Source organism: Condylostylus longicornis, unplaced genomic scaffold (assembly GCF_029603195.1).
Source record: "Condylostylus longicornis isolate FDR11 unplaced genomic scaffold, ASM2960319v2 ptg000145l, whole genome shotgun sequence".
In the NCBI taxonomy this organism is placed as follows: domain Eukaryota; kingdom Metazoa; phylum Arthropoda; class Insecta; order Diptera; family Dolichopodidae; genus Condylostylus; species Condylostylus longicornis.
Window position 1 is genome coordinate 1885638 of NW_026578113.1, and position 144179 is coordinate 2029816.

The following is a 144179-nucleotide window of genomic DNA, read 5'->3' on the forward strand; positions in this document are numbered from 1 at the left end:
GAAAATAATTTGTGCATGAAGATGGAATATTAAATTGCAAATTTAAAAATACTGAACAAAATACACAATTTTTATTTGAATAATGTGCTGTTCGGAATAAATTCAATTATTTATAATATGAATATATGAAGAAATATAATATATATATTAAAATAACAGTAGTGTAGAAGTAATAAAATATTAGAGAAAATAACATAGTTAATATAAATTTCTATATATGTATATATGCATTTCTTATGCATGTGGGTATATTATTTACCGCCGACTACAAAATATAGTAATATGTTTTTTTTGTTTATGATAATGATGATGATGACGAGGTTTCTTGTTACTTTTAATGCAGTAATTACTTATTTGTTTATATTTTATACACAATTCACATAATAAATGAAAAACAAAAATAAAAATAAAATTATTATATCTATATTTTGAGTATATTACAGTAATACTATAATGTAATAATATCTCATGTAAAATAGATACTTGCATATTATAGTAGAATATGGTTTAAGAGGATTGCGCATATGAACAGTTTATAATTTAATTTATGCCTTCAAGCCTCTAATATACAAATATACTATATACATGTACTAATATAATAACGTTTGAAACTAAAGTGAATTTTAACTATTATAAAAAAAATTTCATTTTATTTTTGGTTTTTACAATATCTACAATTTGAAAAAGAAAAGAAATTATAAGGAAAACAACAACCACAGCTTGAATTTTTCATAAATACAATTTTAAAACTTTATTTATTTTGTTCAAGATATTGTAATAGTTATACGAGAATTGAAGTAGAGAATTAGTGTTGAATACAAAGTTTCGTGATTTTTATAGAGGTAAACACAAAAAAAAAAAAAAAAATTAAAAATGAAATTGAAAAAATTCGTGAGTTAAGTATTTGCGTATAGTAAGTGATTTCTTTTTTGTTTTTGTTTATATTATGCCTATATAGCATATATTTCACATGTTATTATTATGTACATATATATTTTATGTATATGTATGTTGACATGTTCATTAGAAAATCCCATTGCATATTTGAAGTGAAATTATAAGATTTTTTTATTTTATATTTTAAAGGAGTGCAATTGAAAAATAATTATTGTATTTTGTTACATGAATGCTTAATTTTTTTTTAGTTTTATAATTTAATTCAAAATCTAGCAATTTATAGTTTCAATTTAAAGTGAAATAATATATGAATATATGTATGTAATTTGTACATAAATAAAGAAAAAAGGTTAAAAATATTAAAATTAATACAAGCATAATAAGATTTTGTAAACATTTAACTTCATATGTAAATAAATTAAAACCCAACACAAGAAAAAAAAAAAGAAAAGGGAAAATTTTTTTCAAAAATAGAAATTAATCATGAACAATGTCAACGGATTTAACATTGGAAAATGATTTACAATTTCATATACAACAAAATCAACTTAAAATAGCGGCAACAAAACGAAATTCAACATTAACACGTCGCGCCAATTTATTATCATGTAAACAATGGTGGAAAGTTTGTTTTATTTATGATGATCAAAAGGATTATTATCGTAAAAAATATGGTAAAAAATTGATTACGTCAAGAAATTTAATAAAAAAACAAAATTCTATTAAAAATATGAAATCGAAATTAAATACTGTAATGTCTTCAAAAACTACTCCGACAACAACAACAACAGCTACTACAAATAATAATAGTACTACTAATACTAGTAATAATAATAATAATGAAAATCGTTACTCAATATCATCATCTTTAAAAAATCTATCACCACAAAAACTAATCAATTCAACCAAAAACTCTTTACGACTTCGCTCAAGGAAGCTTTTATTCTTAAGTAGGCACAATAATAATAATAATAGTAGTAATAGTAATAATAATAATGAACAAAATGATGAAATTTCTTTACAACCAAATAATTTACAACGGCAAAATCAACAACAACAACTAGTTAAACAACAACAAAATGAACAACAAAATTATCAATATCATCATCAAATATTAAATGACCAAAGTATTTTATTTTCAACTTACTATAGTAATAATAGTAATAATAATAGTTTATATACGTCTACAACAATAGCAACATCTACAACGATACCAACAACGATTACAACAGAAAATTTACAATATAAATATAAAAATTCTGATGTAAATGCAAATGATCATCTTATGAATATTTGTAATATTTTAGATGAACCAACAAGACAGAATGCAAAAGTAGCTGTACTTGATGATCATTTCTTATCAACATGTAATAATAACATTAATGATTCTTTAATAAATAAAAATAATGAACAGTTACCATCAAAAACAATAAAAAGACTTTCAGAGAAAAATTTACAACATCAGAATCAACATTTTCCAGAACAAGAACAACAACAACAACAACAACTACACTATCAAGATCATCAAAATGGAAAATTATTTCAAAAACATAAAATATTTCCAACCCAATTCAATAATGTTGCATCTAATAATTTAAATAATAGAGAAAACTTGTTTTTAAACGTTCAACAAACATCATTTTCAAATGGAATATCAACATCAGTATCACCATCATTGTCACTATCACCATCAATATCTCTATCACCAGCATTATCATCACCATCATCATCACCGTCCGGTTTAAAAATTTTTTCAAAAATTGATAGATTTTCACTTAAAAATCAACAAAATTTAATTAAACATACTTTTGATGTTGAAGATTTTAACGACACTAGTACTAATTTAATTTCAAAACTAAATAATAATAATAATGATGTTGATGATCAGCAACATCAGGTTAAAATTAATGAAGAAAATATTAATGAACTTAAATTTATTGAATGTGGTAGTGAACAATATTTGCCTAGAAGAAAATCATTATTAATATCAGATACAACTTTAATTAATAATTATACAAATAATATAAATGAGGATAATAAAAAAAATTGTAATAATAATAATTATAATAGAAAAATTAATATTGATGATAATTTTATTGATGTTGATAAATTGAATAACAGTAAATCATCTTCTTGTCCAGCTACATTTTCATATTTATCGAAAAATTTTTCAACTCCAATACAATTAAAATCACCATTATCATCATCATCATCAACACCAGAAATTTTAATAAAATCACCATCATTATCACCATCAATATCAATAGAAATTGCTACAAGTTGTAATAATACAAATTCAAATAGTATTAATACATCAAGAAGTTGTAGTAGTCAAAGTACAATAAGTGGTTGTAGTAATAAAATTAATCAGTATAAAGAAAATGAAATAAATAATAATAATAATAATAATTTAAAAATACATAATGGGAACACAAGAACAACAGCAACAGTAATACCAAAAATAGCAGAAACAGCAATAACATCAACTTCAACATCAGCTGTTAAAAAGAGATTATATTTTAATGAACATGACCTAAGGCATCTATATATATGTAGAAATCGTACAGGAGTATGGTATCATGATGATGAAATTAATTTTAGTTTGAGTGATGTGACATCTGTTGGTAGAAATAATGATAAAAATCAAAGAATTATTAAAAATTATAATAATGAATTATCATTGGAAATTAATAAGGGAATTCTAGCTATGGATCTTGATTTGAATTTAATGTAAGTTGAATTTAATATCAATTAGAATTTTATTGTTATTTCGAGACTTATATAAAGACCTTATAAATTTACTAGTTAACCGAGAGCAAATCAAAAGAAAGCCTCAGACAATTTTCTTTTACATACTTTTGCTATAAGTCAAAATGCAACAAGTTAAGAAAAAATCAATTCTACTTTTCTCATTTACAAAATTAGGTTATTTTATTAAACAAATCCAACTCTTCTTCTGCCTTTTGTATAAGATCCGTTCTACGTGTTGAAAAATTTATGTGAACCGTTTAAAATAATTTATAAGAAAATGTAGAAACTAATTTGATTCTGGTTAACTAATTAAGTAAAATATTTTATAGGAAATTTAGATTTGTTTTTCTTCTTTTAAATTTAATATTATTAAATATTCATAGATTTCTCTAATATTCGTATTATGTAAATTTTTAAATATTTCCTTATGTTTTCTATTTATATGCATAATATGGTCGAAATATATATATAGCCATAAAAAATGCATTCATGACTATGTGTATTGTAAAAGTTGAAGTGAAAATTGTGTTATCTTAATGAACAAGAATTTCAAATTTTATAAAATGTTCAGAAAAATTAACAAGAAATTAATTTAGAAGCATGCAAGCAAGAAGAGATAAAGAGAATTTTTAAATTACTTTGGACATAATATATATATATACTCGTAAAAGAAGTTTAAGTGAAAATTATACTCAAGTTGAAAATTAGTTGGTCAAGACTTGAAATATTGCGTTTGCTTGAATATAAACAAAAATATGTATGTATTTCAATAATATACGCATATTGTATCGGTTTGTGTCTATGACAGTTAGTCTAAAATAGTTATAAAAACAAGTTATACTCGTATATTAAATTCAGTATGTATAATGAATGTTTTTCGAAGTACTTCGAATACTACTTTACTGAAATAATATAGAACATGCGTAAATTCTAGAGTAAATACATATTTTTGACAAGAACCATTAAGAAACTTTATCGTTTTACATGGTTCCGAAGGTTTAAAGTTTACAAAAAATTTTACAATAAAAATATTATTGTATTGTGTTACAAAATTGGATGAATAAATATAAATACCTTAGGATTCAAACATTTTTTTTGACTTGACACGTTCCTTTGATTACGCCAACCATCTGTTTTGCTGTTGTATAAAAGAATTCCCATAATTTATTCTTATAACATGGTTCTTGTCTTTGAAAAATATTAAATTTTTAATTCATCTAAAAAATCATCTTCAATTCCAATTTTAAAATTTTCCCTGTAAACAGGAATAGTTTCCTTTGTAATTCAATAAATTTTTGAATAAATTCTAAATATATAGTTCTTCTTCGTGTACACTTAATTGCAGTGTTGTCGTCGCTTACAATGAAAATATATAGCACGGTAATACTTGTAACACGATAAGGCTTTTTAACCATGTTGCAATATATAACCTCAATACATCGATCAGTTTGCAAGCAGCAAATTTTTGGAAAATGAGTCGTCTTTAAAAATCTTTGAATGCTGATTTATTGAAAATTTAAATTTTAAAAATTTAATTTATTTTGTGTCTTTTTACCAATGCGGTTCAATATAAAATTCAATGTTGCCATCCAATTAGAAAATATAAACTAGCTTGATTTCATGGTTAGTTTTGAATTTTTTTGTAATATTGAAAAAAAAAAATCACTGATCTTAAATTATTGTTCTCGAAATTGTAAATGGTTGAATTAAAAAATTAAATTTAAATTGTAATTCAAATGACACATTTTTTCTACAAAATTTAAAATGCCAATCAATCAAAATTTTGAAACAAACACATAGCCATCTATACTAAAGAAATCTTTAAAATTGAAAGTTTATAATACAAAAACAAAAATTATATTGAAGAATCTCAATAAATTTTGAATTTTTTTAAACCAACTTTGATTGTTTTTTTTTTTTTTTGTATTTTATCCAAATTTATTGAAGATGAGGTCTAGCTTTAATAAAAGAAAACTTTTATTTTTATTCGCTATACAACTGTATTATTAAAAAATAAAATTGAAATCTTTCGAGTATAACAAAAATTTATAAAAAGCAAAAGGTTAATAAAAAAAAAAATCAAATCGACTTAAATTCGATTAAGATTGAATTAAAATCGTTTTGTTGATCGATTAAAAGAGAAATGGAAATTAATTATAAAAGTAACGTTTAATCAAAATCTAGTTAAATGGAATTTTTTTTTTTCAATGGTCTAGCCTAGGCAATCGAAAGTTAAATTCAAAGTTATTTTTAGTGATCTTTGTAATAGAGTCAAACATTTTTGTTTTTAAATTAAGATTTTAAATTATCGATAAATGAATAGCTATCGATAATCTATATACATACACATTTTATAATCTAGACAAATTGATTAAAATCTGAGTTGAAAAAAAAAAATTGTAATCATAAAAAAAAAATTGGGTTTTCTTATTCCATTCCAAGGTGATTAGAGGTATAAGCATTTTTATTAAAGTTTTTGGCGGTCATCATCGTATTCATTTTTCATTTTATAACAGTCAAGTTTTTTTTTGTTTTGTATATTATTTATAGCTGTTTACAAGAATAATGTTATTTTTTAACTAAAGTAGTTAATGTTTACTTGCAATAGTTTTTTATTTCACTCCAAAACACTGTAAAAATTATTTTACTGCCAAAAGATTTTGATCAGCCTGTCATGGTAGGGTTGTTTGTCTTATCAATATTTTTTTTAAACTTTTATTGTTCGAATTTTCAATGCGAAATTAGTATCTTTTTTCTTGAACGCTCAATGCCAATTTAATGAAACTGATACTAAGCAATTCTTTTACTGTGCACAAGAAAAATTCTGCGTAAGTTAAGCAGCAATTAAGGATGTGGATGAGAATGAATGAGATGTGGTTTGCTTGATCGAAAACTATATTGATTTTTGTAGCAGGTGTCCTTTGACTAAAGAGCAATATTAAATCAGTTTAGTAAGTTGATTTTACTCAATAAATTGTAAATATTGTAAATTTCTTCTTCTCTGCAATTGTTAACATAAATTTCCATTATTTCGACTAACACCAACCTAATCAAAAGATTTGTTGAAAGGAGTAACTGAATATAAGTATTTGGGCTGATGCTATTTATATGCATATTGTCTAAGAAATAAAATGTTAAAAATGTGATATTTAAATTTATATATGTTAGGTTTTACTGTTGTATATGATAGAGTTTTAATGCAGAAAAGCATTCCATTCGAACAATACTATTTGTTCAATACAATTGCATACTCCTCCCAACTAGTTCGAACAATTCTTTTCGCAAATTAATGTACAATGCATTAGTATTTTTGCACAGAACGCCACATACGAAAATGTGAAGTTTAGTCTATTCATTAGTGATTCACGTATTATAAGATCGTTGAAGTTCAATTCGATATTAGATTTCAATCGTGTTTTACAGTTAATGTTGAAATATTTCAAGATGACAAAGTATTTGTATTCATTGATGAAGAGAAGTAAAAAGAGGAGTTGTGGGCAAGAACTGTCACGTGCATGGTAGCCAGAGCGATATGGCCCTGTAGGGATGAGAAGAGGACGAAGGCGTAGCTGAAACATGGTAGAGCTGATCTCAGCGTACTAGTGGGGGTGCTAACGGAACATTACATCTTGGAGAAAAGGGCCATAAGGCTTGGAGTCGGGGATGTCAGGATGTTCTGGAGATGGTTTATATGAAACATGTGCTTTGTGCCTGTTCGTTTTTGATTTGAAAGAGGAGCGGCGTCCTGGGAGCTTTCATTTATTATGGCTTGGAGTACCTGCCGGGAGAGTCTTTGAGGTTCATGGCTTTTGAAGTTCGCAATGGAGGTAAACTGCCGTTGGGTCTTCTTTTTGGTCTAGTGCTTCGCGTGGGTACCCAGATTGGGCCGCCCCTTCTTGCTACTACTAATACTACTACTACTACTACTATTCATTGATGAACTGATTCTTGAAACATTTTTCGTATCCCCAATTAGCATTTCTTTTGAAAATCTGTATTGGAGTCCTAATAAAGTGATACTCCGCCTTATTGTATCAAAGTGGTACTTTTGATTTTAACAAAAATTTTCTGGTTCTTAATAAACTGATCTTATCACTATAAATATCACATTGATCGGTGGTTGGTTGCTTTAAATTAAAGAACAATAACTCCGTACTATATTTTTAATTTCTTATACTATATTATATTTTATTTTAAATCTCTTTTGTTCCGTAATATGTGTTGAGCTTTTTCTTTTTTTTTTAGTTTACTACTAAGTAATAAAATTAAAAATTTCAAATTAACATTTTTGATTGATTTGAAATGATTGTGTTGTAAAAATGTCTAAAAGCTGGTACATGCTGATAATTTGATTTTTTTATTTAAAATTAATGAAATATTTCGGTGTCATGATTTTGTTAGCGCGATATTAAAATTTATTTTTGATATCTTTCAACCGTGTATTGGAAAAAAATTTACTTAGGATTTTATATATGTATATACACATAATATATTTAGTCGGAAGTGCTACTGATGTTTTTTTATTCTTTTGATCTTTTCTCTAAATAATTTTTGATTACAATCACCTTTTAATCATTGTTATTGTGCTTTATATAAAACAACTTCCCTATGTTTGCCTATATTTTGTATTACAATTTTTATTCATACTATTATTATTTTATTGAAGGGAGATTATGTTATATAGGTAGATTTAGAGAATAGGTACTTTTAATTTAACTGCAATTTTTCATTGTTGACAATATTTATTATATTTTGCAATGGTAACCCTTTTTATGACAAAGTAGAGAAAAAAATTAAGTAGAGGAAATGGTGTATATTGTAATAATATAAGTGGTAGAAAATAATTTTAAAATTTAGTTAACCGCAAGAAAATTTGTGTGTATACTACTTGAAAAAATTACATCGAATTCAATAAAACAAGTGTTGCATTTTTCTACATGTCAACCATATGGATTCACATGAATGCTTTAAAATATATATGTAAATAATTTTAAGTTCGAAATAAAATTAGGGTTAAGCAATATTATGTAAATTATATGAGCTAATGGTTAAGAGAATATTTTACTTCAAGAATTTCATTGTTCAATTTGTAAGAGATTTTAATAATATCTTGCATCATTTTTTAAATTAATAATATTATAAGTTCCGGGAAATTAATTAAAATTAAACGAAAACGGTGGAAAACAAATGATTATTTTGTGAATAAGAATATTTAAGGAAGGGTCTATTAAGGGAATCAAGAAAAAATTCAATAATATAGTAAACATATTTTTTGCAACAAGTTGTTTAGAATTAAAAATGAATTTCATAGCGAAAAACTGGCTGAACCGTTGGCATTGTCAATAATATGCGCCTTCTTATGCTCTTATTGAAAGTCTCCATACTTATAATATTAAATTTTAATTAACGATAAAGTATATTTTAATCTTTAATATTGTTATGCTAACACATAAAGCACATAAATCATAATAATCATGTGTTTTTCTAAATAATTACAAAATTCAATTGTATAATTAATAATTAATCGATTCCATTAGTTATTCAGAGGATATCGATATTTATTACCTTTTAAATTTTTTGTTTTTAAAAAAAATTTATTATTTTATATGTGATATAAATTATATTTTATTACCTTTGACTTAACCTTTTTATAGTATACTCTTATAACACTTTCCGCAGCTAGCGATATAACAAAAAATACACTAAAGAGATACCTAATTACGAGGAAAAAAAATTTATAAAGTTGAAATAAATCTAAAAAATTTAAATTAAGAAAAAAGAAAAAAAAATATACAAAAATCTATTCTAATTAATTACAAATCATTATTTTTTCTCATTTTTTCAATGATTATTAATTCTGATAATTTCCTTTTTTTTCTCTTATACAACAATATTTTCATTATTATTCTTTTCTATTTCCTTCAAATTTATACCATTGAAAATTTCCAACAGAGTTCATTAAATTATTTATAAGAGAATGAACACAAAAAAAATAATTTTTTTTTTCTTTTCTAAAAAGATTAATTTTTTTAATATTTTTGTAATAAATTTTATTATCAAGTCCTTCGATTTATTTGGTTACATAAAATGTTTTTTTTTAAATTAAGTACTATTCTATAATATAATTTGTTATACAGTCGAGCAGATTTATTTGTGACACATACATAATTTACCCACTTCCCACTTCGTCATGAATTCCGGCGAAATACAAGATGTCAGTCAATTCAATTATCTCGGCAGCATAATATCGACAACTGAGGGGGTCAATGAAGACATAGAAAATAGTTTGAATCTGGTTAAAGCGGCATTTGGCAGATTACTGGCCATCTGGAAATTTTCGCACTTATACAGAAATACAAAATTAAGAATATTCAACACATGTGTTCATTGTGTCCTGCTGTATGGTTAGCAAAAATGGCTAACAAAAAATGAATGCACAAACAAAATACAGATATTCATAAATAGAAGCTTAAGAATAATCTGCTGAGAATTCTGGCCAATAACTAACAGAGACCTCTGGGCTGTAACACACCTATATCGCAAGAGTAATAAGAAGGAAAAAATTGAGATGGATGGGCCACTCTTTCCGACGGCCATTTGAAACAATTGCAAGATACTGAAGTGAAACCCGCGTTCGACCACCCAAGAATACATGGCTAAAAGCAATAAAGAAATAAATCCCCACTGCCAACATGATATGGGCAGAAGTAAAACGAATAGGCCCTATAAGAGTTCGTTAGAGAAGCTTTGTGGAAACCCTGTGTTCCAGCAACAAAACAAATAAATAAATTTATAATATATTCTAAAAATATAACCTATACAAGGCTTATTAAAATTAGAAAATTTTGATGCATTTCATGTCTAGATTTAATTGACTACAAAAATCTTGAAATTGATTCATTTTCCTCATTTTATAAGATATAATTAGGTATGATCAATTAATTTTCATTATATTTGGATTTGACTGCATCTATATATATGAATCTATTGTGTAAACGTGTCCATTTAATGTATAAATAGTATGATATCGAAAACTATATTAATGAGAAATGATAACGATTCATTATTTATACATAATATGAGAAAAATGTTAAATAATATTAAAAATTCGATATGAAAAACAAATCTTTTTAAGATAAATTTATATTAATACACTTAATTTTTAAATTTAACTCTTTAATAAAATATAAAATTCACATATTCACATACATTTACTTGTATCGTATATAAATTAAGAATAATAAAGAAAACAAAGTATAAATGATAGTAATAAAATAACTATTTAGATACAAAACAAGTTATAATCATTTACTAGTTCAGTGCTAATAAACATTTATTAAAGATAGATGAGGAAAAAAGCAACGATAAATATAAAATCGATTTTTGTTTTTTACATTTTTCTGTTTTTCTTACTTTTAAAATGATTGATTTTTCTTTTTTTCTCATATACTAATACGAAATGAGGTATGTGTAACCGTTATTCTTAAGGTTTTATGCGAATAAGGTATAAGTTTCATCTGTTTTGAAAGGTGTCTCATTTCCTTTTTCAATGTTCTGATGCATATGTTATGAGCAGTCAATGAGCAGTTGGCTTCTCAAACCAATAGTCCTCATTTTATTAGGATATAGTAGCTTTTGTTATAACGAAACTATTGTTAGAAGCTTTTGTTCAATGGCGATCCTAATGGTGCATTAAATTTGCCAAAATGTAAACACTAGTAAAGAAACATTTCCGATACTTAAAGAATATACGTCCGACCGTGCAATTGCTGTTGAAGTGCCCTTCTGATAACGTAAAGAACTGATAGCTATTTGATAATTTGTCACATATATATATTTTTATTCTACGGAGATCGATATTGAAAATGAGCAAAATTGGCTCACTGAAACTAATACTAACCGTATGTGGTTGAATGTCGTGACTTGTCGTTGGTAGGCCTTAAAAAAAATACCCTAAATATAGTCATATGGCGTGTTATTAAAAAGATCATTGAAAACTCTACAACTTTTTTTCGACAGCTTGTGTAAACATTCGTTTTCCAAGGTCGCAGGTCCACAAAAAAGACTTAAAGTTTTCAGTTAAAATAGAGTTTATATAAAATAAACGGGTATTAAAATTTGGTAAAGAGCAACATTAATTTCTTTTCTATTGTTTAAAATAAATGGAATATTAGAAGAGATTAAGTAACTTAGCAATAGTATATCTGACTAAAAAGTAAAACAAATGCCTTACTAAAGCGAGAGCACTAGTAGTTATGATTAACTTGATATCAGACCATACCGATCTCAGCTTTTTTTATGAAGTAAATATTTTCTTTTCCAAGAAAAAAATTTCAAATTTCTTGCATGAAGCTTCTCCCTAATGCAGTGAATTTGCATTAAATTTCTCAATATTTAAATGAAAATACCAAAAAGTAAAATTTTTATTACACAAAATAATGTGAGAGAATTCCGGTACACATAAACCAAATGAGAAAAAAAAATTTTTTTCTCTTCATTTTTCATCTTCATTTTATAAATTAATTTCATTAATGCAAGGCCAAATCATAATCATATTTCAAAAAAAACAAGCGTAAAAAAAAAATAAAAGAAAAACAAAATTTTATTATAAATAAAAACTCAATTTATAAAAATAAAAAAATTAAAAAACTGAAATGAAAAATATTAATATTTTTTAAGATAAAAATCATTACAACTTCCCATTTATAAACACAATAATCTACGATGCCCAGTTAAGAGAAACAAGACACTAACAAGTCAGTGAATAAGTGATTTGATTGAAACGATATGCATTTTTGTACATAAAAGTGTTGCCATCTATGAGCAAAACATCAAAAATTTTTTTCTTATTTGTTTTGTTTTGAACATTCCAAATTTGATATGTGGTTTGTGACAAAACAAATGTTCACACTCTTTACAAAAAAAAAAAATAAAAATCATCAAAAAAGAAAAATTATAATTATTGTAAGAATAAAACCAACAAAAAAAACACAATTTTTTCCTGTAAAACATTGGAGCTGCAGCGGCGGATTTAATGTGATGTGGTGTTGGATATTAAAGCGGTAACAGCGCACTCTGATCTTAAACTTTTGTTTTTGTTTTTTACTTTTTTTTTGGTTTCATGTTTATAATAATCATTAATAATGATTAGAAGAAAAGAAGATGAAGAATTTTTTCTGATTATTTTAAGAAAAAATTTGAAAAAAATTCAAATTTTTCGGGATTTTATTTAATTTTTTCTCTTAAATGGTTCTCTAATTCTTGTTTTCTTCTTAACTATCTGAAATTTATTTAAAAAAGAAAAAAAAAAGTCCGATAATATTTGTTAGATATAATCTTCTTGTTACATTTTGAATAGTATGCGGTGTTTAAAATGACAAACAAAAAAAAAAATCAAAAATTATAGTCACGTATTAAGAAAATGGTATAGAAAGAGCTGTCTCTATGACATTCATATTTATTTGATCCATAGAATCGAAAAAATCCCGACAAGTTATTTTCTACAACCATTCGGAATTAGTGAAAGAGATGAAAAAGCAACGGTTCTGAAACAAAAAAATGAAATTATTTTTATTATTTTCTTTATTCTGCAAATTCTGTGTCTGCAAACTAAACTACAAAATAAAACAGACTACTTTTTGCAGTAAGGCAACAAAAATGGGTTGCGAATGCAGTACTAAGTTTTAACTGCAAACATGAACTCAATCCTATTTAATGTTTCTTTTGATATTTGTCATCCCAAAAGTAGGCAATAATTATTGAATAATTGAATTATTGTTATAGTAATGTAAATAATATTTAATCGCTTCTCAGCCTTATTAAAATACCAAGATATAAATTAATAAGAAATCAAGATATATACTATTTCCACTAATTTAAGGAGGTGCGGAAAAATTTTCAATGTTTCACTATGGAATGAATTTTTAATTTAAAAGACACAGTTGTAAAGTTGAAGAATTTTAGTAATTATTTGTGTCTTCATACAAAGTGTGGAAGATATTTAAAGAAAAATAAATATTAAAATTTTAATAACATAAAGTATATACATACAGGAACTGTTTACAACTATAGGCTTATTAATTTTTAAAACATTAACAACTTTAAATACATTATTTATATGAATGTTATCTTGTCGTATTAGAAAACAAAAGAGAGAAAGAGAGAAAACATTCGATAATACTTAGTAATCATCATAAAAATTTAATTTTTCTTAATATTTTCTTCTCTTTTTACGATCAAATGTATTTAAATATGAAAAAAAAAAAATTTAAATACAAAAAAAAAAAATAAATTTTTTTTTAGAAAATTAATTTTAAAGTTTTTCGGTATATTTCTTTTTTTTCTTTTCTATCTTTTTTTCTCGATGCGAAGATTTATGTGAAAGTTTTTAGATTAGGAAATAAATTGGACACAAAAAACAAAATATTATTAATAAAAAATTTAATATGTTGATTGAAAATTAACTAAGATTATCGTATTATTAAATTGTCTAAATAATATTATATTAAAATATAAAATTGAGGTTAAAAGTGTTATATGAAATTAATTCGCGCAAAACATTTAATTAATTTTTTATATTTTCAATATCAGAATGAAAAAGATCAAATTACATTTTATAATAAATACGATAAAATTAAAGTTTTTAAAACGATATTAAATTACTAATTTCTTAAATAATTAATTTAAAAATATTAAATCAGATTTAGTAATTATAAAAATTAGAATTAAAATTAATTAAATAAATTTAAATTCTAATATTTTTTGAAAGAATAGCTCAAAATTTACCTCAAAAATCAAAATCATTTGCAATAATAATTAAAAATCTTATTTTTAAGTTAAGAGGAATTGTTAGAGTTAAAGACTAAAACTAAGACTATGTGATTTTAAAATAATTTTGAAATAAAATTTCAATTGGAAGCCTGTGTCTTGCTATTTTAATAATTTCAAATTTTTTTGAATTGTTTTGAAATTCATTTCATTCGAGAATAATACCGTTTTTCTATACTTGATTTAAAAATATTTGTCTTTTTTCAGCAGATTTTAATTTTTGTTTCTCTCTGTGTAAGAATAAATATATTGAAATTGTAATAATTATTTTTTGAGTATTCTATTACAAATGAAATTATTTTGAAATATTTTTGTATATTATTCATATCAATTCTTATAAGTCTAAAAAATATTATAAAAAACTTGAGAACTCCTTGAACTGGAATGTTATTTAAAAATTTCCTATTTGACATTCCATTTGATATATAAGAGGAAATTTATCATAATACATTCAACAGAACTCTGTTTTTTACGATATGGAAGTATTGGCAATTTCTATTACGATAAAAAATTTGAAAGATAACTGAAGATGATAGCACATTATGGCTGATTCCGTTCTCATTTTCATGTTGTATGTTAAATATAGGAAGCTCGATTCACATTGATCTGTCATATTTTAATATTATATTATGTATAATATAATATACATATTTATATATGTATTGTTATATTATAATAAGTACATATGTTTATATCAAATATTGTGTTTTATGATGACATTAACAACTAATTTACAATGCATATTATATGTATAATACTATTATTATTTTGAGGAAAAAAAAACTATAAAATAAAATTAAATGAGATTTTGAGGGTAATATGAAGGTTCGATAAAAAAAACAAAATATTTTATCATATACTGAATATCTTGTATATTAATTAATAGATTTTGTTATTTTGTGAATTATAAGGATTATCTAAAGATAATCACGTCTAACTTTTAAATTTATTTTATTATAAAATTTTCTATAAAGATTAAGAAACAAGAAGCATAAATGCCGAAATTACATAATGTTATATACAAATTAATTTATGCTTTTACATTGATATACTTGATCTGTATACATATGTACATATATACATATATACATTTATGTCATAAATATTTATAAACCTATATGTATGTAGAATGTGTGCATATTTTAGATTATTGATAATAATTTGTTTAATTATTATCGTAATATTTGCATTTTATTCATGAATAATTAAAATATGGAAAATTTTTTTTTTTAATAAATATTTTATTAAATTGAATTAACTTAATTAATTAATAACTTTTGTTTGATTTCTTTTTTCATTTTATATTTTTGATTGTCAAAACCTCCAGCTGTCTTTAATTCAAAATATTTTGATTTATTTTCATTATAATTTTTTTTTTTTATTATTAAATTGTATTTAGTTTTTATGTGATTTTGCAATAGGATTGAATGAGCACCATACAAGACATAGCTACTATATGTTTATTAATATGATTTTCTACTTAATAAAAGTAATTTATTTATTTGCATAATGTAGGTTAGAAAGTTAAAAATTATTGTTGGGTACAGATGTGATTCAAGATAATGAATTTGAGTTTTGAAAATTTGTAGCATCTTACCATTGAAAAAAAAAATTGAAACAAACATGTGAAAAAATTTTAAATTTAATTTTGAACAAAAAAATATGTGAGTTTTAATAAAACGAACTCCTAAATTTTGTTGTCATGCAATTGGATATTGTCATAAGAGGAGAAATTTCTCTCATGACAATATCGAAATGGAAATATTTTTAGGGTTCCCTAGATCTTCTATAATAATTGTAATGCCTGTTAATGGAATATTACTCTTATATTTAGCAATTTTAACCCATATAACCACAACATTTACTCATATTATAAGCAATCCCTCCAAAACATTTTCTCTTCATTAGAGTATACTACCTATATAAGCAAGAGTTTCGTGTTGATTAGTGCATATATGAGATATTTATGGTCGCCCTACACTGAAATTGCATAATTGAAAATAATTTGAACAAAAACCTCGATTCTTTCGAATTTCTCTAATTTAAGATCAATGATATACATATGATGTATAACGCAGACATAATTTTAAAATTATAAAACCAAATAACCCAAATACATAAACAACATGTTTTCGTTAAAAATCAGCTAAGTACTGCTAGTAATTACTTGAATCATAAAAATATGCAAGAAAAATTAACTTTTAATTTTCATATATTTTTAAAAATTTTAAAATTAAACTTTTAATTTCAATGACTTTTAATTCTTATTTGAAACGAACCTCAATAAAATAAGAAAAAAACTTTTAAAATTTTCTTACAATTCAAAATACTTGTTTAGAATTAAATGAAATAAGAATAAAATCATAGCTATTTCTTTCAATTCAATTAGCATGAGAGTTAAATTTTATGAAAGGCATCATTACAATTAAAATATACATGATATATAACATTTATATTCAAATCTTAAAAGGTTTAATTTGAGGCTTTTTATTAAAAAAATGAATATTTTTTTTGTCGCCCGCTTTACGCCTCCTCCTTACGCCTCCTCCTTATTTAGGTAAATTGAACATTTTTAAAAAACAGTTTGTTAAAATTTTTTTTCGAAATTCTTTTAGTCTTTTTTTTGTTTTCATTAAAATTTTGTTAATTTTAAGAATGATTCTTGTTATTTAAATTATTCTACAATATAACAGAATTTAAAAAAATGCTGCTTCATATTATAACATTAATAAATTAAATTTCATGACTCATCCATTAATTTTAAATTTAAGTATTAAATTTTATCCACCTTTTTCTTGTCAGATTATTTTATATTTTATAATTAATTCAAAAAATTCATTCTTTATATTATGCTTTGTGTTATACACTTTGTTATTTTTAATATATTACTAAAATTATTAATTATTATTCATATAATTATTCTTTTTATTTAATACCATTCATAAATTAATAGATTTTAATAAGAATGATTAAATTATTAAAGAATATTAAATATTAAAATATTTTTTTTTTGAATTCATTGGAATTTTCATATCTTAATCTGTTCGAATATTATTTTGTAACATTCTTTTAAATAAGGTGCTAGGTTTTTTTTTCTGGCCGTCTCTTAATACTATAAATTTCTACATTACAAAAATTGATTGTAAAATCATTCATCTTTCGCTTATTATGCTATATTTATATTTCTAACAAATAAAAAACGTTTCTTACCTTGCACCTCGGCAACGAATTATAGCCTGCACCTTGACAACCTGAGTATACAAATATTTGTTTTTGAAATATTTAGAATTAGCTTTCATTGTTGTATGGCAATAAGTTGAATATAATTGGGCATACTCCTAAAAAATTTGATATTAATCTTTGTATGGCAGTTACACAAAACTCGTAGTCCGAATTTGTCCAATTGCAATAGCAGCCGCATTATTCGTTTTTCAGTTTGTACGATTGGAAAGATTGACGGACGGGCAGACGAACGAACAAATATGTCTAAATCAACGGAAAATTTTACGCCGAGCAAGAATATATATACAGGTTCACACCGCAGATGTCTGTTTCAAGTGGTTACAAACTTCATACCAAAGTTGATAAAGTCTTCATGAAGGCGCCGGGAGTAAAGGTATGGTAATCACATAAAATAGCACTTTATTACCAATCCAGAACTTATATCAAACGAGATGCAGTTCTCTCGCTATTCTTTTGCCATTTTATATAAATATCATATTTTCTTAACGTTTCTCATACTAGAGGGAATGTTAATTGCAAAATTAAATTAATTCTTAAATGGGTATTATATGTTTGTTAACTCCTAAAAATATGCAATTTAATATGCACTCAAATATAATTTTTAATATTTTACCTAAATGATTTTATACAAACCATTTTGAATAACAGCTACTAAATAACAAATGCTTAAATAAGTACAAGACAGAATTTCATAAATGAATTTTTTTATAATGACCATTTTTTTATACATATATCTGTATATATGTATGTATATGTACATATATTTCTATAATTCGAAATGATTTAATAAATTTTTTTATTATAATTCTTTAAATTTTCTTATGGTGATGAATCAATAAATAAAATTTATATGATCCGATTCAGAACATCCTTCTTAAATATCCTTCTTAAAAATTAAATATCATTTATGTAGACATATCGTTTGTATTATGTTATTTGGGAAATTAAGAGATTTAGGGGTGGATTTCGGGTATGTTCATTTAATTATAAGTTTACAAAACATATTGTTTGTATTATTTGTATATAGAAATATAAAACAAAATAATTATTTAAAAAATCAAGAATGATTATTAAAATAAATTACATTTCCTGTATCAAAAACTAAAAAAAAAAAAACAAAATGGAAAACATAGAAAATTCGATTGTGTTCAAAATTTATTTCAAGGATGTTACAAAAATATGCTACATTCACATAGTAAATATTTTTAAAGGGTGACCATATAAGTTTCATGAACACAGCGATCATTTTAATATTATTTATTGGGGGCATATAAAATTTACAGGAAATAAAAAATTGCTTACAATCCATTCCTCATTTATTTAATTCTATTATTATTAATTAATATTAAGCTCAGGAGTTAGTCTTGGAGACTAAATGGAAGATATTGATTCAGAATGTCTTAACATACTAAGAGTGTCAAATGTGCCAATAGTTTTTAATTGTGAATTTGTTGCTCACAGCGGACGAACCGAATAATTTATAACTTATACGAACTGAACTGTTTGCAACTTGTACATACGCAACACTTTATTATTTAGGCATAAATCGCCCTTCAAATTTTACCAAATTACCAAGTTTTGCTAAATACTATTGGTTCACCTTATATTTTGTAAATTTCACATTAGTTTCATTTCATCCAAATCCTAAATGGAATTTGGATACATATAATATTTTTATACCTCAATTATTATTCTTTATATCATTTTATTACATTTAACAAATCGGAAACTAAATTTTAAAATAAAGCCGGAAATAAAATTGAGTTTTTTAAAATATTTTGTTTACAGCTTTTTTTTGTAACATGATAAACATTTGCGTACACTCTTGTGTTGTCTTTTCCTATTACATGTTACATGTAGAGAATCATTCTACTAAATCACACATTCAATATATAGGCACACACACATGCATGTTATGCATGTAAGAATATGCGTCTATTTTTTTAACATTGCATTTTAAATTAGCTACCGTTAAAAATTCTAATTGCTATCAAATTATAACATTTTATGAAATTTTATTTTGCTGATATGTATTATGTGCATATAGATATATCAAGTCTGAAATCTTCTCTACCTGTTACTTTTATTATATAAAAAGGTAAATTTTTAGACCTGAACACCACAAAAAAACAAACACATAATAAAAAGAAATTAAGTTAAAAGAAAAAATCATAATCAAACCTGGAAAAAGGAAAAAAAATGAAATTTATTGTCTGTTCACAGTTTATGGACAAAAACAGAAGAAAACAACAAATTTATAAAAACCAAAAAAAACAGACTTCCATAATATCATGTTAACTTTAGCGTTAATAAAAATACAACGTCTATACGATGGACGATGACGACGACAACAACACTGTGCATGCAAGTGTATATGTTCAACTTCACGCTGCTTGGGCACAATTGTTGTGTTACGGTCACCATTGTGATACAAATAACAAATCAAAAATAAAAAAAAAAAAAATTAAATTGTTAGTTACTTTTTTTGGTAGGTAAGCATCAGGGGTCGTCTTCTTTCAATTGAAACGAAAATATGAGACAAAAAAAGGAAGGTAGTACTTTTGTCGTTCTTTTTATTCAATTTTTATTTTAAAGAATTTGTCTAAAATTTCAGTTTTACTATAAAATTTATACTCGTATTTCAATTCAAATGCGGAAATGTCCATTATTGTTGTTAAGATAATTATTATAATATACTTTTTCTTATTTTAAAAAATTTCTATAGTCTATCATGATTAGTAAAGTTACAAAGGTTATATTATAACAAGTACGAATTAAAAATTATTTATGTATTTTCGGTATTAAAAATTTTTAAGACTAACCTTTGTTGTTGTGTTTGCTACTTGTTACAGCCGTGGGAATTTTTATTAAATATTTCTATTAAATTTTTTTTTAGTCCTTTATCCCTTTTCATTGATAAATTAATTATATTTTCAAATTAAGTCAAATATTTTTTTACTATAATATAAAGTTACCCTATTGATTTGCTGTATAGGGTTAATTTTTTGATTATAATAATATTGTGTGGGAAAAATTTTTTGATAATTGAAATGTTTTGCATAAAATTTTACCATCATTTGAATTGTTTTACCCAGTTTGATTGTTAAATTTGGCTAAGGTAAAATTGTGTCAGAAAACTACCTTTATTTATTTTTATTTTTTAGAAATATACATACAACTGATTTACATAATAAAAACTGCCCCATAGCACAATTGCAACTTGTAAACTAAATTATGTATGTAAATGTTCTATATTCCAAAAAATTTAGATCTAGAGAGAGGGTATTTAAATGTTTTAGAAGAGAAAAATATTATAATACTAAAGTTATAGGAAAATGTAAATTGGAAATATTCAGAATACCCAAAAGCACATAAATATCTTCGCTTTAACACCCTTTTCGGACAAGACGTATTAAAAGTAACATTTGTCCGGGAAGAACCAAACCAAATCAACGATTTTTAATTTTACTTTTTTTAAACAAAATTCGAGAGTAATTTAATAAAACTTATTCTATAATGCTTAAGCCTATTTCTAATGTCAAAAAGTATAACATTCAAACGTAGATTTCCATTACGACATTTTAATTGAACTCGAGAACATAAACTGATTTCAATTATTTAATATAAAAAACTATAATATTTCTTTGTGCTTAAAAATTCTAACTATTCTAAACTATACTTATAACTAAATCATATACTATAATTAAAAAAATTGGAAACCAATTCAAACCCTCCTCCCCGTATTAGAATTACAGTCAAAAAAAAAAATTCATTTTATTACTAACAAGCATTTTTTGCTATGGCTTATGTTGCTTATTAAAGCATAGTATCTATAAATATATAAATATATGCTTATATGTAGGTATGCATAAAGATCCTTTGATGTTTTTCATGTATATATGATACTTTGTTTACACTTGAGACATTTAAACAAGATAAATTAATGCTTGCTTCAAATATTTCAAATATAAAATAAATAAATAAAAAAAAAAAAGAGAATTTCAAAGCGAAGTGAGACGGATCGTTGACTGTAATAAAATTACGAAAAGCAAAAAAAGTATATCGTAAAAAAACAAAAAAAATATTATCTTTGATTCTATATACGTAAAATGTTAAAATTTAATTGTACACTATTAGTGTTGCCTTGTATTCCGAATTTTTGTGGAGGGTAAACTGACAATTTTCAATTTTTTTTTTTTATGTTTGTGCTTTACTCCCCTTGGGAGCATAGGGCTTCCACAAAGCTTCTCCAACGAACTCTGTTATAGGCCATTCTTTTTACTTCTGTCCATGTCATGTTAGCCGTGGCGATTACTTTCTTTATTGCCCTTTGCCACATATTCTTTGGCCATCCAACATTTCTTCTGCCCTGCGGATTTCACTCCAATACCTGTCTTGCGATGGTTTCAAGCGGGCGTCGCAATGTATGGCCTATCCATCCACTTTTTTCTTCTTTATATCTCTTGCGATTGGTTCTTGGTGGATGAAAGCCCAGAGGTCTGTGTTGCTGATTTGTCTGATCCCTAGGCTCCTATTGATGAATACTTGCATTTTATTTGTGTGTTCATTTTTCACTAGCCATGTTTCGGAGCCATACAACAAGACCGGCTTCACACATGTATTGAATATTCTCAGTTTTGTATTCCTGGATAAGTGTGAGGATTTCCAAATGGTCCATAATCTACCGAATGCCGCCTTAGCAAGCTTTAGTCTATTTTCAACGTCTTCTTTGACCCCTTCAGTTGTCGATATTATACTGCCGAGGTAGTTGAATTGTTCAACATTTTGTATAGCGGCAGTATTTATGACGAAGGGGATAGTGTTTGCTGCATTGATTCGGAGTGATTTGGTTTTTCTTGTATTTATTTTCAGACCGACCGCTATTGCTTTTATATGCAGCTCATTCAATTTTGCTTGCATATCTGAATGTGAAATCTTATTAATTTGGAATAATTTTAAATTAAGGTATGTCAAAAGGACACTCTATATATAGAATTTTTCTTCACAACTTATACACAATATGTTTGAAAAGTAGACAGACTCTGTAAGATAACATATAACTTCAAAAATTTTAGTAATATTCTATTGCTAAACAAAATTCAGCAAATATAACTCGTAACGTCAATAATGTATAAAATAATTATAACGTACTGAATTTGTCTTTGTTTCATATTTAATCAATAGAATATTCTACTTAACATAAATTTTTTGGGCGAGACTTTTTCATTGCCTCAGAGTTTGCATCCAACTCCCTTAAGGTATTTTCTAATATCTAATATCTCTGGCTATTTTCTTGGGATTAAGGTAGTGTAAGTGAGATATGGGAGGTGGTTGGAGGAAAAATACTACTTTGCCCATATCTCTCTTCAATAATCTACAATTTGCAATTTAACGTACATGTATGTACCATATTTCCCATTAAAAATTGTATGTAGCTGTTAAAATATTCTCGTACCGTCATTTATAATTTTGAATAGCGTAATATAAATTATTTTCGATTCAAATTTTTCACTCAATTACATTTTTTAATCAATTTTAATGTAAAAATTGTTTATCATGTGACGAAAATAATTAAATGAAAAATAATTATTTTTTCCTATTAAATTGTAGTAAATTTACTGTAATTATAATAAATTAAATAACATAATGGTAACTCTTAGTAATTGGTGTTTGCAAATTCAATTTTGTTATTTTACTCTTTTAGATGTTAACCAAGATGAGGTAATTGTGTAAAATCTAAAAAAAAAAAAAGTGAATATAAAAGTAGGTGGTAAATAGCAATAAAATGATATACACAAAATCATCAGAATTAAAAAATAAAAAAAAATCAAAGAAAAAAAAACGGAAAGTAAAGCAAATTAGGAATCAGTCTAAAAGTTGATGGAATAAGAAGGCAAAGAATAATATCCAAAATTGTCTTGTCGTTTAAATTTTCTGATGAATTCTCACGTTTTTATTTTTTTTTTCTCATTTTTATTACAAAAATTTTTCATGAACATTATCATCAGACCAACACACTACTAAAATACTTGTACGCAAATGATCCGATCCCAAAATGATAATAATTTTGTAGTCAAGGTTAAGGGAAAATTATAATTTTCTCGAAGGAAAAAATAAAAACAAAATTATTAACCATTATTATTATTTAAAGTAACAGCAACAACAACAACAATTTTTAATATTTACTTTAATGTGGTGTGTTTCTTTTTAATGTTACCATATACAAAAATTACATTTGTTTTGGTTTATTAAATAAAGAGAACAAAAAAAAAATTTTGTTGAAGAAAAAAATTTAAATTAAATTTTTAAGGAAATTAAACATTTTCAGACCATTAAAATATTTTTTTCTAAAATTTTAAAAATTTTTCTCAGGAAAAATAAATTAAATAACTACGAACCAACCAACCACAATATTATATACATAAATCTATTGTGCGTGAGGAAGTTAACGAGTTATTGACAGCTCAGTTATAGTCTTATCAGCTTTGTGCTGGTATATATACATACATACATATATACTCTAATATTAATGAAGATCTGATGTAATGGTGTAATTATTCTTATATTTAAATTATTTTCTTTTATAAGAATTTTTTATGTATTTGAATACACTATCTGATATCAAAGGGGTTTCTAAATTTTATAATTATTGTCAATTTTTTCATTACTTACATATTTATTTATTTTTCTTTTAAATTGCTTATATATTTATTCGTTTAATTTTATCTATGTAATATAAATAGAAAGTTTATGAATATATAGAATAATTAGATTTATATATGGTTGTATGTGCTGTGTTAAAATTAAGATAGAAATTGACAGGAAATTATTTTGAATTTTGAACAGAATGAGTTTTTTTTTTGTTCTTTGGAGAGGAAGTTTATGATAATTTTCGAAATGAAACTTGAATATTATTAACATGTGAAATGTATGTAGCCCAATATCATAATGGTAATTTTTATTTCTGTAAAATATTTGGTAAGAAAAAGTATATTATAACGATTTGAAAAGAAATGAAATTATTGAAGAAGTTTTGTGATTTCCTGAAATTTTTATGGGAAATTTATGTTTTGAAAAGCAATCATCGGGTTATATTGAGTGCTTAAATAAATACATAGTGCCTTAAATTTTAAGAATTTAATTAAAACATCAATTATAGTATTGTAAATATATTACTGGATCTACTATACCGGAATAATTAAGGAAAAATTATTAAAAGGAATTAATAAACCAATTACTGTCATTCTTATTAAAATTTTGAAATTAGAATCATTGTAATCATTTAGCAGTGTGTATTTTTAATTTAATATTATTCATTATTGTCTGTAATAAACGACGGTAGGCTCTTCACTTACCTGGTGAAACTCAATAACGCAAGAAACTGGTTCACTGGTTGTTTATACGATATATGGTTGCTTTTCACAAGAGCGAAGTAGGATAAACCAAAATTGTCTGTGGTGAAATTTAGCAAACTTAAAAAGGAGTCGTAAAGAAAAAGATTTCCGTAGAATATTGGTTTGTGTATCCCTAATTTCGGGTACTTTATGAAAATTTTTTCATAATTGCACTTAAGACTTGTCTTATTCATGCCTGCTACATTTAAAAGTTGGAAGCAAATAATATTACAATAAAATGGTAGTAAGTTCATCGTACTCTTAAATTGCTTAAAATTTATTTGTTGTTAAATAAAAAAATCAAATTTGAAATTCTAAAACAGAGTAAACTAAAAGAAATTGCAAAATATTGTTGCATTTGTTTTCCTATTCAGAAATAATTTCAATTTTAAATTAACTGATGAACAAAATTTGGTAATAAAGGAACGATCAAGAAATCTATAGCAAATGTTAATTAAATTTACTTTTGTAATTTATTTTATTTTTAACTAAAATTTTCGAAATAACTTATGGAATTTCTTATATTAAACCTTTATACCTATGCATATAACCTTACACTTGTATAATTAATGTAAAATTAATTATTCTTTTTTTTTTTTTTAAATATTTTAACTTGAATTTCTTATATTTTCAATTTATTATCATTTACCCAGATTTAGTAAGGTATGAACTACTTGTATACAAGTTTGTGCATTTTAAAGTTATTTTTAAAATATAAAAACATATATAAAGTTTTCAAAACAATTGACATTGACAAGGTTAAATATTTAATTACTTAAAATATGAACATACTAATTAAAGTATATATATTATATATATTATGTAAGTATGTGTATAAGAAATCAGTAAGGTGTATAATTACATATGATGCTGTAATTTTATACTCTGTACGCAATTATATTCCGTGTATTGAAGGTTAAATTTTAAAATGATTTTAAAACATTTATTTTTATTAAGTGTTATACAATCACACATGTACACACAAAATTTATTTTAATATATTAGCAATTTAAAAATTTAACCTTAATTATATATTTATATATGTTATTGATATCGATATCGGTACTTAAAATTTATTGTAGTTATTAAGGGATTTATTTGCTTTTTCGCTAAGTAATTTTTTCATATAAACAATTCTGTTATACAATTTATATTATTAAAATTTATTATAAAAAACTAAAAATATTAAAATATTAATTTTGTATAATAATTTTTTTTTTTTTTTGTCAAATAAATTAAATATGACACAAATTTAAAATTATGCTCGTTATATAAGAGGTGAGCTTACAAAAAAAAAAAATTATTTTCACATAATTGGCATTTCCTTTAAAAAATTATGTCACTATGACATTTAATAACATTATAAATGGAATGCTTGTGTATATATATACAATATATGTGTACAATATAAATTTTTTTTTGCATTACTTTTAATGTAATTTAATCGCTTCATTACTTTACTACATAATATACTTGTATACATTGATTAAATATCAGTTAAAATGTTTATAATAAAGTAATAAAATATAATATCCTTGGTTAACTTCACTTAAATATTTATATATGTATATATTATAATGTACATACATTCACATACATGTGAGTTTATTACATTCACATACATGTGCTCAAATGCTAAGAGCAAGAAATAATATAAACTAAGTGTGACATAACTATACACTGTTAAATTTTATAAAAGAAGCAAAAAAAAAAAAACAAATTGGTAAAAAAAAAAATTACAAAATAATTTTCTCGATTGGTAACACTTGTGACTAATAAATTTTGTGTGTATGTATTTTAATGAAAATGACTTGCTTATCTTCGACGATCAATTTTATATAGGAAATTTGCCGATTAAATTGATCGCGATCTCTGGTTTTTTTATGAAATTTTAACAATAATTAACAATAACAAGCTCGAATGAGGAGCAGAAAAGGAAAGATTCTACGTTATTACAACGTGTCTAAGTGGACTTATGTGTACTCTTCGAAAGGCTGCGACAATGCAGCCTAACCTAACTTAACAATTATAACTTTTTTCTTAGAATCTTAGTTGTATAGAATTAAATGAAGTTGTGTCTAGGGATTTACAAAGAGGTTTCATTTGAGACAAATTTTGTTTTGTCTTTGTTTCTGCTCGAACGTTATTCCTTCTTAGATTTAACAAAATTTTAGTTTTTCGACAACTGTTTTTTTGTTGAAACTAATTCGGTAAATGCGTTTCTATTTTTTTCTTCCGTAACTGAAGGAGCCTTCGAAATCGAATGGCTTCCAAGATCCAAATTGTCACAATATTTGAGAATAATATTTTAATAACGATAGTTTCTATTTTCAAGAAACAATTTGTAAGAAATTTTTTTTAATTTACTAAATAAGATTTAAATCAATTTCCTTAACTTCAGTCTTTCTGTTTCGATAATTGTGTACAAATATCGAGAAACAATATTGCGTATATAAAACTATTAAGAGAATTTTTTTTTTGAATACATAGTTTACCCGATGATAATCTTTTTCAAGACAAAAAACAAGCAACTAACAACATAATATTTCACATATAGTACTTTTATATATATACATGGTATAAGTACATAATAAAATGTATAAAATAAATATCCTATATTAAATTTATAATGTAGATTTAATTTCAAATTTCCGCTTGTCTCAAGAAATCAACCAAAAATTAAAATAAAATTTATTGAATAGTGAACATTAAAAAATCGGAAAAAAAACCTAACTAACTATACACTTACTTTACATATACAAATATATTGCATACTTATTACCTAATATTAAAAGTTTAAAACTGTTATAGTTATTTACGCTTTGCTACTTTTAAAATAAGCATAGTGCGCATGTGTGAATATGTTTTATATATGTACGTGTTTGAATTAATATTATAATTAATTAAAGTGCAAATTTCTGCACATATTAAATTCAAAATAATAAAATAACAAAAATTATAATGAAAAACAAGAAACCAAAACAAAAAGACACGGGGCGAGAAATAAAAAAAAACGCAACGCATAGAGTGTTTTTAATGTGCGGCACAAAACAAATTAACTTCAAATTTTAATTTATGAATTGTTAGACAAAAAATAAAATAGATATTTTTATATGTTTGCGTGTATGTGTGAATAAGTTTTTCAAAAGTTTAAATGAAAATATTCAGTTTGTGATTTCAATTTTTTAATATTTTATATTTTTAATTATTCATTCATAATGTTATTGCTTTTTAACTGGAGCTTCTAATATAATAGATGAAGAGTGCCAGCAGTCAAGTGAGCTAGAAGTTTTCTAAGATCTTACAGCTCTATGCAGGGTACTTAATATTAGGTGGCAAATATAATTTCAGAGATGACTCTAGAATCAATTTCCAACAAAAATTTGTATGGATGAGTTGACCCGTTTTTGAACTACAGCTTGTTGAAAAAAAAAGATAGCAGACTTTCGTTTCACATAAATAAATGTTTAAAACTTCGGAATCAAACGGCATATATTAACTCTTGAGGGCTTGTTTTGCATGTGATTGATTGCCCTTTATTTTCAGTCACACAATTAATTTGATTTAAGTCACAGCTCTCGAAATAAAACTCGTCAAATTCAGAATTTTTTTTTTTTTTTTTTTTTATATTGTTTTTATATTACAAACACCAAAATTTCTTGAAAATTTCTATAATAATTTTTTTTTCTTGTATTTTTCGATGCGCTACGATGAGAGCTAAGAGTTAGCCCGTATAACATTTTCCCCTATCCTTCATAGTATTGCAACTAAAATGTATGTAATAATACTAAAATAAGACATTGTATACCACAAATATTCTTGTTAGATCTAACAGAATCTGATCTGATAAAATTTCGAATATTATTGTGCTGTTTTCAATAGCCAGCAAATTACTTATTTAAATTCTAAATTTTTGTTCTGCACATTAAGTAAATAAAAATTTTTTGATCTAAAAATTGCTACCTTAGAGTTGCTTTATTTATAAAAAATATTATTTAAAGATAGGGAAATCTCAATTCTATATAATTGATTTATGAGATGAAAAAAAGATTTTTTTTTTTTGTACCGATTTGTGAATTTGTTTGAATCTGTATTAAAATTCGATTGCGTAATTATTTTATTTATTATAGTGCAAAATTATTATTTTTTTTTTCTTTTAACTAAGTATTTACTATAAAATTTATGGAGTTTTATTTAGGTGTTCCCTCTATTTTTGTAACAACACTTTATTTGTAAACAACATTTTTAATTGATGTTAAAGAATTGAAAATTTTTAATAGATAAGAGAAAACAAAAATGGTTAAATAAATATTCAGTGTACAAGTAGAATATTGGGAGGAAATGCAAGAAAAAAATTTCAATTTTTTTTAATTTTTCAATTTTTCTTTTTTTTTTTTGCCTTCATCTTATCTCAAATAGATCAGAAATGGCGTCACTTCCAGTTCAATGATTATTTGAGTTAAAAATAATGTCAGACCACATCAATGCTATAAAATATAATTTAAAATTTATCATTTAGCTGTATACTTTATTAAATAAGCAATTGGCATAATTACAACGTTTTTGGAAAACGTTTCAATGTGTTTTGAATTAATGTAATCTCGGATAGATAAAAAAATAGATAATTGTAACCTACAATAATAGTTACGATGCTGTTAGATTTGTAATTTCACTTTCACATTTTGAATCACACATGTATGTTATAACAAGTAATATGGTTCTTCTAATGCTCTATAAATTGAAATATTTTTGTGTTGCACGAAAGATGCTTGTTACGAGTATAAGAAACAAACTAAACAGCATAATTTTGTTAAATTAATTTGTAGGTTAACTATTACGATTTAAGAAAAAATAAAGCAAAAAAAAAATTTTAATAAAATTTCTTTGTATATATAGTTAAATATACTATTACATGTGACCTAGTTTAACCTTGAGCTACTATAATGTTAAATTTTGTTGAATTTTATATGCTTACTAACAGGCTGGCTGTAAAATAATTTCTATTATGTGGTAGAATAGCTTCATTAAATTATATAAAGAGATTGTTAATCATATTTAATCTTAGTACCTACTATGGAATAAAAAAATTTCTTTGCAAAAATTTCTTTTCTTTAGTAATCTTTTATAAACTTTCTATATAAATGAAATTTTAGTAATAAGAAATGAAATGAAAAATTGCTTTCATTAATTTATTTTATAAGTTAAATTAGTGGTCAGATATAATTAAGATTTCTTTTTATTAGATATTAAATTTCTAACTCAATTTCAAAATTTTCTATAATTGAAATAAATCCTATGATTGGGCCAAATAAGAAGTTTAGGTCAAAAAATGATCTGAATTCTCTTTGAAACTTCAATTAGAGTAATGAAAATAATTATAAATACGTAAAGGGTATATTTGCTACCTGAAAAAGAGGACTTTGAGATGTCTCTGAGCACATGCAAGCTATTGCTATGCAATGCGGTAATCAGGTAATCCAACAGCAGGTGGAAAAAGGAAACCACATGACGGGAGACCAAATAACTTTGGCTTCTAAAAAATTTTCTAAACTAGATCAGCGTTGCACGGCAGATCATATGTCTCACTCGGTGTAACATCGGAGCTGTCTTAAGAGTTATAACTGTGCACCATCTCTGTAGGAATGTTATGCTCTACGGTAGGAGGAGGAAACTGGGGTTGATTTTACGAGTTATCGACCCGGTGAATGTCAATTCCATCTAAACCGATTTATAAAGAACTCGGGCTGGTTCATATGAGATTGGGGATATGGAGATCCAGCAGTATTACAACGGGCCTATTTGGCCTGATTGTCCACGGTTAGTCGTGTCAATCTAAACCTGAACCTAAAGGGTATGTTGCTCATATTTTGTATATGTTATTATAATGTAAAATTGTTAAGGATTCTTTGACAACGAGTAATATTTAATGTGCCCTTAAAATGTAGTGATTCGATTATTTGAAAATAATTACATTGCTTGCCTTCAAATATGATGAACACGTAATATGAGAAGTTTTAAAGCGAAAAGGCCTATATTAAATACCAAAATAATACAGTATATAAGCCACCAATGAATAATTTTTTACTGCTCTTTCTTTACACATTCATACATATTTGTATATTCAATCTGATGAAAATCAATACGTATATAAAAAATTCTACATAACAAAATAATTAATTTTAATTAACATTTTTCTTATATACATAGGTATGCGTAATAAAATATATCATGATAGTTTATGTCATGACATATAAATATCATAGTTTTATATCAAGACATTTATCATGTTATGATAAAAATCATGAAATCAGTTGGTTGCAATTTCATTAACCATAAATCAAGTTTACAATTTCTGATAAAATTTTGCATTTCATTGCAATTTGGTTTAAAAATCTTATTAAATACGCGTTTCTTAATTTGTAAAATTAAAATAAAAGGTATAATTAAATTAAAAAATACAAGTAACATATATTTTCCATTAAATAAGATTTAAATTGTGATATTACAGCGGTGATACTAAATGGATAAGATTTTTTTGGGCAATAATTTAAAATTAATTTATACGAAATCTTTTAAAAGTTATAATGAATTATTTTTGACTTAAATTTGGTGTGTCTCTGGTTGGTTATTTTAATCCGTATGCGTCTTTCATTTAAATAATGATGAAAATTTCCAATATTTTTTCAGTATTTTATATTAAAGTTGGTTAAACCAAGCAATAGCTTGAATGCGGATTTGTATAATTATATTTTATGTTTAAAGATGTTAGTTAAACTATAAATGAGCTGAATTGAATGCATTCTAATGAAGGGGTTGAAAAGAATTTTAATAAACGTATAACTGGTCAGGGAGAGCTCAAAATTAAATGCATTATTTTAAAAATTTCTGTCCATTTTTTAAAATTTTGTAAGATTTTGTTTTGATGTAAATTTGCATACTATCTTAAAGTATTGGACTGCGATTGCAAAATCACTTGCTAAAATTATTGAGCAATAATCAAGTAAAATATAGTAGAGAATCTGTTTGAGAAAGACAAGCTACCTATTAAATAATTTCTTTCAAGGTTGAATTAATCAATAATATATTGACCATTAACATACATTTACTTGTAATTCAAACAGTTCATTTATACTACATGTTCACAAATCAAACTAAAATTTAATCACGTTAATGTACAAGGCTTAAACTTATACACTTATTTCAATTTCCATTAAATTGTTTACTATTGAATTTTATTCGCACGTATTGCTAGAAAAAAATTATCTTAAAAAGTATTTTACCTCATATACTTGTGCAGTAATTCATGTACATACAACCATATATATATATTTAATTAAGGTTAATATAAAAAATAGTTTTAAAGAAAGTATAGAGTTTTATATAATATACGTTATTTGCACATTTAAAAATAAAAATGATCACTTGAAGCAATTATTTTAATTAAAAATAAAAATTTAAAATTTCATTCTTTTTAAAAATTAATTAAAAATTTATATTGGACACTGTGGTATTGGATTCAATACAGTTTAAAATTTAAAAGGAGAAATCAAAGAAATTGTGCTTTGAAAATTAATTATAAAAATTTTCATGTGCGGTCAGTCACCACAACATATTATGCCACTTTAATTAACTGAAATCATTGAAATTACAGAGTTTTAAACCAAGTTTTGCTAAATTGATGTACTAAATGGCCTTGTCTTCAAAAAATGTGAAAATTAACATTTCAAAATAGTTCAAAGCCTTTCAATAAACGATAAAATTTAACACTTCAATTCATAAAAATTACTTTGTAACTGGTGCTGCTAAATTTTATTTTATAAACCTTAAGCTGTTAATAAATTAGAATTCTAATTGGAATACCTAATATTTTATTAAAAATAAGGCTTTAGAGTAAAATTTATTTATACAAAATATTTTAACTTTTAGGTGTATTTTGCCAAGAAAACACAATTAAATTTATTCAAAAATCTACTGATTATTCACGTACGTTAAAGAGGGCAACTAAATTAAAGTTGATTATATTTGTATCTAAAATTTAACATCTTACATGACTAAAGATTCGTGTAAATAATTTAAAATGCCTAAAGTTATCAGCCGGCAAAATATGCTATAAGAATTATAAATAAGTACAAGTGTTTATCAAAAATTCATTATAAAAAATATTAAAAATTTATAACTTGTACTAAATAAAAAATAAATTGTTCCTTTTCCATTATGCATATACATATATATACATATATCTTAAATGGTACAGAAGAGACATAATTTTTTATAAATTATCTTGAATATTTGTACTTTTTGAAAAACCAGAAATTGGAACTCTCTTCTTCATTTTCTTCTTTTGAGACACAAAATGACCGACTAAGGCGACTACCGCTTTAAAATTTTTATATATGATATAAATAAAGGCTAAATGCACTATATTGTTTATTATAAATTCATAATATGTTTACATAGTACGTTCAATAGGTTCTCAGTCTGAGGCATTTTAAAATATAATTTATTCTTAATTTAACTTTAAAATCCTGAATGGTTACTGTTGTGGTTCTAATATTTCCATTTTTCATAATTAATTGGATTTTCAAATTTTTCAGATAGATTCCAGAATTTGAATTTTTTTATATGTGTAGACGGGAGAAGAAAAAAAATTGTTGAATGTTTGAATAACAGATGATGACAAATTATTGAGCTCGTATCGAATTGGAATAGTTTACTAGTGTTATTTGCGTGGTTTGTTCGAGTACTACCATATTTAGCTATAGAATTAAGCTAAAATTCTTCATTAATTTTTATTGCATTCATAGCTTGCAAATAATAAAAATATTTTGAAAATTTATTTAACACACTTAGTCCTTAAATTTTCGTGATATTTTAACAAATTTTCTCTTATAATAAGGAACAAGTTTATATTTTTTTTTCTGCCTTTAATTTATATGCAAATTTTTATTATATAGAAATTATTTCTTAAACAAAAAACAAAGAATGGTTAAAATGAAAACCAGTGAACATTATTGCTTCTTTTCATGTTCTTTTTTGTTTTTATTAATTACCCCTGAGGCTTCCTTATCAAACGTTTTGATACTTTAGGGTTTAAAATAAAAATCAAAACGACAATGACAAAAAAATTCCATAACAAACGACAAATAGTTTCTTAAGAAGAAACCTTTTTATTACAATTATAAGTACTTTTATTGGCAGACCAATTCTTAAGGTTTTTTATGGGTGAATTTTATCGATTTTAATTTTAATATCATTTTAATAATAAATTTTAGCATCGAAGGAGCTCTTTTATTCTTGTCTTCCACTATATACAGGGCGATTCAGAAAGGTATACAACAAGATATACCATTGGTTAGAGAGTTAACAGTTGATAAAACTTTTGTTCCGGACTAGGTGCCAAATCTTAGGGGTCTGCAAATTACAGGCATTTTATCGAATTTTCATGAAATTTCTACTTATTTAAGTTTTTTTGCTTATAACTTGTGTTCCGAAAAGGATAAGAGATTTAAGTGAACAATTTTTGAAAAGCCTAGTATAGGTCTTCCAAAATCAACATATTATTTAATTTTGTATTTTATGTACTTTCAGAATATCAAGCATTCCGAACTTAATGAAAAAACAAATTTTTCCCTTTTTTTTTATTTTTTTAGTTTTCTCTAACGCGATAATTTCGTACGAAATTTTTTGAAACTTTTCCATTTTTGAACCTCTAATCAGTGGTACATGTTATTCTTTACTTGTTATGAATAACCCTGTATATTTTAAAATTAAAATTTTAATAAATATAATCGAAGTTTTTTAAAAATAATAAATTTGATCGTAATGATATGAATTTTAAGTACTAGTTTGAATTATTTAAATTTTTATTGAAAGTGAGTTTCTCTATAAAATAATATTGAAAGCTGTTTTATATAAATTTTTATTACATATGTATATGAAAAATGCTTAATTTCATCTATTTTCGATAAATTTATAGTGAAGTAAATCATTAAGGTATTGTAATTGAGTAATTCAAATTTTTAATAAGTTTTAATAAAAAAACAATTTTAATTATCTGTGCATGAATTTTGGAATTTTTGCCTTATACTATATACTCCTCAATTACTTACACATTATAATGTCCTGTACGCACAGTTATTAATTGTGAGTGCTCGCGTTATGTATATTTACGGGCTGAGATGTATGAGAAAAATTATATTAAAACACTCATTTCAAATTAAACTATAAATAAAAAAGTTTTATCGTATTTTTATCCTATACAGAATCTCACTCAAATTTTGCATTAACGTTAAAAATTGGAAAACTTGTTGGTTTGGGAAATTGGGACGTGTTAAATTGTTATTATATTTCCGATATTATGGAAAAAAATTTGACAATTTAAGAATATATAGAAAAATTGGCAAAAAATTGAACATAATCGGCTTAGCCGAGTTTATAACAAAATTTGAATTCCTTATAGCTTTTTATACCAGAATTCGGAAATAATTTGATTAATAATGGCAAGAAAGTACGAGTATACGAAAATGTACATTTTTTTTCTTGTTTTCAAAAATTGAATCTAAATTTTGATTTTAATTTACTTAAAGTCTAGTAGGAACTATATTTCGTCTAATGAGAAATAAATTCTTACAATGAACTTATGTATTCTAATTTATAATAATATTCTTAATTTATAATTCATCAGCAATATTAAAATTTACACTTTTTATTCCCTAAACAATTTTAATTGAATAAACGAATTGATTGTCGACAACCTCACCGCAGCATTAATTTAATAGACACTCGCTCAAATTACGATATATTAGTAATATTGTAATCTTTAATGTTGAAACCAGAAATTTAATAACAAGAAAAAAATATAAATATTGAACCTGCTTTAGTTGGAGGATTAATTTATTAAATGGTTTCCAAATAGATTTAATTTAATAAAGTTAAAGATATAATTAAATATAAATTCGCAAATATTTTAATAACTAGAAAATTTTCATATCATATTCCAAAAATACCTGTGCAATTTATAAAATTACATGTATTAAATTAATAAAAATTTAAAAAATATTAAAATTTTAATGTTTTTTTAATTAAGTTGTTTTGAAAAACTATTTTTCAAATTAATTGACAAGTAGAGTCTTGTACACAGATTCACATAGCCATTAAAAAATTACTCCTTTTTTTTTTTTTTAAATTAGGTAATACTCGCAATGGTAATAACAAAATCATGTACCAACATACATACATGAATTTAATATTGAATTTGAAATTAAAAGGAAGTGAAAGTTTCTTATGTTTTTTACAGGTTCAAAATGATTTTATTAATTTATTTTTACATGTTTTTGGAATAAGGAACTAATAAACTTTCATATGTTTTAAAAAAAAAAAATTATGTTTAATTTTCATTCAATTATTTTGAAAAATTGACAATTTGAATATTTTGTTTTACTTGATTTATTAAACAATTTAACTCTCGTTTTATTATAAATAAGGTGTTTATTGAAGTTATTAAATAAAGTATTGAATTAATTGTACAGGATTTGTCTACATTTTAATTTGAAATTGCATAATTACGAGTATTTAAGATTATAATATGGTATGTTGTTGTTCATATGTTCGTAAATCAATGGGTACTAATAGGTACCGCCCAAAATTTTGTATATTAATTCGAATAACAATTAATATTATTAAATAATGATAACCATCTGGATGCATTACGTTTTTCATACATATGAAATTTAATAATTTATTTTATTCATTGTGCTTTTTAAACAAAAATTATTTTTAGAAAATATTGGGTTTTCTGAACAATATTACTGTTATATCAAACCCAATAAGTCATATATCTTTAAAATTGAATAGAATTTGTAAAATTGTTCGGCATTTGTGTTTAATCTTAATTACAATAGCTATACATGAAACAATCATTCTATTGTTATAATTTTTTCAATTAAAAACTACAAATCACCTATACTATGAGGGTGGTGCTTTAACATTTAATTCAAAATCTTTTGTAACATAATATGTTTTTGTCAATTTTAAAAATTAATGCACAAATTTTTAAATAAGACCAAAAATATGATTAATAACTTTTAAGATGACATAAAAATTATATTATCATTATTGTAAATTAATAAAATATAGTAAACAATTAAAGAAAAATTAACAAAATTTCATATTTCTAGTAATTAATTTTACTGTCATTTTGTAGGTGGTGTTATTTTTAAATTTGTTTCTTAGTAATTGTAAAACATTTTATAATTTAGCTGGTACAAATAATTTTTTTGTAGCCTAAAGTTAATATTTGTAACATATTAAAGGTGCAAGAAGAAAAAAAACTATTTTCTACATTTTTTTTTCTTCTGTTTTTTCACACATTCATGTAAAATTATAGAAACCTTTAAAATAACAATCAATTAAATGTTTAAATGTCAAGAAAAAAAATAAGGTGTTATACAAAACGACCGTCTATATACAAACGCAAAAACTGTGTCATTAAATTGAAATTTTTCTTTTATCTATGAAATTTCAATTAAGGTGTTAGGAGGGGAAAGACGCTATATAATGGAAAGACAAACAAAACTGTTTAAAAAGTGATTTTAAATTTAGTTTTTTACAATAATAATGTTGTGTTTTGATTCGTTAATATAAATGTTCGAAATAAATAACTTACGAGTATTTGCTTCTAAATAGTTCATATGCCGTGACTTTTAGAATTCAACGCATAGTACATGTAGCTGTAGCTAGATTGATTAATTAGTGATAAGAAAATGTAGCTTGAATGACAATGATTTGATTTAATTGTATGGAACGCATTTTCTAATATTCAAATTAAATTAAAAAATAAAACTATATTTTCAATTATTTTTTAACAGGGTGTCAGACAATCCTCTATTCCAAGAGCATAGGATTCCATTTATTCTAAAATGAAGGCGTATTCATATTTGTGAATTTGTTTTACAATCTCTAACTCTGAAATAGTGCTATAAAATATTCAGAAGTTGTAGAATTTTCTAATTTAATATAACTGTAGTACTGTAAACAAGGTTTTGTTATTAAAAAAAATATTCGAATTTATATAAAATATTAATTATCTCAGACGAAGGTAATTTTAATTTGATTTTAATTTCAAGAAGAGATTTATTACGAGGGTTTTACAATGCTATTTGTATATATACTAAGAAGTAATCAGAAAATTATAATACTAAATAGATCAAACAATTATAAGATTTTACCTAAATCTTCACCTTAATATTATCGGTTTTTATATGCGCCTATTTTCAATATAATATCAATCATCATTGATATTTTCTCTGGCTACTTGTGTACATTACGTCGAAGTATTCCGGGAAAAATTCCTATATACAATTCAACTTACATATAAAATAACATATTAAGTATATAAATTATTTTTACACTTTGTATAACATGGTTTTCAAATTTTTGTTATACTTGTATTAAATATTAAAATCCTTATAAAGTCATCATTAAAATTTTACATTTAGTTTAAATTTTCGTATTTTTATACTAACATATGTCAACACATATGTATACATACATATAAACATAATATATATAAATGCTTTATGTGTAAAAAATAATGTGATTTTATTATTCTGAAATTTTTGTATATAACAGTCAAAAGTTTTCGGGCAATTTTGAAGTTAATTAGGAATACATATTAAACTTCACCATAGCAAAAAAATTTTTTTTTTTTTAATATGAATGCAACATTTAATTTTTTTCGTTTCAACTATATTTCATTTCACTATATACCTGGCCTTTATAATATGAAAATAATAACCAAAAAAAAATATAGTTGGGTCAAACTAATGGTTTGTAAAGAAGAACTTTTCCCTTCAACAAGTGAAAATCAAGTTTTTAAAAACAATTTATTACATTATTTAAATTACTTTCATTCGTGTACTAAAATATTTAAAAAATTGCATACATTTAGGATGAATTTAAAAGAAAATTGAAAGGGTCGTTAATATAATTCGAGCATTATATTCAAGGGTTAATTACATAAGTTAAGATAAATAATTATATTTTTTGATGGTATAGTGTTTATAGAAATTGCGGAAATAAAAGGTGCTAAAAATTCAATTTTTACAATAATTGTCATACAAAGCGAATATTTTTTATCGAAAAAGTAGATATGAATCAAAATCGTACTGGGCCTTCTTTAATTAATTTGCTATAACTCTCGATTCCTGTGTCGAAATTGCACAAAACTTTATAGTTAAACTCTTAAAACTATAATTAAACTAGTAACAAAAATTTAAGGAATCCCATCGTTTAGTTTTGAAATAAAGTGTTGTTAAACTTCAAACGCGATTTTCTCGATTCAAAAGCCATGGCGTATCGATCAAAATAGCACTCAGCCGACGAATGGCCGGGGTGCGATAACTTGAGCGGTGGTGGAGGTGACAAAAAAATGTTCTTTTAACGAAATGAGTTACTTATTAGTGTCTAAAGGCTGCGAAAATTTCAGACTTCCAAAACTAATTGTCAGGAAGAAAAACGATATCAAAATTTGAAATAGACTGGTTTTAGATAACGGTTAATTTTAACAGCTATTTTCTCGTTTTAATATTTAACTATGATGTACCGGGGTAGAAGAAACCAACCTTTGTTTTTCTGTTTGTACAATTTTGAAAAATATTTATATTCTTGTAAAGACCTATATTATTTTCATATGAAATGTCAGCTTTCTATCTTCAAGGGCGTTGGTTTCTATCTTGTGTGACATACAAACGGAAATTAATTAGCACTTTTTCACAAAATTTCTTTGGGAAAGTACTTAAAACGAAAAAATTAAAAAATACAAATGGCGTGTCGATGGATTATTTTTCTGTGAAATCGTTATTTTCCGCATGTGATTAACACTTTTTCCGATGTTTAGTTTTTGGTATTATCGGTATTTATTTTATTTTTTGTTTTATTTTATTCTTTTCTTATTTTATTTTTTTTGTGTTTCAACTCATACCTGTCAATTTGACTGTTTGTTTGTGAATCGAATTTATGTTGTGTTGTAATAGTAACTAAAGTTGTTTTGTGTTTTGTGGTCACGAAAGGAATTAAATTCAAAAAAAAAAAAAAAAAAACAAAATTTAGAAAAAAAATTAAAAAAAAACAAAAAAATATTAAAAAAAATATGAAATCATAGCAATTTACCAGTATTTTGTAATTGAAAAATATTTTTTTTTTTTTATTTTTTTAATATTTTTTATTTAGCTGAAGAACACCGATTTTAAATTTACAATGTAACCATTCAGAAGAGATGGTAATATGGTGAAATAAGGTGTATTGCATGAATGTACTATTGAATACTTTGATAGTACAAAACTCTGTGATAGCAGTAACAAACAATAAAAACAAGAAGAAAAGAAAGAACAGAAACAAAGCGATAATAATAATCGATGTTATGAAAGTAGTAATGAAAATATTTTTTTTTCGATATTTCGATTTTCCGATTTTTTGCGTTTTTTCTTCTTTTTTCGATTTTTTGTGTTTTATTATTTTGTTAAATTCTTGTGTTGTAACTTCCGATATTTTTGATTTTAACAATTTTTTTTTTTGTTTTTGATTCCGTGTACATTTTTAATAATAAAAAATATTGAAAATATTTCATGTTAATAATATTATGATGATAAATGAGAGGATTATCAGAGAAGAACAAAAAACAAAACGATAAGTAGTGTTTTTTCTCTTTGATTTTTTTTTTTCGCCTTAATATTAACGATTATCGATATTTCACGTTGAATTAAATAGAGGCGTTATTTTCGAAATTATTTTTTAAATTTTTTGTAATACGAAATTGTTTTTTTTTTTCCTCCTTTCTCTGTTTTTTTTTTTTTTTTTTGATTTTATTTTACATTGTATTTTACTCTTTAAAAGTTCGAGTTATATACGCTTAGTTAATCGAAGAGTGTACAATAATATCGAATTATTTGAGAATAAAAATAATTGGGCAAATTTATGTTGATTGAATTGATTAGATTTGTTACCTACTTGCTGACTGATTGTAAAATTACTGGAAAAAAATAATTTTTATTTTAATTTGAAGGTGTTGTAAAAAATATTGAAAAAATTTTATTAATGTCATTCTAAAGTGCAAAACTATGAGGGCAAAGCGTTATTGTATTTATTTTGACAGATCGTATTTTACTTGTCATCACAGCTTTGGACAGATTTTTATAAATTTAAATTAAACATATTTTTGGTTTGGTAATAAAAATTTTTTGTTTTCTTTTTTTTTTGACAAATTGAATTTTATTTCAGTTTTTAAAAGAAAAATTCCAAAATTTTTGATTAATTGTTTAATTTAGAAAATTTTTAAAGGAAAACTTTCCGTTTATTTGTTCGCAGTAACGCGATGTAGAGACGATCACATATTCGGATTTATGAATTTAAAATAATTTTTTTTAATATTTTTTCAATACTTAGTTTACGATAAAGATATTTATAGATTAACTTACATTGTATATGTTATCCGATATTTAAAATAGCATTGACGAACACTCTTAATAAATTATAAAAATTTAAGGACAATTTTTTTTACTTATTTTTAAGAATTCAGTCGTATAAGAAAAGGTTATATTAGACTTCTAAAACTTATAGCTTTTCGCCATGGAAAACTCATATCAGTTATACAGAAGCTCAAAAACTGTAATACATATCCATATATGTAACACAAAATTATATATTTAAACATCAATTATAATGACTTCAAACTAAACAATTTCAATATAGAAAGTATAATTGTAAATAAAAGGTAAATAGCCTCAATATTACGATTTCATATTATATGACGTGTTTAACGATTTTAATACAATATACGATATTATGGTAAAAGTGTTCAAAGAGGATAATTATTATTAGTAAATTTTTCAAATGTGACTATTAGAAAAATTATTGTCACGCAATATAACATTTCAAAGTTGGTAATTTTCATTAAATAATTGAAATGGAGAAAACAAAAATCCAATTTGGAATAAAAATACAATTTTTCCTTAATTTGGTGAAAACTATACACATATTGTACAGGTATGTGATATTACTAAACGTTTCAATATAATAATCACTTAAGTAATCTTCACCGCATATTCAGAGTTTTTCATAATCATGCGATTTAATTAAAGATTTTTCACTAAAAATTTTTTTTTATAAATTTTCTCTAGAAATAATATTAAAACAAAAAAAAAATATTTAATTTTCTTTAAACAAAAAAAAAAGAAATATTCTCCTGCCCACTGATGACATCTTTTATACAAATCAACAATTATATCGCAAAATTTCTTAAAAACTTTAAATTCACATTCACCTTTATACAATATATAAGTATATTGAAATGTTATATTTGAGATGAGGATTTTTTGTAAAAATTAAAACCTGATGGAAAAACTACTTTATAAAACAGGTTAATATCAATATGCAACAGTAACTCGTTTCTAACATCTGATGAAAAAAAAAAGAAGAAAAATACCGTATAACCGTTTAAGATTGAAAAAAAATATCTTCGTGTTAATTTTAAAAGAAAAAAAAAAGAAACTGAAGAATTTTATATCGTAATTTTCCCGATTTATTAATAATGCAATTATTTTCTTTCAATTATAAAGTATATTAAGAATTTGAAGCTGTTATACTCTTAAAAATTTAAAAAAAATATATAAATTGTTAAATTACTCTCTTTATCTGTCATATTACTGTCTTTATATATTATGTCAAATTACTCTCTTTATCTGTCAAATAACTGTCATAATTTTTAATGCTTTTCAATTTAATATTATCTTTTGATTAAATAGCTTTTGTTCTAATAATTTTTTAGAATAAATGCCTCTTGCATTTTGCAAGAAATGTCAACTTGTGTTAAAGCATTGTGCATCATAAACTTCAACTATAGTTGAGGGTTTAATTATATATAAATACTAAAATATAGTACTATTCTCAGTATAGAGTAGAATAATTTGACATTTTATTATTTTATGCCTTGTCTGTTTCTGTTAACTATATTTATTGCGGAATTATTCTATGTTTATAATCGGGAAAATATGACTTTGATATAAAAACAATAATAAAAATAGGGAATTAAATTTTTTTTTTGTATTACGAGTATCGTTTTTTACCGACCGTGTTGTGTAAACAATAGGTAGGTTATGTGATGGCAACAAATTTTGCATATCGAGTTTTCGGTGGGAATGCACTTCTCCATAGTAGGGAAGTGTAAGTAAACTATTTTTAGTAACCTGTCGGTCCGTCGGTCTGTCGGTCTATCGGTCTGTCGGTCTGTTGGTCTGTCGGTCTGTCGGTCTGGTTAACTGGCGACCATTTCTGGGAATTCGGGTAGCACAAAGCGAAACTCTACTAAGAGCCAAATTTACATTTTCCTGGGTATGTTAACTATAAGCTTACTAATGTCCTAAAAATTGGAAAGAAGTATTTAAAAGACATTTTTATAATATTCTGTAACAATTTCACTTAACTAGACAATATACAATGCGGTCGGTTATGTGCTGACCACATCAGATTTTTTTTTTATTATATTTGAAAAGAAAACTGTGTATTAAAGGTAAAGGTAAAAATTTTTTAATTCATTTTATCATTAAAGTTCATGAGTGATGGTATTTTTATTGACTTGATTATACCATATATAAATATGCATATATATACTCCATATATGTGTATATACTAATTTACTATTCATTGTATATTTTATTTCTATTTAGAATAGACTACTGTTGATGATAAATACTACTGATGCCATTATAAATTCCTTTCCTTTATACTATTTATGATAATCATCATGATAATTTTTTTTCTTTTTCCTACATTTATAATTTATTTATATATATATTTAGTATATTAAGATGAATATCTTTAATTCACCTCTATGTCTCTATATTATTATCTATATCCATCTTACTTACTTATTTAATTTAACTATTGCAACTTTATCAACTCATAATTCGCTAAAAAAATAAAAAAAAACATTTTGTAAAGATTCCAACATCTTAATTAGTTTTTTTTAACTATTATCATCATTTTTAAGATTTATATGAGTAGCACAGCATCACATAGTGTGTTGTTGTGGTGTTGTACAAATGATTGTACTTTATGAATGAATATTTTTTGTGAAAAATAACCATAATCAACTATTCAAGATGAAAAACAAAAAAACGTTTATAAAAGAAAAATGTAGAAATAACGTTTAAACTTGTAATAAATTTATTATACAACAGTCGATTATTGATGAATTATTTTTTTGCTATTTTTTAATTCAAATAATATAACAGCACTTTAGGTATTTATTTTTATACATCTAAATCCCATATATGCCATACACATGCAGTACGTAATAATGTAACAACATTTAACACAAAAATAAAATACAAGAAAAAAGTAAAACTGTAAATATACCAATGTATGTTTAAGATAACAAAAAAAACAAGTTAAAAATGAAAAATTATTATGACCAATGAATATTAAACTTGTAAATTATGCGAATATGTGATGAGTTTAAGTACAAAGAAAATAATTTAATTATACACGCAACCACACAGTCAGCGCCTTGACTCTAACACATTGTATATTTATACCTTCATATATAACTAATATTATTTACAATGTACATACCATATATTAATAATAACAACACGTTCAAAGTAAAAAACAAAAAAAAAAACACATGAACTGTTAGATCATTATAATTTCACGGTAAATGTTGATTGCTTTCGTTGTCATAATTAATGATGCTTAAATGCAATCTCAACCGCAAAAAAAAAAAAAAAAACCAAAAACAATAATACATATTGTAATACAGCAGTTATATACGACCGCAGATATAACAGAATATCTTGATAAAAATGTACGCAAATAACACACAAACTGAAAAGAGAATGTTCAGAAGAAAACAGGCAGAAAGAGAAAATTCAATTTTTAAGAATAAAAGAAATTTCATTATGCAAGTTTCATAAAGGTGAGCAGTATAGTGTATTTCATTGTAAAGGTGATAAAATGTTATATAACATTAACGTATGTAGTTCAGATTATATTTACATTTGTATAAGATTATTCAAGGCAAGAGTATAAGGTAAACGAAATTATACTTTGTTCATTTTGAAATTATTTCATTGAATTTAAATTTTTAAAAGAAATTCAAAATTGTTTAAACTTGCTTTAAGTACATTTGTATGCCACAATTTATTGTCTCTATTAAAGACATGTTATCCGAATATATAGCAATCAGAGAATTAAACTTTACTAAAATTACTACAATCAGAAATTATTTTTAAGCCAACTTTGCAATCAATCGTTGAATAATTAACATAAATTTTCGAAATTGATTTTAAAACTGTTATATACATTTAATAGAAATGCGAACAATAAAAAATGCTGAGAAAGTAAGATTCTCAGTAGCCTTTTATACGAGTAAACTGTCATCCAATATAGAATTCCAAAATTATTACCGACTTTATTGCAAAGAAATTGTTATACATGTGTAAAGCTCATGTTAACTCATGCAACTTTCTTCAACATTTTACATGGACTACATACGTATATATTGCTCTCAAATATAATTACGTTAAATTTTTGTTTTACTTTGTTATACATAAAATAATTTGTCTTCTTATAAATTATGCATACACATTTTCTTTTGTAGCCATTTTTAAAATATTCTTAAGATAATATTTTAGTTTTCTGCTTTAACAATATTAGCAATTCATGGAGACATAAAGAAAGAATCCATTTGAATTGCATATATTTATACATATACTTATATACGCATGTATGTTGTTTAAACCGGTCATCTAAATTTATTTTTAAATTTCTATAATTTCATTTATTATCGAGACTTTTATGTAAATTTATAACACTATGTAATCTTATGTCATAATCTAATTGTTTATTCATTATATTTTATTAAAGATTAAAAGATTGTCTAATTAAATATTATATTATATATTTTGAAAAAAGGATCCGTGTAACTTTTTTTAATGATGACAATTTTTCAAAAAAATTTTTTTGTTTTTTTTTTTTTTCTTAATTATAGCCACCTTGTATAATTTCGTTTAGAGTGATTAATTTTAATTTATTAACCATTTTTATTTAATGATTGCATATTTTATAAACTATTTTATTTTCTTACAAATTACGATATAAGAATATGCCATTTTTTAATGAATTTTTTCTGTTATACACTTTTTGTATAACAGTTACGTGACAGTTACGGTGCAAATTCCTAAATTTTATTCAAATATTTTTTTGAAAGCAAATATTTGCTAACATTTTAATTTTATTTTTTTATTAATTTTAAAAACCAATTAATAAGAGTTACCGTCTTAAATAATTTTTAAGGTTTTAAGATTTAGGGTCAAATAAGTAATATTTTTAAAAAACATTTTATGATAGTTGGGAACTTGAATAGCTCACTTTAACCTCCCAAAGAGAATTCTTTATTTTGAAAATTTTAATTTTTCTTCAAGACCATAACTATTATATATACTAGAGTTTTATAACACCGATTAAAACATTAAAACCACCAGTCTATATAATATGCTATTAATACTGCTGTAATGTAATAATACAAAGGTTAAAATCTATTGACGTAAACTTATATTAAATTTGACATGTTAAGGAAATGTTATTCAATAATATGTGAAAACTATTTAATGTATAACAGTATGTATATAATATGATTTGACATGTACAATGAATATTAAAATATTCTCAAAGGATTTGTAATATTTATGTAAAAGAATTTATTGACATCTATCATACAACTTTTAATTAATGTTTTTTGTCTAGAATGTTAAAAACACAAAAAAAAAAGTTTTTCTCATTCTGAATACTACTTTTTTTTTTGAATACTCAAATTTGATAAAGTCAACATAAAACAAAATAAAAATAATAAAAACAAGAAATTAAAAGACAATATACGATTTATTCGATATAATAAGAAAAGGATTATATTGCTCTGTACACATATAGAAAATATCCTTGTTCCTATATTGTAATATATGTGCATAATTTCGTAAAATATTATAATAATATAGTCAACTATACCCAAAACAGTTGTAATAAATTACCAGCAATTTAAGAATACAAATCACTTTCTAGAATTTCCATATATAACAGTTTATATATAAGTGTAAAAAAAACAAAAGCAGACAGAATTATACAATAAAAATAAAAAGGATAAATACGAGTATATCCTGTAAAATACTATCATAATTCTAACATTACATAAATATAAATTTGTACACGTACGATACAATCAAAAATGGTAAAATGTCTGTTGTTGTCTCCTGAGTAATTTAACTGTATACATCACTTTACATAAACTATAATACTCGTAGTTATACAAAACTATATATGAGTACAGTAAATTATTGTCAGTTCTAATGTTTGTCATATTGTATATTATGTATAATAAATAATAAGAAAAGAAATAAATGTGTAAACATAAAACATTTTTAGTCGTATATATAATAAATTTATCTTTTGGATATCAAATGAAAAATTTGACAAAAAGAAAAATTACAAAATATTTTCCAAATACATATGTATACATGTAGTATATAACTATAATGAAATGAAAAGAGAAATTTATTAAAAATTCTGATTTTAGAACTGGCAAATTGGCATCATCATCAACTATGTATATACAATGACAATGCATTAAATACAAAATTGAGTATAACACATACAATTTGTATATAAAACAAGAGCGGAGTAAAAAAAATTTGTTCAGTGTAGGTGCAAGTATTAAAATCGTCCGTACGATCATTTATAATTAATGTTCTATATATAGAACAATTAATGTAGCTCAAAATTAGTTATAAATTTAAGAAAAAGTGACTTTAATTCAAAAATTCAGGAAGAGATTGTAGCCCATTTAATACAGTTTTGGTAACAATTCAAAAAAGTTTATAATTTAGTAGTGGACGCGACCATGAAATTATCTTAAAGAGATGAATAACAAAAAAATGGAGCTGACGAGGTCTCTAAAAGGCTGACGAGGAGTGTACGCATACGTGTGCTCATTCGCAAAACAGAATATTGTTAAAAAATTTTGATTTGTCATATAATTTTTACCTTCCCAACTGCGTGTCTAAAAATGGCAGAATAGACTTGGTTTTTTAAATTAATAAATTTTATTACAGAAAATAGAGGTCTGATACAATATCGCAGTTTGCTATTGAATATTCGGATACCAAAAAATATGTTTGACAATCAGTATGCATAACTTAGTAAAAATCAGTTGAAAGCTTGTCTTGGAAAGTGCAATTTAAGTCTTTATTATAAGAATACAATAAACTAGTTTTAGATCATTGTCTATAAGAACTTAACTACATTACGTAGTTGTAATCGAAACTATGAACCGTAAAATTGCTCCTAATTTTTGTAAACTGCAAATGTTTATAACTATATTAAGTCTAGATAACTTCCGGATTCAAAATATTTACAATACTTCTCTCTCAATGTACAAAACACTTACAACATTTTGAAGGAATTTACATGTCATATTTAAATCGGAAAATGGAAACATTTTTCAACATAAATATTTTATTTTTTTCAACTTTCATTAATGTTTCAGAAGCAAGTCATTATTATTAAATATTTTCCTTATCTCATTCCATATATTACTTCAGAAAATCAAATCTGCGGTTTCTTTTTTGGGAATGGGATGACATAGCTGAAAAATTTTTCCTTCTTTTACAAAATCTAATTTAATAATTTTCTTCCTTTATTATCACTATTTTATTTATTATTGTTTTTGTTTATCATCATTCGTTTCCATCCTTGTGGTAAATACGATGTGGTTGTACATAAGTTTAGTAAAGTTTCTTTTGAGGGATGATGGTATCTTCAAGTAGCATAAATAGTGAATATCGGTTTTGGGGTATAAATGAAAATTTTTTTTTTTGGAAAATGATGTTTAGATGAATGACTGAATTCAAGAGAATAAAAAAATGAAAATAAATAAATTTTTTTTGTAAAGAATTTAATAGAGAAAAATCAAATTTAAATAAGGAAAAAAGGATAATATGAAAATATTTTCATGACAATGCACGGAACTATATGGAGAAAAATCAAAATATAAATTTTGTTTTCTTGACAAATACAATTTCCAAGTATAGAAAATGTCATAGTGGTTCCATTCAATTTGTTATTGTTTTTGTCTAGATCCTTTATCTGTTGATGTAAACAAAAGGGACTAATTTAATGCCTTTCATCACTATTTGCCTTCATTGTTTCAATGATTTTTTGATTTAAGGAGTAAATTATTTCATTTTTCTTTTTTTGTTTTTTTTACAAATTAGTCCTTTTTTAAAAATAATTAATATAGTTGTATAGTTGAAAATGAAAATATAAAAAAATACTTAAAAAATTCTTCTCACAAAATTTAAAATTTATCAATTTTACATCAGCAGAAGTTAGAAATTTTCGTCACTAATTCACTGACAAAGGACAAAAATTAACTGCTCCGTAACTTTAAAAGCGAATTTTACGACGAAGAAACTTAATAGAAAATCTATAAAATCTTGCAAATTTGAATGATTTATGCAAAATGGAAAATTTTAAATTTGTATAATAGGTTACTTTTCAAGATATCTTCAATATTATAGAAAATACGAGAATACCATAGAAAAATAATTTCTTCTTTAACATCATAGACACAATGATGACAGATGGTGTAGAATGTCAAAATATATGAATCGTTTGGTGGGTACAATTAAGTTTTTTCAAGGAGCACTCCTGCTAGCAACGACTGTGACAATTAGGCGGCATTACAGACAAAATTTGAAATATTAATATTTCATAGCGTTACCCTACCTATAGCACTCAGAATCTAATTAAATACTGTTAATATTTCAATATAAATTTTTGTTCAATATTATTTTGCATATTTTCTATATTTAAAATTCAAATATTTCCACTCTAACTGTATATGAGGAAAAAAATTTTTCATATTTTCCGGGTAAGTTGAAAAACTACTACACTATTTGAAATATTTTGAACTTTTTCAATGTGGTTTTTATGGTTGAAAACTCATAATAACGGAAAAAGCAATTATGAAAAGTTTTTAATATACATGGTTAACTACTATTGTATAGATATTTGTTATATAAGTTAATAATGAATTGGAAAATACAATAAAATTTTGAAATCTTTTATAACATTATTTTGATAGAAGAATTTTAGCTAAAACATAATATTTTTTTGCGGTTTCATTCTCTGTATACTCGTATATACAAACTTCATATTTTATAAAACAGACACAGAAATTTTTACATAATAATTTTTGTACTTGAATATTTCAATACATATTTTTCTTATCATGAAGTTAAAATTTTTAAAATAGCTTAAAGAGAAAATTTTTGAGGCGAAAATAAATTAGGGAGTTAATTTTACGGTTATAATTTCTTTACTATATCGAAAAATAACTTACAAGTTTGAAGTACAGCCAAAATGAAAATTGTGAAGCTTTTCACAATTTACTGTGTTGAAAATACTTATGCATATACATATGTGATTATTAATAATTTTAAAATTTTACGGTTAATATTTTTAATAATTATTATAATTAATTTAATTATTAACTATAAGTATATAATTATTCAATTTCTTACACCAAGTAAACCGATGAGTAATCATTATTCATAATAATTGTTGAGTGCAACTCTATTAAATTTTTTGTAATAAGAAAATTGAAAAATTAAAAATTTCAGAGGCAAAAAAAAAAAATGTTAATTAAAATGTTATAGAGGAATTAAAATATTTTTTTTTTTTTTTTGTAATTTTTATAATTTTGTATAATTTTCAAAGAATTTTAATCACGATTTGAATAATTAGTTTAAAAAATTCAAATTCTTGTGAAAGTTGTAGTTAATTATAAGTTATTTTTGTTAACCAGGTCAAATATGTTAAACATGAAAGAATTTTATTTCTTTTATAAAACAGTAGATTTACAGTCTTTACATATCGTATAGGAAGTTATAATTATACCGTATTTATTTACAAAATTACTTTAGAAAGTGTTAATGATATTATAGTAACTTTATTTTTTTTTGCTATACCACCTTAAATATGTTTTGCCAATATCTTAATAATAATATTTATACCAGTACAAACGTAAATTCGAAGGCAGTTATTTGGCATTTTCTCAGAAATTATGGGAACTATAATATAGAAAATTTGATATTTGATAAAACTATAGATGAATACAACTCTTATATTTGATAAAACTATAGATGAATACAACTCTTCATTCGTAACACACGTATATCACAAAGTTGACACGGTCAACTCTACTTACTCTCGTTTTAATATACAAATAAAAAATTATTAGAATTTGGAACTTGTGAATTTGAAATTTCAAACTAACAACTAAAATCATAATTATGTTAGAGACAATTAGAAGATTTATTGAGAGAACTTTTCAAGAATAATTACTTCGAAATTTCTCAAAAAAAAATATTTAAATTGTATTTGATTCTTAATTTACTTCCCTATTAAAACAGTTGAATATCTACAATAACAAAATTCATTTGAAAATTCTAATTCTGAATTTAGGGAATTATTTTAATTTTGCGAATCTTCTTCCCTTATTATTGTGCGAGAATTGAAATGCAGAAATATCCAATTTTATACTTAATGTAATATTCATCTGACACAAAAAATGGAAAGAACGAGCTACAATATTGAAAAGAGCATAATTTCTTTTACTGAAATTTAAAGAACCTTCCGGTTTTACAAATAAATAAACTAAGTTTGATGAATTCTTGCTTAGGATTTAAAAAAAAATTTATAATATTTAATTTTTTTTATTGGTATTTGTAAAAAAAAACGTGTGTCATTTATGAACTACTGAATAAATAATTCTATTTTAAGCGCTATTTTAGTTATTCTCCAATAAAGATTTAAAACCACACCGAAAATAATATAAAAATTCTTATTATAAATTTAAATTGAGTTGAATTTTAAAATAAACATTAAAAAATCAAAATTATAATAAAAATATCATAAATGAATAAAAATAAATCATAAGAAAATTATTGAATTCGAATTGTAATGCGCTCTTTCAAAAAATTTTATTCCAATGTTGTTTTAGAATTCAAACATAATCCATTAGATTGTAAGGGAATTGTAAGGTGAATTGCTTCAAACCGTTATGAACCATTAAAGAAAATAAATTTTTCAAATTGGTTATGCATTCCCTATACAAAAATCTTTTTAAATATAAAAAAAAAATTATTTTAATTTCTTTTTTTTTTAATATTCTTTTGAATAAACTTGTAAATTGGATCGCATTATAACAAAAATTTACCGAAGACCAGTAACTCCTATAAATTTTTATTGCATTTTATTTTTTGTTTTTTTTTTTTTAATAAAATTTTCACCTATTTTACTTTACTATTTATATTGTATTTACACCTTTGTATAAACTTTTCTATTAAAAATTTATTTTTAAATTGTTATTTTGAACCTTTTTTTTTTTTAAATATTAGCAGCGATTATACACCCGTGACCCTAAATTCACGTAATAAAAATTCCAATGTTTTACATGTATAAAATTCATATTGTCTTAATCTGTTCTACAAAAGTGATTAAATTAATCGGAAATTTAGAAAAGGTGGCACAGGTAGCGTTGTAGTGTAAACTTCCACAGCAATAACTTTTGGACTGATGTAACAATTCTTTTACTGAAATCAATGGTTCTCTATCAATTTCGTATCAACATATACTGCAATATGGTGTATTTAACCCATTTGTCCCCAAGTGTATTAATATTTGTGCATTTTACTTTTCGGAGCAACTAAAATTGTATGAAATTTAATTACCTCAAAAAGTAATGCTCAAAATAATTTTCAATAGTTTTAGTATTTAAATTTTTTTATAGAAAATTTTTTAGTATTTTTAGTATAACTGTAAATGTCTTTCAGCAAAAGGGGTTAAATATGTGCCCGTCCATTATTGACAATTAAAATTTACTTATGTTGTGATTTGAAATTTGAGAATTTCAGGAGAAGTACTCCAATTGTAAAAAACCTAGAAGAGAAAATTTGGAAAAATATTTTATTACTACTCGGATATACAATGATTCTTTACTGAAAACTGTTATACTAGTTTAAATTATATTTCGAGCTAAATATATATACCAATTGCAAATGGAACTTATGCCTTTAGAATTTTTCTCATGCCATCAAATATATTGCATTTTCTATCACAATTTTATTTCATTAGTGTCATTAAAATTAAATGCTTGAAACTTTTTGTATAACACAACTTTAAAGCTATAAAAGTAAACCAATTTTATTTTTTTATTTTAAATAGTATTCAGCATATTAGCTTCAAATTTTTTTTTTATAAGATTTTTTGAACCTAATTTATATGGCACATATTCCACTACAATATAGCATCCTACATTTTCTTATTTTTATTATATTGGATACGTGTTGTATTATTATAATAATAACTCCAGGGATCATACTATACTACTATTATTATTAATATTTTAAAGAATTCCGTCACATTTATTTTATTTTTTTGTTTTCTGTAAAGCAAAGCTATTATTAGAATGACAAAAATATTGTAAAACGATTCATCTTCATGTCAATAAATGTATAACATTAAGAATCTACATATATGTAGTAGTATGAAATTCAAAAAATTTTCTTAAGATTACCATTTTAAGTAAGGCGGTATTCTACTTTAATTTTTTTTTCTAATAAGCTTATAAGAAGAGATTTGGATAACCAGATGAACTTTTGTATTTGAGGTATAATAGAATACATACCAATTGAAGCACATTACTCACTGATGATCTTGTATGATGAGCCATTAATGGCATTATGCCAACCGTGAATATTTTTTCTAAACATCCGAAAACTTTTATCTTATAAACGAACGGCTTTTCTTTGGAGAAAGTCATATAGATACTGAAAAAATTTCCAACTTCAATCAATTTGTTTAGAAAATCAGTCCAGCTCATGTTTAGACCTTTCTCTTTAATTAATAAATTTTTAATTAAAAAATATTTATATATTAAAATATTTCTAAAAAATTAAAAGTGAAAATTAATTTATAGTTTTTGTTTTTCTTCCATATTTTAGATATTGATCTGGTTACCCTAATTAAAAAATATATAAAGAAAATAAAGTTGGGTCAAACCAATGGTTTGTATTGTAGCACTTTTCCCTTCAACAAGTAAAAATACTGCTTTTAAAAACAGTCTATGTACATCCACCACACTATTAAAATTATTTTCATTTATAAACGAAACTATTTCTAGGATTGCATATATTTAGGATGAACCATTTATACAGTCTTTGAAATAAAGCAAAAATTAATATAAACAGGCGTTAACATAACGCTCGATTTTAAAGGTTAATTGTGTGAGTTAAGAAAAATAATTATATTTTTTAATGTCATGGAATTTACCGTTAACTTTTTGCGTTTATAGAAATTTGAAAAAGCTTGCGGTTTCAGAAATATAAGGTGTCAAAAATGCAAATTTTACAAATTTCAAGAGGCCATAACTTGAGAGGGGGTGGAGATGGAAAAAAATTTTTTTCAAACTAACTGAACTACTTGTTAATGTCTAAAAGTCTCTAAAATTTCAAGCTTGTACAGGCTGGGGTCTAGAAGAAAAACGACATCAAAAATTTGGAAAAAAAGGACTTTAGATAACGGTAAATTTGAACGGCCATTTTGTTTTTCTAAAGTTTAACTATAGTATACCGCGGTAGGGGAAGCAAGCCACTGCCTTTCTGCGTTTGCAAAATTTCAAAAATGCTAATGGTTTCATTGCAACAAATAGTTAAAATAGGCCATTTTTAGTGCTTTGGGGTGGTATAACTTCTAGAGGGGGGGAGATAGGTAAAAATTTTGTTCTACGAAAATAAGTTTCTAGTAAAGATCTATGTACGTATTAAATTTCAGCTTTCTATCTTTAAGAATGTAGAAGTTTTGTAAACAGACACACGGACAGACGGACGGACGGACGGACGGACGGACAGAGTGAAACTAATAAGCACTTTTTTTCAAAAATTTTTTGGAAAAGTGCTAAAAATTACAATTTATTATGCTGAGTCTTATTATTTAATATGTATATAATAATGATGTAGTACACATACGTACTAACATACATACATAAATATGCTTAAATATAAAACAAAATGAATTAAGTAACAAAAAATCTGACATAATTTAGTATCTTCCGAGGCAAGAAATGAAATCTTGATGTGCTCAAAAAAAAAAAAATTTTATTATATTTTTTTTTTTATAGAAATTGAAAGAATACCATCAGCCTATTGTATCCGTTCGGACAATAATGATGACGACGATTTAAAATGTCTTTATAGCGTTATTACAAGTATAAAAGTAAAATAATAGGAAAATATCGTTTTTCCAATACCCAGGAAGGTGCATTTCCATTAAAAATTAATAAACCAATATTCTCTATAAAAAAATTATTGTATCCAAATTGGTTTTGCAAAGTATTTAGAATTATTTTGAAAGATTTTGGACGCCTTTTATTAGGGCTCAAGGGCGTAAGGTCCCCTGCGAGAAAAAAATAATTATGTGCTAGTTTTTTATTAAAATAGAAATCGGGTAGGAATCGATGCTCTAAATTGTGTACAACACTAACTGTATAACGGGAACATAGTCCGAATAAATTTGATTCATCGGTCAATTTTAAACAAATATTGTTTCTGATTTCAAAACTAATGAAAAAATTCCACTAAAATCCGAGCTGTAGAAGTTTCGCCAAACTTAAAATATGGTTAGCAGTTGGCCGTCAAATGTTATCTATCACATATTTTTATTTCGCAAATTGTTAATACCATTATAAACTGAATTGGATTTTCCTTAAACTGTACTTTGAGAAGCGGAGAAAGAAAATCTTAAACATTATTGACATAAAAATAAATTTGAATTGCAAATTAGATCTTAAATTTTTTAAAATCCGTTTATTAAGACTTACTTTAAATTTTAGTTTGAGTTTTTTCTGTTTTTTTGTTTTGTTTTAATGTGATTTGTTTGAAGACAAAAAGTCAGGTTATATACGATTATATGCGGTCACAATAGTCCAGTGAAGGTTAGTATTAGGCTAATTATACTAGAATGGCTTAATTTCTTGTAAATTCTTTTTTGTAAAGATGAAGAATTCTTTTATTTTTTTTTTTTGTAAGATTTTATATATAGGCATATTGGAACCAGTGAACGTTTGTTTCTTTTGGTTTGATTTTGGCCTTTTTTTTTATTGCTTGTGTTCAGGGGAGAATAATATAAGTAAATATGTAAATGCATATAATTAAATTTAAATGGGTATAGATATAAGTTTAGAAGGTATATATAGAGAAAATTGGTTGGGTATGTTATACTATACAATGTAGAAAGGTAATTTTAAATGTTAAATTTTGTCGGTTTTGTTATTTTTTATTCTCTACATTTAATTGACCATTTTGGAGGAGTTGTGTTTACATTGGTTAATTAGTTTAGACAAATATTTAAGTTTATTTGTTTTTCATTGTTTTTTTTGTGTATATTGTAAACATAAATATAATTATGCAAATATTTTTGAAAATTATCTCAAAGGAAAGATATGTCCATATGTACGTATACATAAATATGTGAGTATGTAAATTGCAACCCTAAGAGAATATTTTTATATTTCAAGATTTTAAGATTTCAACTTCACACAAACTACTCGCAAATAATTTCTAATTAAGACTATAGTTAAAAATGAACTTGATTCAAATATTATTAATTTGAATTTTCTTGAAAAGGTCTACCCAGACAGTACCCATACATAGGCTATCGACGCTACATAGCCTATGAAACGAAGGCTTAGGGTTACGTTCGTCTCCTTACAAAAACAGCTAGTTCCCAAAATTCTATTTTCTTATAGATTCTCTTAAGTTTAAAATTTCTTTTCAGAATACTTGTAAGTATATTTACATGCTTTCTTTAGATTTTGGTAATTGCTTACAAATTTTTACGAGTTTCGATACTTTTACGAACACGTTTTCGATATTTCCATCCTTTTCATCTTCATTTTGTTTGTGAAATCTGCATTCAGACCGTATTTAGTTCAAATCCGCAAAACAGGCTTTTACAATGTCATTGATTGACGAATTATAGTCACCTATTTCTTACCATACAAGCGTCATTATTTCCCCGAACATCAATAGGTATCCCGGTATACATTATTTCCCTTAACATCCATATGTATCCCGGAGTCCATTACAAACCGACTCGATTGTCTTTACCTATTAGGCTAAGTTTATTTAAATAGTTCAACAACATTAGAAAATGTTATAATTATGTGGAAAGGATCAAAAGTCTTTTCATTCGGGTGCGATTTCAATTTGTGTCACCACATGTACCCTATTGCGTGAATGGTGCTTATCTACGATGTACATTGATGTTTTTTTTATTTTTTGCTTTTTTTTTGAAAGAAAGGCAAGCATTGAATGACTTTTTTTTACTTTTTACCAATTGTTTGATTCGATTAAGATTTTTTAATAGTTTGAACAAAGTTTATATTTCCGGTTGATTGTTTTTTTGCAAAAAAAAAAGCAAAATTAAAACTAAATAATTAAAATTTTTAGAAGAGAAAATGCAATAATAACGTAAGCGTAATATTTAATGGTTTTATTTAAAAATTTCCCTTTAAAATTGAAAAAAGTGAAAAATTTTTAAATTTGAGTCAATCTGATTTTGATTTTCTAAGGAAAAAAACCATAATTGCTTTTGAAATTTCTAAGAAGAATAAAAAACTGAGAAAACCAAATTTTCATGTTTCATTTCTCAAGCAAAATTCTAAGAAAATACAATTTTTGAATGTAATTATTGTGCTAAGATTTAAGAGATTTATGTTTTATATTACCACTACCTTGAGAACGATGGCAAGTGTTGGAATGACAATAATTGAAGATGAATTTTATTTAAAACTTCTGAGCTATCAATTCTCAGATATCGCTTAAAAACTTAATTTTTATATTGAATGGTATGGTTATTTTTATTTTGAACTTCCAATATAAACGTCTAGATTTCAAGTATTTATTTGAAAAGTGAAATCGAGATACACAAACCTTTATTTTGTATTTTATTTTTAATTAACAATTATTATTCCCGAATCTCTCCGAATGTACAGTATAAATAAATACAGTATCTTTTGCGTTCTTATGCTAATTAACAAGACACTTAATTTTTCAAAATTTCATAAGAAAATTTATAGGTAAACGTAAAGAAAATTATACATAAATACGGGCCTGAAAAAATTTATGATAATTACAATATGCGCTTGAATTTCACTAAAATTAGACTACATTTGAGGTAAATTTTAATTATGTAAATGATTTAAAAACAAATTGAATTTAATATTCAAGTTTCCAAAAGTGAAACCTTTAAATTAATCATATCAAACCATAAACCACACTTATCCGTATTTAAGTGCATAATTTTTATAATATTCTTAATTTTTATACCCTGCACCTTCGTGCATCATACATATATTAACTTTGGTATAGAGTTCGTAACCACTTTACGTGCTCTGCGTAAAGTTCTGTGTTAATTTAGACAGGTTTGTTCGTTCATCTGTCCATCCATCCATCCGTCCGTCCGTCCGTCCTATCGCACGATAAATCAAGGCTCAACAAATAAGGCAAATAACACGAAACTTACACAAGTTGTTTTTTTTCTACCAAGGACGGCTGCTATTGTAATCGAACTATTTCTGACAACGGGCTCTGGTAGCTGCCATGTAAGTCAAAGAATGGAATACTCAATGTGAGTCCAATTACATTTTTCACATGATCTGAAAATTTTAATGGAATGGCTGCATTAGTTCGGGTAGCTGCCATATAATTCCACAAGCTAATTTTGAATATTTAGAAAAATAATAAAGTCAGACTGATGAAACTTGGCAGTTGTGTATCCAATTATAGGTTAGATGTATCCATGAAGTTTTTATAGATTGCTTGTTCGAGTAATTGCCATACAACAATGAAAGCTAATTCTAAATATTTCAAAAAAAATTTTTTTTTAAAACTTAGATTGTCAAGGTGCAGGGTATAATTGGGTCGGTTTATATCGACTGAGACGTTTTTAATTATTTATATTTCAAAAATCTTAACATAAGTAAGTAATCTGAATACATCAAATATTTTTAAAAAATATTTTTGGAAATAAGAAAACAAGTGAGTTATTCATTCACAAAACCATCAGTTTTCATGTCGTTAAACTAAATATTTTATATTGTTAAAATGGCAACATGCTGTTTAAATACTAAAATTTTGTATTTGGAAATTTTCTTAATAAAATTTGTTTTTAGAAAAATTTTAATTTTTTTAATTTAAAGTTTAACTTTTTATTGATAACTTTATAATTTAAATTTTTGTGTGTATAATTTTCTTTGATTTAATTTGGGTGTTATATATGGTTACAGCTATAATAATGTTGATATTTTAAACTTGATTTTTTTTATCATGTCTGCACGTCTCTGGGTGCTACGTTTTCACATTAGCAATATGGGCTTTCATGCGGTGTTGATTTCTAATCTTTTATTTAAATTTTTTTATATTTAGGTTAAATTTTTAGAGTTCATATGTATGTGATATTGTAAATTTATTTGTTTTGATTAATTAGAATGAAATTTTAATATATGTAAGTGAATTGTGAATGAAATTTTACTTATCTTGATAAAACTATTGCATTTTTAAAATTACAGGCTAATTAATAATCAGATCGAACGGAAATTTCCTATAAATTTGCAGTATTAATTGAAAAATCATAAGAATATTTAGAATGTTTGCGGCTTTTTGCTCTTAAAAGCTATTGATCATTATTATTTTCTTATTTCTAAATAAATTCTCTCACTGGTTCCATGAATACTACATAAGTTTTCAATTACTTAGTCTAATATTTGATTTTAGTATTTCAGTCATTAAAAACTGCTTTTATAGAATTTGTTGAAAGTAATTTGGAATTACTTGCTTTTATAATATTTCATAAAAAGCGAAAATATTTTATTTTCTTCATTTAATTTTCACTTTCAATTAAAATTTAATCAACAAATTATAAACTTAAATCGTTAACTTTAATTAAAGTCACATATTTTTTTTTTTTATTATAAACTATTTGTCTTGTTTTATAAATACCTTCATTTATGGAGCGATTTAATTGTCGGCATTAAAGAGTTTTCGTTTTAAATTCAATTAAAAAAATAATCTTTCATGTAGATTTGCCTCTTTTTTCTAAAAAAAAAAAACTAAAGAACAAAATTCTTCATTTACTTATTGCTATTTCAAAAAAATATGTTAAAAACCATTTTTAATTTATCATATATAAAAAAAAAAATTATTTCAAAAATCGATTAATAAAAATACTTAAACCATGTTAATTTTCTACTTTTTAATTAAAAATATAAGAAAAATGAAAAGGAACAACAAAAACTAACAAGAAGAAAGAAGACTACATATAAACATTTTTTTTTAGTTTACAAAAAAACAAAAAATTAATGAAATTAAAAATTAAATTTTTTTTTTCATAAAAACGAAAATAATATTCACATATCCTTATTCTTATGTTTTTGTTGCTATTCAATTAAAAACGAACTAGAGTCCGAACAAGAGTCAAAAGAATGATTGGTGCGAATAGCACATTTCGCTTAAAATCCCCATTCTAAAATTTATTGCCTCCCAAAATCCTAAAAATGGCATTTATTAATTCATTGTAGCGAATAACCATAAACATTTTTCAAATTTTGCAAGAATTGTAGAAAAGCAGTGCCTGGCTTCTTCTACCGCGGCATACCATAATATAATATGAGCTTTGAAAAAACAAAATGGCCGTAAATTTCCAATTTTTTGATATCTGTTTTCTTAAAAAAACCGGACTCCATACCGCAGGTTGTAGGAGTTTAAAATTTTGCCAACTCTTGGAAAATAAATTCATTATTAATTTCGTTTGAAGAAAATTTTTTTCCACCTCAACACCCTCTTTAGTTATCACCTCTCGTAATTTGTAAAATTTGAATTTTTGGCACCTTATATTTCCGAAACTGTAAGCTTTTCCACAATTCTATAAATGCAGAAAGCTAACGGTAAATTTCATGGCATTAAAAATTATATAATTACTTTTGTTACCTTACTCAATTAACCCTTACATTCGAGCATTAATTATATTAACGACTCGTTCAATTTTTTCTTTGCTTTATCCTAAATGTATGCAATCTTTGAAATATTTTCGAGTATGAATAAAAATTAATCTTAATAATGTAGCACATAGCTGAATTGTTTTTAAAAGCAGTATTTCCACTTGTTGAAACGAAAAGTACTACATTATAAACCATTTGTTTGACACAACTTTATATGAAATAATAATAGTTATTTCACTAGATAAGTCAGAAATCTATAGTTGAGCGAAATAATAGTTTCTTCTTCTAAGATTTCAAAACAAATCGGGCAATGGCCGGGCCCGCCCGATTTGTTTCCATTCGCAATGGAAACAAATCGGGCGGGATGGACAAATTATTATGGCATAGTTAATAAGATTTTTCTTGCAATGGAAACAAATCGGGCGTGATGGACAAATTATTATGGCATAGTTAATAAGATTTTTTTTGGTAATAAAAATTTTTTTTTGCTAAATGTGCTAAAAACCGTCTTTTTTTTTAACTTCTCAATGGTTGCAATACAATTTCATTTATAAAAATATACTATTGCGGCTAGATATACAAAAAAGTATTCTCTTTTTTTTATTATACTGTATAAACAATTCCAAACTTGCATTATTAAAAATTTTCAAGGTTGGAAAAGTAAATCTCAGTACACATTTTATATTACAAACATTGTCTTTAGTTTTCTCCTATACGAGTAACCATCTTATCATATTGTACGAATAAAAAAAAATAGTTAATTTTAAACTGATTATATGTGTGTCCGAGTGTTTAACATTCCTGCTTCAAGTTTAAATATATTAAAGATTTTTTTTTCATTTTTTAAAGATGAAATTTTCCATTATAGATTACATACTTATATTGTGTATATAACTGTGTATGTACTTAAATAATTTTTCAAAAATCCCATCATCATTTTTTCAAAGTTCGTGGAAACGTGAATGCGTGCATACACACCCATATATCTAAAATCGTAAAGGGATAAAAATAAAATTCATTAAAAATTTATAAATGCATGTATGTATTTATAAAAGGGAAAACTTATGATAAAAATTAACGAAACATGTTATTACATACAATTATACTCATATGAAACTAAAAGTATATGCAAGTTAGTGATGCAATAAGTTGATTATATAATCATCTTAATTGTGTTTACCATGTGGTTTACAGGTGCATTAAAATTTTATACGTTTCTTTACTATAGTAATAATTACGATTAATTTTTGATATCAGAAACGTTATTGTAAATTTTAATATTCGAAATTGGTCAAATATTATGGTATACAATTGAATAGGAGTTCATTTTAATTGTTGCCCATATTGTTTTGGGTTTGTTGTCAAAATATGAGTATTGGAATTTTGTAACTATTGTATTCCTCTATAAGAGAATATATAATATTATTAAATTGCATATAAACTGCATTTTGTGAATTGCAAATTGTACTGAAAAAAAAATTTTGAATTTTCAAAGTACTATATTAATTATTTAGCAAAAGCAGTATTCTATAATGTAATTCTAATTATTTGTGTTTGCTGTAGAAGAATGTCTACAATTTTTTGATTCGCAGATATTCTATAAAATATAAACAACACATTAGACTAATCTGACTAATAATATGACTGATTTCGGAGGAATTTTCTGATTCCGAAATTTTTCCGAATTCTTCATAATAACTAAGAAAAATTCTTCCGTGAATTTTTCTGCCCCAATAATCAAACAGCAGTAATTAATGGAAATTTCGGAAACTACAGCAGTAACTAATTCAACTGCAGAACAGATGGATGACGTGATCAAAAGAACAAGTTAAGGCAGAAAACAGCCGTGTTCTTCATAAAATAATTTTGATATATTTTTCCCGAATAATAAACTGAACTCTTAATTCACTGTCAAGGTTTCTTAAACCATAACGGCCGGCGTACACCATATAAATTACCATAGTTTACCAACTTTATTTTCATATAAAAACTTTGTAGATTTTGTTTTTCTAAATTTTAGAATATTAAACAAAAAGTTAAAGAATTTATTTAATTTTTTATAATGTGTACACATACACCTATACGTACACAATAAGTAAAATCATTTTTGTTTTTTCTTTGTTTTTGCATTTTTTAATGCATCTTAATTGCATCTAGGAATAAAGCATGTAATTTTTATGATAACAACTTTTATGTGGGCAATCATCTTTAGAAACCTGACGGTTTGTAAAAAAAAAAAAATATCTCTAATTTTCATTTTTTTTTCTTTTTTTATATTTTTATGAGTGTATATTGAAGGTAAAACTGAAAATATTGAAAGAATCGTGTACGTGTACATAAATTACAATCTACATAGAAAGAAAGAGAGAGAGAGAGAGAAATACTCGCGTATACACGTAATAGCGTTCATGTACTGATATAAAAATCTTCATTTATCTATACTAAGTAGTAGAAGAGTTTTTAGAGAACTGGTGTTATTGATGGTAATATATGTGTGTGTGTAGTTCAAAATAATTGCAGTAAAGTGTAAATTTTTCTTGTTTTTTTTTTTTTTTTTTAATTTGGCGGAAAAATTCTTAACATTTTAAAATGAACAGAACCATGAAGTGATGATGATTTTAATGGAAGATGGCGATGACTTCTGATTTATTTTTTTTTTTTTTTTTGTTATTTTCTTTAACAATGTTAAATATTTTCTTGGTTTTCGTTTTCTGTTTTTTTTTATCTTTTTAATACTATTAAAGTAATTGAGAATACGAATTATTATATAGAAGATTTAAGGAAAGGATTTAAAGCCTAAAATTAAATTAATCTAGAAAAGTAGTAAATTGTATTAAAAACAGAAATATTCATAAAAATAATGTAGATCTATTGCGTATCTTTCCCGCTTTGCTTTAGATTTTCTAAAAGTTAGATTTCTTGATGAAACTTGATATGAGGAAATTTATTAAAACTTGGGCATTTCCCGTAAATATCTGACTTCTTATTTTACATATTTTGATATGAACTTTATTTTAAAATATTTGGAAATATTTCGACATTTTATTCAATTGACAATAATAAATTTTCCGAACGTCGGACAAATCGGGAATATGAGAAAGAAATTAAGACATTTCTTTTCTCTTCTTTGAAATATTCTCAGTAGAAAATTCAAACCTATATAAATCCAAGGAGACCGAACGTATCTAATATGTATATTGTAAATTTATTTGAATATTATAAAAAAAAATTAAATTGATTTTATTTAGGATTTAATTTTTTTACAATATTGTAAATGCAAAAATCATGTACGTGCATTTTAAATTTTTTAAAAATTTGATTTCGTAATCAATTCCAGCATTTTTCCTATATACTCGCCATACACATTTATATATAACAAATTATATGTTGGATATTTATAAGACATATGAGAAATTTATTAAATGTAATAAAATTAAGGAAATGTTATAAAAATTTTAAGATTTATAAAAGATTTTTATTGAATATTCAAAAGAAACTTTTTAAAGAAAAAAAATATAACAAAAAAATAATTAATACTTTAATTTCTTATTTTATGTCTCAATATTTTTATGGACCCATAGTATGTATGTAATAGTATTTATGTATGCAAATCCTAGTCAAAGAATTAATTAAGAAATTTTTTCATTATAAAAATCATAATATATGAAGATTTATGAAGAGAAAATAATATAGGCGATTTTATCAAACATTGTTGCAAGAATAATAATTTAAATTTATAACTTAACAATAAAATATGTGAGATATAATTTGTATATGTGTAGATATAAAAATATAAAAGACTATACAGGTTTAAAGTCATAAAATTAAAAAATTTTTAATATTAAACTGAAATTTCTTTCGTATAATATTTTAAGGCTGGTCCTTAATTAGCTATGTTAAAAATATAAAGCTTATGTTTAACTTATGTAAATAGTTTAAGAGTTTCTCTCAGTTTCTATCACCATATATTTTACATACATACACATGAATTCAATTCGTCAACCATTTCATATTGAAAATCAAGACATTTCGTCAAATTGTAAATGAAAATGAATTCCAAATATATTCAGTCTTATCATGAATTTCACATGCATAATCCTATGAATTACGAACTTAGCTACGACATAGACTTTTAAATTATCACAAATCCCTTTCGTATAGAGATTATTTATCAGCAATAGCAGCACCATTTTTCGGAGCTTCAGAATATAAATTGAATGTCCCTTCACGGCATGTGTGGGGGGGACTCCAAAGTCCAAACAAAAAAATTCAACAATTAAAAATTTAAAACGATCATTCTCTTTAAATTGCTTTTTACGTCTGATTATTTCTTTCGTAAACATTCGAGAACTATTTTTAATAGAAACGTAATTCAAGATTACTCTATTACAAATAATCGGAGCAGAATTGTAGTAGATAATTCGAAATTGACAATATGAAATTCGTAATTTTCCGAATTTCAGAAGTACGAATGTAATTTATGATCGGGCTAATTATATTTGAAAGAAAATGAAAAAATTTCGGTAACAGCTTGGTACTCCTTAAAAAATATTTATTAAAATTTTAATTATTATTCGTTTTAATTATTTTGTATGCTCTTATAGAAATTTAAATATTGTTTTAATATTAAAAAACAAACCACACAAAAAATTCTTTTGTACAAAAATTTACGATATTTAAATGTTCATTACACCTGTAATAATAACAAGGTTTTATACATTAACCTGATTTATCTAGTTTCTAACAAGAATATTTAAAATTATTTTAAATGTTTAACTACGCTTGTCTCTTGTAAATGTCACTAACATGCCATTTTAGCGTGACTCAAATGTCATTTTAATGAATAAGAAAATTAGAACTAAATCGTTCAACATTTTTAAGACAAGGAACATTTTTTTAATATAAATCGTTAATAAATTTTAAGTTACTATGTGCTTCAATCATTGAAAACTATAAAAATTGTTAATGTTATAAATTAACGAGTTTAAAAAAATCATTATTGATTTTAAAATAAAATTCAGGTTAACCACTTCAATCTTTATCTATAATCTAAAATCTTTTTAAACGACTATAAAAATTAACTAATTTAGATTTCTAAAAATTTATGACTTAAATTTAAATTTGTGTATAACTATAATAATTATTCTTAGAAAATTATTTTATTCTTTAATTAATAAAACGAAATTTTATTTTGTTTTCCAGGAAAAAACAAAAACTATTAGAAACACAAAATAATTATTCGATAACATCAACAACTGATCAACATTTACAAAATAATAAACAATTAACATTACAAATGTCTTATATAAATACAAAAGTAGAATCATTAGATAATAATTCAGAATTAAGAATATCACGTAATACAAATACAGCTACAACAGATAGTAGAGAAGGTAGTGCAACCCCAACAAATAGTTATCAAAGTCAACCGCCATCAATATCATCAACACAATCATCACCACATCCATCATGTGGTAGTTTACAATATCGTAGACAATGTCCACCGCCTCCAAATTTATCATTAACAAATTCAAATGCATCATCATTATCACCGGTTGGTGGTGGTTGTGGTGGTGGACGTAATAAAAGTAATTATAAAACATATCATCCAAATAATCAAATTGATTTCCAAAGAAGTTCACAATCTGATGATGATAGTGGTTGTGCTTTAGAAGAATATACATGGGTACCTCCTGGATTAAGGCCAGATCAAGTAAGTTATTATATAATTTAAATAGTAGTAATATTTTTGAATAGATAATTAGGATATAATTCAGTGGCCTCAAACACAAACCGCCTAACTCGAGTTAAGACAAAATTGAGATATGTTTACCAGCGAATTCTCCGTTTTGAGTTTCATATGCTCACAAATTTTGGTGGTTCTACGACTATTGCAGACGGAGTTATTGTCGGATTCACACATGACCTAACTCGAAATGGCAACCATATGCACTTGCACTAATGGCCTAAATCGAGTTAAGAGCAGAAAACATCTTTTTTATGTTTTGGACAAACCACTTATTTCGAGATAGGCTATTGTTGCAAATCGAAATTAGTGACATTTTTTTTTATTTGTATGAATTTTTACAACCGCTTATCTCGAGTTAGGCTTTTGTTGCAAAATTAATTTTGAGTTTTTTTAAATACTAACTCGACATAAGCGATTTGTGTAAAATAAAAATTGGTAGTTTTTTAAACTCATCTCGAGTTAGGCGATTATTACAAATACAATTATATTCCAAAAGGCTTCTTATGTCGAGTTAGGTTTTTATAACGCGTGCAAGTAAGAACAAAACATCAAAATTAAGCGTTTAGTGTTCGAAATAATACATAATCAGTATAGAATATTTTTTAGTTTTTTATAATAAAAAATATTTTATAACGCTTAACATATTATTTTATGTGATATATAGTGTAGGTATTTTATGTCCGTGATTTAAAACTTGTTCACTATAGTTAAAATTAAATCTTACATTCAGCGACAAGTAAGATAGTTGTATTTTTTAACCCAAAATATAAAACATCTGCACAAGTTACCTGCATTTTTAATGCTCTAATTACCCAAATATCCCATGTTTAAGATTTGAATTTTTTTATTTAACAAATAATATTGTAGGTCATTTCGTGATTTACCTGCGACAAATGTTTTTTTCAATTGACGGAGTTCCCATGTTAAAATGACACGTGGCTAGCTACCTGATGGTAGATTGTTTTGCCTTTGTGGTCTAATTGTATTATTAAACAAAGTGTTGTTTTATTATGCCCTTGTAAAACAAATGTTGTTAGGAAGAACAAATTTTTGTGTTTAACAAGAGTTTTCATTCTAATTATTGTACTACAAAGCAATATTTTTATTATACACTAGTAAAACACATTTTGTTAGGAAATTCAAATTATTATAATTTGCAAGGGTTTTCAATAAATAAAATTGGTACGTCTGGGAATAACAATATTTTGTTATACTTTTTATTACTTATTTCCGTAAGATTAAATTTCTTCGATTTTCAAATATTTATTATATTTTTGTTATTTCGAAGGAAGTATTTTTTACAAAGACAGTTATTTATTGTTGTTTTTAAATGTGCTGATGTTGGAAATTGTTAAATAATGCAAAAATTATCCAATATAAACTTTATTCACGCTTAATAAATGTACGTTAAAAATTTTGGAACTTGCTAGGAGAGCTGAGATGATTGTGGAGGATGTTAGAGGTATTGCAATATATTTGAAACTAACGTAACGGATTCAGTGTGTTTTAAAGCATAGAAATTAGCGAAACTGGTCCTATAGTTAATAAACAAGTATTTACACTACAGATCTTACTTTGAAAACCGAAGTTAATACAGTTTTGAAAACCGCAATTGACTTTGGTCGTGGTGACTGTATTAATGATCCTGATTTTAAAATTGACAACCTTCAAAAGCAAGTTTTTGAGTCCTATAGGGCATGTGAACATATCTGTAGAGATAAAAAAATATGAAAGGCTTTCTACTTTTATTCTTTTAAGAAAAATCCTTTTACAATTTGCCGAACGGTTAGAAAATTCGCTTAATCTTTCGCGACTGGGCTTGCTGAATGCACTCAAGTACATGAACGCTCGAAACTGACTCGTGGTTAATTTGTATGGAGTCTTAATTGAAAAGTAAATGCTGACAGCTAAAATAAAAATGTCGAGCAAACTTACAATATTCTTTGTTTATTTGATAATCAAATACTTATCAGAACCAATTTACTTTACCACAACTTTTTAAGGAGATCTATATACTTTTTACGGCAGAACTTAAAGAAAAACTGACGAGCAAACCATTTTCTATATGTAATTAATAATACGTCTCCAAGATTTAATTTTGACAAGTATCGAATCATTATTTTCTATACGAGTTCGAGTTCACTATCAAATTTGACTTTTCATTACAGTAGTTGTAATGACTCACACTCGATTTCATTTTGTTTTTGATTTAAAAATTTTAATTAATTCGCATTTAGTATCATTATAAACAAGTAAGAAAGTCATATGGACTATACGAGTAGTACATAAATAAAATAACAAACACCAAACTCATAAACTCATTTTAGAAATTACTTTATGTACTAATTTTTACAATAATGTAACAACTTTGTCAGATCCGTTGCACAATGAAGCCTTTTTGTAATTGAATTACTTTTTGAAATTCTCTTAAGTGGAAAGAGTCGCACCACAGATTTCAAAAAATTCACTTCCAAAAATATTTTACAAGAACAGTTTATACAAAGATTTTTTATATTTTAAGACGAGGTGTTAACTAGTTAGATTTTCAACACATGCTCCAAATTGAAGAAGAAGAGAAAATTAGTACCAAAAAAGAAAAACTTAGAGTACTTGATGCAATTTTTTTATCTGTTGGTTTACAAATTTTACAAAACGATAAAGACTGGAGATTTAGCAGATACTCATCCATATTTAGTTGGAGAATCCGAGAGAGAATAAAAGATACTGTCACCTTTCTTAAATTTAATGAAAAAATTATTTTTAAACTTTTAGAAATAATTTTTACTTGAAGTTTATTCATTTTTTACCTCAATTTATGTTTTTAATGACAATGATTTGAAAAAAGAGTGAAAAATCAAATAACGTAAAAATAATACATATATTTCTTCCCTTTTCAATATAACTTAAGTCACCTAAAACTATATTTTCAGTTTTGCAACAACAGCTTAAGTCGACTTAAGTTTGACGAAAATGCAAAAGTAATTTTTCACAAATCGCCTAAGTCGAGTTATGCTTTGCAAAGTGCTTTTTATAAATTTTGTATAACCGCCTATCTCACTTTTTTCATAATTATGAGAATACTATTAGTTGTTTTACTTCAGATTATGAGTTAATCGCTTCCTTTTTTAATTATCTTTCGATCAAAAAAAAAATTGGCTCAAAAAACTTCATAACTTTTTTCAAAATTAAATTTAAAGTTTAAAATGCATTTATCTCGAAATCACTAAAACAGACTTAAGTCGTTTGTGCTTGAAGCCACTGAATTGTTTCATTTGGAAATTAACAAAATCTTTTAATCTGTTTAATTGTATAAGTTTAATCGTGCACTCATTCTCTATTCTGCTGCATGCTCAATTACGTTACTTCACAAAGAGCAAATTCTTATAACAACAAAAATAGTACAAAATAGGTTTAGTATTGCTCTAGAGCTGTTTAAAATTTGGAGCTGCTTTGGTTTCTATACGTATACAATCATTATATGTTCGCTGTAAATAATATAACAAATCATGGATCCTCGATACTGGATAAAGATTTCATATGTCAAATTGGTAGTTCTAATACAAGATTTTGTTACAAGTTTCTCAATATTTTCAACACTAATTATACAAGTACAATATAAATAAGGTATTCTTAAATCATATCTTGTTATATGAACAAATACAATTCTGTTATACAATATTAATTGAATTTTAATTAAAATAATTATAATAGTTAAGTATAATATTATAAAAACAAACAAATTATGAACAATATAAACTTAGGATAATAATTACAATATTTTTAATATTATTTTCATTAACAATAAAATAATAATAAAATAATGTTCTTATACAGCAACTCTCTCTTGAATTTAGATGTATAACAGTTATATTATCTCATAAATATTTTAATGGTCAAATATTAAAACTGAGAGTAATATAAAAATTAATATGATAATATTATTTTGCATTCAAAATAAATGAAAATTAGTTGATCTATTAAAATAATTTTTCTCCCGTCATTTCTCACGTAAAGAATTCCTCATTTCTCTATCTAAATATAAGTGGTTTAAAAGAGTATATCCAAGTGAAATTATTAATTTTTTTTTTTCATTTTAATTAATTAATTAATTAATAAATTCATTAATTTCAAAACTGGTATATTATGATACACAATATAATAATATTGTAAATTTATTAAAATCAAGTCTACCTTGTTGTAATACACTGTAAATACCATTTAATGTAATGGCATACATTAATTCACAATAATTTATATCAAGAAATTTAATTAATTCTTAATGATGTTGTTTGTTCCATAAATTTCATAATAATTTTTTCTTAATTGTTTTTATAATGAACTACTGGTTTTCTTTTTCCTCTTATCATTGCAAAATTAATAATTACGTAATTCAAAAAAAAAAGAAAGGAAACAATGAAGGTGAATTCCATAAAACTCAGTTTAATAAACTAAAAGAATTTATATTGTTGTTATAATTACTGGCGTGGGTTCCTCGATATTTGAATACTGGATTAAAAATTAATTTTAAGAATGTTAAAATTGTAATATGAAAAAGAGCGGAACCTGTACGATACAATTTAATTGGTTAAAATATAAGAGTTTTTATTTATATCATATGGTATAAGGCTAAGCTGTAGACTATTAAAAGCAGAGAATCATATAAATGTTGCACATAAATTGATTATTGCTGAAAATTAAAATTCATTAATATTTTATGGATATATATATATATATACATATATGTGTTGAATGGTGAATCATAAGAATAATTCAAATAATTTCAAATTTATTCAATTACAAATTTAAATTTGAATTTCATGCGGTTCATTCATTAATTGATTTAAATAAATACAAAATTTAAATAAATTCATTCAATCAAAAAATCAAAATTTAAATAAATTCATTGAGTTCGGGCGACGAATCTTGCAATTATATTGTAAATTCTATAAACAACTATCAACAAGCATCATATATAACATTCAATATTCAACATATATAACATATTTATAATTCTATAAACAACTATCAATAACTAATATTACAGTCTGTTTCTCATTGTACATGTTACTCAATGTAATATCAATATTAAACCCATTAGTGTTTAATATTTCCAAACAGAAATCGATCAAAAATCATAAAACATGAATTCAATTTTATGCTCACTGGTACTCGCTCAATGTACTCACATATAAACATATGAGATTTGAAATCAAGTTTCTATTTAAGGAATTTAATGATTTATCCATTAGATAATTTGATTCAAAAATATATATATATATATATGATAATCAATAAAAGCAATAAAAGTAAAGATTGCACTTTCCCTCTTTACGCATATATTCCAATCTGTCTTTGATAAATTGCTAGTTCGATTCAATTTAAATGCATCCTTTTTGAAATTTTTTAAATGCTTTTTGCTTTACTTCTATTTTTTTTTTGTTTTTTTTTTTGGAGGCTATTTTGTTGATTACAAGTATTTTCTTTTATATTTTAATATAAATTTTATATTTCATTGAGTTTCAATTATGCAAGGCAAATGCCACTATTAAAATAGTGTTTATCTGCAATAGTTAATATAGATGTCACTAAAATCTGCTTCAAAAATATATAATGCAATGAAATATAGCCTTCGTCTATTCAAATTCAATATTATTAGCTGTGTCAATATGTTTTTTTTCTTAAATAATTAATTATATTATTATGTAGTACAATTAAATTTAAAATTACTGACTTTTCTTCAAGCTACTTAATACAACCAATTTTAAAATATAAAACTTAGTGTAGCCTTGAGTAACAAAATTTTAATAAACACAGTTTTTAATTGTAAACTGTAAAATTATTATTTAAATTTATTAAGTTGCTTTCATAAAATTTTAAAAAGCTAAAACGAACACTCACCGAGAAAATATTAATTTTGCCAAAGAAATTTATTTTGAGAGAAGTCTAAAATTCAAGAGAAAAATATAGTTGAGGTGTTACCATATGCCACTTGGTTTCTCTAAACACTCATAAGAAATTTTAGTTTACTAATTTTAGTTTACGGTAAAACTAATGCAGTATTCAATGCAAATTGTGCTTTAAGGCAAATATATGAGAAATACTAGTATGGAAATGCAAAATAAATTTGCATTGCTGCAAAACATATACAAAATATGAATAAATTAAAAAATGTGCCCCAAATAGGTGAAAGAAATAATTGAATTTTAAAATATTTCCATTAATTAAAATGCCATAAAATATCACCAAAACATTGGGGTATAAGTCATATTGGCGCTGTTATGAATAACTTCAGAATCTTAAAGCCTTGTTATAACAATACGTGATACACATATATTAATTATAATATGTGCTCAACATGATTTTAATCTAGTATTCAATTTTTAAACAACCAGACAAGATTTAATCAGATATTGTATGAAAAGCGTTGGACAAGAGATAAAATGAAAGTTAAAATTAATTTTTTTTTTAATCATTAACAAAGTTATCACTTTGTTATAAAGCAATTTTCTTACATGTATACGCATATATGCCAGTATTTACAAGTGATTTAATAAAGAAATAAAACACCAAAATCATTATACTAACCAATTATCATACAACTATATTAACTTATGGTAAGTTATAGACTGGCTGGCTGATTAACGAGTTTCATAAATCTAGTATTGTATAAATATAGATTATTGTACGTGATAAAATTTTTGAAGTTAATAACTTTTTAACTTTTTTAAAGATTTCATCTTACATTTATTCGCTTTTTGAGGGAATAATGAAATTAAAGTAAAAAAAAAAAATGAAAGTGAAACTTTTTTGAAATATTATTAAACTTTGTAGTTTATTTATTTTTTTGGAAAATGTTCAATTTACCGTATGTATATACCGTATGTATTTGGCAATTTATCACGCATGAATATTGATGGAAAAATTATTAATAATGTGTGTTTTTTTTTTCTCTTTTACCAATAATTATTGAATTGAAATTAATATGCCATTTAATATTGAATTGAACATTAATTTTTTGTTTTGTAATAAAAGGTTTTATATTAAATATTGATAAATATTAAATTATTTACTCAAATTGGTATAAATTTAAAATATTGATATATTAATTTTGCTATTTTTTTATAGCCAAAACGGTATGGCCAGCATATAATCGACTGCAATGTATATTGCCTAGTTTAGGGAAAGTGTTACAGAAGATTATGAAAATGTTTTTTAAACACTCTTTTCGAATTTTAAATATAATATTAAACCTTTAGTTAACATATTTGGAAAAATGTAAATTTGGTTCTTAGTATATAGTTTTACTTTATGCCATACAATTTCTCTGAAAAGTTGGACTTCCGGTAGCAAATTAAACTCAAATATTAAATTTCAAGAAATTCCATCAATCCGTTATGTACATACAGTCAAAAATGTAAAATCGGCCCCCAGTTCTTTTTTGAGCCCTGATCGTTCCAATACATTTATAAGTTAATTATTTAATCACTCAGAATTTAAGTATTAAATTTCAAGGAAATTAGTTGATTATTTTCTCTTAACATTCGCAAAAATGTAAAAGCGGCCCTCGAAAAGATCTAGTTAAAGAAAGAGCCTAATATATTCCAAAATCTGATCAGTCCATGTCATTGCCAAAATAAACTCATATATAAAATATCATTAGAATCAGTTCAGCCGGCCAACAGACAGACCGACAGACAAACCGACATCTCTCTAAAAATAGTTTATTTACGCTTCTTTCTTTATCATGGAGAACATCCAAAATTTGGTCCCATCACGATATAACATCTCCCTTATTGTATGCAATGCGGTCGGTAATTATTGAAAGACATATTTACCGACCGCATTGCATATAATAAGGAGGTTATATGCAATGTATAAACGCATATCGAGTTTTCGGTGGAAACACACTTTTCCATAACAGTAAAGCATAAATAAACTATTTTTATAGAGATATCATTCTGTCTGTCTGTCGATTATGTGCAGATCACATTAGATTTTTTATGTTATAATAGGTATGTTATAATATGTTACATAATATGTGTTTGAACTTCGAAAATAACTGCAACATTTCGGTAAAATATGTAAGTATTTTTGAAATTTTAACAAAAGTTTTATTACATTTAAGTATTGCAGTACATTTGCATGGAATATATTTCTGTTTGAATAGTTAAATTTGAACGTATAAAGTTGAAGGAAATTCCTGTTCGTCAATTCAGATTGTATCACTGGTTAAGAATAATATAAAATCGATGAATAAATATATATTTAAGAACTGCATATATTTACAAAACTAAATCGTTTTTTACTATAGAGATAGTATTTGATTTAACTACATTAATCAAAATATTTTCAAAATAAAATCATACGTGTTATACATATTTGAGAACAACAAAAATCATGATTTTCGTAAAATATATTTGAAAACTTACAATAATTTAATTCAGATTCACAATTTTCGAGTTAAGTCCAGCAACACTTGTATTCATCTCAAGAAATAGTTTAAAAACAAAATTTCGAATCCTGACACTACCATAACTACCATAATTTCAATATATTTTCAACAATATTGTGGATCTCTTAAGAATTGCGTCCGATTATAACAATTATTCTGTACAAGTTTCTGATTTAAATCACTTATATTGTATTCTCTATACTATTTCTTATATAATAACTTTATAAAATTTAAAATTCTTTTATTACCTTGCCATTATTTTTATATGCTGACATTTTTTCGCGTTTTTTTATATACCATTTTTTTTTTTTACAAAGTTGCATCGCATTTATTTTTCTTACATTAAATATACCGTAATATTTATTTTACCATTAAAAATTTCAGTATTAAAAGAAAATTTTAAAAAATTTTAAATTGAAAATTATTGATTTTTTTTTTAATAGTGAAGAAAAAAAATGATCACGCAAATAAATCGTATGTGCCTACCAATACGTTTTCAATTATTATTAAACAAAAAAAAATGTTGAAGAAGAAGAAACGACATGCAAAGGCAATGAGAGGAATAAAAAAAAAAAATCGGAAAAATCTAAAACACTTGGTATGAAAATCGTTGATGACATAAAACGTTCATGTCATGCACTTTAATATTTCGCGAAAAGTATTTTCGCGTATTACAATTTTTAAGTTTAATTTCTTAATACCCTAAGGCTATTCTTAAAATACATTAAAATTTTTATCTTTAAGTTTTATTGGTTATATTTATTTATTATTTTATTTTCTTTTATTTTAGAATTTTTTTTTTAAGAAGAATTTAATTGTAAATAAAATTCTTTCAAACAAATTGTTACCAACAACAAAAACATAAGCGCGTCTTACTTAACACATTACTCTTACTTAGTGCTGCCAAATAGATCAGTCCAAATATCTCCAGTTTTTAAACATAAAATCTTTATTTTATAGATTTAATAGAAAAAAATCTTCACGAATTCTACGAGATCTTCAATTGAAGCTCAATTGAAAAATTTAGTTAATTCGCTAAGTCGATTATTGCAAAATTGATGGCAGCGGAGAATATCAAAATAGACCTGTCATATAAGTAGCGTTACCACGCCTTTCTTATTAAATTGACCAAAATGTTGGTCAAAATGTTTTTTTGCGAACTTTGTCAAATATTATAAATATTCCAATACTGAAAAACTTCAGGATAACATTAAAAAACCTTCATTTTGAAGATAAATCTTCATTTTTGGTAGCGTTACTCTTGCTTCTCACTCTTTCTCTATATTTTCAATGATGTATTGGCCATCATTTTGTCGAGATAGATTACATTTTGAAATTTACATAACTGAAAATATTTAAGTTTAATGTAACGGATGCGAACATAAGTATATTATGTATTTAACCATTAATTTATTTATTAAATAAAAAATAAAAATTTTTAAAATAATAAAAAATAAAAGAGAATCAAGTACAAGTTCATTGAAAACAACAATCTTTCAAAATATAGTTTTGAAAAATTCTTCAGCGTGCACCTTTTAACGCCATTTAAATTCTATATATACAATTTTAAAAGATTTTCTAAATGTAATTGTACAGCTAGTATATACAGTATAGAGAAAGAGAATACTTATCGCGGTAAATTATAGAAACAAAATAAATAATTACGGAAGACATTGTACAATAATCAATTTTCATTCTTAAAGACTTTTTAGCTTTTTCCCTTTTATTCTTAAATTTACAATGCATTTCGTATAGAGCAGATAGAATAAAATATGAATATGGCCATGTACATATGTACATAATGTGTGTATATTCACCCTACCAATTAAAAAGAATCATTAGTTTAATATTTAAGTGAATTGCCGCGCGCCGCCCAAGTGATTTCCTTTTGTATTGTAACACTACAAAATGTAATTAAATTTGAATAAGAAAAAATGTAGATATTTTTCGTTTTATGTTCGTGTATGTTGAAAAATCTTTGGATATAGGTGTTAATGTAAGAAGGACGATGAAATTATGTGAACTTCCATGAACGATATTTGCAAGTACCATAAATTGTATAAGCCCGAATTTCCGAATTTTCCACGGCAATATGGCAAAACTGCTTTATTTAGAATTATTACTTATAAGCAAAGCCGATTTTTGGAAATAAATTTAATGTTCTCATTCAACAATATCATTTTATTTTTCAGATTTGGCCAAATTTTCGAAATTATAAATATGATTTTGCAAAATTTGAAAAAAAATTTGGAAAATAATTACGGTTTTTCTCTCAGTAATTTATTCACTTTAATATAGGCCGAATTGAACCATATACTTTGAGTTCATAGATTTGAACGTAAATTATCGAAATATTTACCAATTGTTACCGGTTTTAAAATAAAATTCATTATAAGCTTATTCTTCTGACGACTTATCGAATATACCACGTATTTGACATTGCATTACAATTTTAGATTTCCAATGCAATTGCTTTTTAATAAATTTGTAACCTATAATTTTTTTAATAATCAATAAATAAAATTTTTTAAAAGTGAAAATATCTTACCTAATTGACTTCTTAATTTCATTCCAACTGAATAAGTGACATTTACTTGCAACAAGATACAAATATACTCACCACATGGTAAAATATTTTTACATCACATTTACTTCTATTATCACTCATAATCATGAAATCAATTCTTCTCTTTATAAAAGTAGAGTTCAAAGGAATCCATTTATTTTTAAAATAACTTAAACTAGTCCTCTGTTTCATAAAATTTCAGGTTCTGTTTTCGATAACAAGAATAATTTGTAAAAAAAAATCCAGAATTCTGGTATATTAATTTTAAAACGAGAAAAAAAATAGAGTTGACCTTGTCAACTCTGTGATACCCGTACGAATTTGTTATCCTATGTGCGAATAACTAATGTGCCATAACTAACTATGAGGCAGACTATAACTTTAAGTTGCCGTATTACCATATTAATTTATGCAAAATTTCAGTACTATGTGTTATTCAAAATACTGGTTGTGCCAAACTACTATTGATGTTGTATGGCAGCTACCAGAAAGAGCCAAGAATTTTTAGCGAATTTTATCAAGCACATCGGCCCTACTAATATACTCACTTGTGTGAAATCTCAATATCACAGCTTTTATAGTTTCTGAGATATGGTCAAATAACTTTTGAAGTTGTATAGCAGGTACCACAAGGAGCCAAGTAATTTCAACGACTTTTATGAGACACATTGGCCCTACTAATATATTCGTTTGTGTGAAATTTCAATACCATAGCTTTAATAGTTTCTGAAATATAGTCAAATAACTTTTAAAGTTGTATGGCAGGTACCAGAAGGAGCCAAGTAATTTCAACGTCTTTTACCAGACACATTGGCCCTACTAATATATTTACTTGTGTGAAATCTCAATATCACAGCTTTTATAGTTTCTGAGAAATAGCTAAATAACTTTTAAGGTTGTATGGCAGGTACCAGAAGGAGCCAAGTAATTTCAACGACTTTTATGGGGCATATTGGCCCTACTAATATATTCGTTTGTGTGAAATTTCAATACCATAAATTTTATAGTTTCTGAGATATAGCCAAATAAATTTTGAAGTTGTATGGCAGCTACCCGAACCGGTACCCCGATCATGTCCAATTTAAATAGGGTTCTGGCACTTACTACAGTAAATCATTTGTGAAAATTTGGTGAACTTAGCTCAATTAGTTTTTGAGTTATCGTTCGGACGGACGGACGGACGGACGGACGGACGGACGGACGGACAGACATAGCTAAATCAACTCAGAATTTGACGCTGATCAAAAACATACACTTGAGTCTATATCTAACACCGTTATTTCTTAGCGTTACAAACGGTAAGGCAAATTTAGTATACCCTTCGAACATACGTTCGTACGGGTATAATTAGCGTGTCTTAAATAGAAATTGAAAAATTCATTAAAAGTTTAATACCGATGCTTAATTTATAGTTTGAAAACCAAAAAAATAGGAATGAGAGAGAAATAGAAAACTGAGTTTAACAAAAACATCTATTAAAAGAATAAAATAAAAATTTATAAGGAAATCTTGTTCTTTTTTAATTAAATTATAAAAAATTTTAAGTTGACCGTAAAATGAAGGCGTAATATTGAAATTATTCTATTATTGAAGGCGTAATTTCGAAATTAATTTTGATATTATTTCCCAAACAGCAAAGGTTATAAAAATAATTGAATGCATTATCAAAAATATTTTATTAATTTAAAGGACTATAATTGTGCTCTAATGTTACTTAAACACAAGAGCTACAAGATTAAAATAAAAAATTTGTAATATACCTAGATTCATTACGGCAGTTTAATTCATCCAAATCAAATGCAATTATTGTATGAATTCGGTTAACTCGCATCCATTTTTGTATACACATTAAAAGGATTCATTCAGCTCATATCCATTGTTATTTACATGCTGAAGGGATCCACCTAGCTCAAATGATCAAACATATATAGAAGAAAATAATTTTTTTAAGAAATGTTTGAAGTAAAATTAATTTGTAATATCGAAACAAGAAGAATTATTTTAGGCAAAAATATCGTTACAGCTCTCAGAGCGCTCAAAAAAAAATTCTCACTGGTGCTACGATTACTGTGCTTATTTGGCTTCACTTACATGTCTAAAAGAAAATGCTTTCAAAGCAACTCAAACGAGATTATTTTTAAATCAGTACCTTTTCGGCAGTAGTTAACCAAACAATTGTGAAAAATTCGAAATTTCGGAAAATTTCCTAAAAATTCTTGCATTTTGGAAACTATTCAGCTTTAATGCCCACTTCTAAATAAAAGTTCCGAATTTTCAAATGCCTTAAATTAATTTTGTTTGCAATAAACGTTCATAAATTACATAAATTTTTGATTTTGCGTAAAGGAAATCATTTTTAAATTCAGATTTACAATTCACAATTACAATTCACAATTTTATTACTGAAATTTTTGTATAAAAATTAAAGCATTTAAAAAAAAAATTTAAAAGTTTTAAAATTTTATAGGCATAATAAATTCGTAAATTTTTTATTTTGAAAATAAAATTAAAATTGTTGTGATTCTTAAACTTCTTTCTATTTTTCCCGGCATTTTTTTAATTCAACGATATATAAACATAAACTAATTATTTGGAGGAACATTATAAAAAAAAAATTAAACAAGAAACATTGAATTAAAAGGAGACAAAAATTGTTCCATCAACTCATACTTAAATTACAAGGACCAAAGTTTTATTTCCTCTTTCCTCTTTTAATTTTTTTATCTTAAATTTTTCTTTTTTTTTTTCATGGAAGTAAACAAATCATATCCTTATGAATTTTATCGCGATAATTTTACAATCGTTTTATGCTATTAAAGAAAGAGGACACTCTACTTTATACTGGTAAATTTGTTAAAACAACATCCTGCCAGCATTATTTTTTTTTTGTATATTTTTGTTTTTATTTTGTTTACAGTTTATAAAATATATAAGGTAAACCTGTTGTCCTGAAACAATTTGCCAATGCCTTTTTATTTTTCATTAATTTCTTGTTTTTAAGGGCAGGAAAGTAAAAAATTTGTTAAGGTTTCATGTGCATGTATGGATGTATACATCAGTCTTTAAGGTTTTAAATTCGTGTGTATGTAAATATGTACTATGTATACAGTTCTATGCTCGATAAAAGTATAATTTTTATGACTTTTGCACTTACTTTTTACCGCTCTTTAAAGAACGGCCTATATTATAAAATGTCGCAGTATAGAAGAATACATGAATATTATGGTGGGCTTCTGTCTACATAGATATATTTTGTATATATAGGCTCTTTTATTGTTGCAAGGGAAAAAAAATACATTTAATTTGTATTTAATAACCCAAAAAGAAAGTAAATCACATTTTTGTCCTTTTTATTTTACTTTTTTTTTGAACAATAAAATTTGTAAAAAGTAAAACGATTTGATAATTTTAAATATTAAAAAATAAAGGAGAAAATTATAGCGTTTACACAATTACCTAAAAAAACTTTCATTTAACGGGAGATCAAAAAGCCAATGATTAAGAAAATGAGCATAACAGATATATTAACAACCGCTTACGCAATGACGAGGACTGTATTAAGTTGGGAATTCCGAAATATAGATAAAAAGTGCTGTGATTAGTTATAAAAATATCGGATAAGTTGGAGTTACAATAGAATCAACTCTCCTTTCACTATGTTGCTTATTTCAATTTATTTATTACTTAAATTTTTTTGTCTTTATTAAATATTTAAGAACTCTGGTCAACTTCAAATAGCGTCAAAGTTGAAGTTTTCTCAGAATTCTAAGTAAGATATTCGAGTCTAACGATGTTCGAGATTTAAATAGATAATCTTGCATTCTTAAGGTCTCGATACATAGCCTAATTTTTAGAATGTTTAGACAATCTTACAAAGCCTTGTAAAACCATAAATTTTCACAATTCTAACCTTATGTGTATGTACTTTAATTAGATATAAATGGATTTTATACGTACATGAACATCAACACACATATCTATATAAGTACTTACACATAATGATAAGTTGATTTTTTATAACGTTTATGAAAAAATTTTATGATTTTATATTATCCTTATTTTTTTATTATATTATTTTATTCTTTCTCAAATTGGTTCATAAATTTATTCAATCAGGATTTATTTTTAATAATAATTTGCTACAATTGGATATATAAAATTCCAACGTACATAAATACTTCGCAAAACAAGAACCTCGCAAAGTGTAATTAAACATTTTAAGAGCACCATAAAATCTTGTGTGTTCATATGTTTATATGATTTTAAATAAAATTACGTTCATATAATGGGTAGATTTATATTATAACTCTCAATATATTACACAATGTACACAATGGGAAAATAATATTTTTCTACTCAATATATTTCAACCTAAATACCGCAAAATGTTTTGCCGAAAAATAGTCTCTCCCCGTTTTTTTCCACAATTATTTCATTTCTTAAATTTTCGTCATTATCTTGCTTTCCATCAAATTTTCGACACTGCTTGGGCCATATTTTGCCATGCATTATTAAACTGAATGGAGAATGAATCCATTACCATTTGTGCCAATACATAGTTGGTCTAATTTTGACTTATCAAATGCGATTATTGTAACAGAAACTTTGAAAATTTTCAGTTTTATTTGGAAGAGGCTACATTTATAAGGTTGCATACAAAAAATATAAACATGTAAAACCTTAAAGTTAACAATTTTGACCTTATATTTTGATTGATTCAAAGCTACTCGTATTACTGCTTTGCGAACCTTTCAATGTTACACCATTGCGTATGAATGCGAAAATATTTTATTATACAATTGTGCTATTTGCGAAATTTTCAAAAGCATGCCGCAAAAATTGAAAAATAAAAATCTGATCACTAAAAGAAAATTATTAAGAAGCACTGCTAACCGAATTACACGCTACATACTATTATATATTGAGCCGCCTGGGTGTGGAAACATTAAATTCTCTGTTAAAATTTATTCTTAATAAAAATCGATTTCATTAATACCAAAAATCGATTTTATTCTACTTAATTAGTAATCATTAAAATTTTTTGTTATGTTTTTCGTTCTTCTTTGTTAAAGGATAATCAAATGTTTTTATTTTTTCCATACACACAATATCGTAAATCCGCAATTTTTACTGCCCCACATAATAAAAGTTATGTAGGAAAAGAGGAAAAAGTTTTTAATAAATTTTTACTGTGCCTTTTTTGGTTATTTTTGTTAAATTTTATAATTCGTTTATTATGGTCTTTAAGAATTAAATGCTATAAAAATAAGCAAAAACCTGTGCTTTATTAATCTTTACCTGTTTATATACATATATATACATAATACTGTTATAATATGCATACACTCGTTGTTTACCGTATCCAAATATTTTATGTGATTTTTTCTCATATTAATTACAGGTGCGATTATATTTCTCACAGCTTCCGGATGATAAAGTTCCTTATGTAAATAGCGCTGGTGAAAGATATCGAGTTAAACAATTATTACATCAACTACCGCCACAAGATAATGAGGTAAGAGCTACAATAAACTTATTAGTTAAATAAAATTTGAGATTGAATGCTACACTGTTATAGAATTCGGGGTTGAAACTGGATAAGTACGAATCCTCGATTCTGTAAAACTAAATTTGCCTCAATTCAGTTATTTTTTATTCGTCTTAGAAACATATTTTAAGTAAAACCACCTCAGAACTTATACAAGTCTATTACTTAGAGTAATACTTCATGCTATCAATTTGTCGGCAATTTTTTTCATACCTCTGTTGTTCAGTTGGTAGAGGGTCTGCCTAGAAAGCAGTAGGTCATTGGTTCGAGTCCGGTACGCGGGCAAACATTTTTTATTTATCCCGACTTTAACTCGTTACTTTGATCACGTCATGCATATTATACTTCAGTTGTATGGAGAAATTTTCAGTAGTTATTCTGAATTGTTTTTCAAAAATATTAATATTTTCACAATTTCATTATAATTTTATTTTTATTTTGTAGGTTCGCTATTGTCATTCATTAACAGATGAAGAACGTAAAGAATTGAGATTATTTTCTGCACAACGAAAACGTGAAGCACTTGGACGTGGTGTAGTACGTTTTTTATCTGATGAAAGAAATTGTAAAGTGGTAAGTTTTAAGAGTCTATGTATAATTATTAACAAAATTTTAGCCGAATGCTATTAGACTCCATTCCATTTGTATAATAAATGCATTCCATTTTATTGTCTGAGATCATTGTGTTGATTTCATGAGTTTTATTACGACAGTGTAGTCATAACCAGAATTAAGATTATTTTTCCCCAATCAATAATATTTTTTTATAATCAACAACTTTTGTATTATTTTTCTTATATTTTCTTAAGTTTACTTGTATATGTACTTAATATTTAATATAGATTAAAGATATTTAAGTGGTTCTTGAATTTAATTTTCCAGATTATGGTTCATGAACTAATTTTAATTAAAGTAATAAATCCACAAGAAAAATGGAAAATATTTTTTAAAGAATTGTTAGAAATTTTTTGTTAAAAACAAAAAATATTTTTGAAGTCTTTAAAATTTAAATTTTAAGGATTGTATTAAATATTATATTTTACGTTTTTAAGAGTTAAATGCACCATTGTGGAGATGCAGGTATATTAACTCTGGGTTGAAGTTTGTAACCACTTGAAGGAGTCGTGTGCGGTATGTAGACGATCTGCCACATATCAAAATATATATTCTTGCTCAGAGTAAAATTCTGCTTTGATTTAGACATGTCTGTCTGTCCGTACAGTCGCACGATAACTTAAAAACAAATAAAGTAAACACTAATAAACTTTCACCCACTATTTGTTTTCTGCCAAGGGCGGAACCTATTTTAGTTGCAAATGGTCAAGGCGCGGGGTATAATTTTGAAACGCTTTTACTTATTTAATGATATTTACTCTACTAGTATCGTTAAAGGTATTAAAGTTTTCTATAAAAGGGGTGTTGAAAAAATTTTACTCAACATTTTTCAAAACCTCTCATACATATGTATATGAAAATATGAATAGCCATTTGGGCTCCACATTATTTTTAAATTTCTTTAGATTGTAGATTATTGAAGAGAGATGTGGGCAAAGGAATTCTTCCACTCCGACCACCGCAGCCAACCATATTTTACGAGTATTTTAGCCCTTCCCATATCTTATACTTAAACTATCCCGGTTTCAAATACCCGGAGATATCCCTCAGGGAGTTGGAAGGCTCCGCTCAAACCATCTGCTCATCTTAACAGGCAGAGTTGAAAACTACTGTAAAATGATGAATAAATAATATTTATTTTACTGCACATTTCTCTTAAATAATTTTAAAATTTTTCATTCCCAGATTTATTTTTTTTAAATATTCGGATGCCTTAAAGTTGATAAGGTTAACCAGATTTTTCCTTATCTACTTCAATATTTATTCTTATTTTTCTTTTCTCATTTTCTTTTTTTATTTTCATATATAATGGAAAATCAATAAATTTCCATTTTTCTTTTTCCATTTCCTTTCTTTTTAACAGCTTCTTTCACCTATTCAACGATAGTTAACTCAAAAGAAAAGTAGAAAAAAAAACAAAAAATGCAAAAAACTCTTTTGAAAGTGTTGATGATTGGAATTTGTTTTGAGGTTACTGAGGTTAATTTAAAAAAGAGGAAAATTTATGTTACCTTTATAATATTCTTTATATAGAATTTAATTTTATAATCTAGATTCAGATTATTTCATGGTCATTTAATTGAAAAATATAAAAAGTTTTACAGAGAAATGAAATATAAAATGTGAAAAATTTATTTTGTGGGAAAAATTTATGTGAAATTATTATTTTTTTTTTTAAATGAATCTTGATAATTAAGTAATTATCATTAACGAGAGTGAATAAAAAGTTTGTTTATGGGAATCGAGAATTAAATTTGAAATTTTTTCAATTGCATATTTTGCATTGATTTTCCGCGAAATTAGTGATTAAAGGCTGAAGAATTTTCATATTATAAAAATTAGAAGTACAACAAGATTACAAAATGTAGGAGTTTTGTAATACTGCTTTCAATAATTTATTGTTTAGAATTTATTTTTATGAAAATTTATTATTTTATGTAATTATTTTAAATTAATAAATTGATGAGTTTGGGACTGGGGATTAATATTCAGAAGAAAATCTTAACAAAATATTCTTTTACTCTTCTTATAACCCATAAAATGATGAGTGATGCTATTCGGAATTAGTGATGATTGCGAGTTTTTAATTAGAAATTTTATTAAATTATTTCAATTATTCAATGAGAGTTACAAAATGAAGGATATTTTTTCATAAATAATTTATTTTCTTCAATTTTGAATTCACAAATTTGTAGTTGCTCCATCTGCATTGATTGATGAATTTTTGATTTAAAAATTTTTCATTTCGAATTTTCATTTTCTTCCAAAGCAATACCACAAAAATTTTGACTCAATAGTCCTTGAAAATTAGAGAAATGTTCCGGAATTATTTTGTTGCTAAGAAGGAAAATTGTGTTTTTTCTTCTCTGTATAGAAATTCGTAGTATAATTTCAAAATTTCCAAAATTAGGCTAAATATTATAAAAATATATTATAAAAATTTCATTGCTCACAAACAATACGTTCGCTATAAAATTAATTTAATGACCATATAAAACAAAAAAAAATCTAAAAATATTTTAGAGATTTATTAACTTTTAATTATATTTGTGTTAATAAACACCTGCAAAACCTATTAATTCAATTCTAATTTTATGCTTTTATATTTATTATAATAAAGAAAGTCATAAAAAAAATATTCTTTAATAAATTATTGGAATATTTTAAAATATTGTAAAGAAAATAATATTGTATTTCCATTAAATAATGGTATTTAAATAAAAATAAATTTAATTCTAAAAAAAAAAAATATTTAATAGCTTCATAAAATTGAGAAATTTTTATTAATATACAGGGGGTTTCGCATAATACAAATTTTCGGGAAATTTCGAGTTAAATACAAATTTCGAGCATAATACAAATTTTCGGGAAATTTCCATTTCTTCTTTCAAAAAAAAAATTTCAAAAAAAAAAATCAAAAATTCTGATTTTGGCAAGCTTTATTTCGAAAACTATTGATCAAATCTAATAAATTTTAGGACTAAAAATAAAGAGCAATCAATTAAGTGTAAAATAAGTGCCTAATAGTTGCTCTATGTCGTACGGTAACGAATTTATAAGCATTTATTTATATATTCAGAAAAAGAAAAGTTTGGCACCATTTTTTTCAACAGGTTGTAGCTCGAAAATGAGTATATATAGGCCTCTCCCCCCTTCAATCCATACAATTTTTTTTGCTGGAAATCGATCAAGGAATCATCCCTGAAATTATTTGCCACCTTATTCAAAACACCCTGTATATATAAATACATTTATATTGGTCTGTATATAGAAATGCGAATAAATTTTAAAACAAAAATTTAACATTCTGTTATATTACTTAATTCGATTTTAATGATTGAATCCGATATTTCGAATAATAAATTTGTTAATATAATTGTTATTAGTATAATAAATTTTATTTATATTGAAAATTTATAATTTAATTTTATTATTATAATTTTATCAGTTTTTATTATACAAAACAACAGAATTAATTTAAGAATTATTTTTAAAAAAATTTGAAATTCATATATTATTAATGATTAATTCAACCAATTTTATTGTCCCTGTTTACACCCGTACGAACGTATGTTCGAAGGGTATACTAAATTTGCCTTACCGTTTGTAACGCTAAGAAATAACTGTGTTAGATATAGACTCAAGTGTATGTTTTTGATCAGCGTCAAATTCTGAGTTGATTTAGCTTTGTCTGTCCGTCCGTCCGTCCGAACGATAACTCAAAAACTAATTGAGTTAAGTTCACCAAATTTTCACAAATGATTTATTGTAGTAAGTGCCAGAACCCTATTTAAATTGGACGTGATCGGGGTACCGGTTCGGGTAGCTGCCATACAACTTCCAAATTTATTTGGCTTTATCTCAGAAACTATAAAAGCTGTGATATTGAGATTTCACACAAGTGAATATATTAGTAGGGCCGATGTGCTTGATGAAATTAGGTAAAATTTCTTGGCTCTTTCTGGTAGCTGCCATACAACTTCAATAGTAGTTTGGCACAACCAGTATTTTGAAAAACACATAGTACTGAAATTTTGCATAAATTAATATGGTAATACGGCAACTTAAAGTCATAGTCTGCCCCATAGTTAGTTATGGCACATTAGTTATTCGCACATAGGATAACAAATTCGTACGGGTATCACAGAGTTGACAAGGTCAACTCTACTTTTTTTCTCGTTTTATCTATTCTTTATTGTTTTATTGAGTGCTTTCTCTGAATTAAAGCTTTTATAATAAACCATTTTGAATTGTTTAAAGTAAAAATTGTGATGTAGCCGACAACACTCTGCGAGCATTTCATGAATATTCTTACATTACAAGTAGTTCTCATCGTTTATTAACTGTAAACTCTACTGTGTCAACAGTAAATTGAGTTTCATTAATTCAAGGTGGAACAAATTATGAAATTATTTAAAATATTTGATCGAAGCAATAATTCTCAATTATTTATAAGTTCTCAATTAACAAAATATATTCAGACAAAAATCATTTTATTGCTAAGGTGTCTCAATTTCATTATACTTGAAAACATTCCCAGATCACAATTTTAATTCTCCTTTTATCATTTCAAAATGAATATAATTTCTCTATTAGTTTGAATACTAAAAAAATTTTCGTTTTTAATAAATTATAGACATTTTCGGGAGAGCAAAAAAGAAAGTCTATTAAATTTTTATCTTAGATAAAAAAAAATGGGATTTTTTTTGGTTTTACCTTAAGAAATGAAAAAAACATATTAAACGCTAACTTAATTCTCAAAAGAATTCAGATGAAAAAAAATAATAAAATTGAAAAATACATCTTTATCTAAAAATGTTCGATTAGGGATTACGGTAACATTAATTTATAGGGTACAGAGTGTCTTACAAGGCTGGAGCCCTTCTGCGGAATCGGATCACATACTGTTCTTTGGGAACTAAGAAAAGGATCAGAGAGGAGGCGGTCCGAACGCTGGATATACCTTCCGGGACTGCGGCAGGCCAAGGTTCTTTTAGGAGACTATGAGCAGAGGCGATTTAAGAAGAGGATAGGGACGGGCAAGAATCAAGTTAGAATTCTCACCGGAATCTTGTCGGATCACTGCAGATTTAGGGGACATCTCAGTAAGTCGCGGGTAGTTAGTGAAGACAGGTGGGCAAGATTGGAAGACCTCAGTACACCTCCTCCGAGAGTGTGCTGCTCTCTCCCGCAAGAGAAGGGAAATACTGGGGCAGAAGTTATTCGAGTAAAGCAGTATCACGAGCGGGTTCTGTAGGGTCATGCTCCGCACTCAGGCGAGGCGGATGGAGTGGAGGCATAATAGACCTTTATGGAAATTTCATATAAAGGTTCTAGTTATGCACCAATAACAATGTTTGAATACGAATAATTTTATATCTTTTTTTACATAATTTTTTCTTAAGCACCTTGTACTAACGTTACAAATTAAATTGTACTTACAATTTTTTTTTTTTTATCTAAAGACATTTTCAATTCTTTTGGTTTTGATTTTGAATCTATTCCAATTTTATTGATCCTTTTCACTATGCTTTCAAATTTATTTTTTGTTTTTTGTTTCCTTAAAATTTAGAAAACATTTTATCACCTCTTTTTCTTGTTATTAGAACATTTTAAGACCCTTTTTCTTCCTTATTTTTTTTTATTTTTTTTTTTTTCCAAATTCTAATATATCTTAAATAGATTGCCATGTTTTAACTTAAGTCTGTTATTAAAAAAAAAAAGTCTTAAATCTTTCTAATTTTTTCTCGTTATCATTGGCACCCGATGACGATAATAATGATGGCAGCGACACAAAATGACGATTACACTTCAATACACATGAATGCACGTTTTTTCTCTTAACAAAGAAAGTGAAAAGGAAAGTAGAAAATTGTTACCTTCTCTAACAAGTCAAAAAAGAAAATGTAATATTCGGGGTATGAATATTTGTACATATATTTTTGTGTTTCCTAGCACATGGAAGATGTGTATAGAACCCTAATACCATCTAATGATGTATTATTTTGACTTATGTTTGTGGAAGAAGAATTGTATATAAGAAAAAGAATATCAGCTTTTCATTTCATATCTCAAAATAAATTTTTCCCAATTTTCTTTTAATGACAGAACATTTAAGATAAAGAAACGTAATCATCTAGGGTAACAAAAGAATAAAGGAGAAAAAAGAAAAGACGATTTTTTTATTATACAAGGTTCAAAAGATTTCCTCATGCTTCAATAGCTTTATGATAGGACATTCCAATTTTGATTTCCTTTCTCCTCGCTCTCAATTCTTATTACTAAATACAATTTTAAGAGACGTTGTTTTCTTCTTTATTTGTTGCAAAACTTTAAATCATTCAATGAAATACAAAGAATACGAAGAAAATACAAAGCCAAAAATGTGACACAAAATTGAAACTATTCTGCCGTTTCTAAAAGAGCAGTCAACTTGTTCAATTTTCAATAGTTTTTTATAAAGTTTAATTATGTCTGGAAACAATCATCACAGTAAATATTAGCTTTTGGAAAATTTTGTAAAAATTCAGTAAACATATACAACGCAAACTGTAGAGCAAAACTTCAAATATAAAGCAGAGAAAATGATAACATGACATTCTGTGTTATTGAGAAATTCACTATATAGCTACGTAAACGAAATGTAAATGTAATTCAATATGACACTCTGCTTTTATTTTTGTCATTGGAATGAAAACAACTATATTGAGAGTAGATTCGAATTCGGGATTTGAATTGAATATTAAATATTATTGAGAAGAGAGTTTTTAATTTTTTATTAACAGAATTACTGAATGTAACTGAGAAAACTTTCGCAGAGCGAAAGGTAAATAAAAAATTTCCTTTCAGAGAGAAAGGAAGTAGTAAAAATTATTTTCAGTATAAAAGAAATTTGGTACTTAAGATTCAAAGTAAATTGCAATGGACCAATTTCATTAATTTTTATTTATAATTTATGAAATAATTTTGAAGATGCTTTTTAATATTCCGAAAGTAAAAATTATTAAATTTCCATTTTATAGCTTCAAAAATTACTCGATCTGTGTTCCTGTGAGTTTAAGACTTGTTTATATTTCATTTAAAAATAAAAATACTCGTATTTTAAAATTTTGTTATGAAAGAAATTTTGCCATAGTTTTCAATAAATAATTCAAATTTTGCATTAAAACGAGTTCTTAAAATGTAAATTTCCAATAGAGTTTTGAATGTTCACTAATATAATGTTACGTGCTAAAACAGCAGTCTATAAATTCAACTAAACAAAAAAAACCAAATTAAACAAAAATAATTAAATTGAAACAATTGCAACACAGCAGGATACAACAGGACTTTATAAATTGCTTACAATTTTTTTCTTAAATTTTTTCATTTTTCCATTTCAATTGCATTACACAGAAGTTTCTTTATGATTTATCAATGTTATTAAATCTAACAAATAAAATTAAATCATGAAAAATAAGGAAATCTAAAAAGTTGAATAAAGATAAAAAAAAAAAAATTATTTCTTTCCGACATCTATACAGTCATAATTAATTTTTATTTAATTCGCACAATATTTTATAGAGCAACTTTATATCGATTAGATTTTACTGACTGGAATTTCAGCTCTCAAATGAGGAAACTATAATAAAATAAAAGGATAATAAAATTAATATGATATTTTAATTTTTGCTAACAAAAATTGTTTCTTTCGCTCATTGAGCATTGTGTAGGAATAATTTCAAATGTAATATGATAATGCGATTTTATGGTTATATGGAGGGTCTGCTTCTGTAACACATTTTTGATAAAATTTATTGAAAATTCAAAAATTACTTAATACTAAATACTTTTTACTTAAATTTGTTTTTCAATATATTTTAAAATTTCCTGTGCTTTTATATTGTTAATATCATTGGGTGTGATTGTATTCATTGAATTCGGTAGTTACTGTTCAGTACAGTCAATCCCAATTCTACGTGATCACTATATATTTTGAAAAATATGTACCCAGGAATGCATATGTGCGTGTATTATGTGAGCGATCAGTAAATTATAGATTTTTTCCACTTAAAATATTAATAAAACACGGCACATAATCCAAAAAATGTCGTCGTAAATGTCGTAAATGGTTTTTTATTCACATTTCTTAATGAATTGTTGATACCAAGGGGTTAAATAAAATTTACTATGTTAAATTTTCTGAGATAAATACTGCAAATTATATAATTAATGTTCTCAATTATTTATCATTAATTCTCTCTTCTTGATTTTAATTACTACCATAGAATTTATGCCCTTTTAGTAATCAAATTTTATATTTTCATCACCGCATCACCGCATTATTTCAGTTCTTACTACTCTTTGATATTAAAATAAGATCACAACCCATACTATTCTTGTGGTCAAAAAATTTTTACCTTAGAATCTTGCATTTAAAATTAAAAATTTGATATTAATTTTAAAATATTTTCAAATCCTACATGAAATACCTGTATGTGTTGAGCCGTTAAAGTAGTGTGCGTTTGAACCATTTCATTTCGGTAGATTGAGGTTTCATGGTGATTGTAGATTGAGAAATGTTGGTAGGGTAGTAGTGGTAGCGACAAGGACAATTAATCGCGTACACCAAACAAATAAAGGAAACACACAAAAATTAATAACATAAAATAAATTCTTAAAACTAAGAGAAGAAAATCAGTTAAAAGTACCGTTTATATTTTTAATTTCCTTTTTTAATTTAGTTTTGTTCCTTTTTGGTTTTTTTTTTTTTTGGGGGGCTTTCAAAATAATTTACATTATAACAAATTTAGAAAAAAAATAAAGAGAAATTATGCCATTTAAGTATAAAAAGTAAAGTAGAAATTCTAAAAAGAAAAAATGCCACAGTCCATTGCTCCTCGTATACATATATAGGAAAACAAAAGAGAAATAATAAAGGAAAACAAAAATCGAAAAAATGAAAAAGATTAAAAGGACTAAAAGTTTAATAGCCTGGAAATTTTTGTTCCTAAATGAAGTCATTTTTAACTATAATAAGACATTAATGGAATGAAGTGGTTTTTGTTTTTCTTTTCTGGTACAATGAGACTCAATTAACTTCATTGTTTTTAATTATATATACGTAGAGCTTTATGAGCTATATATAACTACACATAATATTCTTTGAACAAAAATTGCTTCCTTAAATTTTTTAAGATCTTTTACACAGAAAAAAAATTTTCACAAAAACCAAAAAGATTTCAAAAAATTTTGTGTCAATTATTGAAGACATTTTTTTTTTCTAAATTTGTTTACCTTTTCGCCAGTATTCCAAATTTTTTGAACAGATCTAGGGTTAATTCGAAAAATATAATTTCAAAAATCAAATACAAATTTTCATATTGAGATTTTTCTATCAGTAATTGTAAACCAGTCATATGTTTTGAAATATTTATAGTTTTGGCTTCATAATTTTGAAAAAAAATTTAAAAATTTTTCAAGAAACCCCTCTTGTATATTATAATTTTGCTCCTCGATTTTTCGGAAATGATTCGTAATCCGAGGCAGGAAATGCTCTTAATATGTGAGTCTGTTTTCCGAATCTGATTTCGGATCAAAATAAAACAAAAAATTCTGAATCATTTGGCAGGAAACTTTATAAATTAGATTAAAAAAAAAATTAAGTTTTTCCATGCAATCGCCCTGTGCTTTGTATAATATTCTTTGCCGCATTGGAGCCAGCTTTTAAAGATTCTGAAATTTTTGAAAATTTTTTTCAATTCGTTCATTGTGAATAGTAAGATTATTTAACATTATTGAGGACATCTCTTCAAAATAATTTTAAAATGAAGCACAAATATCATTTCTTTTGATCCTTGTAGTGCTTTTATGTCTACAATATTTTTGTACATTTCCGAAAGGCAAACTTATATTTATTTGTATCATTTTTTTTTTGTTCATTTCAAATGAATAAAAAAGGAAAAAAAATTCAGCGAAATTTTCTTATTTTACTCCTTTTATATGTTGTCCTTTAAATTTGGATCCCAGTACATTATTATTTCAATGCATATTAAATTTCGTTAATAAATCCTTGAGGCAAATTAAATGAATTTTTCTGCTTCAGAAAATTTTCATAGTATTATTATTATTATTGTCATCATTGTTAAACGTTTAAAACCGCTCAAACCACTAAAACCACTTAAAACAATTGGAGGAAAACAAAAGTTCATTTTCTTCTTTGTCGCTTTTATAGTGGTAGAAATTTTTTAAATTTCTTTTTCGATCTCTTCTTTTTTGGTGACCGGACATCATTGTTCATATAATTATAAAATTTTTGGTTTTGTTTTTTTTTATACTTTTTCAAAGTTTACCCCCATTTGGGTGCTTTTAATATGAAATTACTCCCTAGGGGCAAATAGATATCTGATCTTAACAAAAAATACTTTTATATTACAAAAAATTAAAAATAGGTAGGTTAAAATTAAAATAAAAAAATGACAAAGAATGTTTATTGGACATGACTGAGAGAGAATAGGGATGACATTTTTTCGTTTAAAAATTTCAAAAATTTTGAATTTGGTCTTGCATAAAATGAAAAAGGATCAAATCTTAATATTGTAGAATTTTTGAAATTATTCATTTCATTATTTATATTAGAAATAGGAAAAAGCTGGTTTTCAATAAACCGGTTTGGAGGAACAAACTGATTTACCAATCTTGCAAACAACAAGATTAAAGTGATGCGAATAAAAATAGGTAATGAATTCTATTGGACGTTTTATGACGTATACTTTCAGATTTCTCATAAATTAGTTTAAATAAAATTGTCATCTTGGAAATTGTTGAAGTAAGTAGAATTTTTACTATTAGAAAACAGCTCAGTATATGCTTCAATAGGAAACCTTATATGAGAGCTTTCAATGAATTTAAGAGGCGCGACATGACAGTAAATTTTAAAATCTAAATGCGGTGAAAATCGTTATAACTGTGAAAATCGCTATTCACTTTTCCGAAAATTATTAAAATATTCTTAAAAGCAAGGCAAATATCTCATAATTTCTACAAATAGTTTTCATGTTTATACCAAAATCTAGGTTCCCATTATCGAAGTTAATCCACAGCTTTCTATTAACCTTATTCAGTTGTCATTTTCTTTAAATGGAATACAAGTCTCCACTCTTAAATGTGAATAGAAAAATTCGTTCATTATCCTTGGTTCTATTTTTTTACTGTATCTATTGAATTTCATTTGTTCTCATATAAAATTTGGTTTCCATGTTATTATCGTTTATAAAGAATTTAAAATTTTAATTTAATAATCATATAAGCAATTTAGATCATATTATGCTGACATTGTAAAGAATTTAAAACGATAATATCCTTATTATATGATGATATCCTTTTTATTATATTAACAAAAAAAAAAAAAAAGACATTCCATTTCGTTTATCTTAACTATTTAATCTTAATATTTCTCATTATTTTCTCTTCTTTTTTTTTTGTCTACTTACATATTTATAGTGTGAACACCGTTTATCCCCTGGAGATATTGCGGTTTTTGCATCAAGATTAGGACCAAATTTATGTTGGCATCCTGGTTGCTTTGTTTGCATAATATGCAAAGAATTGCTTGTTGATTTAATTTATTTTCATAAGGATGGAAAATTATATTGTGGTAGACATCATGCTGAAGCACAAAAACCTAGATGTTCTGCATGTGATGAGGTGAGTGTGTTTGAAAAAGAAGAATCAAAAATTTTTTTATTTTTTTTTTGTTCTTTTTAACAAAATTTTATTAAAATGTCTAATAAATTTCTATTTTTTGTATAGATAATTTTCTCAGATGAATGCACTGAAGCGGAAGGACGAACATGGCATATGAAACATTTTGCATGCATTGGATGTGATAAACAATTGGGTGGTCAACGGTATATTATGAGAGAAGGCAAACCATATTGTCTTGTATGTTTTGATGCAATGTTTGCTGAATATTGTGATTGTTGTGGTGAAGTAATTGGTGTTGATCAAGGACAAATGAGTCATGATGGTCAACATTGGCATGCAACTGATCAATGTTTTTCATGTTGTACCTGTAGATGTTCTCTATTAGGAAGACCATTTTTACCAAGACGTGGTACAATTTATTGTTCGATAGCATGTAGTAAAGGTGAACCACCAACACCATCTGATAGTTCAGCACCATCAGGACCACGACCTCAAAGAATCAATAATACATCGCAAACATCAAAAAATCACCAAATTAAAAATCATTCAGTCAATAAATTACCAAATCAATCACAAAATAAAACAAAAAATAATAAAGATTATTTAGATAATATAGAAACAAATAAGAATAACCAACAAATTGGAGATGATAATACCGATGACAGAGAAAGTAATTCATCAACAATTAAAGATCATCGTAGAGAACCAATTGATTTAACTGATTTAGGTGTTAGTTTAGATCAATTGAAAACAAGTACAAAATCATCAATTAATTCACTTGATGAAGTTAATAATTTAACATCATCACTACCAGAATTATTAATTTCCTCACATTCTAAAGCCGAAGATTCACATAGTTATCAGAGTATAGATAAAGTTGAAATTGGTGTACAAATAAATACACCATCAACACCAGAATTAATACCTGAAATTAAAATAAGACAAAGTCCATATCAATTACAACAGATAACACATCAAAAAATACCACAACCAAATCCTAGAACAACACAAATTAAATGTACACATATAATACCACCAGAAGCAATGGCTAGATCAAAAAGTTATACAGATAATTCATCAGCTAGAAGAAGACGTCAACGTAGACGAAGTCAAAGTAAAAATCGTTCAAGTTCAGAAAATCAATTGAATAATAATGAAACAAATAATAATCATAATAATAATAATAATAATGGTAATAGTCGAATACATCAAAAGCAATCTAGAGATAATCAAAGATTATCAAATGACAATAATCTTGATACAATAAGTATATGTTCAACATGTTCCTCAAGTTCATCAAGTCAAGATGAATATGCATATAGAATACCAGTACGTAAACATTACGGTGGTGTTCGTTTATCATATGTTCCAAATGATGCTATCGCTTATGAAAAGAAACGTAAACAAGATACAAATCGTTTAAGCAATACTGATATAACAGAAAATAAAAATTGTGTTATATCATGACAGGCTTTAATATCACAAACTGTTAAAATATCATTAATTGAAAAGAAAACAAATAAAAAATATTGTTGTAATACTTGTAATCGTAATTGTATACAAATAATTGGAAAATATTTGGGAATAATTAAAAAATCACCTGTAGCAAATGTATAAATTAATTATTAAAAATTATTATTAAACTTAATCTTACAGTAGCTCCGAAACTTTCAAGTCTATTAATCAAATTTTTTTTTTTCTACTCCATATTTAATTCCGAAACTGTTTCAGGAAAATTTAGGCTCAATAATATTTTTAATAGACTTGTTTACACAAAATCGAAGGAACATGAAAATTATTCTTAAGCGACCAGTTTAAGTTCAATTGTGAATTTCTTTTATCGGATACATAATAAAATTCTACGTCGCCAGCTAGCAGGCGATTAAATTACTATATTTTGTATTAATATATTAAAAGTCAAATAGAGATTTCGTACACAAACACAATTTGAATAAATCCGAAAATATTTTGTTATAGTTTTCTTAATATCTTGTAAATTTAAGCAAATCTTCGCATGAAACTTACCTTTCTTTCAATTGTTATTCACAAAATTATTATTAAAAAGAGTTCGCCTAAATATATGCAATATTTTTTTTCTTCTTTTGAAAATTAATTTCGACGATGTTTGTATTTTATTCCCCAAGAAAATAGCTATTGTAGCTAAAACATCTTTTTTCGAAAACGAATATTTAAAATATTATTTTTTTTTCATAATTTTTAATAATTATGAATATTAAAATAAAAACTTTTAAAATATTTAATTTTAAAAGTTTTAAAATAAGCAGTCGCATACCTATGAGACAAAATTGTTTTATGAAATTTCAAAAATTTTATACTCTTGGCTTATACAAATTAATTTTATAATTTAGAGAAGAATTATTTTTAAAATTAAAAAAAAGTTTTGTAATTTTATAGAAACTATCAGATATTCTAAAAAATTTTTTTGGATTTAGCAATAATATTTCGTAAATAGCAGTTTAATTAAAAAAAAAATTCCCAATTCAAAAAGTTTCCCATTTAAAGCCATCCAAACTTATGATTGTTATAAATTCTTTTCGATTTGTATACTTTTCAACATACTAATTTGCATATCGTACATTGGGAAGAATAATAACATACTAACTCAAAAATATTATTTCAACTTTCGGAATTCAAAGTATTTAATGTCGAATGTAAATTGCTATTGAAGACTAAAAATCATTCGTATAGTAGAATAGTTGTAACTATTCTACCAAGTATATGAACAAATTTTCTGTATTATTTTATTATAGAAAATCTTTATATAATTAAAGAATAATAATAATTAATTTAATTGTTCTTGCAAATGTGCGATATGTAGATGCCAGAGTATATTTTATAATAATATGTATATTATACAAAATTACATGTAATATTAAAATTTAAAATATAATAATATCATTAATGGAAATAAAACATAATCAAAATGAAAAATTATATAGTTACTTGCATATTAAATAATTATTATAGAATTAAAAATTAAAAAAAAAATTATTAAAAACATAACTATTGTAATTACAATAATAGTAGTCAAAATATTATTATACAAAATGATGCGTCATTTCTTTTCATATTATAATTTTAAATAGTAAAAATATAAAATGTATAATGAAACAAAAAAAATAATAAGTAAAACAGGCTTCCAAATGTTCCAATTTTAATGAATTTTTTGTTTTTGGTTTTCTTAAGATTATTATTATAAATTAATAATTTCAAATATTATTATACAATATAACAATTATATAGTGTTCAAATTTTGTATAATATTAATTATATATTATAACAATATATTTAAGAATTACCGAACTACATATCCTTTTATTAAATTTACCTTTTCCTCCATTTTATATTTTCATTTTATTAAATATTTTTTTAATTAATAATTAATAAAAGAAAAATTAAAGAATAAATGTGACATAAATGCAATAGTGTTATTATTTAAGAGAGAATTAAAAAGAGAATTATTTTACATAAATATACATTAATATTGTAAAGAGAATTTAATTTTTTCATTAAAATGAGAAAAAAAAAAAATGAGAAAAAATTAATTTGTATTTAATATTAGAAATTTATTTATAAAAGCGTTTTTATTTAAAATGTTTTTTTTTTTTTTGTTTTACTTTTAATGAATTGTAATTACAACTATACATACATATACATATAAAGAGGAAAGAAAAAATAAAATAATTTTTATTAAGAATAATGTAAAACTTGTGTGTGTGTGTGTGTTTTTATATTTTAATTTTTAAGGTCTGATTGTCTGTAATCGCTATTTTACTATCGCCATATTTGAGAAGAAAGTGAGTAACTACGAGTATTCTATTGTGTATAATGTAATTTTCGTGTGGGAAGAATAATTATTCTGTACTCACATTGTTTTGGAAGGTGAGACGTTCAGTCGATATTTTGAGAAAAAATGGAAAAATTCAATTGAAAAAATTAGTAATTTTATTGGAAATATGAAAATATGAATTAGAAAAACGAAGAGAGCTCTGATTTGAAAGTTAATAAAAATTGAGATGAAAAAGTGAGATACACGATTAGGCTGTATTATTATTGACGGTACGTAAGTATAAAAATATAATTATGTATAACAAAATATTTTGAAATTTTTGTACGTTGAAGTACGAACGTATGTTCGTTATATAACCACGTGTATTCCTCTGTTCGTTTGTCCGGTCCACCGGTAATCTAAAAATTAATTGAGCTAAATTCACTAAATTTTTATAAATGATTTATAATAGTTAATACCAGAACCGTATTTATAAATTGGATGTGATCGTGGCAGTGGTTTGGTATAGCTGCCTTACAACTTTCAATATTATTTGATCATATCTAAGGTAGTTAAGGTATAGTACTAAAATTTTTGTATAAAAAAATGAGGTAAAATGGCTACTATTTTCAGTAATAGCTATTGGGCTGTCGTGAGCATTAACGTTATCTCAGAACTCGTGTATACCGCAACACCTATCATACACATCTATATTGTGACATTGTCTGATATATTATTGAAGTTAGAATATGGATAATTCGCGCAAGCAATTATTTTATTAGTGCTGTTATTTGTGATAAAAATCCTACCATATGAAATTTGATTCCTTATGGTAGCTGCCATACAACTCTAATAGTTGTTTGGTTATATCTAAGAAATTATTGAAATTACAGTAGTGAAATTTTGCATAAATTAATAAGGTTATATGTGGTTTCAGAAAAAATCTTTGAGATGGCATAAATTTATGTTATAACTGCCAAATATATATAAAGCAGCCCTATATGCTTTTGAAAAGCAAGGTCATGTGGAACAGTGTGGCAATTACAGTATAACTCTCGATGCGATTCGTAAAATGATTCGTACGGGTTGACAAGGTATCTATTCTCGTTCATATTATAAGAATTCTTAAAATGGAAGTATAAAATATTTTTCATTTAATTAAAATCGTATTATTTTTTACTTTGTAAGCTTCTATAACTGTATATGAGGTTCATTAGTGTTATACAATATAAATCAATAAAATAAATATTTATTATCCATTTTATTTGAAAGAATTTTTTGTATAAAATGGAATATCCTATAAAAGTTCATGACCTTCCCTCTTTCATATAAAAATATCACATTTCCTAAAATCATTTTTATTTTCCATAGATAAGCCTTTAAAGACTCATGTACATATATTATCATCTTATATTTACAGAATTTATATATAGTATAACGAAAGGATCTAGTGGATTTAATGGCTTTTGATTATATAATGATAATTTTTTTTAAAGGTTTGCAAATACACACATATATGCACACAATTTATACACGTATATACGTGTATAATATTAAAGATTATGTAGGAAAATCTTTTTAGCCCATAAACTTACTATTCTCAAATATTTTATATTAAATGTTCCTTTCATAAAATAAAGACTATTATCCTAGTATAGTTATTATATCCTTTATATAGTTCACAAATAAACTATATACATTAATATAAAAGAGATTTTATTGTCTTATTATTTTTGTTCTTGTTCTCTTGCTTTTCTCTATTTTACTCCTTTGTTATGTAGTTCACTATGCTTACATATATAAGATTTACTTTTAGCTTTTTTATATTTACTTTAGTTTTTATTACAAACCAGGAATGTCCGAAGAATAAAATTCTTTATTCAATATTTTAAAAAATTTTTTTTTATTAACTATAAAGAAATGCTATCATTGATTCATTATAGTTATTTTTATGACCGTCAACAAAACTAAGATATTTCGTAAGGCTACTTAAAAAAATTTTACTAAAATGTGATTAACAGTAAGCTCCAGAAGCCTATAGTTTAACATCATGTCGTTCATAACTGAATTACTAATACAATGTGTAATTAAGTCATTCATCTGTTCTGTTACTGTATGACAAAATTTCCATTTAGTTAATATCATATTGTTCATTCTCAGATTGAAAATATCTCGCTCTTTACTTACTTTAAGATTATATCTGAATATCGGAATTGTAAAATAATTCTGGGCTTTTATTTAGACTTTAATATTTCAATAGCATAATTTGCTTAAAAGTTAGTGATACTGAGGGTGATGCCAAAGAACCAAGAATTAGTTGCTATGATAGCCATACAGGTCATAATGGAGTCAAACAATAGCTTAGCAGTAAACTAGTAAAGGTACTAAATGAAGTTGATACGTAAGGTCTGGTATTTATATCAGTCGTACGTTTTCGATTTACAATTTTTGAAAAACAATAAAAAACATTTAAATTAAGTTGAAGCATGTAGTTATGCAGTCAGGAAAGTAGTTCAAAATTGAATCCTTCGAATCAAGGACTAAAAAAATAGTGTTAACTTTTAAATATGATTGTATACATATATGAAAACCAATCGATTAGATTAATCGCAATAAAATTGCAATTTTTTCTTTTAATTTTTCGATATGAGTATAAAAACCGAGCGCATAAACAATAACGTAGGCAACACTTGTAAAATCTTATTTCTCTTAACAGTTTAAGCACTTTATATACAAAGTAATAATCAAGGTCCTTATGTCGTATCATTATTTTCTGTTACAAAATATCAAAAATTTACTGTTTACATTTTTGAATTACAAAATTTTTGTATATACTCGTACAAGTAGAATGAAAGGAGTAAAAGAAAATTGTATAGGTCTTCCAAATAAATATTTTAGCACATTTACTTTGAGTAGATGAATTGTGAAGTCGTGAAAAAGTACTCCCCCATTATACAAATATTTTATTTATTTTTTGATATATTCTATATGTACATAAATACAGATCCGGTTCTTCTCGCCCCACTTGCTCGTCGCCCGCGGTTTCCAAAACGATCCAAAACGATTCAAAATAATCAGAAATATGGAATAAATTGCGCATTGGGCATAATAAATCACTTTCTTGTTACTTTACCATGTTGAATTCATAGAATTATTGCCTAGACTTAAAGTTTCAGCTCTTTGTTATACAATGTTTGTATATAGGTAAAAATTATCATGTTAATTTCGCTGTAAATAGAAAAATTGGAAAAAGCAATTAATTTTTTTAAATTTACTTCGTTTTTAAAAATGTTCAATTGCGCCCCTGTTTTGCGGCGCCCATTGAAAATGCTTACTTTGCCTATATAATTGATCCGACACTGCATATATATTTATTCTGGGTATATATAAAATGTATACAGATTGTGTTAAAGCACAAAAACATGCTTCTCTTTTCTCTATACATTGTAAATATTCTTTTTCTTTCCCTTAAATTTTCTTCTTCTTTTTTTTCACATTATTTCGGAATATACTGTAATTTTTCATTTAAGACCCAAGAGATTGGCCAGCTTTAATAGGTAAAAATAGCAACATTGAATGAAATTGATTTTACGTGATTTCTAGATTGAGAGCAGAACAACAACAATAAAAAATCACAAAAAAAAAAAAAAGAGAAAACTTTACTGTTAATTTACTCAGGTTCTTCCTTTTGATTGAAATGTTTTACTTTTAAGTGCTTTAAATAATTATGATAGAAAAATAAAAAGGAAAATTTTTTTATTTATTAAAAACGAAGAACTTTATTAATATAACAGTGGGGGGACGTCAAATATAATTCTTTAAAGAGTATAATTTTGTTATGATAAAAATAAGAAAGAGAGACAAAAAATAGTGAAGTAAATTGAAAATGGCATACTAGGACTATTAAAAAATAAAAAATGAGAAGAAAAGAAAGTAATGAAGAGAAAATCCTTAATTTAATTAACTTTTCATTTTAACTGTGCTACATTGTTATATACTGTGTACATTTTATAAATAAAATTTATTTATATACCCATCTATGTTTAATACATTGTTATATAATAATATTTCACTTATTATTATTTTTTTCAAGTAAAAAGTAAATAAAACTGTTTTGGATGTTGATTTCTTCCTTTAAAACTAAAACAAAATTCTTGAATAACTCTGGTGGTGTGTAGAAGAAATATTTATATTTTAAAATGTAATAATTTAATTTTGCATATAATTAGGCGAAAATTATTATTAACTTTATGAAATTTAAAGTAAATAGCTATGCAATTTTGTTTTTATATTGATTCAAGCGAGATTTAAAACTTTAATATCATAAAATACCTAGATCGTAATACAATTTTCATGGACGGAGCAACAAAACTTAACATTTCTAGTTGAATAATCAAGAGATTTAAAGTTAGGTCAAAAGAGCTACTAGAATACCCTTTTCTTTTAATACTCGTGAATTAATTAGATTCGAAGCTTGTCTTTCAGGATCTTGCTTTTTTTCGGTTGTGCTAGCATTGACCTGAAAGATGTTGTGTTTCATCTAAATTTCATTATAATTTTTATGTGATTGATTCCGTATGAAAATAATGGTAACCAGCTAACTAAAGCTAAAATTTTTCAAGATAAAAAAAAATTCTTCAGGATTCTACAATCCAAATATCCTAAAATTTAATATTAACCAAAAAAAAAAAGGAATTTTAAATTTTAAAATGATTTTCGGCAAAAAAGGGCAAGCCGAAAAAGTTTTCCTACCAATTTATATTTTAAATTTTATAAAGATTTTTTTTTGTCAATAATGAAATTTTCATAATTTTCTTTTTTCCTTCAGTTCCGAAATTAATTTTGAGAAAAAGAAAAAAATTCCAAATATTTTTTTTTCCAATTCTACACGTAAAGGTTTACCAAAAAAAAAAAAATCAATTTAGAAATTTCCATGTTTATTTCCGTTTCCAATTCTATTCCTATTTTTTTTTTCTTTTTAGATTTTTAAGCTTTCCATGGTTTTTTTATTCTTTGAGTCCTGACTTATTGTAATGATTTATTGTGGAAAATTATTGTGAATAAAAGAGCATAGAAATTTTATTTTATTTTTTCTATTTTGGGCGTGGTATTTTCTTCTTTTTAATATTCAGGATACGACTTTTCGATTACTTCTGTTATTGATATTGTTGTCCTTGTTGTCCTTGTTTTCTTCTCTTGTGTTTTGCTTATTTTTCTTGTTTGTTACTTCGGCTGTTATTTCTATTTTTTGTATTATTATAGTAATAATGTAGGTGGTTTAAGGTTTCTTATATATATATAATATTGTGTTTGTATAAATAAGATGATCTGACATAAATGAATGGTGATGGCATGGTATGTATATTAATTCATTTGATATTCTACAATCATAATGTCTCAACTCATACTTACAATTTAGAGGTTTCTTAAAATGGAATTCAAAATAAAACCAATTTTATATATTGCCAATGAAACAATTTTTATGGTTATAAAATGAGAATTACTTTAAAAATGCCTGAAAAATGAAAGGAAGATGAAGTTTGGAATTATAAGTTCAGGCAAAATATAAGATCATATTTCGAGAATTATGAAGCAAATGTCGTTGAATGCTTTTTAGCAGTTTCTGTTACTATTTATTCCGGAATAATTGTGAATTTCTTTACTTTATGGCGTAATAATTTGGAGTCGGATCTAATTATTTTCAGTTACATTAGTAACTGAAGTTGCATTAGATTTGATGCAAACTACATTGTTATGTGATATGTTGAGTTCTAAATTTTAAGAGACAACAAGCATAAATAATTTGATCATACACCAAATTTGTATTATTTTAGCACTTTGTATTCCAAAACTCAAATAAACAAGGTTTCTCTTCTCGAATTAGTATTCTACAGGTATAATGTAAGAGCTGCTGTATCATTTTTACATGTTGTTGATATTAACAAGTTGTGCTATATTTCCCGCCCATTCATCGTTCAACCTTTCGAAATATCAAACTGGTATTTTAATGCGTTGAAAACAATACCAAAAACTATGGATTGCTAATCGGGAAATTCTTATATTTTATTTTGTTTTTTTCGCAGCCATAGTAGAAATTTTTTCCATTTTCATTTTGTACCGACTCCTGCCGAAGGGTTTCAATTTAGAAATACAACAACAAAACATATTTTTCTTTTGAATATCATCACTTGAATATTAAAAATTTTGAGGAAATTTCAAAATAAATGAAAATTTTCTTAAAAAAATTCTTAAAGTTTAAGAATTTTTAAAGAAAAAAAAATTTTCATTTCAAGTGTATAGGTACTTTAAGGAAGAAAAAATTCATGTAACTCCGAAAGTGGGAGAATATTGTTTTCTGCCATAGAAAACTCGTCAAAAATGGCTTTTAAGTTCTTTAAAATAAAGTTGGGATTTTTCTTAAAATTTTTTGTTTTTTTTTTTTTGTTTTTTATATATTTTTGCATTTTGAAATAATTATTTTTTGAAAAGTTTTTCATACCTTTTAACAGTTTTATTTTTTAACATTAATCATTCGTGTCATTTCAACTGAACCGTCGTTGGCGAGATAAACAGTAAAGTCTGCAAGAACAAAGTGAAAAGAAAAAAAAAACAAAAAATTGTATGAAATTCAGACTACAGTTAATAAGCATACCTGCATTTGTCTTTGTTTTCGTTAGAATTGTCATTTTCTTTGACATTAATTAATTATTATTTATGTGCAAAAAAGAGAGAAGAAGGAGGAAAAATAAGAAAAGGTGATTGAAGAAATGGTGTTTGTTGCTGTGTTATAAGATCATTTGAATTAACTCTTTATTAACTCTTTATTATATTCGCTGTAATTTTAAATTTGTATGTCTTGTTTTCAGCAATATTAGGTAGAATAAAGTGGCATTGATTTTTCGAGTGTGACATTTTCTCTATAGTGCTATCTTTTTAATCAATTTATGCCTTTCGAAACTTTTAATTGTTTCCGCGTTCCTCTTTTCAACATTATGCTCTTCAACTATTCTTTATATTGTGGCAACTTCATGGAATCTCCAACTTTCCATTCTTTCGTTTTATTTCTGATGATTATTTACATGTACAAGTTCCCTTGTTCAAGATCAAATTCCGCTATTGACTTCTTCATCTAATTCTTCTTGGTTTCCCAGTATTTCTTTCGCATTGACGATTGCTTTTCAGAGCTTGGACCCGTTAATTTTTTTATTGTCCTATTAGCTTCAAAATTTCAACCATTTTTGCATATATCATAATCGTATTCAAAGTTTTATAACCGATTTTAGTTTTGATCACTTGCTTATATTCTAGTTGCTTAGTTAATTCGTTATATTACATTATGCGCGTAGTTAATTATTACACTTTTTAAAAATGCTCTGTAATGAAAGTGATGAAATGACTATCAAATTACTTCCCAGGCCGCCTTCATTAAAAAATTTCTCATTTTCATTGAAATTATACTGTTTAACCCTTTGTAAAATTTTATTCTATTCTTTTCTGAATAAATTAAATATGAAAATTTTTAAAATAATTCTTTATTTTTTTTTTCAAGAACATTCATATCCTATGGTTAATACCTTTATGTTTTCATATATACATATTTATATACCTTACAAATAAAATCATTTAAAATGGCATCATACAGAGCAAGCTTACATTTCAATGCTGTTATATGTAGTAGCTCAAGTATATTATAACAGTTATTGTAAAATGTGGAATATAATTGGAAACTCGTTAATTTTTTTTTTTGTTTTGTTATACGATTATAATATGTTAACAGCATGACATAATCTAAAATGTAAGATATACCATCGATATATAAAACTCTAGTAACATTTTTAATCCCTTAATATTTTTAGTAAAAATTTTAAAATATTATGTACGAAAAAATTAAATTGCTACTAGCTACTTGTAAATCACAATAAAAATCTAAATGTACTTTAAAGGTGTATAAGAGTTTTACCTAAATATATATATATAAATATATATATATTTTGTAAAACTGTAAGTCTAGACCATAATATATATATTTATATATTTTTGTATGTACATTGATTTTAAAGTGATATTATTGTAATAATGATATGAACATGACATCTCAGTTAAGATTTCAATAATAGATATGAACAAAAAACAAGAAAACAATAAAAAACAAAAATTTATAAGGAGAAAATTGTTATACGGCAGCGATTCGCTATTACAATATTGACGTTAGCACATACAATTTCATACTTTACCAATAATACTTTAATAACACATGTACACATTGGCAATTAACATACATACATACATATATACGTGTATAGTAATGAAAATAATTATTATTGTCAGATTATTGTGGTCGCTTTCGTTCAATAGAAACTCAATGATTTGGAAATCTTTTGACATGATATTTGTAAATTTTTGCTTTTGTTATTATTCTACTTGTATGCCATTTCAAATGTCGTAATAATTCGTTCCTGTTAATCTTTCTTCTTTCTTTCTTCTGGCGCTACATCTCGTGGTGAGATTTGGCCTTCCTTACAATTTGCCTCCATTCTGCTCTATTTTCTGCCTCTCGCTTCCAGTCGCGAACCCCTAGTGTTCGCAAATCACTTTCTATGCCGTCTATCCACCTAGCTCGTGGCCTGCACCTTCCTCTACTTAACAGTGGCTTATATTCGAAGGTTCGTTTTTGTTTGCGGTCTTCAGGCATCCGTGCTAAGTGGCCAGCCCATCTTAATCTTTGGGACTTGATGTGTTTTACAATATTTTCGCCATGTATTGATTGATTCAACTCTTCGTTCGTACGCAGAAGGTATGTTCCATCTTCAAGTCGTTTGGGACCAAAAATCTTTCTTAATATTTTTCGTTCGAAGATTTTTAAGTTATTTTCATCACCCTGAGTCAGAGACCATGCCTCGCACCCATAAGTCACTATAGGTCTGATGGTCGTTTTGTATAAAATGGTTTTTAAGTTTCTTGATAATAGTCGAGACTGAAATAGTTTCTTATTTGCGTAATAACTTCTATTGCCATTTTGAATATTTTCATTTATGCAGGCGTGCATACTATTATCATTAAATATCGTTGCACCCAAATACCTAAAATGCGTAACTCCTTCGAAGTTATATTCTCCTATGGTAATGTTTTGTGGTGCTCTTCTTCTTTCATCTCGACTCATTCTCAAATACTTTGTTTTTTCTTCGTTAACCAAAAGACCTACCTCGAGTGCCATCTCAGCCAAAACGACGAACGTTTCAGCCATCGTTCGATAACTCTTTGAGACAATGCATACGTCATCTGCGTATGCCATTATTTGGTACGGCCTCGTGAATATGTGGCCCCCATTTTCTAGCGTTCCAATAGCGTGTTGCAAAACCATATTAAATATTAAGGTTGATAAAGCATCACCCTGCCTAACTCCAGCTTTGACTGCAAATTCTTTAGACGTCTGGCCTTGTATCAATACAGAAGTTTTGGAGTCCTGCATTGTCAGTAACGTCATTTGTATTAGTTTGTGGGGTATACCGCGTCCAATTAATGCCTCACGTATCTTGCTTCGCTTTACTGAATCAAAAGCCCGTTGAAAATCTATGCATAGGATATGTAGATCCATGTTATATTCGTAACATTTCTCCATTGTTTGCTTCAAAAGGAATATTTGATCTACAGTAGAGCGGTTTTTCCTAAATCCACATTGGTATTCACCAATGATTACCTCACTGAATGGCTTTAATCTATTGTATATGATGTTAGACAATATCTTGTATAAAGAATCCAGCAACATGACACCCCTGTAATTGCTACACAAGGTTCTATCCCCCTTTTTATGTATGGGAACAAGATGCCCCAGTGTCCAGTCGTCAGGCATCCTTTCATTGCACCATATATTGCAGATCAGAGTGTGTATATTATTTAACAATATCTCCCCACCACCTCTGACCAGCTCAATCGTTATGCCGCTCTTTCCCGGAGCCTTATTATTTTTCAGCTTATCTACAGCTTCCCTTAACTCGTCAATCGTTGGCATGTCTATAACTGGGTCCAGAGGTACATTATCGTATACGTTTTCTTCATCTGCACTGTACCCTTCATTAAGTGTTTTCTGGAAATACTCGACCCATCTATCCATAACTTTGCTTTCTTCAACTATAAGATTACCTTCTGAATCTTTGCAGACATTAAGTTTCGCTTGGTAACCTTTAGTCTGGTACTTGGTTCTTCTATAAACTTCCCTAGTGTTGCCTTCTAAGTGTGCTTCTTGAATTTTTTCTACTTGTCTTTTCATCATTAATTTCTTTTTCTTTCGACATAGTTTAGTAGCATATTTCCTCTTTTGATTATAGTTTTCGTGGTTTGATCTTGAGTTTCTATTTAACATTTTTTGTCTCGCATCATTTTTAATTTTAATGGCTAACTTGCATTCGTTATCAAACCAATCTATGTTTCGTTCGATCGGCTTCCTTCCTACTACTTCGTTAGCAACTGTGTTAAGGGTATTTTCAATTCGTTTCCACTCTTCATTTACCGATTCATTTTCTTGAGCGTTGTTATTGGCATTAAGTATCTCGTTCACCCGGGGGCTCTTAATTTTTCGGTGTCCCATTTGATTCTCTTAATGCCCCTTTCTTTGGCAACATTAGCAATTCTTTGTCTAAGAACCAGTTTCACAAGAAAGTGATCGCTGTCACAGTTTCCTCCTCTACATGATCTAACGTTCAATATGGAGGAAGCTCTTCTCGAGGAGATCAATACGTGATCAATTTGATTAACTACCTGTGAACCCGGAACCCTCCATGTTCCCTTATATATATCCTTTCTCTCGAAACAAGTACTTTTGACTTTTAATGCAGCTTCACTGGCTAATTGACACAGGCGCAAACCATTCGCGCTCGTGTTGTCATGTAAAGAATGTTTCCCAGCAACTTCCAGCACAAATTCTTCCTTTCCAACTTTCGCATTAAAATCGCCCAAGAGTATGAGAGTGTCATACGATCCTGCCTTTTCACACAATGTACTTAGGTTATCATAAAAAATATCTTTTTCTTGTTCTTCGGAATCTTCTGTTGGTGCATACGCACATATAACTGTAATATTGCAGAATTTCCCTTTAAGTCTCAACGTGCACAGCCTGCTATCAACGGGTGTAAATCCTAATATGTTATTTCTTAATTTTTTGTTTATGATAAACCCTGTACCGTACATTCCTCTTCTATTCTCGTCACCACTATAGTATACTATATATTCCTGTTTATTAATTTTTCCATATCCTTTCCATCTGGTTTCTTGTATAGCTAATATATCTATTTTATATCGCAACATTTCGTTCCTGTTAATATGATATGATAATCTTTTCATGTATTCAATCCATTTTCGAATTAAATATTGTACATAGAAATAAAAAGTAAATTTTTTGATGTTCAAACTTATTTTATATATGATTGAAAATGAGAGTATATACGTGTGGGGCACTTAAACTATTGTGAATTTTTATTTAACAATAAATTGCAGTTAAGATGACATCATTAATTTTAAATATTACAATTAGATTAAGAATTTTGTAAAGGATTGCATTAAAAAACCGTAGCAAAAAACGCGTTCTCCTTGTATCTTACGAGTTTTTGGGAAAAACATCTAAAACGGGTCTACAAGTTAACGATACATTAAAAAACGCGTTTTTGATAAAGAGATAGCGCACGGTTAAAAACGCGATTTTTGGCAAGGTAGGAATACGGTCAAATCCGCGTTTTGAACAAGGTATCGATGCGGTCAAAAACGTGTACGACAAAGGATGCGCTTTTTTAAAGGGAGAGGATGCACAGTCAAAGACGCGTTTCTTAAAAAGGTGAAAAACGTATTTTTTGACAAGATAGAATGTCAAGTCAACAATACGGTTTTTTGATAAGATAGCGGTAGAGAAAAATGGCTAATATGAAACTAATTACCAATAAAAATCAGTAACCTTCCATATATAATATAAAGAAAAAACGACGGCAGACTACTTACTTAGTTAGCTAGGCAGAGGAGACAGCGATCTCAGTGGTGCCCCCCAGCACTATAACAATAGAAGACCAATCGGTATCCCTTCACCACACATATTTCTTTGCTTTCAATTCAATCAAACCAATAGACAAAGTTCAGTAGATCGTTTCCGACAGCTCCTCCAATCTATCAAACAGATATCCTTCCATAAAAGCGTTTCTCCTCCGCTTCCAAATGGGGTACTCTCAAAGTACGTATTTTCCATCACCCCAATATCTCGGCCCCCCAGCAAACACCTATACTCTCTTTGTCATTTTTCGCAATAGGCAAACGCGTTTTGGATACGGTCAAAGCCCCCTTTTTTATAAGGTAGGGATAAGGTCGTTAAATTGTCAAAAATGCGTTTTTGAGAATGTAGGGTTTTTTGACAAGGAATACGGTTTTTAAAAAATAAATTTAATATCGTATTTAAAAAAAACGATCAAAAATATAAATTTCCAATTTTCATTTATGAAATAATAATATTCATATATGGATCAAGCACAACTCTAAATTCCATTCAGACATTTATAACATTAAAGAGAAATTTTGAGAAAATTCATGAAAAAAAAAATATCATGAAACCTTAAGGATTCTGGCAATGAAATATCGCTTAATTTAAAATACCAAACAAGAGGAGAATACTTTTACTCCATTTTCTTTTTCCAATTCTATTTATTTTTCCATTTTTAAAAAGTTATTAATTAGATTATTATTCTAGTATGCAACACACATAATATATGTAAAATGAGTGAACAGAAGTAATAATAATGTCATCTAATTTAAAGCTTCAAGACATGACTTCATTTCTATTCCCATTCATACATACATATGTATATGTGAATTAAGAAGAAAGGTTCTGAAATTATTTTAATAATATTAATGTATTTGTGTAGAGTGTTATATATAACGTATATGTATATACAGGGTGTCTCCCAGTAAAGTGAAGTGCTATATGCCATTGTATAGCCCCTCATTAGTAGACGAAACTTTTGTAAGGGGATGATGTTCACAGCTCAAGAGGTTTGGAGTTACAGGGGTTTAAAGTCAATTTCGACAGATTTTTTTACTTTTTGAAATTTGAAGTATAACTCCACGACTGTGTAAGGCAGGCGCTTTAACAAATATAATTTGGAAACTTCAGAGTAAGGGCTTTCTTATGAATATCTAGTTTTTAATCTGTTCACATTTCAGAATCACATGACTTAAAGTTCAAAAAATTTGATATTTTAAATTTTCATTTTTAAAAAACGTTAATTTTCTAGATGACGTAACATTCGAGCTTTCTCCAATTTTAGCACATGTGGCAACCTTGACAACTGAGCTTCAATTTGGTGTATGAGTCATCACGCTACCTAGTCTGGTTTAGGAGTTATTGAGAATAATACAGTAGTGCAAATCTTATTTTATACCAAATTTTTCCCTTCAATGACTTAGAAAAATGTAAAAAATTCGTTCAAAATCTCTTCTCATATTGCAAAAATTAATGACCTGTCTGTCATCGATACAGCTCTCAAAGTAGTTTTAAAGCTTTAATTCCAATGTTAACTGTAAACATAAAAGAGTGAAAATTTACTGTCACAAAGTGTAATGTAAACAAAGAACTACTATATGAAGGTGCTTCTATCAAAATTCACCGGAAAAAATTATTTCGAAACTGTATATTAGAAAAAAAAATCAAACATTTTTACTCTCTCTCTCTTTCTCTCTAATTTCTCTTCACATTGAATACACAATCATAACATATCTTAAGAATAAATCTTTCAAAAGGAGTCCCTTAATTTTCTTAATTTTTTTCTCTCTTTTTATTATTTTTCGTTATTCTTTCTTGTAATCCTTAACATATCAACATACTTGTTATATAAGTAGATAACTTTTAAAAAATACAATATGGTTCTTTAAATAATTTTTATTTTTTATACAAAAGAAAAAAAATTGAATGACAGTATTAGTATAGAAGACGTCAGAGAGTCAGGGAGTGATCATCTTCTTTACAATTATATTTCACTTTTATTTTATATATGTATGTATAATATGCACATATACACGCAACTATATGTGTTACGAGTATTAAATAAATCCTTAATAAGCTTTCATATTAAATCGGTGAAAACAAAAAAAACTTTATTTTTACACACATACATTCGTCTAATAAATTTATTTTTGTTGTTGTTGCATTTGTTTTTGGCATTTTCTCAAAAAAAAATTTTGAAAAAAGTGCTTATTAGTTTCATTTTGTTAGTAAGTCCGTCTGATTGTGTATCTGTCAAAATTTACAGTTATCTAAAATCCATTTTTTCCAAATTTTTGATGTCGTTTTTCTTCTAGACCCCAGATTGCGAAAGTTTAAAATTTTAGCAGCTATTAAACCCGAATAAAAATTTCATTTTATTAGAAGAACATTTTTTTTCCATCTCCACATTCTTACCAGCTTTCGTCTCTCGAAATTTGTAAAAATCGAATTTTTGGCATCATATCTTTCCGAAACTGCAAGCTTTTCCAAATTTCTAGAAATGCAGACAGCTAACGGTAAATACCATGTTATTAAAGAATATAATTAGTTTTATTAACTCACGCAATTATCCCTTAAGTTCGAGGGTTATGTTAAGAGCATATTCTAAAGACCGGATGCATTAATTATCCTAAAAGCATGCAATTTTTTAAAATATATTTGTATAGGAATGAAAGCAATTTTATTAATGTAGTTGTACTTAGCTAGATTGTTCTATAAAAGTAGTATTTTCACTTGTTGAATGGAAAACTGCTACATTACAAATCATTGGTTTCACCCAACTCTATTAATATTTTTGATGATGTCGTTATGTATATATATAATACATTTTCTTTATTATTACTAGATACTATTAACATAATATTTTTTATATGTGACTCAATTTAATAACCTGTAAGGATACGTTTTTGTTTCTTTGTTTTCTACTTTATTATTTATGTTAAAAATGTTAAATCACAGCCAGAATATTTTTCTTGTTTGCCAATTTTCTTTTTATTTTTAATATTATACTGTTGAAAGCTATTTTTCCCTACATAAAAAATATCTTAATAAATTAAAGTTTGTATGTACATAACTTATATAAAAGTGGTTATTTCTTTAAAGAAAGTCTTCTTCTTCTTTAAATATCCTTTTTTTGTTTGAGTTTAATGTTTTCTACTTCCAAAATATTTCTTAAAAGAATCTTTTTTGTGTCTTCACAAATTGTATGTACATATTATGTAGAGCGAAATAGAAAGAAAGCATATATGTATGCAATATTTGTGTAAATTTCTACAAGGACTATATAAGAACAAAAAAAATAATATTATAAAAAGAAAGTTATTATTTCCACCTGGTTACCAGTTATCATGTATAGAAATTCTTTGTGTTATATATAGTAGTAAAAATAAGGTAGTTGGAATAAGAAACCTGAAAATTTCTTTGCATATTCATTATAAATTTAAAGAATAATAAAAAAAAAAACTTTTGATTTTAATATTCTTTTGTGGGACTTCTTTGTGACTCTACTTTCAATTTATTATACTTATGTATGTATAGGATTCTGATTTTCTTTTTCCAATTTTGTATATTAAGAGAGAAATGAATTTTTCAACTTCTTATTCCCCTATAACAATATTGGTTGTATGTATATTACCGCTACATTATGAAAATTGTAATAAATTCATTTTATATAATAAATGTATAAGTATGTTATGATGTAAGCACGTTTTAAATATTATTCATGATCTAATAACCATAGAAATGAATATGAAATTGTCTTTATAAAGAATAAAAAAAAAAAAATAGAAATAAATGAAGGACTCTAGGTAGACAGGGTGTGCAGAATTCGATGGTATTCCCGCAGCAGGGACTCGATGGTATTTTCTTGTTCTCGAGCTATGGGTCCTTGAAGATGGAATATATGAAAATCATCTAATTTTTACATTTTTATTTATAACTCGGGAAATATGACAGGTAAAGCTAATTTTTCTATGCTCATATTAAAGTTAAGAAAATTCTTCTTCTAATTCGTCATACCAGTGGTTGCAATGATTTTTTTAGTTTCAGAGATATTTAAGTGCAAATATCTCAAGTCAAAATTTTTAAAAAATTTCTTCAATAAATTTCCATTTAACCGTCATTTACTAATAATTTCACGTTACTAACCTATCACTTTTTTTATTTACAGGAAGAAGAGCCCAATATTCTGCCCATTTTAATATAAAATAATGTGGGAAAAATTTTAGAAATAACATGTCTATCAGGTGAAAAACTGAGGTCAAAATCTTAAAAAATTTCGTTCTGCTTCGGGAATACCATCGTATCTCGGACACCCTATACAAGAATAAAATGTAATAATTGTAATAATATTATGCCATAAATTTTCAAAAATCATTTCTATATTGTATAAATACAAAAGGATATTTTTAAGAATATATATTTACACACATACATACACCACAAATATAGTATGACAATATAGGAAAATATTATAAGAAAAATTTATAATATGAAAATTTAATTTTCTTCGAGTGATGATAAATGAACAATAAGAATTATATTTTAATATTACATTGTATAAAGAACAAGAATCAAAAGTCTTAAGTTATTCTTTTGAGGTTTTCCATTGAGAAAACTTCAACCAACACACAGCAGTCACTTATAATATGAAAGTATAAACTTAAAATACATATGCATAATATTATTATAGTACAAGGAGTCTTTCAACAGAATGAGTAGCAAAATATTTTTGTCTTTTTCTATTTCGATCTCTTTTTTTAATGTTATGGTTTTATTTCTCTTCATTTTTGTTTTTCACCATTTTCCTCTTTATTATAATAATGAATGAAATGACAGTAAAAGGTCAATGTGAGGATTAAAATTTTTCTCTCTTTATGCATGTAGATTTGAGAATTTGTGTTGTTGTTGAATTTTATTACTATACAATTATTATTTATTTGTAAAATTATTTTGAATAATGATCGTATTTTAATATTCTAGAGGATTTTTCTAGAGAATTTTAGTTTTTGACATTAACATTATTTTTATTTTCTTGTTTAAGATCTTAATGTCTTAATGTCAATGTTAACATTGAATTTATTTTATGTTTATTTTTTATTAATTATGATTTTTTCGTTTTCATATTAATGAGGTCCGATCTAATATTTTCAAATTGCAATTATTATTTTTAAAATCCAGTTAATATTTTTCTCACTGATTTATGAAACAAGTTGAAATTTTCGATTTAAATTAGTAATTATACTGAAATTACGTTCACGTGTCTTTAAGACTGTTTCGATATTACTATAATTGTTAGGAAAATATCTATATCAAAGGCAGTACGCGTTTGCTCATTTTGTGAATATTAAATTTGCTTTAATGAGGAATCTTATTGCTATAGTTTTTTTATAATATAATAACATAAATGGCATAATAGATCTGACTAATAACGAGTGGAGTCGCGTTGTCCTTTTGTTGTTTCAATCAATTTAAGGGACATTGAAATCTACAACCAATAATGAAGAACAACGATCTAGTACTTAACAATTTTTATCCTTGTATTTTTAATTCAGAATTCAAATGAAATTTATTTTTTGAAAGAATTTCAAAAGCATTGCGCCAAGTAGGTATGCAATATTGAAAAATGTTCAAATACAATTTAAAATTATTTTTCATTTTGTAAAAGTTACTGATTTTTCATTTAAGATATGAGAAATTGCTATTTTGCAACAAAAATCTTTTTATACCAGAAATCATTTTTATTTTTAATTTTCTTGTCTTTTGAAATTCATTTATTTTTTCTATGATAAGAACATTTTGTTGTTTTTATTATTCTATTAAATAAAAATCATTTATAATAATTTCAAAAGTTAAATTAAAAATAATTTTTTTCTTTTAAAAAATTCCATAACATCGCCACATGAACACAGTGTGTAGCTTTTCTTTGAATAGACTTCCTATAGTACATAGAGCTATTTTGTATAATTTGTGAAAAAAAAATAATAAAAGAAAAGTTGTATGATGATGGTTCATTGAAGGTATTTTTGGGGGCTAAACATAGGGTAAAATTTGATTAAAATGCAAAACATATCGCGTGCTAAATATTCGTGACTTATGTTTTTTTTTTTTACTTTTTAGGGATAAAAAATGATAAATTAAAGTAAAACGGGAATATTTCCTCACATTTTATTTTTGTTTTTCTTTTAATATTTTTTTTGGCTTTGTTTTTTAAGTTTCATTCATAAAATACAACATACAGGAAAAAGACAAGTATATAGGTGGTAGAAAAATATAAAATAGTCAAAAATTTCACAAGAAGAAGAAAAATAAGAAAAGGGTTGAAGGTGAAAATTCGAATGAAATTATTTTAGAATTTTATGTAATTGAATAGTTCTTAGTTTTTGGCCAACAAAGCTTGTTGAGAAGAGAAATGAATTCGTCGGCCATTGATGTAACAGTCGTCGGTTAAACATTCAAAGCCTTCAATATACACCAACAATAGAATTTATAAGTATAGCTATTTGGAATTGAGAACCAAAACATTTGTTCTCTATTTCTCTGCTACAATGCTATTACGAGTATTAAATTTACAAATTTGGAAATTGAATAAAGTGAGAATAATACATGTTGCAACAATTAAATAATAACAATTTTGCAAGAGAATTCTTAAATATTGCAATTACCATTATTGACTTCACAGAAAATTTGGCCAAAAAGTCTCAAAAATCTGGCAACATAGGAAAAAAAACTGGCATAAAATCTGACAAAAATACCAGTTTTTATATTTAATTTAAGCACATTTATATTGTCATATAGCTTATGTTTATCAAAAACTATTCTTATTTAATTTTTTTACTTACTTAATTTTTGTAACCAATTCTTCATTTCACAGTTGGCTATCAGCACATAATTGCATTTAAAGTTAAGTTTATTTGCATTTTAATAATAAAATCAACCTTACTTCTCGAAGAATATCAAAGATTCAAAATCAGTATTCGATTAGTCAAGAAGACAGTCGTTGTCAATAGAATTTCGCAATAATATAATTATTATTCCGATTCAGCACCATCTAGATGTATATCACTTTTTAATACATAAATCTGTAATTATTTTTTATACATTATTCCAGTTCACAAAACAAGAAATCGTTTTGGGCTGGAAATCTAGTCATCTGGCGTATATTTGAAATATCTGAAAAATCCAATAAATCTGGAAATATTCGAAGGTTGATTGCGATAATATTGGGAGTTGAAATATTAAAAACTCACTTTATTTATGGCATACATAATTATAATCTTTTAAAGGAGAGCACAATACAAAAGGGAGAAACCAATTTTTTAGTCTCTTTTAAATTCTTAATATAAGAAATTGAGAAAAAAATTAGATTAATTTTATATTAATTTTTCAATATTTCGAACAGAAATATCCAAGATCTATATTGTGAGTTGAATAAATAAATATTCATAAAAATGTTAATATAAAAAAAAAAATAAAAATTATATTTTTAAATTGAACTTGGGACTCTTTTTTTTTTCATTTCATAATAATTATTTTTTTTTTATGTAAATATAAAATTTAACTTTTGCTTTTTTATTGTAGACCATCCTAAAAATTGTGCACATAATAATAAAAATTGGGTGGTAAATAGAAGGAGTTGTGATAATAATTTTTTTTTTTATATTGGTACTAAATTATAAAACGCAAAGTACATTCACTTAGTAAAACAAACTGCAAACTTGTATGAATTCTTAATGAGTTCTAAAATATTTATTTGCATATTTTTTTGTCATTATTATGTAAGTAATAATTTTTGAAAAGAATTAAATACACAATTTTTCCAACAATAAAATACACGCATTTTAGGGAACAAACTCCTTTTTTTTTGCTGTGTATACTGGTAATATTACTTGCACTCCTTCCCAAAAATATAAAAATATCCTTATCAAATTCTTGGAACAAAGGTAATGAAAGGACACAATAAAAATTATGATTTACCCACAATTATTAATTTTATTTTTTATTATTTTTTATTTTTATATTAAAGGCTTAAAAAAATCTATAAAAATTTTTGTTTTTTCTTTGCTTTTGATTCTACATTCATATAGATTTTGTTAAATGCTATTATATTTTACTGTTATGCCACACAGCGCTAATAAATGTAGCTCATATATTAACAATTACGAAAATTATTGTAAAAAGTACACACAAAAAAAAAACTGGAACAATTGCTAAAAGACAAGCATAGGTTAATGTTTGAATTTTATATAATAATTACATATGTATTTACATAAGTATATAAACATTAAACATATGCATAAAGGGTATTCCGTTTTTAGGAGAAAAAAAAATTGTTCACAGCAGGAAATTGGACGTGCAGAGTTAAAAAATTGCAATAATAGAATTTTTTTTAATGAAATTTAATTTTTATAAGAATTTTTTTTTTTTTTTGTGGAAGGTTTTCGTGATTTTATGGGGTGATGAAAAATTCAATTGAAAATTTTTGATATCTTACGTTTAATTTAATAAAAGATCATTTAAGATAGATAAAAAAGGTATCAAGCGTGGTTAAACTTTTGTCATTTACTCATTTGAATAAAGAAGAGAAATGGAATGGGAAAAAATGATTTCCTTGCAATCTTAAATTATTACATGAATTCTTGAAAGTAAAAAATTATTACAGTAAATTGAATAATTTGCAATTTTGTTGTCATGTGCCACCATAATCTATTCAATATTGTGAATTTTCTCATTTCTTTTACGAAATTTGTATGAAAATAAGCAGTATCAGTTATTTAAGTTATTAATAAAGAGTCGGTCTATGCTTCCTGGAATACGAGTAAACCAAGTTTTTATTACAAGTCATAAGTAATTTCTCTAATTCTAATAAAATCACCAAAAATTTATATTCAAGCCACACAGCACACAATTGAAATATTGAAGAGTTATTTACACAATTGAACTAAACTTGATCATACAATTTCGAATATCAAACAATAAACAATCGAACAAAAGCTCTGACTATAACTAGGACATCCTGTTTCTTTATTATATTAATTTTTATATTTGAAAAAAAAATAAAAGAAAAAAAAAAAAACTTTTTTTTTTCTAGGAATGAAAACTCACAAATCTATAACAAGCGAATGTTTAATAGGAAAATAAAATGTTTTGGAAAATGGAATGGGAATGAAATGTTAAAACGGAAAAATACGAAAATTTATTTTGTTCCCCTGGAATTCTTCTAGTCTTCCTTATAATCACATACACATACCACTAGCAAAACTAGTAATAAGTGAGTATATTTTTGGTCAAAAAATATTATTTGAAATATATTTGAGTATTTATAGGCATGCTGTTAACCGATTTGTTTTTGACCTAAAATATATTTATCAGTATATAATGTATAATGTATGTACAATAATAAATAAATTTCTACTGGTAAATACATACTTCAATAATTCAACTGTGTATAAATGTTTAATGTATATCAGCTTGTATTGGAATTCATAAGTGAAATAATGATGCCCAACTCCTTAGTTTTTTTTTTCTCCTTGTTTTATTATTTTGCTCTAAAATCATTATTGTATAATACCCATAAAAGGCATTGTATATAAAGGGTATGAAAAATTTAAGACTACGTTTATATTAATGAAGAAGAGGCTAAGGTGAAATTTTTCCAGAATATGATCTTAGCTAATCTATGTAAATTAAAATATTAAGAAAATATGCAATATCGTAAAATTTAGTACTTTATTGATCAGTACGAATTGAAATGAACAATACGAGTATCAAACAGAATAATATTGGCTAACAATTACAATTGAATTTTAATAATGATATTCCAGCTATGTAGCATCCATTCATATAAAATTTGAATATTCTATTCAAACACATACGTTCAAATGATTTTCCATTGAAATTTTGAGAAATATTCAGGACCTTGAGCTCTTATTTCGAACAATAATAATTTTTTAATTGATATTCAATGAAGGCTGGCTTTAAAAATTATAACCATATCTTTTTTAACAATTATTTGAATCGGTCCAATATTTGTTCGCCTTACCTCATTTGTCCTAATGGTGCACACATTACATTACTATATTTCCAATAAAATTTCCTAGCTTAATATCAATAACGTTATTGTACCATTTAGTTAGACGTACTAACGAGTTTCAATATAAATACCCAGTGAATTGAAGAAGGAAGTTCAAAAAATTACATAGGAAGGGAAGTTGAAAATGAAATAATAAAATGGACCGGAAACAATGCGAATAATTTATTTGGTAAAAATATTCATAATTCACGCTGTTTGACATTAAGAGTTTGATTAATTTTTTTTTTTCTGTTCATTTCAATAAGTTTTTTTTCCCATTTATTTGGAATTTATCCGAAAAATATGTGAAAGCTTTCCTCCTCTTTTTTGGTTTTTTGGTTCCTTATTGTGGTCAATATGTGTGTGTATTTACAGAAAATCATAGATTTTTTTTTCGAAAAGAATTTTATATAAAAATTAAGGAATTAGTAGAATTTTATTTGAAAAAAGGGAAACAAAAAATGGTAGAAGTTATGGAAATTATTAATAACAACAAATGTTTATAATTCATGAAAAAGTCAATTGTAATGTGGTTATTAATTTTTCGAAGATTATGGAAAAGGAAAATATTGAAATTTTGATCCCTATGTAATTTTTCCATTAAGTTGTTTTTAATTACTTTCGTTACGTTCTTATTAATTTTAACATATAGATTTTGTGATTCCAAATTGTGCTATGAAGGAAGAGATTCGATAATAAGTGGAAGGGAGAAATTTGATTTTGGAATTAATTTTTTAAGAAAATGTAGAAGGAATCAGTACAATAATTTCAAAATAATTTTTTTAATTAAAATTTTGATTCTTATACTGATTGATTATTTTGAGCAATGATTATTAGAAAAATATGATGATGAAATGGTGAAATGTGGTTCACATTCATCAATCAAATTTGCTCGGATTATAATCAAATTTGTTTTAATTGGCATTTAATTTTGATTTGAATGATTTTGCTAAAATAAAAAATTTTATGGTTTAGCATTTTGTTATTATCTATTGAAAGGGAAAATTGTTGATAAAATTTTCAGGCGAAAATCAGAGCATTTTAGAAGATTCTTTAAGAAAAATTCGTTGTTAATAAAATTTAAATAGGTCTTTTAAATAGCCAATTCACAGACCCGTTTCAAACCCTTTAATAATTCTACATAAGGTGCTCATTTCACTTATTCGGCTTGACAATCATAATTTTAATATTATCTGCAACAGTAATTTCAAGTCCAAATGCATATAGAGAAAACAATTTTATTTAATTAAAACACAAAATAGGGTCTCAATGATTTGTATTTATAAGTATGTACATTAACAATTGAATTGTAAAATTACAATTGCATTGTAAAATCAAGTTTTTTTGGATTACAAATGACCCATATATTTATTTTACAAACTAAAATATGAGTAAAGCTCTCAGGAGAAATTAAATAAATAAAATACAGTTAATCTTAATTCTAGTCCATATCCTTACATACTTATAACAAAATTGTTAACCACAGTATCAATCAATTTCATATGCATATTTATAGGCGTTCTTTATATATAAAATTATAAACAAAAATTTTAATAGTTCTAGAACAATAAACAAAAAAATTTAATTAATAAAAAAAATAATTGCTATATTGCAAAATATCAACAAATTAAGACAAAATTGCATTTATACTGTCATAACAGTAACAGCAATGTCAAAGCCATATATAAAATAATTTAATTTTCTCTTTTTTCTTTTCTGGAAACAAACAAACAAGAAAACAACAATTTTCAATTTTCTTAAAAATTAATTTTTTTTTTTATTTATTCACTCGCTCTCCCTGCCTTCATCAACTTCTTTTGGTGTAACTTCTTTTTATAATATATGCAAAAAAAATTTGAATTAGATTTTAGATTTTTTAGATTTTATTAAATTCAATATTTTATTACAAGGGCAATAATACATCATGTTAGTAGCAAGTGTTCCTGAACATTGGTGAATTATTATATTAAAATTGTTCCCAATTTGGAATCTGTAGCATTTCATTAAAACTCAACAGAAAAAAAAAAGGAATATTATCACCGAGAATTTAAAGTGGAAATTTTTTTCTTTTATGTCTGGGGAACGCAGAAAAATAATAGCAAGAATAAAAATTCCTAATTTAAATGCAAAAGCACGAAATCTACTCATAAAAATGAATAATGTTGATAATAATTTTATTTTATTTTTTTTTTCTCTATATTTTTACGTGAAAAAATTTATGGAATTATATTATGCTTTCATGTTATTATTTAAAAATTTTTGTATAACACTGTAAATTGACACTCAAACAGGTGCGACTTGAAAGTAAAATTTCATTGAGAATTAAAAAGGGATGGTTATGATATTTTTAACATCCCTGGCTTAAAAAATTTTTTAGGTTATAAGTAAGGAAAAATTAAAATAAAGACAAGAATTAGTCCTTCTACTATAAAAATGCAATAGACCTGGGACTTAAGTATATGCAAGTAATTATTATCCAGTTAAGTCTTAAATAATTAGTAAATGAATATCGTAGCAAGTTGTCATATGATCATATGACAACTTGCTACGATATTCATTTGACTTGATACGGTTTGGCTGAACACCAAACAAACAATCTTTCAGTGTAAGAGCATGCAAATGATGAAATATCTGATTGGGTACGATTGCCCTTCTAAACAACATAAAAGATTATGCAAATAAGATGTAGTAAATAACTCAATCGGATTCTCTGGGATTGCCTTTCAACATAACGTGCCGCAACTGAATGGAACATAGACAAGAAGGAGACCATTTTTCACTATCTCTGCGAGTGTTTGGTTCTGAACCGGAACAGAGTGTTAACGTGAGGTAAAACATGCGTAACTGGTCTGGACAAGATATCGAAGATAAGCATCGGGGATTTAGATAGATTTTTCAAAAAATCCGGGTGGCTTAAATAAACGATTACTTGTAACCGTATGCTCAATGATGGCCTGCTGATCCTAGGGTAGTCATCAAAACGGTACAATTGTGTTAATTTGGAATTGGTGAACTTACTGAATCGGCCACATCAATCAACCAACCAAAACACTCAAGGGTAGAAGCTTTTATAATCGACATTCATTAAGTCTCGAAGCACTCTTCCCTGATTATTGAATTGAGTAGTTAGGCAATTTTATTGTAATTTTAAAGTTTCAGTCTGATTTCAGCTTTCTTTATACTTGGGCACTAAATTTTACGGTTTACTTCTGCGACAAAATAATTTATGACTTAAAATAATTTTCCATTTAAAGATTATTAAATTAAAGAAAAAAAATTACCATAAATTCTTAAATTTTATGATGAAAACTTTAAAAATAAATCAATTACTAATAAAATTAAAGATAAACGTAAATTAGTTTTAAATATTCAACATAAACTTAATTAGACTTCTCCAATCTTTTTAAATCCAATAATATGTTCTCTAACAAACAATAAACATTAATATGTATACAAAAAAAAAAACCCTTTTTGTATTAAAATTCACCCTTTCATAAAATATCCTTTTTCTTTTCTAAATGAAAATTTAAAATTCCTTTATAGAAAGTTTAAAAAAAAAAATAACTAAAACGTAACAAACAAACAAAATTGATCATATTAATATTTAAAAGTTAATTTGTATCTTGTGTTCTTGCTAGCACATTCATACACCAACCATATACCATAAACACCACAAAAGATAAAATGGTTTTATATAAGCATAGCAAATCAAGTAGAAAAAAAGGACAACAATAATTTTTGCATTTCTAATTAGAAAAGACACACAAAAAAAAAAAAAAACATTTTCTTCACACCTTCACAACAACAACAACAACAACACATTGTCAATCTTTGTTTATAATAATTTTTATGTGTTGATAAAATATAAAAAAAAAACAAAAAAAAATTGTTTGTTAAATCAACAAGAATGAAAAAAAGCCTTTCGAGTATAAAACAAACGTCTTCCCTTTTATCACTTTTACCATAAACATTTTAAAACTTCCAATTTAATTTGCCAACAGTTACCGTCCATTTCATTCAAGTTATTCTCTCTATATATTTATTGAGTCTAGTTAAAGTATTTTAGTATATGAGAGAGTACATTCATGCAATTTAATGTTATTACAATAGTAGTTATCGTTGAATATATTATTTTTGATTTTTTTTTTGTTTTGCTGTGTATAAACTTGAAAATAATGAGGAAAATTGTACAGTTGATCTGGTATACTGTAAGATAAGAAAATATGAATAATAAAAAATAATAATTTTTTTTTGACGTATGGTTTCCACACTGGTCGTGTTAGTTTCTTCGTTCTTCTTTCGTACATAATAAATTTGCAGTTTTGTAATTATTACGTAATTTCTGCTTTTTTTGCGAATTCGAAGTTTCTAGAGGCAAACCTGAAGCAGTTAATAAATAATTTACTTTCTTCAGAGGACAATTTTTTCTTATTTCCAAACCCTATCAAGTTATACATGGTATAATTCCGAAACTGCAAACTTTTCCAAAATTTCTATAACAACAAAATATTTACCTTAATCTACGGCTTAATAAAACCATCAAATTCGGAAATTATGTTAACGCTTGTGTAATTTTTTTTTGAATTCTAAATATATGCAATAATTTGATGTATTTTAATATATCCACAATACTGAATGGATAACTAAAACAATATGGTGCCGGACGTCTCTAGTGCATTACCATCACGTGCTGACCAGGTAGAACCCCCCTTTTTTTCTATACTACTACTTCTACTACTACTATAATCTCAAAATATTTCAAGCTTTTACAATAATACAGCACTCTCGAAGCTTACACAATAGCTCTCATGTACCATGTCAAATGAAATTTTAATGCTTGTACAGAAGTCATCCTGCTTCTCATGGGGTAGACAAGGTATTCACGTTACCGAACGTTTCTTTTAAGCGAGCTAACAATTAAAATTAGTAATTTTCTATATTTGTTAAAATGATTTCAAATTTTTATAGCTGTATAAAAAGAAATGAAAAATCGAATAAGTACCACCCTTTGCCTATAGTATGCACACTGTATAGGAAATAATTATAAATGGAAATACACCATACACATGCCATACCTTATACTTTTGTTTACATCACATATAGAAAAAGAGGAAAATGGGAAATTCTATTATTTCCATCTGGTGGTCATTTTTGTTCGTATAACTATGAGAAGTCGTTAAATTTTATAATCACTTGTCATTCTACATTCATATAAGTATATTAAGTGTTGATGAGGAGAATGGGAACAGTATAACAATGTATACATATAATTAAAATCAGGACTCTAGAGAATTTAAAATATACTTTGTTGATATACATAAAAAATGTGTATGTACATATAAACATAATTATTACATAGTATGATTTTTTTTAAATTTTAAATTTTTAATTAAAAACGAAGATAACAAAAATTTTTTTTTTCATATTTTTTAAAGGTATCCATTATCTTAAGCTGGTACAAAAAAAATACAAAATTTATGAGAAATTTATCTAAGAATTTTTAATCAAAAATTCATATTAATTTATTAATTGTATAATGTAGGAACACATAGATTTTATAATATAGCTCTAGACTTATAATGATAATCTGATCTCTACATCCTAAATTAAAATATGTTTTGCTTCAGGATGTTCAGATTAAGTTCATAGTAGGAGATTTCATTATTTAAATTATATATTTTAATAGGATTTTTTTTTTGTTTTTAAATAGGATTAAGGAAGAGAATTGTCTGTCTATGCATATAAAATTTAATGTTACAAGAATTATTCATATTTTTGTAGTTAATTTATGTAGATTTTAATTAAAAATTAAAATTGGTTTAATTAAGCAATATGCATTTGAATGTTATAATTTTGTATTTGTAAAATAATGATGGTTTGTATTATATTTGAGGTGGATAGTTTGAGGTTTGAGGAACCCAGTGATTTGAAATCATAATAAAAATATGCTTTAGATATTATTAGATACGTAGAGAACATGGCTTTCCAGAAGTATACAAATGAGCTTGTTTCAAAAGAATTTTAAATAGCATATTAAATTACCACGCTGATTCCAATAAACCGCAATGGTTAAAATCAAAATAAACTTAAGTTAAATCCCAGCATGTTATTGGTAAGAAAATGCATCGCAAAAGCTAACACGTTAAGTCCTATACGTACATTACAGGTATAACACCCAGCCAACACCGGCTCAGTGAAATATTTAACATTTGCTTATCAATGGTGATATAATAAGGAACTCAACATGTTAAGAAGAATTTCAAGAATTACGAGGGTCACTATTTATATTTCGGGTCTAGCAATAAAAAACAAACATTTATCATTGGAAATGGTTTTATTGTTTTTCAAAATATTCCCCATGAAGATCAATACACTTTTGCATGCGCTGAAACCAATTTTCGTAGCACTTTTTCCACTCCGATTGAGACACCTCCAAAACATGGTTTTTGAACGCATCGACTGCTTCTTCAGGTGTTGAAAATCGTTGTCCACGCATTTTTTTTTTGATGTGAGGGAATAAGAAGAAGTCATTGGGTGCTAAATCAGGACTGTACGGCGGATGACCCATCAATTCGACATTTTGAGTGCTCAAATAGTCCATTGTTTCAGCTGATTTGTGAGAGCTTGATCGAGAAGTTGATCGAGACACTCTTGTCTCGATAATCCGCGCCGAAAATCGTAAAAAATCATCGCACGAAAATTTTCACGGGACAATTCCATTTTTTGACCGAGATGAATTTTTCAAGTCACTGTAAACAAAACAATTCGCGCTCGAATGACAAAACGTTCTGAGTGAAGTTGTCCTAAAAAATGTCAAACTTTCCAAGTGTCAGATTGCACCTGGCAGCACTAGTATTGCCAGGACCCGAAATATAGTGACCCTCGTATTTTTAGTTGAAATTAATCAATATTTTTGTTTCGGAACGTTTATTGGCTCAATTAAAGATTTTTGCTCAATGATGGCTCAATTAGAATTAATTGTTAATTTATCATTTAATTCCAGCATCTGAATAGCCGGAGCTGCCAAATAAGTTAAACTTAATTGTTACAGTAAACTTTTATTGCAGTAATTAAAGTAACTGAAAACATTATATGGAAACTATAACTGGAACTGTACTGCGGGTAAATTAATTGCATACTAGTCAGGTACTTTATAATTTTTTGAGTAGTCTCCAATAAATTCACGCAATAGCCGCAATAATTTAATTGTTTTCTTAAAAATGCGATATCATCCATTCCATAATGTGGTGTGTACTGTTACAAGCTCAGAATATTCATATAAAGAATAAAATTGCACTAAATTTAATTGTGCTTAAATTTATTTGGACAGTGAACTCACAATACTCTAAATATTTTTTAATTCAATTTCTTAATTTTAACTTAAATTTTTAAAAATCATGTATTTTTGTTTTTTTTTAATTTTCTTAAATTAAAAGAAATTGCAATTGTATTTAAAAACCACAAACGCCAGAACATAATATTTTGTATTAAATTACATTAATATTGTGAGTGTGTATGTATAGGTTTTGTTTTCACCTTTTACAAACAATAATTTGATTGAGCGCGAACATTAATATATAGCCACAATATTCACTCAATCATTTTGTATAAATTGTTTGGTTCTCAAGGTTCAATATCAGATTACAATATTATAACATATGAGAAGGCAATATCGCGAATTGATATCGTATTCAACCATAAAATTAAGAATACATACTTGCTGATAGCAGCGAACATATTAACAAGAATGGGTCATATGCATAAATTGCATGCATGTTTCGTGTTTTTATTTTTCTGATTTGTGGTTTAAACTTTGAATTTATTCAATTTATAATCAACAAACAAAAAAATAACCCAAAAAAACTCAATATTTGTTTCATTCAATTATACAGCGAATAAAATGTTATATAGATTTTATAATGAAATTTCGAGAAAGAGTATAGCATATTTCCAATAGCTTAAAATAAGTATTTGAAGGTCAGAGTGCATTTTTGTGAAAAAGCGACTTCCAAATGATGCTCTTCCAAATAAAATTAGATGATCTACGAAATTAGTAACTATTAATCGATTTGTTGATTTGGTGAATTTTTCTCGAAATAAAAGAAAACCTTGAAGCTAAGAATTTAAGATGAGAAAGTTCGCCAACAATTCAAACTCTTCGCCTATAAATAATTTGGGGTATTCCAGAGGCCATCACAAAAATTTTAATATAAATATCCATTAATTGGGAATTTTCTTAAAATTTACGTCTAAAAGTATGCAATTTTTTATATATATAGAAATATTTCTGTAATACCCGTACACTGTATGCAATAAACAAAATAATGTGATCAAAATGAATTTCATTCTAAAAAAAATCAACTTTTTTACAGTGAGATATTTATAAGTCCTTCGTCATATATGCAAACTTAAATTATAAACCCTGCAGGCTCCATCGTTGTTCAATCTAAAATTGAGAAATTTTGTTGAAAATTTTAATATATGAGCTCATTTCAGGCATATAACGAGTTGATAAAATGTTGGGTTAAATCAAATCTAAACTACTAAGAACTTATTGCGATCTCTCGTCATGGAATCAACCATAAAGCGCACAAGGGAAATCTTCACAATATTGGGCAATAATTTAGAATTAAAGAGTACATAATGTTGTCGGCTATGCGATGACCGCACCAAATTTTTTTAATTTTGGTTTCCTACAGAGATTTGAACATATATTTTTCATCAAATTTCAAAAAAAAAAAAAATTATAAACAAAGAAAAATCAAGTTTAATTTTTTCTTTTTTTTTATATAGAATATAATATAGAAACAATTTTATAGCAATGAAGTTAAAGATATAGCAGAAAGTATACACACATTAGCATCAATCCATTTGTGTCAATCTTTTCTTTTGATCGAGAAAATTCTGTTTGTACTATATAGGAATTAAATGAACATAAAAAAACAAAACAAATAAAAACAATGAAAATATAAAACTTGATTGACATTTCAATGTTATTTATTACACTCAAATCTACAGGTATGGCTGGCTGTTAAGCCGACATTACATCAAGAATTCTGATAAAAAATAATCAAAACTTTAGTACGATTTTCATTTTTTTTTTTTTTTACTGTTTCAGTACAAAGTTGGCATAACAATTTATAATAAAAAATTAAAATAAAAATATATTATATAACTTCATATTTAGGTAAAGGTATAGGTAAAGGTATGTATGTTTTAGGTTACCAATGACATTTTGTTTATTAAAGTATTTTTTCACTTTTTTTTCTACAGTCATTGTACACTCATGAGTGTGCTCATCACAACATATTGCATGTTTATCGGTACACATTTTACATAAGTATGTGGTGTACATACATATTTATATATAAATAAATAAATAAATAATAGAAAAAGAGCCAAGATCAAGTAAAATATCAGCAGGTTATTATTATTGATTCAATTGATATGGACACGACTTGTGTTAAAAAATGAGACTAGTCAAAGAAAAAGAAAGGAGCCTAGTTAAATAAAAACCTGATCTGTAAAATCGAATTGTTTTTTTTTTTTTGTCATTTTTTACTTCATTTTATTTTATAGAATAAATTGATTTTCAATGACATTTTACGAAAATATTTTTCAACATTAGAGTCACTCTTTATTTATTGTTATTACAAAAATCTGTTACTTTTTTTTTGTGTCTTGCTCTTCAATTTTATTTTACTCTTTTATTTTTTAATCCTTTTTGTATTTTGTTGTTATAGAATATTGTTTTAAATTTAGCATATGTACGAAATTAATTCACGGAATCTCTTTTGTTATTAACTTCCAAAATTCAAAATTAGTTTTGTAATGCCAAGCTCTTATTTATATCTGGTAGCCGAGTATTGCTCAATTCTCACAGTAATTAGAGAGAAAATGTTATTTTTGCAGAAATTTGTAACAAAATTTAGGAGAAACAATTTTTTAGCTATATAGTCAATGTCGTAATATGAGAAAAATTTACAAATTACAATTCAGAAGATGGTAACAGCCATACTGTTATGGCAATATAATTTGTATGATTAGCTGATAATTAGAGAGTGAGCAATTGAATGTGACAAATAAATTGCAATATATAGAGAGTGTGTATTGTTATTTGTAGTATTGCAAGTTACAACTATAAAGTTTATTTCTTGTATACAAATTTGTGTTAAATCTTAACTCAGTATCAATGAGAGGAAAAAAATTCGGCTGTCATGAGTGTAAAGAAATTTTGTAGCTGAGATTTTTGTTGCTATCAATGACAACCTATTTTTCAATGTTTCAATACTTTTGGATGTAAAGAAGTAAATAGTTAATATTTAAAATAACCTTCTTTAATTTTAATCCCAAATCTCAAATGTTGAAAAAAACAAATTCAATTTAAAATCGTAAACTTTTTCAAATAGATTTAACTTTATTCTGAAATCTTATATAATAGGACATTTAGTAATTACATTTGCATATATTGAAACCTAAAGAAAAAAATAAAAAATAATATTATTTTTTATTCTTAATATATTTATTTAAATTGTATGTTTGGAGAAGCAATAGCTTTCAAGAGAAAATTCAATTTTTATAGTTTTTAAATTTTCTCAGATTCATTAACGTCATTTTAATTTATTAATACATTCAAATATTTTTGATTTTAGAATATAAAATAGATCATAAAGAAATTACATAGAATGCGAATTCGAAACTATTATGTAGATTTTATTTGAATCATAAATAGAATAGGTGGTCCATTTGTAAAATTCAATAAAATAATAAGACGTATGGCATATAGCTTTAATTTAGAAGAAAAATCCAATAAACCAACACAGAAGCACATGCTCAATTTAAGTTTAAACTAAATGCAGACTGCAGTGCAAAAAATTATTCAGCTACATAGTGATGCGCGTGTTTGTGTAGGAGATTCAATATAAAATTTTTAAGAAATTAAAAATCTCGAACTCAATTTTAATTTGATTATTTCAATTTCGAAAATTTCTAAAATTTTCTTTTCACTCTTAATTTTCAACATAAATTTTCTCAAGGCATTTAAAATTTCTATAAGAATTTATTTTCAATTTTAAAACTCAATTATCACCCAAAAAAAAATTTTTGTAAACATGCATCTTATTTTAATGTAATAAATAAAATTTCGATTTCGTAAAATTTTAAAAAAAATTTTAACCATATTTAAAAAATATCCTGATTTATAGGAAAGTTTTAATCTCCACTTTTCTTTTGGTTTTGACACATAGGAAATAGCATATGTCAGTCCTTTTTCATCATAATATATTTTATATTTTATAAACACACACTCAAACTAACACAACAAAGACTCTCATACATACGAGCTTTTTAACATTGCTGTCAGCTTTCGATTTATAAATTTTAACATTAAAACCGATAACATTTCCATATCACCAAATTAATCTTTAAAACGATCCAAAAATATAAAACAAGTAAACAAAACAAGAAAAAAAAAATATAAAATACAAAATAAATTCCCAAATCCTTAAAAATAAAATCAAAATATTTAAAAAGGATATAAATCCTATCCCGCTATTAAACTTATTTACATTAAAATCATTTTAAAAAATTGTTGATTCCTCTGGCTATAATATGAGAATAAATATATAGAAAGAAGAAGAAGATGGAAAAAGCAAAAGTTTTCGCATATAGCAAATATGTGTGTGTGGATGCATAAAATAAATAAAAAGAAAGAGATTCTAAGCTTAAATTTAAACGTCATGTTCAAAATAAAAAAAAAATTTAACAGTAAAACATTTTGTGAACAAAAGAAAATGTTCACATACACCCATATCTTCTGTTATCTTCCCACATTAATATAAGAAATTAGCATATAAGATGTCCTGTGTTTTTCAAATAGAGATGTGACGTATAGCCTGCAAGATTCAATAAACCAAATAAACAAATGCTACACTTATTTCAAATCTCGAATTAGGCCAAATTTTCGAAGTTTTATATTTATTGAAAATTTAAGTTTAAAGCATTCGAAGTAAATTTTAAAAAATTTTCCGAATTTAAGCTTAACTATGCTTAAAATTAACAAATTATCTTTATTTTCTTTATTAATTAGCATACAATCCGATTTTCGAATAATAAGGCAGTACTTTCATCTTGACAGTATTTTTAATGCGTCTCATTTCTAACTCCAATATCGTGATTACTGAGCTCAATAAAAATTAAAGATTATTTAATATTTTTTAAAGACTCTTATGGTAGCCTAACATAAAGACGCAACGCCTTGTACAAATGCAAAATAACTTCAAATTTAACCAATAATTTTATTTTAAAATCCTGAAATCTTTTCGATGTTTATCCTTGTATGTTCCTCTCTGTGTCTCTCTCTCTCTCTCTCTCTCTCTCTGTGCACGAAACTTTTAAAAGTACAAAAAAAAAAGTTTTTCCCCACAATAATTTCTTTATGGGTTTTTTTTCGTATTATAAAATTTATGTGTGTACGTGTATGTATGTATTTTTAAATGTATGTAGTTAGTCGTCGTTTTATTTGGTTTATATTTATATGAAAATGGAATAGCCCTAAGTCATTTTTAGAGTATTACTTCTCTTATTTAGTTTTATTTCTCTTAATTTTTTTTTCTTGTAATTTTTTCTATATTCGATTTTTCTTGTTTTCTGTTATTTATAACGAGACAAGGATTTTCTTTAAGTTTTTAACTACCTATACATATATATTGGTTAAAGTACTTATGATGAGACCCCCTTATCTTTTAGAGCATAAAAAATTCACCAAACATATTTTCGTATTTAAACGAAAAAAAAAAAATTAAAAATTTAAAAAAAGAATAATTTTAGGAGCAATCCTTAAATTATTTTAAAATTTTGTATTGTCATTTTCCATTTATAAATAATTTGCATCTTATATTTCTAAAAAATTGATAAAAAAATACTTTCAAGAAAGTTTAGAAATTTAATTTTTAGTTTGGCTTTATTGAGTAAATTTCGAGACTATAAACTTTCCAAATCAATATATTGTCGAAAATTTTTTATGGGAAATATAAAATATCAATGTGTTATATATGAGAGTGTTACTGTTATAATCAATGACAGTAAGGTCATAGAGAAATTGGAGTGTCCAGTATCAAGAGATGAAATTTAAAAGCAAATAGGCAACAAAAAAAAAACTTCACCCTATACGAATAAGGAGAATAATATTGAATACTCTCAATTAATCACACGCTCTCTTCTCATTAAATTAATTTCGGAGTGTGAATTTTTGTCATATTAAAGAGAAAATTATAAATTTGTAACCAAAATTTTAATTGAATACCATTTAAAAATTTTATTACAAAAAAAAAAATTTTAACTACTATATATTTGATCCTTATTGATATTATCATTGAGCGCACAGCATATTTTTTAAGCATTTTATGAGAACCTTACTCATGATCACTATTAGAATTTCATTAAACGCATAGACGCAGTGTATATATGGAAATGAAAATGTATGCTAATGCGAAATAGAATTGATCAAATTGAAAAACTTGAACAGTGAACGGTATAGAGAAAAAATTCAATAAATCAGGCAATGCTCTCCTTCAAGGATAGTCCAGAAATTTTAAAACTTCACTGGAAGAAATTCAAAATTTTTTTTCCCGTCTATTTTACCTTTTTTTTTTATTTTGTTTTATAATCTTTATTCTACATATCTATGTTGTCTAATAAAAAGTAATATAAAATACATGATTGTGGGATTTCATTTGTAGATTTTTCTTTATAGCTTGGGACTCGACTATTTACATATCAGATAGACAAAATAAATATCGAATGAAAGCAAAAGAAAGCAACAAAAAAAAAATTTCGTCTCTTTTTAATTTTCCATCTTTTATTGTTTTTTTTTTTTTGTGTTTGGTTTCTCTTTGTTATTGTTACTTTAAAGTCGCATAATACTTTTATACCGTTATTTTTATAATATCATTTTTTTTCCTTCTTGTTATTGCCCAAAGCTATTGGAAGTTATTTACTAAAATACTTTTTTAAATGAATGTAAATATCCTTACACTCCTTTGTGGTTGATTACATCTTAATATATTTAAATATATACATATACATGCACACATTTACATACTTGTACATTTCAAATATATTATATACTCTAAAATGTTTAAGAATTTTCCATTTGAATTCGATATGAGTATGAGTAAAGTTATAGGAGAAGGAAATAAAATTAGAAAAAATGCGATGAGACGACAATATCGATATTATATGAGTATATGGTGCCTTTTCAACATATTTTCCTTAATTTGGCATTATTACATAGCTTCAAGGTAAGGAAATCCTCTACCAAATTTTATAATAGGGTTTTATTTAACAAAATAAAAAAAATAAATTCTTATTAAATTTTAAATAATCTTAAATTGTGTTTAATAAAAATTCCAAGAATATTTTAAATGGAAGGTATTTTTTTTTAGATTATCGTATTATTTTATCGTATTGCATAGGAAAATTGTATGAGTACTAAGATTTCTTAAATATATGCTTATTTAATTGGCAGTAATCTATTCAGTATGAGACATCAATTTTAAGAATTACTCAGATATTAGACTCAGTTTTAAGAATTTGTTTACAAAATTCGTATTATAGTATGGAAGAAAATTTAGGAGGACGAATTAAATAGAAAATTTAAAGTACTGCATCAATGTTTTAAGCTTTGCAAAGTAATTTAAGTTTACAAATTTCTTAAACTTCTGAATACAATTGGAGAATAAAGAAACGGAAAAGCATTTATTTTGGCCGCAAATGGAAAAAACTACATTTAGCATTTTAATTTTGTTAGAAAATATGTTCTTATACAGATTAACTTTTCTGTTTGAGAAATCTTGTTGTGGTATAAAAAAGTGAAAATAAATTATCTTAGTGTTGACTGCCATTCTCAAAATATTATACTCACTGAACTCTGGCGAAATTTTGACATCGCCTAAATCTTCACAGTTAATTTTTCGTTAAAAAAAAATGTTCTCCATTCCTACATCACTTTTAAAGGAACTCGCTAATGAAGTAATGCACACTATTTAGCTTCGCAACGAAAAAAACATTCAGTTTCTTAGCCAAGAAGGTGTCTTAAACCCAAAGGTTTTTGTTCTGTTACATTTTCAATTTCAAGCCACAAATGTTTTTATTTTGTGGTTATCTCTTTTTTTGTAGTTTATTTTGTAGTTAGATATTGCTCTTGCTTTTGCAAATATTTTATATTTGAACTCTCTCAGTTTTGAATTTATTTCTAACATTTTTTGTAAAAATTCCTGAATATTATTTCACTTTTTATTGTTTAATTAACAACTCCAAGTTTCACCGTTTACACATAAATCATAAGTGTATAACATAAAATAATTTAATAAACTTTTTTCGGAATTGCTAAAATTCAATTTACAATATTTTAGAATTTAAGAAGAAAAATAAGAGACAAACATGAAAAATCAAAAAAATTTTACATTTAAAAGAGAAAAAAAATATTTTTATTTCAACCGACTAATTATTTCCAAAAAAAAAAACGAAAACACTATAGTAATTTTATTTTTTCCCTCGAAAAATTTAACACAGTTAACAAAAAAAAAAAGGATTATTTTCCATGATGTCGTAATTATGTATTAATTTCAACTTCAGTTATTTTTATTTCTTTGCCCTTCGTAAACCATCAAAGAAATAAAATAAGTGTACGGTGTATAGAAATTCACTGTTATTATGCGACGACCATGGGAAGAAAACTTTATAATTATTAAAGTATTTATGTGTGTATTTCTACAGATGCATATATACATAATGTATGTGTACAGTACATACATATTTATTAACGTTAAAAGAATTGCTCATTTTCTTATTTATGTTAGCAGTGTTGAAGGGGTGGTTGTTTAATTAATTTACCTACATATTCTTATTATAAAACAAACAGTTATAATACAATTTATATATAGTTATGACAACCTAAACGATGTATATATATTATATATATATAACGATGTATATATATTATATATATATTAATTAGAGATTTCTTAAAATTGTGGTTAAATTGTTCTCCTTTGAAGCTATTTTATAAACTTTGTTCTATTGATTGATACAATTTATATATAGTTATGACAACCTAAACGATGTATATATATTATATATATATAACGATGTATATATATTATATATATATTAATTAGAGATTTCTTAAAATTGTGGTTAAATTGTTCTCCTTTGAAGCTATTTTATAAACTTTGTTCTATTGATTGAAATAATCAAAATATTAACATCTTCTTTAACAGTAAAAAAATTTAACTTTAATCAAAATTTATTAAAAATTAAATAAAGTTCCATAATTACTTTGCAGTTAGAGGCGTACCATTATAAATCCCCATTATAGACGTGTACTATTAATCAATAGCTAAAATAATCGTTTAGTTAAGCTTTAAGTAGCTTTAATTTCAAATAAAAATTTGAAATTTTGGTAAAAATACAAAAAATTTTTCTTTGATAAGCACTTGTGTCCATCTGAAGAGTTCTTCACTTGAGCAGCTGGATGAAATCCTTGAAGTAACAGATATTTTGTTTAGATGTCTACCCGCCAAATTTCCTGTCTATTTTTCTTCTTTTTTCAGAGTTGGACTGTGTTCCTCTTCTCCCTTTTAAAACCTGCTTATTCAATTCTTTTGGACTGTTTAATGGTGTTGAATAAGGTGCATATTAAATTCTTTATATGATATAATCTTGGGACTAGCTTAACTAAGACCAGACTTAAAAAAAATCTTATTTTTCTGTTATTAAAACTAGAAAAATTATTGTTTTATAATTATTGTCCGTTCCACTCCACTATTGTGAGCAAAATTTGAACGAAAAACATTTGAAATCAAATTGTATTTAAAATTTTAGCTGGCCGGTCATTCAAATTCAATAAAAAATAAAATATTTTTAAATTTTTTAAGGAAAGTTTTAGCTAAAAATTTTTTAGAATTTAAGAAAACAAAATAAAATAATTATTTTTTAATGAGATGTTGTTGGCTGGGCTATTATTTTTGTACATAAAATGTAAAAAAAAATTTTTATACTTTGTCGCGCCCCCTCTCTCTGTTTTTTAATAAAAAAGAACCGAAATATTTCAAAAATATCGCATTAATGTGTAAATAATTTAATTGGATCAGAGGAAATTCCACTTTGAAGTTTTAAATTTTTTCTTTTCTTTTTATTCCTTTTTAAAGTTTCATTTGGAAAAATTGCATATAGATTTTGTTGTAGACTTTGATGTATTGAAAACTTTTGGGAACACGCAACCACTAGTTTTTTTTATATATAAAGGATTAAAATATACCAAGAGATCTTTCATTTGTTTGCCATTTCTTTTATTTTTTTTTTGGGTAAAAGTGGTAATGGCACTTACAAAAAAAAAAATATTTAAATAGATAGAAAGGAAAACAAAAAAAAAAGACTATCCGAGGTAAAAGACTTTTTGAAGATGGAAAAAATTCCCTTAAGGGATGCTGATTTCTTGTTAGAAGATTGAATTATTATGGACTCATCAATATCAAATTAACTTTCGGTCTCTCTTGATTTTAATTTTCTACACATTTTGTTGTTCTTTTGATAATAAAGATGATAATAATATTTTGAGCTTTGAGTATAATATTATTAAGGGATAGGTTTTGCCGTAGAGTATAAAAAAGGTAGTGGATTTGAAAGAAAAATAAATGAGAACACCGTTTTACCCTTTTAAATTGTGAACTTAAAGGTGAACCACGTGTAAAATATTTTGTTATTGTACGGTTGTGTATAAGCAGTTGAATGTTTCAATTTGTAGAGTAATAAAACAATTTTATAAGGAGTAATTTTATAACTAAGTATATCGTAAGTATATCATTATAATTTGGTAATTATACAAGTACTAATTATTTAAAATTTTTTAAAACATCTGATTGCAATAAGTAGCAAATATTCTTTTAGAACAATAATGTTTAAGGAATGATGATAAGAGCGTTCTTTTTAGATTAATGTAACACTTCAAACAACTCTAGAGAGCAAAATGGTGTTGTGTGATGGTAGTATAAACGCAACGCTGTTTTGAATCGAACAAATATGGATATTGAAGATTTCATTTTTATTTTGCATATACAAATATTAAGTATTCTATCGGGAACTCAGGATTAATCTACGTAAATTTTCTTCTCACAACTACTGCTTTACGGAATACAAGAACGTTACTGTTACATATATCTTATGAGTAAGTAAAATTCGTGTACGAAGCCAATGCTTGTAACAAAGCCCAATAAATTTCAAAAACCGGAGAAAAAAGAAGACAATTTTCACTTCAACATTTATGATTTTCTTACGATTTATTGAGTATGCTATGTGGCTTTTGCATAGTAAAACTTACTATACAAAAACCTGCTCCATTTGCAGAAAGTAAAAAGAGGAAAAAATTTAGGGTCAATAAAATCGCTCGATTTGATCACACGTACATCTTACTAATTTATGTTATTTGGAAAACTTTATTTGAAACCGCCTTGCTTTTAACATGTTGATTTAATTTAAGAGTTGCCATGAGTAATTTTAAAATTTAATAAAAGTATTCTTTAAATACTATATTGTACTTGAATTTTTAGAAAACGCGTACTTATATTAAAAGACTTGAAAAGGCTATGAAATTTTATAGCTATTTGAGATTTTTTATAGATCAAAGCAGATGCAATTCAAATTTTAAGTTTTATTGCACTATTTTACTCAGATAGCATTAAAAAACTTTTTATAAAACATTCTCTAATTTTATAATATTGCACTTAAAACTTTATTTTCAAATAAAAATCAGCATTTTAATTTCTAAATGCACACATACACACGCAAACAAACATCTTCAATTTCAGAAAAGAAAAATGATTCTTTTAACAACCCATAATACACTCGAAGAGTTTTCATTAGCTTGAGGATATTTTTGCAACGTTGATTCTTTTGTGTCGCATACCCCATTATTCGTCACACTATGAAGCGAATTTGCAGTGAATTTTTTTAATTTTATTGTTCATATTTTTGTCTCTCTTCAGTTCAAATACAAAGAGTCCCTTTAGATCATAACATTTCATAGACAAGCATCTATTTTTTTTTTTGCTTTCGTCAGTTTTTTTTGCTTTTATTACATAAATAGTTTCTAAAATCTTTTATTATGATCTATATTATATGCATATACATACTACAAAACTTTGGCTTGAAAAATTTAAAAAAAAGGAGAAGAAGCATAATTTATTTAATTTTTTATCTCTTTTTGATCTTGTTTTGTATAAAAATTCTAGAAGGCAAAATATAGTTCAACACGCATCAAAACTATCTAGCGACAATGTGGCAGAAACATTGTATATAACTAGACGTGTTTATATAAGAAAAAATCCAGATTGATTTTAAATATAAAAGGACAGATTTAATATTAAAAAAAGGAAAATCAAATCAAAGGTATTTAAGGTCTTCAACCTTTTGTACTTGCCCCTATATATACATATACTACCTTTCATTTATTATTCTAAAGCTAAAGATTTATTTGAAGAATAGAATGAATCAGAAAAAAAAATTTATAGAATCTATATTTATATATATTTAATGTCACTTAAATCTACTGCATATCTGTGTTACAAAAGTATCATAATTATGATGCCCACACATACACATCATAACATTATTAAATTTTATCTTAAACTGAATAAATGTTAAATTGCAATTGCTTGCAAATATGGTTTTGTTAATTTTTATTTATATCCGCTCAAATTTATTCTTACATTCTTTTCAAAATGTATTGTAAAATTAATTTACCATATAGAATTCATTCAATTTATTTGAAAATTTATTTTTAAATCAAATGAAAGGATTTAGATCAGTTATTGTGCTCCCGAATGGGAAATATAGCTGTTAACAGCCATGTAAAGAAAGGCATTCCAAATATATTCTACTGGGAGCAAATTGAAATATATTCAGTACTTACGAGTGGACGGCTTGTTTGACGGATTATTTAAAGTAATTTGAACAATGAACAGAACGTACTTTAATAAAATAGAATACAAACAATATTTTTGTCTCAACCTGGCGGAATTGTTTTTAATAAATTCAATGATATTACACCCGACGAGCGCACGGTTGAAGTACTGTGCTATTAAATCTCCTATCAGATCTTGCAAATTAAAACTAGTCGTAAGGACTTACCATCAATACAAATTTAGCGGTCAAAAGCTTTTGTAGACATCTATGATTCAGCAATATTCCAATAGGAATACTTCATGAATAATAGATCTTAACTTAACACAGTTCAAACGGCTTCGTCCGTTTAAATCGTCTTCGAAGTTGAGCAAAATTTTGATAGTCACCTAATCGTGCTACTTCGTTATTGACACGATGAGATATACGACATCTATGGCGTGAAGCCATCTTCTTTGTCTCATCCGTTATAAAAGAGACCTGAAGATCCCTATGAATGTCTGTATTACGAACATACCAAAGGGAGCCGGCAATATCGCGTAATACCCTATTTTAAAACGTTTCAATAGTTTTAATATACATTTGAAACGTTTTTCACAGCCCCATTTCTGAATACCGTATGCCTAGACTGGTTTTAATATTCGATTATATATAAATCAAAATTTAGTGTATTTGAAGTCCAGTTCATTCTTCTTTATTTTCACGTGCTCCTTCCGTTTCAGCTTTGCATCTATTGTGATTCCCCAAATATTTTGCAGAGTTCGCGTATGGTATAATAATATTATTAATTGTAACTGGCAAAGGTGGCTCAATTTTTTTTGTAAGTGAAATTTACGTGTGAAAACCAGACGCTTGACCAGACTCTATGTATTGTGATATTTCTGCTGATTTGGTGTGTGTAATAATATTATATCCTATAGTTCTTGAAAACGAATTTCAAATTCTTCATCTCAGTTTTACTTTTACTTTTTTTATCGTATTCTTTAATAAAATTTCCTTAGACAAAACTTCTCTATCTGTGAGAACTTCGATATGCACTTATATATTTAGTTTAAAAGATAACTTTTAAAAATATCTTGTTCTCTAATTGTACTTTGTTGTAAAATATACCATGTACGTATATACCTGTGAATATTTTGTGTAAATATTTGTGACCATTTTCATTTTCTTGTGCTTAACAATATAATCGTAACAGAGAAAACAACAACACTTTTAAATCCATAAATAATTTTTTGGTTTATTTTTTTTCTTTAATTTTTTATTCTTGCCGTTTTCTGCTCACATTTCCTTTGTAGTATAAAAGTATTTTTTAAATGTTATGCAATTTTTAGCCATGATGGAACAATATTTTAGAATGCATAATGGTCTAAAACCGACCTATAGAAGAAATATAAAGGGTGTTCCAAAATTAAATTTTTGAATAGTTTCAACAAGGCGGTTACAAATGTTATACAGCCCAAAAACTGACTCAATTACTACATGAGTCATTTCTTAGTGTAATTTCCCGTTTTGGTAATCAAAATTGGCCGCCCAGATCATAAGATTTAACGCCGTTAGATTTTGCTCTTTGAGGTTTTTTAAAGTCTAAGGTTTATGTCAAAAAGCCCATGACCACTAAAACTTTGAAAGGAAAATTGAACGCTGTATCAACGATATTCAGCCACATTTATGCAAAACAATCATGAACGATTTCAATAAAACAGTGCGTATATGAAAACAAAGTCGTGGAGGCCATTAACCCAATATGCTATTCAATACACAACCCTATACTGTATACTATGTAAATCAATAAAAAAAATTTATAATTTTTATTTATAGACCTGTGTTTTATATCAAAATTACTTCTTGCGTGAATTTTAGGACACCCTTTACATTGTATTTGGTTATCCTTCTTGATTGGGTTTCTAAAACATGATGATGACGATGTTGACGACAACGATAATAATAATAAAAACGAGTATTAAAATGTTTCTTTGGAATTATTTTTAGAGCATCCTCTTTAACAATTTTATATACGCTGTTGTTTTTTTTTTTATAATAAAATAATCTTGTTGCTATTATTATTATAGAGAAACGTTTACATTTTTTAATAAATTTTGTTAACTAACTGTCACAGTGTACACACATTCGACTACATATTTCCATATTATATTGATGTACGAATAAAAATCATAGAAGGTTCTCACTTTATACTTTTATTTTCGAGTTCTTTTTTTTTTTGCAAAATTTTTAAATTTTGTTCAAGTTGCATTAAGTATGGAAGCTATGAGTGTTTTTTAATTCTTGAATGTGATTTTTATTTTTTTTTTTTCATTATAAATAAAAAATTAAAAGAAAATATTTAATTAGGTGTGTTGTACAAGAAATTGGGTTTGTGTATGCGAGTATGTATAATTAAATTTGTATAGACCTATGCTTTTATGGTATAGGTATGTCATGGTATGCCAGACAAAAAATT

General features: G+C 25.5%; 1 protein-coding gene across 1 annotated transcript; it reads left to right on the plus strand.

Moving 5' to 3' along the window:
• The first annotated feature begins 938 nt into the window (after nt 1–938).
• LOC129615723 (probable serine/threonine-protein kinase DDB_G0282963) lies at nt 939–97625 on the plus strand. Its single transcript, XM_055531090.1, has 6 exons — nt 939–3627; nt 66478–66988; nt 83444–83557; nt 84035–84163; nt 95687–95890; nt 95996–97625. Exons 1-6 carry the CDS (start codon nt 1388–1390, stop codon nt 97355–97357), a joined length of 4560 nt encoding a protein of 1519 aa, XP_055387065.1. The 5' UTR covers nt 939–1387; the 3' UTR covers nt 97358–97625.
• Nucleotides 97626–144179: the final 46554 nt, after the last annotated feature.

What these genes read in the sequence shown, in the direction of transcription:
- LOC129615723 (XM_055531090.1), top strand. Translation starts at nt 1,388, where the DNA reads ATGTCAACGGATTTAACATTGGAAAATGATTTACAATTTCATATACAA. An exon ending in GATCTTGATTTGAATTTAAT is followed by an intron (nt 3,628 to 66,477) that starts GTAAGTTGAATT and finishes TTTGTTTTCCAG; the next exon opens with GAAAAAACAAAAACTATTAG. An exon ending in TACCGCCACAAGATAATGAG is followed by an intron (nt 83,558 to 84,034) that starts GTAAGAGCTACA and finishes TTTATTTTGTAG; the next exon opens with GTTCGCTATTGTCATTCATT.